This window comes from Pipistrellus kuhlii, unplaced genomic scaffold (assembly GCF_014108245.1).
Source record: "Pipistrellus kuhlii isolate mPipKuh1 unplaced genomic scaffold, mPipKuh1.p scaffold_m20_p_5, whole genome shotgun sequence".
NCBI classification, from domain to species: Eukaryota; Metazoa; Chordata; class Mammalia; order Chiroptera; family Vespertilionidae; genus Pipistrellus; species Pipistrellus kuhlii.
The window spans coordinates 30,083,123-30,220,376 of record NW_023425551.1 but is presented as its reverse complement, the minus strand read 5'-3'; the positions used below and the strand labels follow the sequence as shown (position 1 = coordinate 30,220,376).

The window sequence follows — 137,254 nt, the reverse complement described above, 5'->3', positions numbered from 1 at the left end:
AAAACAAGTACGCTGGCCCCCACATCGCAGATCCAAACAGCGTGGGGCCTGGCAGTACCAGCGGGCGCGCTGGAAAAGAAAAACAACCCGAGACAACGCACAGGCTTGTCTCCGTCACGGCTGACCCGGCTTGCAGCCCGGCGCGGACACAGAGCGGCTTTATGAGAAAATGCCTTTCTCTCCACGCAGTGATTGAATCTAATTGTGGGTTGAGGTTGTGCATTAGTGGGGCGTAGGAAAGGCTTGCCTCTGAGACACACGGACTCCCGTCGAACAACCTCTTAATCCTGTTAAGCAGGGTGTAAAGCACGGTGGACAGCATAATCCTCTGGAACCTGGCTCTCACACTCACCCTACAGATACGCTGGGAATTCTTTTTGTGAAAACAAACCCTCTTGGGCGGAGTCCAAGACAGCGCTCCTGGACACGGAATTCTGCTCCACAGCAGACAAGGTTTGGGGCAGTGTTGGGTAGCCCAGTAGTCAGGACCCTTTAGATCAGTGTTTCCCAAACTTCTCTAAGGACGAGAATCACCTGGTGGAGTTGTTAAAATACAGATTCCTCGATCCCAACTAAGAAGTGCTAAACTAGAATTTTGGGGAACATATAGGTAAAACTGTATACTTAACTAGTGCTCTGAGCTTAGGAATCTGCAGCAAATAATGCCTCTTCAGGGCGCTCCCCTGGTCTGATCCTGTCTTTCTCCTGGAGAACCTCTCAAGGAGGGAGAGTTTGTGGCTAGGACAGGATGTCTCCAAGTCAGATTTGGTGGTGTCTTGTCCCATGGTTATTGCTGCCTGCTGACAGCGTGCTTCCCTCCGTCAGAGAAACGAAACCGTCCCTGTTCCAGCCACTGCCCAGCACACAGGACAGCCAGTCTCACACCACCTGCCTGGAGTCCCACCCCGGAGCCCTCGGGGGCACAGCGTCGAAGAGCCTGGCCAGAAGCCCTTCGGTAAAGCATGCTTTTTTAAAACTGTAATTACTTTGGTAGCTTTACAATGATGGGAAGTACGTGGGCTAGGAGTTACGTTTAAAAGAGTCAAGCTTCTTTCCCAGATAATAAAAGCAAAAGAGGTGACTGGGCGTCCACTGCGTTCACAGGACTCAGGCGTGCCTAGGTGCTCGTGCACTGTGGGGCACAGTCTGTCCTGTCCTCAGGCACTTTATGAGCTTCCGTCTGTCTTCCAGCTTCTCCCTGGGAAGTGCTTTCCACTCACAGAGGTCAGCGTGCTGGGCAGGGGATACGTGACTAATGGGATCCTCATCACCCCTGGTCGCTGAGCTCCCAGCCCTCCGGGAGGCCCTCTCTGTCCCTGGAATTCAGAAGGATTGGGAGGGTCTGAATCAGTAACTCACTGCGTAGCACTTACGAGGGGAATGCCCCTTCAGCAGGCCTCCCCAGAGCTCTCCACTTCGCCACCTGCTGCCCAGCTCCATCCCCGTCTTGTCACTTGGCCTGTGTGGATGACCTTGAGGTGCGAGCTCCCAGGGACATTTCCCTGGAATCCCTGGGGACCATCAAGTGGCTCTACTCTCCGTGTACAAGAAGAAGGTGAACGAGAAAGACATCGATCCTGAAATCTCGGTTGACTTTCTAAAACTGAGTGGGGAAGAGAAAGGAAAAACGTAAAGACAACAGGAAAGTATTTCTGCGAGTGACATCCTGTTCTGTTCGTTTGATCCCCGAGTTACTAAGCTAACAATCTCGAACCCAGTTGTGCTGGCCCTGGGCTGGGCACTGAACCCTGAGACCTGGGAGACACGGCCCTGGGGCTGTTTCAGGACCTCGAACTAGAGCCAAGTTCCCTGCCCTCCACCCCTAAGCCCTGAGTCCTACACTGGTTTCCACGGCTGCTCTAACACATAAACATAAACAGTAGAAATGGTGCTGGAGGGCAGATGTCTGAACTCAAGGTGTGGGCAGGGCCATGCTCCCTAGGGGCTCAGGAAGTGCCTCAGGTCCTTGGCCTGTGGCTATATCACTCCCATTCCTATCTTGTCTTCCTCACAAGGCCTTCTGGTCTGCGTCTTCTCTTCTGTTCCTTATAAAGTTGCTGGTTGGATTTATCACCAGATGATCTCATCTCCCATCGAAGTACTAACCAGGCCCGACCCTGCTTAGCTTCCCGAGGTCAGAGGAGATCAGGCGCATAGACTGATCTCATCTCAAATCCCTCTTTTCAAATAAAGTCACAATCCCAGTTCCCAGGACTAGGGGATTAGGACAGAGACGAATCCTTTTGGGCACCACCATTCAACCTACTTCCCACCCCTTACCTTCCCTCTCTCCCTCCCCCTGGATCCTCACACTCAATCTAGAAACAGATTTAAGGTGCCTATGGCAAGGAAAATAAAGAGTCTCTATCCTGTTACTCTTTTTTTATTTTTTAAAATATATTTTATTGATTTTTTACAGAGAGGAAGGGAGAGAGATAGAGAGTTAGAAACATCAATGAGAGAGAGAGTCATCGATCAGCTGCCTCTTGCACACCCCCTACTGGGGATATGCCCGCAACCAAGGTACATGCCCTTGACCAGAATAGAACCTGGGACCCTTCAGTCCCCAAGCCGATGCTCTATCCATTGAGCCAAACCGGTTTCAGCTATCCTGTTACTCTTTCAAGCTGTGCCCTCTACCCCTTTATTCCTTCATCAGCTAGTGTTACGCCCAGATTTCATGATCCCCAAGGACCACCGGGAGCCAAGTCCAATGCAATTGCAGAAAGCCTGCACTCCATGCCAGCATGGGCTCTGTCCCACTTACACCAACAGAGGCGTGGCAGAAGAGAGGATGAATTTCAACAGTTCAATGGGTTTTAAGGGGTGGTGATGTCACTGCTTTGGCTGACCCCGATTGGCCGGGTGAGGGCTAGGGTCCAGTTACACAAAATGGAGGATAACTCCGCCCTGCCCCGCAGCACAAGATGGAGTCAGGAGTTAGCTTCTCCCCGCCCTTCGATCTCATTACCGTGTTTCCCCGAAAATAAGACCTACTTACAGGTTTCCTTCTGAGTGAAATATAAGGCATCCCCCCGAAATAAGCCCCCCCCCCCCCCAGGCTCTGTCTCAGAATGCTATTGCTAAACATGAGAGATTTGGTCCACTGATTCTGAAAGAAATGGAGTCACAAGAAATTCACCAGGAAATTCAGGAATTGGATTGTTATGATGATGTTCCAGATGATGATGACATGATTGTCATTGAATAAATGAGTAAATTGTTGATACTGTAGGATTCACAGTTTGTCTGGTTTGTGTTGACAACTATCGTACTGCCGTACCATATACAAGTAATAAATTTCCTTTATTTTCATTTAACAATAAATGTGTACCGTATTCTTCATGGAAAAATAAGACATCCCCTGAAAATAAGACCTAGCGCATCTTTGGGAGCAAAAATTAATATAAGACACTGTCTTATTTTCGGGGAAACAGGGTAGCACATGTCCCCAACGAGGAATCTGCATCCACTCCCCCCAGTTCTGATTCACCGATTAATTTTTTCCCCCACTTATTTTTTAAAGAGCTTTATTATATATTTTAAGCATAGAGAGAAGAGTGGAGCAGAGATGTTCAACTTTTTTTTTTTTTTTTAATCTCATGGCACATATCAACTAACTGCTAAAATTCAGCAACACACCCAAAAATGTTCTCTTTTTCTGCTAGTTTGACAAAAAATAAAGAATAGGCATAATGTTGATTCATTCACACTGGATGGCTACAGTTGTGTTGGCTGTTGTCATTGTATTTATTTAACAGTCTAGGCTACGGGAAAAGAGGTCAGTGCCCTGACTAAATAGTGAGATAGTGTGTGTTTTAATAATTCTTGTGGCATACCAGTTGAAAATTGCTGATGTAGAGAACAATATGGCCTTCTAAATGTTTACATTTTTCTCTGTTTTTTGTGATAAAATAATGACAAAATTTGCCAATTTGACACTTTTAAATGTACGGTTACATGGCATTAATTGCACCCACTTCCTCTTCAGCGCCCTGTTGTTTGGCTTTGACCTTCACCACCACCCTGTAATGGTTCTCCCAAAGGTCACCATTGTAAATGGGAGCTGGTGACAACAGCCAACACAACTGTAGCCATCCAGTGTGAATGAATCAAAATTATGCCTATTCATTGGCACCCTAGCTGGTTTGGATCAGTGGATAGAGGGTCAGCCTGCCGGCTGAAGGGTCCCAGGTTCAATACCCGTCAAGGGCACATGCCGAGGTTGTGGGCTTGTACCCCAGTAGGGGGCTTGCAGGAGGCAAGCTGATCCATGATTCTCTCTCATCACTGATGTTTCTATCTCTCTCTCTTCCTCTCTTAAGTCAAGAAAAGTGTGTGTGTGTGTGTGTGTGTGTGTGTGTGTGTACCTTTGCATTAAAAAAAAAAATGCTAGCTCTCACTACTTTGAGAAAAAAGCCCACCCTCCTTAGCTGAGCCTTCACCGCTCGCTCTGAGCTGACACTGATGCTCTCCTGACCGCCACGTACCCTCTGCTCCAGCCAAAAGGATGAACTGTCTGTCCTCTAGACACATCCCACGCTTCCTGCCTTACCTCTCCACATTCAAAATATGGGTTTCACGGCCTTCTAAAAGACCTCTTTTCTTCCTGGTAAAATATGAGTAACAAAGTAAGAGATACAGAGGAGATTGCCAAATTCCACAACGTGGAGTCACCCACCTCTTGTTTCCTGTACCAAACAGAAAACACACCCCAGATTGTTCCTATCTGACAGGGTCACAAACAGGGCTTTGTCAGCACGTGGAATTTGTCAGCTTGGAGGGAAACCATGGCCTCTGGAGAATTCAGACTTTTGCTGGTGACTCACCTGCCAGGGGCAGCATCAGCTTTCCTGCTCTGGATTCCTGTAGCAGATAAGACGGTGAGAAAGACTATCACCTTGAGCCTGAAGTCTTGTGAGGGAGAATGGCAGAAGTGGAACATGGCGAAGGGCCTGAGGCAGGCATTGGAAGGAAACTCCAGCCTGTGGCAACGGAGGCACCGGAGGACAGGATATGCGGGGCTCCACTGGGTGCTTGCTTCTTGTGCGTTCCACTTCCGAGCCCTTGACCTCACCAGGAGAGGGCATCAGAAGGCTTTTAAGAAGCCCACGCACACCCCTCACCCATCCAGCCACACCCAAAGGAAGCAGTGATTTCGTGAAACCTAGGTGTGGCATCCTTTGATCCAGCAATTTTCAATCAGTAAGAGGCACACTGGTGTGCTACGAAGTTTTAAAACATGCCATACCTGACCACTTAGTCACTGGCCTCTTTTCCCTTAGATTGCCAAATAAAAAAATGACAACAGCCAACACAATAGCCATCCGGTGTGAATGAATCAAAATCTTTTTTGTTGTTGTCAGGATTGGCAAAAAAAAAAAAAAATAGAGCATGTTTTTGCTGTGCCACAGAATTTTAGTTATTATTTTATGCATACTATGACCTGAAAAAAGTTGAAAAATCACTGCTTTAAAGCATTTGAAAAGACCCACGTAGCACACTGAGTGGCCAGATTATTATGATCTCTGAACGCATAATAATCTGGCCACTCAGAGTGTGTGTGTGTGTGTGTGTGTGTGTGTGTGTATAAATATATATTTATGTAAATATTAGAGGCCTGATGCATGAATCTGTGCATGGGTGGGTTCCAGCCAGCCTCGCCAGGGGCAAAAGTCATGGACGATTGGCCCGCCTGCCTGCTGGTCAAACTCCTGGTCGAGGGGACAATTTACATATTAGCCTTTTATTATATAGGATACACACTGAGTGGCCATATCATTAGGTATTCAGAGATCATAATAATCTGGCCACTCAGTGTATATCTTTCTGTCTATACAATATCTGAAATTGTGGATTCTTCTTTGGATCCATTCTCCATTTAGTGCTATTTCCATCCCGCTGTCATTGAGATGATCAAAAGCAGTCTGAAGCTGCAGCTTCTAAAAGTATAAAAGTACTTTAGCACTAAAAGCCCTCTCTGAAACTCAACTGAACACGTGTTTAGGGAATTTAATGTTTTCTTATAGCAGAGAAAGATACTCTGGCAGATACAAGCTGGGCTTGCATTACTTGGTGAGAGCTACTGGTTGCATTGCTCTGGGAAAGTGATTTAACCTCCCTTCGCCTCAGTTTCCTAATCCGTAAAATGGGATTATTAAATGCTTTTCAAAGTTGTCAAGAGGGCTTAAAAATAATAGTATGTAAAAGTCTGAAAAGGTTCTCGTTAATAATGAGATTATTTTTAACACTGAAATTTTAGGTGAAAGGAGAGATTGGGCTATCCTTCCTTTGGAATCTTGTTTGCGTTTACGAGACACGTGAGGGGTTTTTCTTCAAAGAAAAAAAAAAACACCTATAGTATCAGATAAGCTAATATATGCCCTTCAGATTTGTGTTCACCTAATATTTTCATCTATTTAATATTCTTTTCAGCCACTCCTTAGTGTGACTCTGACACTTTACATTTAAAAGCAAACTCTTCACAAAATACGTTTTGTCCTGTTTTCCCCTGCTCTCTGCAGGGAGCATGCCACTGCTTTCCTGGGACAGATGTTTCCAGGATATTCCCACTGTACCTAGAACAGGGCTGGATTCTCCTCCCAGGCTCCTCCTCTCCCCACCTTCAGTTCCCACGGGTAAAGAACGTGAGCCTTCAGGCCCAGCTCCAGGGCTCCAAGTGGCCTGGATGTGGTTAATCAAAACATTGTATTCTCCAGCCACACTCACTGACTCTGAAATCAGCATGTGACCTAAATCAATGCGATGCGTCACCAGGGAAATGTGAGAGCCACTAGAAAAGACACTCAGCCCGGCCAGTGTGGCTCCACGGATGAACCAGGAGGCCGTGCATGGCTCGATTCTGGGTCAGGGCACATGCCCGGTTTATGGGCTCAGTCCCCAGTGGGGGGGCCTGCAGGAGGCAGCTGATCAATGATTCTCATCATATCTCTCTCCCCGTCTCCCTTCCTCTCTGAAATCAACAGAAATATATATAGTTTTTTTTTAAAAAAACGGAGAAAGAAAAGACACTCCCACCTCCCCCGTGGTAGAGAAACCTCAGAGGCTGTGCGTGTGAGGCTGTGCAGCCACGTTCTTACCGCGTGGCACCTGGTCAGGAAGCAGCACAAAGGGAGGAAGGCCGGGCGATGAGAGAACGTTCCAAAGAGAATGGGATTTGAGCACAGGAGGGGAATGTTCATGGTTGAAATGGTAGAAAAGGCAAAAGATGAAGGAATTGAAGGGGCACTAAAGGAGAAAGAGCGAAGGGGAGCCTGGATCGGGCAGGGGTGGGTTAACAGGTAAGAGGAAGGAGAAAAGGACAGAACAGCTTCTCCAGCTTCTCAGAGGTCCAGCCCTTTCTATGCCTCCTCCGTCTTCCACGTCTTCCACGGAATTCAGTTGCTAGCCATTAAAAACATACACTCTCCCTGGCACAGCTACTCTTTGGAATTTATCCAAGGAAATCATATACACAATATACACAAAGACTCATGTGCAAGGATTTTCATTATTTAAGAGAAATATAAGTGCCGCACAATATTAACCCGTTTTGTGTTTGTGTGTGTATATGACATACATTCACCCAATCTGAGAGGAAAAGCGCAAAAGTGCTAACAACGGCTGTTTGGTGTGAGAGTGTGGGAGGTATTGATTTATCCATTTGTTTACCTGTCTGTTCCAATTTATTCTACTAAGAGCATGTATACTTTGTGGAGTCAAAGGAAATAATCGAGTATAGCAGTTTCACTCAGGTGAAGCTCAGCTGCCAGGGGCATTTCTCAGGAGAGCTGCGGGCGGGGAGAAGGGGGACGCGGGGGGTGCTCACCTCACCCCATCCTCAGAGACACCACCTGTGGCCCTCCTGTGGGACCAACCTGGGCAGCAGCTTCCAGGCTCCAAAGCAGAGTGTGGACCCAGGAACCACTTCCTTTGCCGAAAAGGGACACATGGCATGGAAGACCTTTACTCAAACCTGGACCAGGTCACTCTCGTCCTGTTCCTTCAAGGAAGACAGGCCGCTCACTACAGAACAGCCTGGGAGAAAAGGCACCAGCCCAAGGACCAGGTGTGCGGGGAGTTCACCGGGCGCGGGAGCAGCGGTGGAGTGATCTCCTGAGCCCTCCCTGGCCTCAGCGCCTCAGTCACTGCCGGGAACCACCGCACTAAGGCGAAAGGCATCTCCACAAAGGTAATTGTGCCTGTGGGGGGAAGACAATTTTGGTTTTTGGTTTTCAAGACATAAAAGCTTTTTGTTTTCTCAAACACTCTTCCCAAATGTGTTATACCAAATTGACATTATCCAATGGGTGATAGTAGATCTCTTAATGCTGTCTTAGGAAGACCCATATTTTCCCAGTTGTTTTGCAATTTTTAAGCCTCCGTAAATAACGTTTAAAACATTGTTTCTAAACGGTTCTATTCTCACTTCTACCCCTCTCCCACCCTATGCAATGCGAGCTTGGCCCTGGGCCCTGGCTTATTGCAGTCCTATTTCAGTACTATTTCTGGATGTATGCTCTATAGACTCTTTGAATTCTAACTCCCTGAGGAGTCTGGAGAGCTGTCTTAGGATGGGAATGGACAAATTCAACTACTTGCTGAGTAACATGCACTTAAACACGGGGAACTCATTGTTTGGCCTTAACAAATCGGGTGCATTCAGACTGCCCCCTGCAACTCGTCTTCTTTCTCTAGGACCCTTCTCTCTGCTTCTAATGATGTGCTGCTAAATCAGCAAATCTTTTTCATAATCAAATGTCCAACTAGAGAATTAACTTATTGATTTTTTTACAGAGAGGAAGGGAGAGAGATAGAGAGCTAGAAACGTCGATGAGAGAGAAACATCGACCAGTTGCCTCTTGCACTCCCCCTACCGGGGATGTGCCCGCAACCAATGTACATGCCCTTGACCGGAATCGAACCTGGGACCTTTCAGTCCGCAGACCGACGCTCTACCACTGAGCCAAACCGGCTTTGGCTAGAGAATTAACTTATATCCCAGTCTTTATGAAGGATTTTCTTATAATTTCCTCACTAGAAAGTATAGCTACCCGCCTTGCCCATCCCCTCAGGAAGGGAAGGATTCACTTCTCCTCTTACTATATGCTAGTGACCCTTAGATTGACTTTTCTCTCTCTCATTTCTAGTCTTGTTAGGTAGAAAATAGTGATTGGTGGTAACTGGGTCACATCTGTTTCTTCATGGAAATTCTTGGTTCTCTGACTCATGTGTGCTGGCTCAGGTATTGAGAACGTCTTTGTTCTACTAGTAGCCAAGTCTAGGCAAACAGAAAGAGTCATACTAAATAGCTTGTTACATGTTTAAAGTAAACAAAGTTCCATTTGCAGAACTTTTCATTCCTTTGTGGAAAGCCAGAGTTGTATCCAGTTCATTTCCCTCCTGCCTGAAGAACTTTCTTTAACATTACTTATAGTACAGATTTCTAAGGATCGATTCCTTCCATTTTTGTATGTCTGAAAGAGTTTTTACATGGGTTTTGAAAGATACTTTTTCTGGGTATAGAATTTTAAGTTGACAATACTTTTTTCTTTCAATACTGAAACAATTATTGTTCCTCTGTCTTATCACTTGCTTTGTTTCTGACAAGAATTCTGCTGTCGTGTTTATCTTTGTTTCATATCATAAATATTTTTCTCTGACTACTTTTAAGATTCTTTCTTTATGGCCAAGCTGGTGTGGCTCCAATGGTTGAGCATCAACCTATGAACCAGGAGGTCATGGTTTGATTCCCAGTCAAGGCACATGCGCAGGTTGTAGGCTCCATCCCCAATATGGAGTGTGTAGGAGGCAGCCAATTAATGATTCTCTCTCATCATTGATGTTTCTATCTCTCCCTCTCTGAAATCAATATATATATATATATATATATATATATATTTTTTTTTTTTTTTTTCATTTTTTTTTCTCTTTATTGCTAGTTTTAAGCAATTTAATTATGATGTGCCTTGGTATAATTTTTTCATGTTTCTATTGCTTGAATTTTACCCTGTTGAAATAGTTTTATCCTTTTAAGACTTGCTTTAAATAAAAAGGATCAGAGCAATATTTATTCTATGGATAATTAGACCCCATTACTGAGACAAAACACTTCTAAGTACTCAACTCAATGCCCCATGAATTATAAGGTTTTCATCTCTGGCTAGTGGAAACAGGGACTACGGCCTATCCTATTTGTGCACAAGGGAATGTTCCCTCCAGTTCTTTCCGGTGTTTCTTTCCATGGCCTCATGTAGTTTCTGTGATGAGCCAGCACAGCCATGGCATACTCAGCCCCAGGCACCTATGTGCCACACCAGCTCAGCCAGATTCAGTGAGCCTGAGTGGGGGTGGTGAAGGATTGAGAAAAGACAGACAAGAGAATGAAAGCTGGGTCTGGAGGGGACCCTGTCCTCTCTGATGGAGAGCTAGCGACAGTGCCACGGACTAAAAGCCCTGTCTTTATTTTACAGCCAGATTCCACGAGGCAAACTAAGGGTGTGGTTACAATGTTCTTGTGGGTTTTGAATCTACTCAGTTACATGCGCCTGAACTCTATCAAGCCCACATCACTCAGTGTTCTGACCATTAGGTTCAAGCTTACAACTATAACTGTTGGCTATAATTGTGCTGGGAGGGCTCTGCCCTCCAAGCTGTGGCCATGAGAGCACTGTGCCCTCTCATAGGTCCGAGGCTTGAACCTGTGCAAACACTGTAGCCACTCTCCACAAGTTTCCTCACTTGCATGTGCTAATCAGTACTCAGCTGAAGACTCAAAGGGAACACTGCAGAATTCTGGATTTTTATTTATTTATTTATTTATTTTTTCCTCTGTGAAGCTCTCTCCTCTACAGTTCTGTTCTCTGGGGAACCCAGCTCCATCTCCTCTACTCAGGGATACTGCTGGGCTCCACTCGTATTCCTCTTCCCAGTGTTGTGGCCTGAACATTCTGTCCAGTCAGTAAGCTGGGGGCAATCACAGGACTGGCCTCCTATGTTACTACTCTCCCAGGAATCACTGTCATGCACTGCCTGTGTGCAAGGTCTGAAAATCATTGATTCAGATATTTGGTCTGGTGTTTTGTTTTGTTTTTTCACTTGATTCAGATCTCTGGTTTTAGTGTGCCTTTTCTGAAATTCCTAGAATAATGAACATTAGCTCTTAGATGGGCTTTAGAAACCAACCAAGTCCAAACCCCCCACTTGCCAATGAAGACACTGAGGCAGGAGAAAGTACCTGGCTGAATTTGTGGCAAACCCTGAGCGAGGCCAGGTCTCCTGACTTTAGATGGACGCTGTTTGGAAAGAAGTGAGGTCCCAGGAAAAAAGAAGGAACTTGGGGGGCTTCATACCAAAGAGTAAGTAGAGTCCATTGTTCTCAGTGCTTCACTGTCTTCCTCAGTTGGGAAAATTTACCATGTTTTGTGCCTTTGATGAGGCACAACCTCAGTTTCTGAATTGATATGTAGAGGCTTCCATTCCCTCCATAGGTCCTCTACCAAGTCAATCTCCTAGAATAATTGAAGGATAATATAGATTAATCTCAGAACTAGGAAGAGGCAGGTAGCAGATCTGGGGTTGACTTCACACACCAAAGGCTTCACATTTCACAAAGCCTGAAAATTACCTGAGCCAACATATCATTTTATGGACAAGGAAATGGGGGCCAGGCGGGTCCCCTGGTACACCGAGGACTGAGACTGACTTTACACTCAGATGCCCATCTGTGAAAGACAATGTGCTCAAGTGTTAACCAGTCAGCTCTCAACGATGCTGTATTTTTCATGTATGTTCAGCTCACGACATCCTTTACCCGGAAGAACCACTCCAATTCCAGCTGGAATTCTGTATCAGAAACTTTTCCAAGTTCTTTCTGTCCATGTTTTCAGAGCACATATAATAGTAGGTTTTGCTTATTCATCTACACAGCGGGGCGAGAATTCCCAACAGAACCCCGGGGTCACCATGAGAGGAAGTGTTTGGGGAGGAGGACAAATGCCAGAGAGAAAGCGGAGGAAGAAGGAAGGAAACAATGAAAGTAATAAGCCCATTGCTCAAGGTCGTTTGTAAGACCTCTCATTTTGGATTGCTGAGCAGATAAGTACCTATTTTTCTTTGTTTGGGAACTGACCCCGCCCCAGCTGCGTTAACACAATACCGAGCACACACTTCTCGGCACGTAAAAGCCAGGTTCTGATGCCCGGGAACCTGCGCTGGGCCTTGTTGACGAGTCATCACAATGGGGCCTTTCATTGCAGGACCACACGGTTCTGGGCAACGTGACCGAGGAGCTGGCAGAGGCTGTGGAAAGCACAAAGGAGCGGAACTTGTCTTTGTGCTGGGAGTGCAGTGTTCGTGCTGGGAGTGACTTGCCATTGCTCCTGGGTTCAGAGCCCGGGCTTTCCCCCTTGGTGACACGTGGGCAGCTCCTCCGTGGCCAGGCCGAGCCAGGCTCCCTGGGCAGAGGAGGTGGCAGGGCCAGGACAGAGTCCACGCAGGGAAACATAGAAAGAAACGTGATGTCCAAGGAAGCAGTCCAAAAACACACCCCTCGGTATACCATGTACTGTGGTAATGAGTTTAACTTCCTGTATAAACCTGGACATTTTCCGACAGAGCTGACTTGGGCGAGTCTGAAAGTGGAGAATCTCCGGATGGCTGCAAGAGTGGGAGAATAAAACTGGGTCATCAGGAAGAGAGCCGCACGGCAAAACACACTTTGTATCCAGCGGGAGGAAAAACTATTTCCAACACTGTCGTTATGGCAAATTCGCTGGATGTTACTTAATACTGCCCACACTGCCCTCCACAGACCTTGATCTCAACCCATGGGACAAGGCCTTCCTGGGGGACGGTGGGAGGGAGAGGAGACAGCTGGGCCACAGTGGCCTGTTGTCCTCTGATGAGTCTTCACCTCTCCCCGAGGGCAGCAACATGTCAACCCGGCCTACAGCAGCCCCATCGCACAGGGAGGTCCCTGGGTGCTTTTGAAAGCATCAGGGAGTCACCACATTGAGCACAGTTTGGGGGTGAATTAAAGATCCCCGCCCTGAAGGCCCAGCCTGGGAGAGAGTCCCATCCCACACCTACCAATTCCCCAGCCTCCACACGCAGGGACACCCCCCTCGGTGTCGGAGAGGTCCAGAGGGTCCCAGCTTCCTGGCCTCAGGGGAGGGACCTCGGTGCTTGGCCAGCTGCCCCTTGTCCCACTGGGCATTTGAGAAAAGGGCTCCTCGGGCAGGTGGACATCCAAGGTCTCTAGAGTGCTCAGGCCTCTGCCTCCCACTCCTGACCTTTTAAGTTCAATAAACTGGTTTTGCCCTAGCTGGTGTGGCTCAGTGGATAGCGCACCAGCCTGCAGACGGGAGGGTCCCAGGTTTGATTCTGGTCAAGGGCACATACCTGAGTAGGGGCTTGACCCCCAGTAGGGGGCATGCAGGAGGCAGCTGATCGATGTTTCTCATCATTGATGTTTCAGATCTCTCTCTCCCTCTCCATTCCTCTCTGAAATCAATAAAAATATATATTTTTTTTAAATGGTGCTCATCACAGGGCACCTATGGAATACCCACCCCCCTCTGTGTGCTCTGGGCGCCCTGCCATCCTCTGTTACCGGTGTCACTGAGGCCCAGCCACCAGGAAAGCCGTGAGCATACCGGTGACAAGACAAACGTGGTTTATCCAACGCTTGCTCGGCACTAGGCTCTTCGCGTGCAAGATCTCCTTTCACGTCGAAAACAGTGCCATGAGGGAGGGGCAGCATACCCCCTGTTTTGCGGAGGAGGAAGTAGGGTCAGAGAGGGGAAGGACCTGACCCAGGATCACATACCTGGAGCCAGGATCTGAGCCCAGGCAAGGCGGACCCATGGGCCATGCACTTTCCACCAGCGATTGCGGGTGGCTAGGGACCAGGAGAAGAGACAGAAGAGGTAGACGGTGGCAAAAGAAAGGAGAAGAGGCGTCGTAGAGATGAGGTTGTTCTGAAGATGAGGCTGCGATGACACCCTCACGGGAACCCCCCAAAGCCAGGATGAATAATTCCCTTCCACCACAACAAACAGAGAGACTATAGTGGGGGTGGGGTGGGCAGGTGGGGGAAGGGGAATAAAAAAAAACCCAGCTCCAAATGAGGAGAGAGAAGCGTGTTGATGGCAAGATATCAGTGAAACGCTGTGGTTTGTGCTCTTTGTCTTTTCTCTCTGGCTCCCCTAGCAACGGTTAAGTAACATCCCTGTGAATGTGCGAAATGCGCTGACTGGACTTCCTCCAGGCAGCATCTCTGCTCCACAGAACGACCTGATTTCTGCTTCGATTCGCAAGCGGAACGCCCTCGGGGTCTGCCCAGTGAAGAAGGACGAAAAGCAGACCGAACGATGTTTCCGTTTCTAGGCTAGATGAGAAGAGAGAAGACAACACAGGTTGCACATTATTGTTTGAAATATTAAGCCGCTAACAAAATCCTAACACACACCACGATGGACAGCAAGAAGAAGTGAATACATCGCAAGGGGAAGAGATGTGAGGCTGTTTTACCACAACATATTGCTGCTGCCACGTTTCCCTTAGTGTCTGCAAACAGCAGTCTTTGAAATACATACGCATTATTTTTTTTGAGACGTGTGTGTCTATAGCCTGAGGGTTGAAAAACAAACAGCTCTATTGCCATGAGCTCATGCTGGAGTCGGTGCAAATTGTTTCCCTTCCTTATGGATAATGTTTCTAATTAGGATTATTATGGAGGATGAGCCTTGTGGGCTGGTGAATTGGCTCTTTGTGCTAATTGCAAACAGAGGGCTCTGTGCCGGCCTGTGCTGGCTGACCTGCTTCTTAGACACATCAGTAGACGGACGTTCCTAGATGTCCCGCATCTGAGGACTCGTCTAGGCCCGAGGGGATGTACTTTCACCCCCTCACCGCACCTGTCCTTAAAAAAATTTGGCTCAGTGGATAGAGCGTCGGCCTGCGGACTGACGGGTCCCGGGTTCGATTCCGGTCAAGGGCATGTACATTGGTTGCGGGCACATCCCCAGTGGGGGTGGTGTAGAAGGTGGTGTTTCTCTCTCATGGACGTTTCTAGCTCTCAATCCCTCTCTCTTCCTCTCTGAAAAAAAATCAATAAAATATATTTAAAACAAACAAACAAACAAACAAACAAAAAGCTGTCTTTCTAAGAATCGTAAACAGATAATGATTCTGGTTTCTAGTTTGCCCTTTTATTCTGATAATAACTTTAATTCACAGATGTCCATGTTGAGGTCATGTCTCGAAAAGCAAAACTATTTTTACCTAAAAGGTGTAGGGTGGACAGTGAATGCAAGATCTCCTTTAAAACGCTGAAAACAGTGCCATGAGGGAAGGGTGGCGTACCCCCTCCCTCCGAATGCCGGCTCTTCCCTCTGCATCAAGCATTTTATTTTTAAAACATATTTATTGATTTCAGACAGGAAGGGAGAGAGAGACAGAAACACCAGTGATGAGAGAGGATCACTGATCAGCTGCCTCCTGCACAGTCCCCCACTGGGGATCCAGCCCACAACCCAGGCAATGGGCTAGAATCCCACCATCACCTCCTGGTTCATAGGTCAACGCTCAACCACGGAGCCGCACTGGTCAGGCTGCATCAGCATTTTAGAAATGCCCCCCATGGGCTGTTGGTGAAGTAAAAATGGAATAGGATTCAACTTCCCTGGAGTAGGATTCAACTGAGGCCCTGGAAAAAGGAGATGATGGAGGGGGTGAGTCTCCCTGCCATGGAACCTCCCTGCTCCTACCTCCGAGTGCTTTTCTGTGTAGGTCAGAGACAATTAAGAAATCAATCCCCAACCACTTGAGCAGCTAATGGTGAGCAGGTAATCCTCTTCCGAGGGTCAACCTCAGTTATCCTTTTAAGAACTGCCTCATTGACTCATAGAGAGCAGACAGACAGCTCTTCTGGGGGTGGGAGACGGGTGGAGGGATTGAGCCAAAAAGTGAGAGAACTGCTCATGGACACGGACAACAACAGTGCGGTGGTTGTGGAGGTGGAGGTGGAGGCGGTTGGGTGGAGGTGGACGAGGGCATAGAGGGGGTACATGGTGATGGGAAGGAAGGAACTGTCTCGTTGATGCCAGTCCTTGTGCCCTTCCTGGGCCTGGCTGAGGTGGGCAAGGTATGGAAACTCTCATTGGCTTGACACAGAAGTCTCTTCATCCTGGTCTCATAAAGGTCTATTATTGATCTAGCAAAGCATTTCCATTTTGGGACCTGGAAGCTCCCTAGTACCTAAGAGACGTCAGAATTTCAAGGAGGATGGAGCCTGGCTCTGACAAACCTCCCCTGGAGATTCTGATAAGCTAAGATAGGTGATGGTCGATAAGCTAAGACTGTGTGATGGCCGGAGGTCTCTGGCAGGCTTCCCATGACCTCAGGGCAATTGTATCACTGCCTTGTCCAGGCCTGCAGAGTCAGAATAGCCCAGACCACAAAGCAAAAGCCATGTTGAAAGAAGACCAAGCTGGGGCCTGAGAGCCTGACACTGCCAAAAGAAATCCTGTCGTGGCTGCCCCAAGGCAAATCTCGACAGCATCAGACAGAGCCCATCTATGAGACCATCAGCAGTTTCCTGGGGTCAGGGAATTGAGTAGGGTATTAAGTCTCCAGAGCCAGAAGGCCATAGGGTTTTAGGGTTCGTGGATAGTCTGGCTGCAAGCCAGGATGAGGGGGTGGCATGAACTGCTGCTCAGAACCACAGAAGCACTCACGCCTTATGGCTGGTGGTTTCTCCAAGCCCTTCTGGATGACCTACCCATGACCTAGTTTTCTACCTGGGCTGAAATGAGAAAAACAGTGAGTTTTTCATTTAGGCTAAATATGTCCAGTTTTAAAAACTGTCATCTATTCTGGGACTATGTCCTTTCTACTTTTTTTGGTAGAAAAAAAAGTAGTTTTAAGAAACAGATTGGAGCACTAATGGGTTTGGCTCAGTGAATAGAGCATTGGCCTGGGGACTGAAGGGTCCCAGGTTCGATTCTGGTCAAGGGCATGTACCTTGGTTGGGGGCACATCCCCAGTAGGGAGTGTGCAGGAAGCAACTGATCGATGTTTTTAACTCTCTATTCCTCTCCCTTCCTCTCTGTAAAAAAAAAAAAAAAAAAAAAAAAAATCAATAAAATATATATTTTTAAAAAAGAAACAGATTGGATAATAGACAATATTTGGGGATTTGCTTTTTAATATTCCTATTTATCAAACCAAAATATGACAATATTAGTTGATGCTCCATTTCATCTGTTTGTGAGTTTGTTTTGTTTATATGGTGGGGGGGTGGGTGTGGGGGTGGGTGCTGAGAAGCCCCTGGTTTCACTGAGGACTCTGCTTGACCCCTGTTTCTAATAAGTTGACCATTGACCATATTTTCCCTTGTACATGATGAGTTTTTTCTTCTCAGCGATTTCAAGATTTTCTCTCGTTTTGGGCTTCTAATAGTTTGACTATATAATCTGTGTAGGTGTAGACCTACTCTTACTTATTTTACTCGGGGTTTATTGAGCTTCTGGGGTCTGTAGATTAATGTCTTCATCAACTTTTCAGATATTATATCCTCACATGTTTTTCTGCCACTAGCCTTCTGGGACTCTGATTACATGTATGTTGGCATGCTTGATATCCCACCTATCTCCACGGCTCTGTTTATTTTCCTCTAATCCTTCCCTCTCTGTTCTTCAGATTGAATAATTCCTAATGCCCTTCTGTTATTATATATTACAACTCAAAGTTTTCATTAGGTTTTTGCATGTTTATTTCTTTGTTGAGATTCTGTATTTGTTGAATCATTGTCATTATACTGTCCTTTCATTCTTAAGCATGGTTTCCTTTAGTTCTTTGAACATATTTATAATGCCTTCTTTAAAATCTCTGTCGGACCTAATGAAACAATATGAATAGCAGTCTAATTTATTACTAAAAAAATCTTTTGTTTGATAAATCTAATTTCTGGGCCTACTCAGAATCCGTTTCTATTGTTTGCTTTTATCCCCCTGAGTATGGGTCACACTTGTTTTAGATTTTTTTTGTTTCTTTATGTCTCATAAAGAAACTTGACATTTTAGATAATATACTATAGCAATCTGGACTCTGATTTCTTTACACGGTTTTATCAACTTTTCTGGACTTAATCTGTAGAACTATGTCTCCTGCCATTTGTGGACACTGATGTCTCTGCTCAGTTTCTTGTTTTTAATTCTTTTTTTAAAAAATATATTTTTATTGATTTTTTACAGAGAGGAAGGGAGAGAGATAGTTACAAATATCCATGAGAGTCTTCGATCAGCTGCCTCCCACACGCCCCCCACAGAGGATGTGTCCGCAACCAAGGCACATGCCCCTGACTGGAATCGAACCCGGGACCCTTCAGTCTGCAGGCCGATGCTCTATCCACTGAGCAAAACCGGCTTCGGCTGTTTTTATTCTCATGTTTAGTTTTTAGCCTGTCTCCCTAAGTCTTGTCCTATGTCTGCACAACTGAGCCAAGATCATGCTCAAACACCTAAAGTTTATATAAGTTCCATCCTCTATTCATCTGTGTAGGTTGAGGAATGCATTCCAAGTTCAGTCAGTTTTCAAGTCTGCCTGACTTTTACTTTCTTCCAGGTTCTCTCGGCTGTTCCCTGTATATATGCATAGTTTCCTGGTCCATCAGCAATGTGTGGAGAGGTTGCTCAGTTTTTCTGTGGCTCTCTCATTTCTAGGATTTCCCCCATTAAATTTCTGGCTAGTCAGCTGCTCACCCCAACCAGGACTGCAATCTCAGGCTAGCTGAGCTGTGAGGTTTTTTTTGTTGTTGTTGTTTTCAATTTCTATTGAGTTTGCTTTTACTGACAACACAGCTGGGTGTGGGTTTTCATCTTCAAATTCAAATCAAATCCATCCCTTTCTGACAGTGAGGCTGCTGGTTTTCAAAGCTAGTATTGCCCTCGTAAAATTACCAGCTGAGTGTGCTGGGGCACCGGGTAGGAAGCAGCTCCAGGCAGGAAGGCCGCGGACTATCATCATTTAAAAAATATATATATTTTGTTGATTTTTTTACAGAGAGGAAGGGAGAGGGATAGAGAGTTAAAAACATCGATGAGAGAGAAACATCAATCAGCTGGCTCCTGCACACCCCCTACTAGGGATGTACCTGCAACCAAGGTACATGCCCTTTACTGGAATCGAACCTGGGACCCTTCAGTCTGCAGGCCAATGCTCTATCTACTGAGTCAAACCAGTTAGGGCTATTATCATTTTTATATACAATTTTAGCAGTTTTTCATGAGTAAATGCTTCTCAACTTGTTGTTTACCTTTGATTAATTTCCAAAGCCCTGAGATTGTTGTTTTCTAGTTTTCCCCAGTTTTACATATTATTTTTTGGAGTAAGAATTTGGCACCCATTATGTAATAGTGAGAAGTCTCACCCAATATATGCTGTTACAATGCAGTCACACTTAACATCCTGTTTTGGACACTGAAAAGACTATCTATTCTAGATCTTCAGTCAGATTCATGAATTTGGTAACTTGGCTTCCTTTGGTTAATTTTCCAAATTCCCAAAATGAACCTTTAGGATCATTACCTCCTTTGACCTACAATTCCTTTAAAATCTTTTAAAAATCTTAAGTGATTATGTCATCAAGAGACTCCTAACTTGGGCTCCTTATGCCCTAAGCATGCTAGAAAGTAGTAACAGTGACAGGAAGGAGCAATTAATACATTATTTTCAATATTTTGAAAACACCACATGGAAGTTGTACAATTACCAGAGATAAGGCCAATCTCACCACAATATCCCGGTTCTAAGTTTGGGGCTGGAATGATTTCAACTCAAAATAAGAATCCTGGTAATCTTATACTGATCAGAGGTTTTTGTTGGTAACTATAAATAGCACTGGTTAACAAAAGTGGAAGAGTAAGCCAATTATTACCTAATAAAGCGGTTTATTTTAAACTTGGGTGTGGGCCCAAAGGAACAAAGTCACAATCAAAGGGACCCTTGGAGGTAAAATAGATGGAAAACTCTTATGTGGCCCAGACCTCCCTGGTTCAGAAAAGGGAAGCTAGTCCAGTAGGCCATATGGCAAGTTACAGCAGGACCCAAACCTATATCTATCAGCAACTCACCTTAACCTGTAAGCCTAGAAACATTGCAGCACAAAGTACACAGCCACTGTCAATTAAGTTCTATGATTTAAATAATATAAACTATTAGAGGCCCAGTGCGTGAAATTAGTGCACTGGTAGGGTCCCTAGTGTTTGCCAGCTGCTGGCCCAGTACTCCCTCCCTTCCCCCAGCTGGCCTCACCCTCTGGTTGAACTCCCAGATGAACTCCCAGTAGAGGGCACAATTTGTATACTACACTTTTATTATATAGGCTAGACCAGTGCTACCTAACAGAACTTCCTGCAATGATGGAAATGTCCGTGTCCGTACTGTCCAAAATGGTAGCCGCAGGTCACATGGAGCTGTGGAGGACTTGAAGTGTGGCCAGTGAAACTGAGGAATTCAATTGAACTTTAATTTAATTTAATTATAGTGGCTAATGTTTGGGAGAATGAAAATAGAGACATGTGTGCCATTCATAAGATTACATTCCTCCTCTAAGCTACTCAGAGTATAAGGTAGTCATTTTCAAACATTAAATTATAGAATTCCTCTTTAAAAAAAGAAAAAAAAAAGAAAATATTGTTTCCAAACTAATTTAAAATGTAAACTAGCTAACAAGGTGGTGGGGCTGGAGTTCAGCTACTCTCTCCTCTACTTTTCATCCTTATTAACTCTCACCTGTCCTGACTCACCTGGGCTCTTGGGCTCCTCCTCAGAGCCCCTAAGACTACACTGAGCCTGGTATGAAGATCACCACCACCACCAACAACAACAAAAAATGCAGGAGAATAGAGAAGCAGGGCGTAATTCCCCTAACAGCAGCTGGGAAGCAAGCACTGGTCTAGCCACTGTAGGAGTTACACAGGAAATTACCAGAGAGAAGGCCAATCTCACCACAATATCCCATTTCTAAGTTTGGGGCTGAAATTAGTCTTTGAAGAGATGGGAAAAGACAATAATGTTTATCATTAACATCTTTTTTGTTGTTGTTTAATCCTTACCCAAGGATATTTTTCTATTGATTTTTAGAGAGAGTGGAAGAGAGAGGGACAGAGAAAAATATCGATGTGAGAGAAACATCAATTGATTGCCTCCTGCATGAGCCCTGACCAGGGCCCAGGCCAGAGAGGAGCCTGCAAACAAAGTACGTGCCCTTGACAAGAGTCAAACCCAGGACCCTTCCATCTGTAGGCTGATATGGAGACAAAGAGCTATCATTAACATCTTAACCAAATGCTGTCCGTACCTTATCTCATTTTGTCATGGTATTAGCCCTATGAAGTATTATTATCCTCATTTCACAGTTGGTATTCTAGGCTCTGAGAGAGAAATAGCTCACCCAAAAGCACACACACACTTGGTGAGAAGGAGCAAAGCCCAGGTCCGCCTTACCAAAGCTGCTTGTGTCCCTTCTGGGCTCACCATCCAGATGAGGAAGTTTCATGCCTTCGAGGGCTTAAGTGAGCTCCTTTGGGAAGTGGAAATGTGAGAAATAATATTACTCTGTGAGGGCTAAACTGTCTGTGGATCAGAGAGGGGCTGTCTACAAGTAATTCCCAGGCTCAGAAGCTTCTACTGTCACCAGATGGAATATATTCAATGTCTAAATAGATTGTCAATGGGCTGGGGGTGGGTCAGCCAAGGAAGGCCAGGCAAGGAAAGGCCAAGGCAGATAAAGACAAGGCAGACAGGAGCAGAGTCAGGGGACAGGGTCTTGGCTGAGGAATTGAATATTTCTAACCCAGAGGCAGCCTCCCAGGGCTGCAAGATGAATGCATCCATGTGACATTGTGATGTAATATGAAATATCTATTTGATCTTCCTTCCCAGTTCCTGACATGAGCTCCTAAAATGCTTGTAATTTCCTGAGTGGTAGGGGCTATAGTGTTGTATACTCGGTCTCAAACTCCAGTTCCTGCCACAAGAGTTCCTAAGGCCCTTGAAATCTTTGAAGTGTAAGAGTGTCCCCTAAATGGCTTCATAATGGGGACAGAGTTCCAAAAGACCAAGGCGTGATCTCAGCCTCATTCCCCAACCTCCAGGGAGTGGAGAAAGGCTGGAGGTTGAGGTAATCACCAATGGCAAATGATTTGATCCCTCGTGTCTACATGATGGAACCTCCATAAAGCTCTGAATGACAGGGTTTGGAGAGCATCCACGATGATGAGGAGCAATCAAGGTGCTGGAAGGGTGATGAGCTCAGAAAAGGTATGGAAACTCTGAGGCCCCATTTCCCCATCATACCTTGCCCTAAGCCTCTTTTCCATTTGACTGCTTCTGAGTTGTAGCCTTTATAATAAACCAGTAAGAGTAAGTAAACTGTTTTTTCGTAGTTAAGTTCTATGAGCTTTCCTAACAAATTATATCAAACTTGAGGAGGGGATCATGGGAATCCCTGATGAATAGCCAGTCATTCAGAAATATAAGAGGCTTAGACATACGATTGGCTCTGAAGTGGAGGCCACCTTGTGGGGCTGAGCCCTGAAACTGGTGAGAATTGAATTAAATTGTAGGACTCCCAGTTGGTGTCTGCAGAGAACTGGGTAATTGTTTGGTGTGGAAAACTCACCCATTTGGTATCAGAAGTGTTTTGAGTAGTAATGGATCATAGTAATCAGCCTCTCGAGCTTGAAGACAGAGAATCTTCTGATCTTCCATCTCCCCAAGTTCTGTGTCCAGGCTCACCATGCCCTCTCTCATGAGCAGCCTGCAAGAGGACAGCGTACCAGTGGATGGGACTTTTCTTTCCTTGGCGATGCCTGTCATTGCAATTCTTCCAGGAGGCCCTGACTGCTGACCCAGGCCATCCAGCTATGGTTCATACTACTTTTTTTACCTGAGAGCCCTCTATTCTTAGCTGTTCCAACCTCAGAGAAGAATAGGAGCTGATGAGCAAGTCCACCACCTGAGAGATTTCTTGGACTGGGCTTTCTCATGGTGAATTTTAAAAGAAGCTACTTACAATGGCTTCCCATGAACATTTTAAAAAAATTATTGATGAGCACCATCGATTTGTTGTTCCACGTATTTATGCATTGAAGCAGATTACCCTCCACATTGATTGCTTTTTATATGTGCCCTGATCAGAGGTCGAACCTGCAACTTTGGCATATCAAGATGATCAACTGAGCAACCTGGCCAGGGCCTCCCATGAACTTTTTTTTTTTTATTATTGATTTTTTTACAGAGAGGAAGGGAGAGGGATAAAGAGTTAGAAACATAGATGAGAGAGAAAGATCCATCAGCTGCCTCCTGCACACCCCCCACCGGGGATGTGCCCGCAACCAAGGTACATGCCCTTGACTGGAATCGAAACTGGGTCTCTTCAGTCCGCAGGCCGACGCTCTATCCACTGAGCCAAACCGGTTTAGGCTCCCATGAACTTTTGACCACAGGAAGCGAATGTGTTCATTGAACATTGAGATGTGAGGTTCAGGTTTGAGTGACCAGCAGTGCTCAGTGACTCTGCATGGGCCCAGAAGTTAGATTTAGCAAGGACCTCACAGCAGCTATTATAACTATGTTGAAAGAATCACTGGAAACTACAATATGATAACAATGGCTCAGTAGAGCGGTAGAAACTATAAAAAAAAGAACCAACGGGGACATTCATTTCTGGCATAATGGGGGGAGGAAGTCCACACATCCTCTCCCAGAAACTATAAACCCGGAGAAAACAGTCAAAACATGTAACATTCGCTTCTTAAAACTGAGGAACCCTTTGTCCAGAAGTATAGTAAATGGGAGAAGTGGAAACACCTGAAGATGAAGCAGATTACCCTCCACACCCTGTTTGACTTGCTGACTCCTTTGACTGGTCTGCAGAACCCCCTTGAGCCTGGTCAGCAAACTGCGGCTCGCGAGCCACATGCGGCTCTTTGGCCCCTTGAGTGTGGCTCTTCCACAAAATATGATACCATGGCCTGGGCGAGTCTATTTTGAAGAAGTGATGTTAGAAGAATTAAAAAATTTGGCTCTCAAAAGAAATTTCAATCATTGTACTATTGATATTTGGCTCTGTGGACTAATGAGTTTGCCGACCACTGCCCTTGAGAACCACAGCCACGAACCAATACCTGGTATTTGGAGTTTACCTCAGGCTTCCAGGGCCTTTGAAGTTCTGGGATCAGGTTCCCGGTTGTCCAGTAATAACCCCATTCCCAGCTGGCCTAGCTTTAGCTCAGTGGATCTTACTCGAACAACACTCCCCATCCCCCAGACCTTTTTCATGATAATCAAAGAGCATTACAAAAACATTTATAAAAAGGGGATGTTGGGTCTGGCAGAGTTGACAACCACCAACTTAGACAATATTCTTATCACTTCCATCCTCTCTTTGTTACTTTCATTCAATGGGGGGTGGAGAGCTTGATAAAACATTCACCAATAAGAGGAAATATGGGAAAGTACAATTAATGCCAAAGTCAATGGTTTAGATAGGCACCAAGGAAGAATGTTTTTAAAAGGTTGCTTCGTGGAGGCTGGAATAATGAGGGAGGTTTCATGGAAATGGGGCTTGAAGTAGGACTTTCTTGGGGGAATAGGACTTGCAGGACAGAGGCGAGGAACCTCTCCCAGAGCTTTGAATTTTCTGAATTTTCTGAATGCAGAGAGGAGAGCAAGCTCAGCCCAGACTTCACGCAGCCACGCCAGGCAACCACGGAGAGACATGGGGCTGGTGTGCATGTTTTGCTGTCTAAGGGGTTTTGAGGGATTTCATTGCCACAGCACTTTGATGATTTATGTTTATTATCATAGCCTCTCGCTGCTGCTGTGGAATAAATGTTTAATTTTCTAATTTAGAGACACTAACATGATAATGATAATGTGAGAGTCATTCATTTAAATATAAAGATTGCAGATCCTGGTAATAATGGTAGGAGACACTCAGACTGTAATAAGCCACTGCTTTTGAACAATTAACATTTTCAAACACGATGATTTGAATGTTCTGTTTTCCAGCCAATCACATTAAAGTTTTGACTAGTTAGTCCCCCATATCTGGACAATTTTGACTGCAAATATTAAAAAAAGAAAAAAAAGAGAAAAAAAAAGAAAGAAACCCAAATGAAATTGCTTTTTAAAATAAGAATATTTCTAATGTTCCAGAAGAGAGCTGCAGAGATAGGGCAGTTCCAAGGCTTGTAAAATCAGTAATTCATGCAGTTTCCAAGGATGCCGGCTCTTTCTACCTTTCTTAGTGACCCTAGAGTTTCAGTGTGGCCTCAGAGGCTGGCTACATTCGTGGTCCTGAGCTGGCTGCCACTATACAGACTAGTGGCCTGGTGCACAAAATTCGTGCATGGGGGGGGGGGGGTCCCCTCAGCTCGGCCTGCACCCTCTCCAACCGGGGCCCCCTTGAAGGATGTCTTACTTTTGGTTTAAAGGGATCAGGTCTAAACTGGCAGTTGGACATCCCTCTCGCAATACGGGACTGCTGGCTCCTAACCACTCACCTGCCTGCCTGCCTGATTACCCCTAACCACTCTGCCTGCTGGTCTGCTCGTCCCCAAATGCCCCCCTGCCAGCCTGATCATCCCCAACTGCCCACCGTGCTAATGTGCTCGCCCCTGACTGCCCCCCTGCTGGCCTGCTCACTCCAAACTGCCACCCTCCTGCACCAGCCTGATCACCCCCAATGCCTACACACACACACACACACACACACACACACACACACACACACACCTCACCAGGCTGATCACCCCCAACTGCCATCCCATCCTGATCTGATCACCCACTACTGCCCTTCCCTCTTGGCCTCTAACTGCCTCTATCTTGGCCCCGCCACCATGGCTCTGTCCAGAAGAACGTCTGGAAGGTCTCCTGGAAGGTCTCCCAGTCTGATTAGCATATTACCCTTTTATTAGTATAGATAGAGGCCTGATGCACAAGTAGGGGCCAACTGGTTTGCCCTGAAGGTTGTCCCAGGTCAGCGTGGGAGTTCCCTTGGGGCATGGGGCAGCCTGGGTGAGGGGCCTGTGGTGGTTTTCAGGCTGGCCATGCCCCCATAGGGTGAGGGTCCCTGCTTGGGGAGGTGTGGACATGGCCAGCCTGGGTGAGGGGCTGAGGGCTGTTTTCAGGCTGGCCACACTCCCTGGTGACCCAGGCTCCCAGCTCCTCCTTTTTCTCTCTCTCTCCAGTCCCTCCTTCAGTGGCGGCCAGAGCGGGAGCAATCCAAGCTTCCTGCTAGCTCCAGCTCTGTGGCCACTGCCATTTTTTTGTTGGATTGATTTGCATAGTCGCTCCTGATTGGCTGGTGGGTGTAGCAGAGGGATGGTCAATTTACCTGTTTCTCTTTTATTAGTGTAGAAGTCCAGAGACAGAAAAGGCAGTGTTAGTGTCTTGGTTATTTTTTCGAGCTCGAAGCAAATCCTCCTAGAAACACTCCCAGAAGGGTTCCCTCAGATTTCATTGGCCAGAATTTTATGACCTGTCATACTTGAACCAATAGTTTGGCAAAGGGAATGAAACCGATGTGTTGAGTTTGATACTATCCATATTTATCCTGTGGAGCTGAGGAGGGGCCCATCCTACATGGAAGGAGATGCCTGCTCTGGACCGAGGGAACAAATCAGGCTTCTGACGACAACGAGGGAGCAGGGGAAGCCTGTGGAGGAGGCGACAGCAGTGTCTGCCACAGCCAGGGACTTCCACATCGTTTCTGCAGAACATGTTCTGAAGAAGTACAAGAAAAGGAAATTCTTTGATCAAATAAGCTTGGGAAACGGGCCATAATCACCTTCCTGAAAATTCACAATGTCATCAGCATATTAAATGCTCTTAGAAAGCCTGTATTTCGCCTCTAATCCAGATTTCTCCAGATGTATTTTACCATGTAAACTTTTGTCTGTGAAAATTTATGAACAGCCGAAACCAGTTTGGCTCAGTGGATAGAGCATCGGTCTGTGGACTGAATGGTCCCAGGTTCGATTCCGGTCAGGGGCATGTACATTGGTTGTGGGCACATCCCCAATAGGGGGTGTGCAGGAGGCAGCTGGTCGATGTTTCTCTCTCATTGGTGTTTCTAGCTCTCTGTCCCTCTCCATTCCTCTCTGTAAAAAAAAAAATCAATAAAATGTATTTTTTTAAAAAATCTATGAAGAGCCCAACAGAGGTAGCACTCTATGAGATACTTGTTTGTGGAACTTGGGCTGGATATTGGCTATTTGTTCAGCTTCTGTAGCAGTAGTTCAAGTTAGATTTAGATGTTAATAGGTTTTATGTGCTGGTGCATTTTCTTAAAAATATATTTTATTGATTTTTTACAAAGAGGAAGAGAGAGGGATAGAGAGTTAGAAACATCGATGAGAGAGAATCATTGATCAGCTGCTGCCTCCTGTACACCCCTTACTGGGGATGTGCCCGCAACCAAAGTCCATGCCTTTGACCGGAATTGAACCTGAGACCTTTCAGTCCTCAGCCCAATGCTCTATCCACTGAGCCAAACCAGTTTCGGCTATGCCGGTGCATTTATAAGAAGAATTTTAGGCAGTTTTATTTTGGCATGTTTTGCTACTTTTTAAAAAGAGCATAAAAATGTTGCAGAATTCATTTGTTCCCTTCTCTGAATTAGAAGGGGTGCGGTGGCTGCGGTGGGCTGGAGGCTGACTTGTTTGCGGAAACTTGATCTGGCCAAGCGATCTAGATCCCAGATCCATTGTTTTCATTACTTAGCCTCTGGAGCAACAGAACTTTATTCTGTGGGCCAGGGGGAGTTCCAGATAAGATGTCCAGCCTTTCCAGGATTTTGTTTTTCCACCAAACACGGAGATAAGAACAACCCAAGTCACATGGCACTTCAACCACCCCAAGGGCAACATGGTGGTTAATAGTTTCCTACAGGGAGAGTGCAGGGGCTCTGAGCTAGTCCCCCCCCAAGATGTGCCTCTGTGGTTAGCAGGTTGTTTTGAACTAAAGGCAATTTTAGCTTCAGGATCAAGGAAAATGTCCGCCCTTCCCTTTCATTACCTGGAAGAATCTCAATTAGAGTTCTTGAAGGTAATAAGAGATTGTCAACCCGAACCGGTTTGGCTCAGTGGATAGAGCGTCCGCCTGCGGACTTAAGGGTCCCAGGTTCAATTCCAAGGGCTTGTACTTTGGTTGCGAGCACATCCCCAATAGGTGATGAGCAGGAGGCAGCTGACCTATGTTTTTAACTCTCTATCCCTCTCCCTTCCTCTCTGTAAAAAATCAATAATATATATATATATATATATATATATATATATATATATTTTAATATATTTTATTGATTTTGTACAGAGATAGAAACATCGATGAGAGAGAGTCATTAATCAGCTGCCTCTTGCACACACACTACTGGGGATGTGCCCACAACCAAGGTACATGCCCTTGACCGGAATCGAACCCGGGACCCTTCAGTCCCAAGCCAACGCTCTATCCATTGAGCCAAACCGGTTTCGGCAAAATATATTTTTTTTAAAAGAGAGATTATCAGTGATAACCTCTTCAACCCATCTCTATGGCAGGGCAAACCATTGACTAAACACGTGCTGTTCTTACCATCCTGCATTGACCCCTTGAAGCCTCCACGGTGCATGACCTCCTCCCTGGCTCAGGACGTCTTGTATACCCAGATCCCTCTTTCTGTCTTTGAACCTCTCCTGCATGTGGGGCGTCTCTGGCTCTCTGGGGTTCCATGTACTAAATTCGGTTATTTTCTCTTGCTAATCTGTCTCATGCCTATTTGATTGTTAGTCAGCCGGAAGAACCGTGGGGGCGGAGGAAAATTTGTTCCTCCCTCACAGGTCATGTGGCCTCACTTACGCCACTAACCACTTAGGAGAGTTTCAACGTAGGAAGTTGTTTCCTATGCCCAACCTGAATCTTCTCACTTAGCAAACGTACTGAACGTTCATTCCATGAATAAGATGCTGGCTGGGCCTTTCACAGATGAACACATTCCTCGCTTTAACATGTGCTCTATCTTGGTGTCCATACAAGTCCAAATATTAAAAGGGCAATAGGATAGCTAAAGGATGTAGGGTAACTTCACAAGAAGAGTCACCTGACAGTGTTGAGACTACATGAGACACACCCTGAATTTCTGCTTAACGACTTCGTTTCCCGTGTCCAGTCCTCGCTAGAAATAAATAACATGCTTTCAACAATTATCCAAGAACTTTTCACGTAATTTTGTTGGCAGGAGCCCCACTCAAACTATAGTGTTCTTTTGGATCATCTTCATATGAAAATTCCCATGAATTGCAAATAAGTAATTATATATGGAAACTACATATGCGCATATATTACAATCAATGCTAAGCTCCTTCTTTGTGCCAAAAGAGTTTTACATATACATAGTGTGGGTTGAGAAGCAAATATAAATTTATTCCTTGTTTATGCAGAAAAAAATGCATAGAATTGTTTAAGTTATTGGAAAATCAAGTGGGTTGTTTTTTGAGCGGGGGGGGGGGGAGGAGGGGAGGATTTTTAGATATATAGGTAGAGAGGTAATGTTCATAATTTTAAAACCTCATGTTTCTACAGAGACGTGAGGTTTGGGTTTTGTGGTCCCACCTCTTCGTTCTCTCCCCTGTTTTCACTGGGACCTTCTCTTTCCTCTGGTCTTACTGCCTACGCCTTGCTCAATTTAAATAATGCTTCCAGCACTTTCTCCCAAGTGCAGGACTTTCTGGAAGGGAACTTCGTTTTATTGGCTTGAAATTTGGGCCCAGACTGTTCCAGCTCCATCAGGCCTTTCCCCAGCAGACTGGGGTTCTGGAACACCAGACTCACCCACAACGAGGCTGCCCTGATCAGCAGGACCCCTCGCCCTGTCCACAGAGAGGGTACCCTCTCCTTCTGTCTCTCTTCCCTCGTCTCCTGTTTATGGGCCAGGCCTTCCAAACCCAGCAGAAAGGGCTAAAAGGAAAAGTTCAGGAGTTATTTTTTGTTCCTGGCAATCTTTCGCATATGAATGGTACAAAAGTATTTTGTACCATTTGAGGAGTTTTGCAAATCTCTGGACCTCGACTTTATGAGACCTGGTCACTCTGAGTTGGAAGCACAGATGGTAATTTATGAGAGCCACAGTGGGGAAATGGAGGAATCATGTTCTCTTTGGACCCAAACTAGATAGGTGGCTTCTACTTCGTGTTGCAATCGCATGCCCGAAAGTGGTAGCTGCTCTTGCTGGTTTATAACTACAGCTACAAACGGCATGGAAACACAATTTAATGTTCTTGTTGAGGTGGAACAAAAAAGAGGGGATGGGTGGTGCCACCAAAGGAGTCCCTCATTTTTTTTTATATATATATTTTATTGATTTTTATACAGAGAGGAAGGGAGAGAGATAGAGAGTTAGAAACATCGATGAGAGAGACTCACCGATCAGCTGCCTCTTGCACACCCCCTACTGGGGATATGCCCGCAACCAAGGTATATGCCCTTGACCGGAATCGAACCCGGGGCCCTTCAGTCCCCAAGCCGATGCTCTATCCATTGAGCCAAACCGGTCCCAGCCCTCATTTTTTTTTATTTTTTTTTTTATAGCATTTCATTACAGAAGTTGAATCCTGGTGCCTGTTACACAGCCCTCTCTGCCTGTAAGAGTGCTCCCTGGCATGAAGGGCCATGGCCTTCAAATGGCTGACCCAGTAGTTTGCACAGAGTAGATGTTACCTTCTGTCAACAGAGAGGTCAGCCCTAGCCAGTTAAGCTCAGTGGAGAGAGCTTTGGCCTGTTGATTCCAGTCAAGGGCATGTACCTCGGATGCAGGCTCAATCTCCAGCCCTGAGCGGGGCATGTGCCGGAAGCAATCATTTGATGAGTCTCTCTCACATCCATGTTTTTTTTTTTCTCTCTCTCTGTCTCTCCCTCTCCTCCCTTCTACTCTCTCTAAAAATCAATGGGAAAATATCCTCGGGTGAGGATTGACAACAAAGAGAGAGAGAGAGAGACAGAGAGAGAGAGAGAGAGAGAGAGAGAGAGAGAGAGAGAGAGAGAGAGAGAGAGAGAGAGAGAGATAATCAAATGATGGAGGTAAACCTAAATACTAATACTAAAAGCACACATCCAACCACATTGACATTGCAGAGGGAAGAGAAAACCCAGTGGAATCCACATTTATTGAGATTATTTGAAGGGCCAGGCACTCTGCTAGACACACCACATATTATCTCATTTAATCCTTAAGCTCTAAAAGGTAGATGCTATTTTTAACACTTTATAGATATTAAAAGATCAGACTCCCACCCAGTGTGGATCAGTAGTTGAGCTTCAACATTTGAACCAGGACATCATGGTTCAATTGCTGGGGTCAGGGCACATGCCCGGGCTGCGGGCTCCATCCCCAGTAGAGGACTTGCAGGAAGCAGCAATCAATGATTCTCTCTCATCATTGATGTGTCTATATCTCTCTCCCTCTTCCTTCCTCTCTGAAATCAATAAAAAAAAATTAAATATTTTTTTTTTAAAGAAAGATCAGCCGAAACCGATTTGGCTCAGTCGATAGAGCGTCGGCCTGCGAACTGAAAGGTCCCAGGTTCGATTCTGGTCAAGGGCATGTACCTTGGTTGCGGGCACATCCCCAGTAGGGGGTGTGCAGGAGCAGCTGGTCGATGTTTCTCTCTCATCGATGTTTCTAACTCTCTGTCCCTCTCTCTTCCTCTCTGTAAAAAATCAATGAACTTGGGGGGGGGGAGGGGAAGAGGGGAAGAGACACAAGTATTCAGTCCATTATAGCATCTTTGTGTGAAAAAAATCAGCAGCAATTTCTGAAAAAGTCTAAAAAAGCAGAAGGAATATGCTAAATACATTTTAATGCTTTCAGTCACTATTTTCATTTCTTTCCCCTGTATTCTCATTTATATCAAATGAACACACATTCCTGTTAGGTATGTGTGCTGCTTGGCCACGCTGGCTCTGCTGCCTGCGAGATAGAAGGCCTCTGTAAGGCTTTAAAATGCCCACCTGTAGGCAGCCAGGAAAAGATGACTTCCTAAGATTAGTGAGCACAGCGAACTTGGCTTAATTTTTTATTTAAATACAATTTAGATAGTGCCTTTGGGGTGATATTTTATATTGACTTTGCAGCCAAAAATATAAGAAATGAACCTATTTTAAGAAGTGAAGCCTATTTTTAGCATTTTCATTATTCATGGAAATTAAATTCATCCTTCCATGTCCAAATATAAACACGACTTATTAAGTGGTCTGGGAATTCTATGCCAGTGTACAGAAGTGATGCTAGGGACTCGCCACATGAACTACCTGCTGTGTCGAGCGTCCTGCCAGCTGCTGGGAGGGCAGGAGGAATGAACCCTAGGCGCCGTCACAAAGAACTTACACTCCGCTGGGGAGACGGACCCACCTTTCAGGTCACTTTCCCTGGAGTTAAGGGGTTTGTGCAGTCATCCACTTTCTCTTACCCACGTGGCTGCTTAGAAAGGCATCCGTGGTCAAAAAACAGCTTTCGGAGAGAAGCTCTACCCTGTGGATAGCACAGTTTTGAAAAAAACCCATCTGTGCCAAGCAGTTAGATATGTGCAATATCTATTTCAAATAGAAATGGAAATTTTGTGTCACTTAAAACATTCTTCAACTCACTCCACGATGCCTTTGACCCTGGGACTAACCTCAGAGGACTCATCGTGTAAACCATAAGGGGAAGCCAGGTACAACAGAGGGTTTTTTTTTGTGTGTGTGTGTGTGTGTGTGTGTTTTTAATATATTTTTATTTTTTACAGAGAGGGAAAGGGATAGAGAGAAACATCAATGAGAGAGAAGCACTGATCAGCTGCTTCCTACACACCCCTCACTGGGGATGTGCCTACAACCAAGATACATGCCCTTGACTGGAATCGAACCTGGGACCTTTCAGTCTGCAGGCCGACGCTCTATCCACTGAGCCAAACCCGCTTCAGCACAGAGCGTTCTTATAAAAGGACAGACTCCCAGCTCATCTCTCCCCACAAAATGCTGCCCATTGTTTTCTTCTAAAACACCAATTTTCATTTTCAAAAATAGGACGTTACCCCTGGAGATGCTTTAAAAGCTGTAATTTTGCTTCTGCGGTTTTGTGGGATCATAAACACCCTGAATACACTACCATGTGGCAACTCCCAGGGAGGCTGCCTCGCTGCAGGACAAGTGTGATCAGAAAAGATTCTAGGTGCACCGTTCAAATCTTAGCACTCACCCTTTCAACAAGAGTGTTTTATACTTAAAGAAGCCACACCACACACACAAAGTCAATTAAATTTTTATTACAACCAAGAATATAAAATAAATGCAATGTAATTTATTTTAGTTTAACAGTCATTTCGAGGAGGAGGCTTGGACAACTCAAAAGCGGGGGGCACTCGGCTCCGAAGCAGCAGCTTGTCCTACACCCCCGGGGCGGGCCTCGCTGGGCACAGCGCCCTGAGCGGCACCTCGCAGCCGAGTATGGAGAGCACACAGTCGTCTCCGGAACCATAAAGAGGGGTGCATGCAGGAAGTGACTGAAGTGAGACAAGGAGGAGCACACTTCACAAGTGGGAATTATGGGAAATACAAACTATGCAGTTTAAGAAAGCATGTACTATATAACATATATAAAAAGTACTTTAAATTGTTGTTAAAAAGGACATCTTCAGTCCAGATTTTGTGTAATACCTTTAGTGTCCTCACAGACAAATCTTTAAAAAAAATTTAAATAGTATTAATTTACTAAATATTTAGGAGATAACAGTGCATTAAGGACTTTTCATACAATACATACTTATCACGCCTTTGCAGTGACAGCATAGAAGAGTTAAGTATGGTCTTAGGTACAACACATTTTTAAAAAAAAATCCTAAAACAATGAACTTTGTTTTATATTTATGATATTCTTTAAGATTATGGGGACCTAAACTACTATGCTTTATATAAAACGTTACTTATACTTGAATCCTTCAAGCCTCCTTTACTCTGCCATTTCACTGCCTTCCTCCATTTCCTGCAAAGATATCAGCATAGATAGGTTGGGGTTTGCAATTTTCATAGATTTCTTCCTTCATTATATAGTTTCCGCTACATAAATTTATTCAAAGCAGACTAAGTGGCAAGTCTTACTTTCAACTATTTTTTCTTTCTTTAGTAGAGAAAACAGCAAAGAGGCATATAACTAACTGCTGCCTCACCGGGAATGAGGCAGTGAACACATATGTAAATGCTGTCCCTTTCCATTCTTAAAGGTAAATTGTTTATAAGAGCAAAAGAGTAGTGCAGAAGGCCAAAATTCTAAGTACTAAAGTTTTAAAACCACACAGATATAAAAATATACATGTCCTTGGTTTCTGTATGTTAGTTACTGCATCATCTGCTTCCCCACAAGGATTGCTTTAGCCTCTTAGTGTCCGCCCTGCCACCAGGCAGCCTTACCCTTGAGCTCAGCTGTCCTGAAATTCTGAAATACCTTTTTCCACACACACACACCTCACCAGAAAGCTACCTCATTGACTTGTAATATGGGGAGCAGAGCACCTTCATTTCGATTCCTTCCTTCGGGTGACCTCCCCTGGTTTAGGTGTTCCCGTATGTTGAGGAATCTCCCCCTGCATTCTCAGGGACATGACAGTAATACATTTTCAAAGAGGAATGCAGTCACTTGGGGTCTACAAAGGTAAATTTAAACCTCAAAGAGCTTCATAGTTCTCCTTTGAGGTCCCACAGTTTTAGGGACCATAAATTTGTTAAAGGCTTTGCGCCCCTTTACAGGGTAATGAAGATTACAAATCAAAATGATCTTAAAAGATACGGGCATCACCAACGCCGAGGCAGGGCCATAGGAGGAAAGGGCCAGGGCAATGACCAGAACGCCGGTCCTATGTGGAATGGGGAGATCTGGCTCGATTTTGGGAAACATCGTAAGGGGAACAACTGATGAGATCCCCTTACAGCCTCTCCATCAGCTCTGCCAGGAGAATTCACTACGTACCAGGAATGCTAGGTAGTCCTATGATCCTGTAGGTATACATCACAAGAACTGCATTTCTTTCTTTCTTTTTCTTTTTTTTAAAATATATTTTATTGATTTTTTACAGAGAGGAAGGGAGAGAGATAGAGAGCTAGAAACGTCGATGAGAGAGAAACATCGACCAGCTGCCTCTTGCACACCCCCTACCGGGGATGTGCCTGCAACCAAGGTACATGCCCTTGACCAGAATCTAACCTGGGACCTTTCAATCCGCAGACCTACGCTCTACCACTAAGCCAAACCGGTTTCTGCAAGAACTGCATTTCTAAGTTGTGCATAAAGTATGAAGGGGCATGTCATTTTGGTTCATGCACATACTTGGGTATGTCTTTCATTAAATGTAAGGTCCCCTTGAGGGCAGGACAGAGCTTCTATTTTCATTCTAATTTCCTACAACTACTTAATAGTGTTCTGCCTACCAAGAGCCACCCACTTATTGAAAGGCTGCTGTAAACATTTCAAATGTACATGAATGCCTGCTGTGATGCTGAACTGCTGGCTTTCTCGAAGGTAACTAGACATAGAAACCTCCCCATAACACTGATTATTGTGGAGCAGAATCTGGAACGGTGACTCTGTCCAAGTGGGTCTAGGAGTGGACAAAAGGACCTTCGCCTTCTAAGATGGTGTCACTTACAAGCCACCTCTCCCAGGAGAGCTCCCTTCCATGGAGTGGAGAATATGCTCCTGAAGTGCCAGCAAGTCTGTCTTATCCTTTGTATCTCCATCCAGCTCAGCACTGGGTGCAGGTGAGGGTGAGTGAGCATCTGATGACCTGTCACTCTGGACAATGAGGCTTCAGGGCACAGGACAGAACCTTATATATGCAGCTACATTAGGCAGAGGGCTATTAATTTTTCATTTTGAAAACGAAAGGGGTAAATCACCATGGAGACAATCAGAAATTCCTTCCAATGGAACATGCATGCAACTGTGTCAGTGTTGGTAAGCATCACTATATAATCTTTATTACTAATAAGCATTATTATGCTGAAATCAGTATGGTCCTTGCTGGCTGCAGGATCACAGCAATAGTGCAAAATATATACTGGCTTCTGTCTATAGTCTTATGTTACTTGTATATGGACCCAGAGTATATAACCAGGTAGATAAGTTCATAAAGAATAATTTTAAAAAATGCTTATAACTTGAATATACAACAATCAGCTATTTCTCCTAGCTAAGAAAATGTTTAAAACAAGGCTGGTGCTACAAGTAGCCTTCAGAGAACACAAAAGTCCTGTCCATTACATTACAAGGAGAGCTCTGCGTCTGCATTTCTTTGTGACTCTGGGGAGTGAGGGGTTCTTTTCACTGACTGAGAAAGAACTCGGCCTCCGATTCATAGATCATGGAAATGCAAATATGCACTTTATCTAGTTTAGTTGTATACTATCTATCTGCCCATAGTTTTTTAGGCACAATTATTAGTTTTCCCCTAGGGGCAAAAGAAAGTATTCAGTGCAATGAAGATTCTTGATAGAATTACGTTTCAGTAACAACAGCAACATTATGCATACATAATACATACTTTAAACATGAATAAAACCTAAATTTTTAACATGCCTTAAAAATAGTCACTCTATATTCTAATGCAAATACAAATGGAGAACACTGCTCTTTATTTTAAAAGCAGAATCATCGGCAGGCTTCTGTCGAGTACCCTTGATTATGTAAGAAAGTTACTCAAGATGGGCCACATGTGAAGAAAACAACAGCTCTTTAGAGAAGCCAACTTTATGTACAATACACACTAGGAGCTTTTCCTTCAAAGGAAAGTAATACATCCTCTGATCAGCACTGCTCCTTAAAGAATCCTAGTGCAGTTCTGTTCTCCAGCTCTCTGGTGCAGGTCACCAGAAGACTGCATTTCATCAAAGCTCTCAAAACCCTTTTAACACAGACTTAGCTACAGGAAGTTAAATTTATAATTCTTCAATACTGACTACTGCTCAGGATGATCCTAGGAACTAAGTTCCATGTAAATGATTACATAAAAAATATCACACACTTCAGTTATTCATTGCATGAAGCATACTAACTTCGAAGATGTAGGCTGTTTTTGGTTGTAGGCTCCCTCTGTCCCACCACTTGTCTTTTTATAAGACCTTCCCTGAAACTAGATAAATAAGAACATACGTAATAGTAAAGTACTTTGGGACAGTAACAATTTCTGTTTAAGACTTCCATGAGCAAAACAGTTATATTTTATGAAAACAACGTAGTGCTTTAAAAGGTACGTTTTTACCTGTGTTGCTAGGTTAGTTGATGAAGTATAAAACTATGTACACCACTGGAGTCCTGATTCTAGAACATTAAAATCCTATTAAAAGAGCTTTGAAAAGATAAATCATGGTGATTGCTACAGCATGAGAAAGGTGCACCAGGAAATCCTTCAAAAAAAATGCTGAAGGTTACAGAAGGTAAGTGCTGGGATTAGATCAGATGCCCGATCAGAGAAGTCACAATGGAGCACATGCAGGGAAAGGGTGCTGGGGAAACTTCACAAAAATCTTCTTTAAGTCAATCAAGAAGAGACATCAGTCCTTGCAAGATGCTCAGAAGACAGTCTTCCTCCCACATGGGTAAGTTTTACATGGCATCATAGTTTTTGCATTTTTTGTTCTCTTCAATGCGGACATCATATTGCTGGAGTCTGCTCTGGGCTGCGGGAGTCAGTACCGATGGGCCTGGTGAGATGGGTGGTACTGGGTGCTCTGCTGAGATGAGGAGGAGTAGCCTAGTGTGCTCTGGGACTGAGAGGATCCCTGAACACTGCTTTGGTAATTCAGGCGCGAACTGGAGTGCTAGAAGGAAAAGGAGAAGGGAGTTACTGATGAATGAAGAGATGGTCATCACAATGGGACGGAGCAGTGAGCCACGTTCATCAGAGGCTCCTGGGTCCGATCCAGCTTAGCTTGTTAATACATTTTGTTGATTGAAAATCATAGCCTGCCACCACTATAACCACATGTTTGGCTGGAATGCACACACTGGTGCACACACATACAAGGCAGTGGGAAACTTCCATTATCCACTGCTCTCTGTGCTGACTAACTCTGGTTAGTCATTCTTTGCATGAGATTTACAAACAAGAATAATTAATTTGGCACATTTGGCCAAAGTTATCCATAATATCTACCGATGCTTGTTAATTTTCTCATTGTAAATAACAAAGCTGTGATTAAGAAATCATTTGTAGAGGAAAAGTTTTCAGAGGCAGAGCCAGAGTGGGGGCAGGAGCAGCACCTCCAGGACAAATCAAGGCAAAGCTGGGCAGGGCATGGCAGCAATGAGTGGGCTTTATGACCTCAGGTCTACTTAGAATAAAAACATGTTCATATATGAAAATGCCCTCAGGAGGAGGCAGGCACCAATGTATTTCAATTCAATGTTTTTATTACTGTAAATGAAACATTCACCTTCATAGGGCATATATGAAAAAATATGTGAAAGGAAAACTGGTCTATAGAATTAAAACATGGTGCCTGGTGAAACGGAAGAATAGCTGGGACCAATGTCTTTGGCTATGCTCAGAAGGCCAGTTCTTCCTCCAAGAAAAGTGGGAAAGAATATACATAATAAAGCTATGATTTGTGGTTAAAATGCAAATGACTTTGAGGTGGCACTAGGGTTAAGAAAGGACAAATCAACAAGGTCCCTGCCTCAGGTGCGTAGGCTGCCAAACTGGACTTGCAACATCTGGCCCAGGACAGCAGGGCAGTAAGATAGGCTTGGTTAAACACAACTGACCCGATCCTTCCTAAGTTACACAATTCCCATTAGTGTGTTAGTGTAAGAAGCCTTCCAAAATTCCACATTCTAACTATGTTTTAATTTTGAAAGTTTTTTATGAAAAAATGTTCTTTCCACTCACAAGCCCTGTAATTGTCAGGCTGGCGAAGACCACTTTCACTTGAGCAGACTGGACATACACACTGGATTTTCCAAACCAGATAAAGAACAAACACAGTGATGATGGTAGAGTTGCAAAGAGATGCAAAGGGACTCCCTCTCCTTGTGCTAATCTATCCAACTAACTAGCTGAGATATCTACACATGTTATAAATATGCTGTTTTATTTTTAAGTAAATAGCACAAGATGGACAAGAAAAAAGATTTTGAAGAGCTCTTCAGTTTGAAAGGAATAAAAACAGTAATTAGGATCCTGACCAGGTAGCTCAGTTGGTTGGAGCATCATCTCAATACACAAAGGTTGCGGAGTTTGATCCCCAGTTAGGGCACGCACAAGAATCAACCAATGAATATATAATAAATAAGTGGAATAACAAATTGATGTTTATCTGTCTCTCACTCTTTTTTCCCTCTAAAATTAATAAACAAATTAAAACAATTTTTAAAGTAATCTGTCCACAATGGACTATAATCACGTTATTATAACATATAGGCAAAAAGGGGCCACATGCTAACCTGACTAACTCAGGCCTGTGAGGTGGCCTTGCAAACTCAAGACCTAAAGTAGCCACAAAGGGTGGTCTGAAATTAAAACTTAAAATTAAAAGCAGTCTATGGTGGATAATTTTGTCTTAGCCCATTATCTTCCCTGACAAAGATCAACTTTTATCTTAACTGAGCCTATTGTCTTTTTGCATCTATGATAACATACCTTTGGAATGTCAACTTCCCCCTCCATCCACACCCCTCAGAGCACAACCAAAGTGCCAGGATGAAGACCACAAATTCCCTCATTGTTACTGGTAATTGTTGATTGATAACTATCCTGTACAAAGAAGCATGCGTCTGTCATTTTACTTTTTACTCAATCCCAGAAGTTTCCCCGTTTTGCTATCTCTAACCTTTAATCTATCACCATACCCTCCTTTGATGGTAATTTACAAAACTCGATGAAAAACCGTCATTCTCCCAGCAATTGTTGACACAGTTCGCCTCAAATAAACCTCTTTTTTTTTTCTTTTTTTTCTTTTTTTTTACAGATTTGAATGTTTCTTACCTTAACAAATACAATCAGGGACACAAAGATAAGCCAGTATATAGTAAAGACTTATTGCTCACATAAGAATAAACCAATACTGGGGGGGGGGGGGGGGGGAAGGAATCTGAATTTATAATAAAATTCAAAGAGGCTCATAACCTGCTGCTTTTAGAGGATCAAAAGGTAACCTTGACTAGTTTAACTGGAACCAAATGGCAGTGCTGTGCTGTCCCCTCTGGTTGCAGGGAATCTGCCAGCAGCTGTGCAAAAAAATACATTCATTTTTTAAGATGTTCAAAATGGAAAGCCTGTTTAGGCAGCTATTTATTATATTTTTCCTGTTAATGTTTTTCTTGATTCCAGTTCCTTACCAGTGAGTTTATGGCCCCCTTGCCTGTGGTTTTGTTTTCTATTGTCTCTAACATCACTGCTCCCCCTCCACCAGTTTCTCAAGGGACAACCATGGTTCTAACCTTTTTTCTTTCTACCTTTCACTTAAGGTTTTCTTCTCATTTTTAGACCTTTTCTTAGCTTGTTGCTACACTGAAAACAAGGTGGCTTTTTTTTTTTCCCTCAAGATCCCTGCAGTTTTCACAAGTATTTTTACCTATCTTCTCAAATACCAAACCTTAATTTTTCTTTAATTTCAAGAATTTGTATTACAACTTAGTTTTCTTTTTTAATCAAAGTACTTTTAGCAGAAAGTATTTTCTAGTCTCCAACTTATTTCTAGTGAGATTTAATGGTTATTTCTGAGAAATTTCAATTTTAATTCTCTTTTATGTTTATGTGGCTATTTACTATTTCCTTCCAATGACAGCAAATCTTTCTGGTATATAGCTATTTTGTCCAAAATATGCTACCACTCTTCTCTCTTTTCAATTGCTTATCTAGGTATCTTTTTTTTTTTTTTAATATATTTTATTGATTTTTGTACAGAGAAGAAGGGAGAGAGATAGTTAGAAACATCGATGAGAGAGAGAGTCATCGGTCAGCTGCCTCTTGCACACCCCCCACCGGGGATATGCCCGCAACCAAGATACATGCCCTTGACCGGAATCGAACCCGGGACCCTTCAGTCCCCAAGCCGACGCTCTATCCATCGAGCCAAACCTGTTTCGGCTATGTAGGTATCTTTTTCTGGTCCAAAGCTGAAAGGCAGCTGTTTAAGCAAAAGAAGAAATTTTCTTTGAAGAGGAAGGGGCCTGCCTCAGCTTTTCTCCTTGGGGTGTCAGGATAAATAAGTCAAGAGAGAAATATCTCACAATTACATGAAATATAAAAAAGATATTCATTTTCATATAATGCCCAAGAAACAGGATTTACAGTTTGTACAAACTTTAAGTTAAGTGCTACTTAGTTCTAACAGCATTGATTTAATAAAATGTATCAACATTAAAAGTACAAAATCCAGGGGAGTACCTGATACTCTGAGGGCATGACAGGCCCGCCTGAGTTTGCGCCTGAAGGCCCCAGCCGTGGCTTCTTGCTGGGAGGCACCTGGTTGAGGCCCGAGTCCTGACTGTGCTGCAGCCCTGCTGCGGTGCCCCCGGCCCCGGCCCCGGCCCCTCCTGCAGTCCCATTGGTCTGGCTGCTGCTCTGCTGCTGAGGGGGCGCCTGCGGAGGTGCTGCTGTCTGTGCTGGAGGGACCGTGGGCTGCTGATGTTGGTTCTGTTGCTGTTGCTGATTCTTGGGAAGGAAAAAAGCAGGCTTGGTATGGAACTAAATTAACAGGAAATGTCTTTCAATACCTGATGTATTGAAACCTGCAGGGAGACCCATGTGGGACACCAAAGTGGCTGGAATGGCTGGAAAATGGAGCAGCCAAGGACTCCAGCATCCCCAAAGGTCAAAGTGCTGCGCCCAGAATGGGAATCATTCTCTGGGGCCCATTCAATTGCATAATAATCCTCCAACCAGACACAGACATCCCACTGAAGACCACAGGCACACAGGAAATAGTTCTGTCCTCATTAAAACAGCTCAAATAGTCTTTCGAGAGTAATTTTCTATACAGGGTGTGGGAAGGACCTTATATCTCTAAGTGTATCAAGAATAGAAGATGCTTTGAAAAGTAGCCTGCACAAGGTGATGGTAATAATGCTGAACAAACAAAAAGCAAGAATGAAGAGTAGGGAATAAAATCCTATATAACAAAAGCCTAATATGCAAACTGTCTTCTTACCTAGACACCCTCCCCCTGGTCAGCCCGCCCCCGATCAGCCTCCACATCCCTTATTCGTGCACTGAGCCTCTAGTAGGCTAGAAAACAAATCAGAAGACCATCTATCTATAAACTTATTACATTTCAAATTTCAAAGCATAGCTACATACAGATTTAATTAAACAAAAGGTGGTTAAATACATAGGGATTATCCTATATAATAAAGATGTAATATGCAAATGGTCATTATGCTGTGAAGCGTAACAACCGACTGCACAACAACCAGATCACGGATCAGTAGGAGGATGGGGCAGCGAGCTACAAGTGGGTGGTGGAGAGCTACAGGAGAGGGCAGGACAGCAAGCTATGGGGGGGGGGGGGGGGGGCAGGGAGAAGAGGGAGTCACAGGAGGGCAGGGCAGCAGGCGGAGAGCTACTGGAAGGTGGCTGAGTTACTGGGAGCTACTGGTGCACGGATTCAAGTGCAGGGCTACTGCCCCGTTTCCCCGAAAATAAGACAGTGTCTTATATTAATTTTTGCTCCCAAAGATGTGCTAGGTCTTATTTTCAGGGGATGTCTTATTTTCGGGGAAACACGGTAATTACATTATACTTCCCTATGTTCTCTTTTTGCCTCCTTACTCTCTGGAAGTGAAAATGTACTGTGCAGTTCATACCTTATCACCTTTCTCTTCAGGTTCATCTTCATTTAGGAATTCTCGTTTGGGGTATGGAATCTGGCAGCCAGCAAACACACTGAGAATCATTACAAAGAAAGAAATGTCATGACCGAAAATCTACAATATCACTGACCTTGTTAATTTAAAATTCCATTTTTTTTCCTCAATGTATTTCCTATTCTTCATCTGTGATTGGTGCTTGCTAGATGTCTCCCATCACAACTTAATTTAATCATTAAAAAACAATTTGTTGTCTTAATTTTACATGTTGCCATGCTCATTAACAAATCTTAGCTGTTGTTAGGGAGTTGACATATATGACAGAATTTCTCCACACAAACTTCATCGGCACTAATAATAACTGAATTTGTATTTGCTTCAACAAAGAAAATAACTTTTCTTCCAAGAAAAGCCGCACCTCTAACAAACCTAAGCACACTGATATACATAGGTATAAGAGAGGAGAGAGACACACTGACTTTTAACTTCTCAGTTCCCCACTGGTTCCATTTAAACTGTTCTGACTGACCTTCTATACAAGTCCCATTTGCCCCATTTGTTTTTATCTGTAAAACTGATTAATCATCATTCCTAAAATACTTCTTTTCATTCACACCTCTCCACAGCTTTGCCTCCTTCAAAATACAAGATCTTTCTCGTAAGTACTTTTTCTCCAAAGTAGCATTAATGAAGAAAGTAAAATACTTCAAAACAAATGCTCTCTTGCTTTCCGCCACTACCTGATACAGTCACCTGGAGCTAAGGACACAGAAAAGGTAGGGTACATACTCCAGTGTTGGCAAGGGGTCCTCCTGAAAATAGGGGTCCTGCAGAGCTTGTTCTGAGGTGATTCTCTTAGTTGGATCCATAGTGAGGAGTTTCTGAAGCTAGGGTAACACAGAAGAAATTGATAACACATGAAAAAGTTGTTTACAAGTCAGTTTTGACTTTTATATTAATGTCTAACAGGATTAATTCAAACACTATTTTGTACAGCTCACTGCATGATTAGCACACTATACACATTTATGTGGAACTGGCAAAAAATCATTAAAGCAGTTTTAGAATTTAATTCATTTTCTGCTGATAAAATTATTGGGGGGAAAATAAGGCTGAAAGTTATGAATAACATCTCAAAATAAAAATATTTAATTTGACCCAGCACCCACTTATTTCTTTTCCTTCCAAAGAGAAGGAACAGCTGGAACAATTCCATGGGAAATGGAATGAGGTGAGAGCTGCAGTAGGTTCTGACTTCCCAGTCTGGGGGGAATGCACCTACCAAGAGGAACACTTTGCTGTCAGGCTTGACCTTGTGTTTTTCCATGTACTTTATGAGGCTACTGTTGGCGTATCTGTAAAGACATAACAATCAGACATCGTTGGGAACATTTACACCATCCATAGAATGGAAAGCTCAAAGACTGGATTCTCCTGTAAGGTATATGTTTGTTCTGATTAAAAAGGAACACACACCAAACATTGGTAAGTATGTGAAGAAATAGGAATTGTTATACACCACATGCAAGAGTTTATATTTTTACAATCACTTTGGAAAATAATTATGCATTAACCATTAGAGTTGAAAATGTGAATATCTTATGACCCAGCAATTCTTTCCCTAGGTACATAATCTAGTCTAAGAGAGATTTTTAAATATATATATATTTTTATTGATCTCAGAGAGGAAGGAAGAGGGAGAGATAGAAACAACCATGATGAGCCCAAACCGGTTTGGCTCAGTGGTAGAGTGTTGGTCTGCGGAATGAAAGGTCCCAGGTTCGATTCCGGTCAAGGGCATGTACGTTGGCTGCGAGCACATCCTCGGTAGGGGATGTGCAGGAGGCGGCTGGTCGATGTTTCTCTCTCATCGATGTTTCTGGCTCTCTATCTCTCTCCCTTCCTCTCTGCAAAAAATCAATAAAATATATCTTTAAAAAAAAAGAAAAAAAAGGAAAAAAAGAAACAACCATGATGAGAGAGAATAATGGGCCGGCTGCCTCCTGCAAGTCCCTAACTAGGATAGAGCCCACAACCCATGCGTGTGCCCTTGACCGGAATTGAACCTGGGACCCTTGAATCTGTAGGCAGACGCTCTATCCACTGAGCCAAACCAGCTAGGGCTAAGAGAGATTTTTGCACATGCATAACAGGATACGTAGACAAGAAAATTTCTTGGCAGCATTTTGGTAATAGAATAAGCTGTAAATAACCCAAATGTGTATCTGCTAAAGAATGGGTAATTGTTATATATTAACCTAATAGAATGCTAACAATAGTAAAAATGAATAGAGGTTGAATGAGAAAAAACATAGTGCAGAAAGTATGATACTATTTATATAAAAAGTTCAAAGATACATTAAATTGAACAATAATTTATTTGTAGTAAACCTATAATAAAAAATGAGGAATAAATACAAAATCAGAACAGGGTTTACCCTTTGGGAGGGACAGGAACAGGAAGAGGGGGTACATAGAGTACTTCTGTAATCTTATTAATGTTCTATTTCTTTGGCTGAGGTAGAAGGGTATTCATTTATTATTCTAAATAAGCTATACATATCACATACATTCGTTCCTATATATTAAATATTTCAAATTTAAATCAGTAAAAAATAGAAAATACATGTTCATGGCAGAAAATTTAGAGAATATAGTAGAGTATAAAGAAGAAAATTAAAATCACTCATAATCAAGCCATTCAGTGATAAAGAACCACTGTCAAGATTTTGATAATTTCCTGACATTATACACACACACACACACACACACACACACACACACACACAATTATACAAACAGTGAGAGATTTTTGTTTTGTTTTTATAAAACTGGGATCATACTGCATAAATTGCCCTAATTTTTTTCACTTAATATTGTTTTATAAGTATTTTTCCTTGTCAAATGTTCTTTAAACTTATTATGTGTAGTGGGTGCATATCTCCTACTGTTACTAATATGTTTCACACTAGTTATTATTCACCTGGTACACATTGTAGGGGATAGTACTGCAAGCAGGTGAAAATCAGAGACAACTACCGGACCCTGACTAACTGTTACAAGTGTATGATCTTGGGCAGTTAGCACTATGAAAGGCTTAAATTCCTCATTTCAAAGTAAGGATTATAATTATACCTACATTACAGAGTTGTTATAATGATCATATGAGAAAATGTAGGTAAAGGATATAGGACATGCCAGGCACATAGTAAGTACTGAGTTAGCTTCTCCAATTGCTTCCACAGAATGAATTCTTGGAATTACTTGGTCAACGCATATGTACATTTCAAAGCCCTTTTTATGTGCTCTAGGACCCTGCTACACAAACCTGGCTTCCAGATCTGCAGCTTGGGCACCTGAGAGCCTATATTAGAAATACAGATTCTGCCTGGCTGGCATGGCTCAGGGGTTGGGTGTTGACCTACGAACTAGGAGGTCATAGTTCAATTCCCATTCAGGGCATTTGCCCGTTTTGCCAATCAATGATTTTCTTTCATCATTGATGTTTCAATCTCTCTCTTCCTCTCCCTGCCTCTCTGAAATCAATAGAAATACGTGTGTGTGTTTTTAATTCACAATGTCTAGGCTATAGAACACAAAGTGAAGAGTGGTTTATGAGATGAATTTGGTGATGTAGAAGCCAACCTTTTGTTAGCTACATTAAGGAATTGAAAACAATGGTGACTGAAGAGCACTAGAAGACCGACATGATCAAATCTGCTTTTGGCAATGATTGCAGTGTAGACAGTGAGCTGGAATGAAGACTGGAGGTAGCAAAACCACTTAGTAGGCCATTTCAAGATTCTGGGTGAGACAGTGGTGGTCTGCAGTTTAATAGTGGCAGGGTGAATGGAGAGAAATACAATGATTCAAAGGAAATTTAGAATAAAGAACTGACTAGATTTACTGTTTGGACACTGGGAAGCAAAATGGAAGAGAGTGAGATCAGGGATATCTCCATGCTTTAGCTTCAATAATTAGGTGAGTTGTGTACATTGAGTAGTATCATAAGATACATAAATAGGAAGGAAATAAAGCAGAGGAGAGGTTTAGGAGGATAAATGATGAATTCAATTTGGGACATTTAACTGAAGTTTTTGTGGACACTGAAATTGAGATTCCATAAGACAATTAGATAAATGGGTCTGAAACTTAGAAATCTGAGTAGGATATATTAATTGGGAATTATCACCATAATTGACAGTAAAATGTGGCCATTGGGATCATGAAGACTTCCTGGAGAGGGTGAAGAGAGAAAACCTTGAGCGATATCAAGGCTATCTGTAAGAGATGCCATTTGAATGAAAAGAGAGGAGGCTAATGCTCCCCTCGACAAGAATGAAAGAGGCTCCTGAGTCTGTCAATGGCATCTAACCATAGAGTTTGTGTGTGTGTTTTTAGAGTTAACAATATCACCATGAAGTATAGCAATTAATTACATAACTATAGAGCAGAATGTCTGAGTCCAGAATGTAGAGGCAAAGGACCTACCAAGGACTGTGTAACAGAGGGGCCAAAAAGGATTAGTGCCATTCTCTACTTGTATTTATGATGTCTGCTTTTGTTCCTATAAGCCTGAAATTTTTCCATTAAGTTGCCCAAAAGGGGGCTTCCTTCCCCTTTTCCTCTGAGCATATACACTTAAAATAAAACCCTTTTATGTACCTTTCCTCTCCTCTTGTTTCTACTCAACATAAATGCCTTGCCAATTACTCAGATCCCTGCTGCCATGTGTTCTTCCTCTGTCATCTTGGCAGCTAGCCCAGCATTTCAGGCACCAGTCATTACTCAGAGAAAGATAAAAATCATAGTTGTGGCCCTGAACTGAGCCCTTTATCCTGCTAAGATGGAGGAGACATTTAAACTATCTACTGCCCCTTAAGTTCTTAGGAGTTTTTAAATACTGCAGCATAAGCCTGCCATATATGTGAACATCTGTAATATCTACTTAAAATCATAAGCATAATGAATATATTTAAAAATCTAGGTTTCTAGTTTAAATAATCTATGTCTGTTTTTTTAAAGATTAAATATTCCCAATGAAATGACTATTTATATTTAATATGGAGTTACTTACGTTGTTCTTCTAAAGTCTTTTTGAAGTGTGGGGTATTCTGGCATCTTTCTAATATCTTCCCAGTCTTTATCTTACAAAAAAAATATTGAATGTTGTTAAAGGAAATACGTTAATTTGATAAAATAATCTCATAGTTATTTTAGCTTAATCTCAAAGTTATTTTATAACTTTAAAAGTATGCTTTTAAAAAGAATTTTGAAATAGGACTCAAATATTCTGAAAAGAAAATAAATTACCTGCAGGAAACCCCATGACACTAAATATCCGATCGAGTTGATCATGATGAAAGGGATTACTTGTTTTTATATCTTCCTGACGACAGTGAAAAATTGGCTCTGAAGTCAACAATTCAGCAAATATGCAACCTATTGCCCATATATCTATAAAGAAAGAAAAGCAAGTTTTTGTACACATTTATTATATTTCTTTGGTTGTAATTCCTGGGTATAATCACAGCTTACACATAAAAATACTTTTCAGTACAGCAATATACAAAATACAATAAGTGTATTAAGAAAACATATACATGATACATGAACAGATGATTACCACACAATACATTGAAAGCCAAATAAAAAAACATTTACCTATACATTTCCTAATGAAGATAAGCTTAGGAAACTCAATTTAGTAAGCAATGAATTTACTTTATATATAGGCAAAAGTCTTCCTAACCACTATTCAATTAATAATCGACTACTCAAATATGATAGCCTAAAACAATATCACCATGAAGTATAGCAATTAATTACATAACTATAGAGCAGAATGTCTGAGTCCAACAGTAATACCACATGAAATTATTTGGAAAAACTCAACTTTTGGCTGAAAGACTACCAACTTCAGTTTTTCAAGAAATTGTAAGGTTCAGAAGCTGATAAACACAGAAGTAGACAGACACCAGTAAAGAAAGGTTTTATCTAAACACACTCAGTCAGGGGTGGGAATGTCCAGCCCAAGGGCTCTATAAAGCCCACAAATTCTATCTGGCATGTACAAGGCATTAAGGGTGAGTTAATTACATGTCTAACCAAATATAGCAGGCTAATTTATAAGCAGATAACCAAATGGCCCTTGGTAGAAAACAGGTTCCCCACCTCTGACTTAAGATGTTTCCTCATAAGATGGCAGCACAGATAAACACCTAAACTGCAGCCTCGCACAACAATTTCAAAATACAACTAAAAGACAAAACGGACATCATCCAGAACCACAGGAAAGCTGACTGACTGGAAATTCTGCAACTAGAAGGAAAGAGAAAACCACAAGGAAAATCAGAGGAGCTGTAAAACCCTGAGGTACGGAGACACGGGCACACGTGCGAGCATGCAGAGAAGACGGAGCCAGAGAAGGTGGGGCGGCTGAATGCTTGGCCTGTGTTCTCTAGCAGGAAAGCAATAAAAGCTCAGGACTGCACTGAACCCTTGTTGCTACTGCACTGAACCCCAGTTCCGGGCAAGACCCTGGGGACCCAGGCTCATACAGAAAGAATCTGGGCTGTAAGGCGGGAACTCAGGGGAGTGGCAAAAGGCAGAACTCCAGAGGCATGCAGGTGAATGTGTGCAGAAGACATACTGTTGACTGTGCTGCTGGATTGCCCTAGTGGCAATAAAAGCTCCAGACTGTGCCGAGACTGGTTTGGCTCAATGGATAGAGCGTCGGCTTGGGGACCGAAAGGTCCTGGGTTCGATTCCGGTCAGGGGCATGTACGTTGGTTGCGGGCATATCCCCAGTAGGGGGTGTGCAAGAGGCAGCTGATTGATGACTCTCTCTCATCGATGTTTCTAGCTCTCTATCTCTCTCCCTTCCTCTCTGTACAAAATCAATAAAATGTATTTAAAAAAAAAAAAAAAAAAAAAAAAAAAAAAAAAAAAAAAAGCTCCAGACTGTACTGAACCCCAGTTCTGGGCAAGAATCTGGGAATCCAGATTCATTTTGGGAGAGACTAGCCTGTCTGGCAGTGGGTGAAACTCGAGGTCGCCTTTCTCTCAGAGAGGTACACTGAGACCCAGGAACCTCATAGGGTGGGGCTGAAGGAAGGCAAGGCTGTAGGCTCCACCCTGAAACTCCGACCCATACAAGCTGAGCACAGAGGCTTTTGCAATTTTGCAAGTCTAGTCAAATAAGGCTGTCTCCCGGCATAAACACAATTGATCCTCACAGCCAGTTGGCCTGGAGGTCAACTCCTCCCACTAATACCAACAACAATCAAGACTTAACCTACAACATGGCTGTACACTAAGGTGACCAGACGTCCCACTTTTGGCAGGACAGTCCCGATTTTTAACAATTTGTCCTGCTTCCCGAGGCATTTTTAAAAAAGTCCCGATTTTTGGAAAGAATGCACGACAAGCTAGGGAATGGCGGGAGAACAGGAAGGGAATATACAGTTTTCGGCAACCATGTGGATATTTAGCCAGGATATGAGTTTTATATTATTTTTGTTAATTTTATAATGTTAAACTTTAATAATAACAAATAATAGTTGAGAACTGATTATCGAGAACTGCTTATCAAAGTTCGCATTGTTGATCAGTTGTTAGAATTCGATCACCATTGTTTGGACTTAATGAACAATGGCATTTTTTGGAATTGGCAACGACGAAAACATTTTGTAACTGTCTCTCAGACGATACACATTGTACTGCCTGCTAGTAAGCTAGTTAAACAAGTAATGTCATTACAAATCAGCTATTCAGATAATTTAGGTAAGTTATTTATTTATTTCATAAATACATCAATTTTCTTGAATTTAGCAGACAGTACTCGTATTATTTGTATTTTATAGTGGCGGCAAAAAGTCTAGCGCCGTCCTTAAAAGTGACAGTTACGACTGTACATAATTTTTATTTATTTATTATATTTGTAAATTGTACTTATGTTGAAATTTTTTTTAAAAAAAATATTACAATACTATTTTTGCGTTCTATGAAAATTTTTGTTGCTCCATATAGACCAAATTTTTAATCAAGAACCTCCCCCCGCCTCCCCAGTCAATGGTGTCCCACTTTACCAGTATTAAAACCTGGTCACCTTACTGTACACACAGTCCACGAAGAGGTGCACCGAGAGTGTCCACCTCAGGTAACTGGGGAGGCCGAGCCACTGGCCCATATAGGACACAAAGCTACCCTACCAACTCAGGGAAACAGTGAAAATGCGGAGACAAAAAAACAGATCACAAACAAAAGAAATGGAGGAAAACAAACAACTAGAGATAGAGTTCAAAACCATGGTTATAAGGTTTTTCAAGAATTACCTAGAAAAGGCCAATAAATTTAACAAGACCCTTGAAGATATGAGAGAGACCCTCGAGGATATGGAAAAGGACCAATTAGAAATTAAACATACACTGAATGAAATAAAAAATATTATACAGATACCCAACAGGGGGTGGGAGTGTCCCTCAGCCCAGCCTGCACCTTCTCCAATCTGGGACCCCTCAGACATCCTTCACAATCCAGGACTGCTGGTTCCTAACCACTCGTTTGCCTGCCTGTCTGCCTGATAGCCCCCTAACCGCTCCCCTGCAGGCTTGATTGATGCCTAACTGCTCCCTGCTGGCATAATCATCCTCAACTTCCCTCCCCTGCCTGCCCAATTGCCTCCAACTGCCTTCCCCTGTGGGGCTGAGGGGATGGGGGACTCCGGCTGGATGAAGCAGGGCTGAGGGGACTGGGCACTGCCATCTTGTGGCTGTTGGGGCCACCATCTTGTGAGGGCATTGCAGTCAATTAACATATTCCCTCTTTATTAGATAGGATTTTTGTTTCCCTTTTTATGAGGAGTAGGTTAATTATCAGTCTAACCTTCCAAATGTAAGAACTTGCTTTGTAGTTCTTTGGGTGTCACCAAGTTTTTCATAAGCTTAACAGAAAGGATTGTGCTTATTTGTCTGTAAAAGGAAAATCTAAAGAAATATACTCCCTCCCTACCCTCTCTTTTTACCTCTTTTAAAGAAATCTCTAGATTTGAGGAAGATTCCTCTTCTTAACTCCCTTAGTTTGCAGCTGGATCCTCTGAGAACAATATAGCGACCAGGTAGCAAAATCTCTGATGCTTCTGTTCTGAAGCCGACTTGAAATCCTACAGAGAGTTATGTTTGTAACAGATTTTTCTATTCAGTTGTTTCTTTTTTTACCTTGAGAGATGGCAAGATGCTGAGCATAGCTAACATACCAAGAGTCTGTCTATTTTCTACCTTAATGGAGAAACTGCCATTCTGATAACTGTAATGGCAAGAGAAAAAGATGAGTCCTAGTTTCTTGTTTCAGAAAGGCTAACTTTTCCCCAGATAGAAGGGGGCTCCTCCAACACTGCACTACTCCTGTGTTTCTGCTTGAGAAGAAACAATTTCTAAACCTCTTTCCAGTTCTTCTGATTGATAGTAGGTGAGTGCAAAATAAAATTTATGTTATTATTTCCATAGCAACTCAATGGACCAGATACCTCTATTTGCTGAAAGAAAATGCTTTCTTCTTTAAAGAATCATTTTCTCCTATACAGTTAAAAATCCAAATCCAATTGATTGCAAAATCTAGGAGTACAAAAGATAACAGGGCTTTCACAAAGAGATAGAAGTTGTTTTTACAAAGCAGTTTCATTATTATACCATTTGATATTTAGGATAATTCAATGCCAAGTAATTAAATCATTTTAGACTAACTTACCAATGGCTTTTGTATAATGCCTTGCACCAAGCAAAAGTTCTGGAGCCCGATACCAAAAAGTCACAACTACTGGATCCAAATCTGCTAGCGGCTTTAGAGGAGAATTGAATAATCTGGCAAAACCCATGTCAGCTAAAAAATAAAATAAATTAACATGAAACTCAGTCTGGCATGCTACTGAAAGCATACAAAGTTGATGACAATAATTAGTGCCCTTATAAAGCAAGCCCTTTCCTCCATTTTCAACCTTCTGAGGGAGATATTATTTATTGTTCCCATTTTACTGATGAAGAAACTGAGGCTTAAAGATATTCTGACTTGCCCAAGGTCATAGAACTACCAAGTACGGAGTCAGAATGAGAATTTAGGTCTGATTTCAGATTCCTGTCTTTCAGAGATAGCTACAATAATATTCTTAGATTTTTTTTTAATTGAAAGAACAAAAAACAAGTTGAAAGATAATCTAAGTTTCAATGATGTTTACTGTAAAGTAAACATCTAAAAATGAACTAAATCTTAGGTCAGTGTGTGCTAGAATCAGTTCTTTTAGTCTCATGAGAGCTGTCTGGTACATATCTAGTCTCAACTCTGAGTTCAGTGGCATCATGTTGGTGGCTTGAAATTGGCTGTGGTGAGAATACTTACATCTTAGAATACAGCAAATGCTACAAATTGGGGCTTTCCCCCCTAGGCCACATCGCATACATGTTTCCAAGGACATGTAGAGAATGTATGAGATAATTTGTTGTAATTCAGCATTAACAAAGACCTGTATCAAAGCTAACTGGTTTGATTATTAGAGGAGTACAAAAGCAGTGGAAAGAATACTTATTACTAAAGAAGGTCCTGGGGACCATCTAATTTTCTTAAGATTTCATACACAACAAATACCTTACATCTACAAAACACTTTAGAGTTTTACAAGCTGTTTTTAGATACATCATATATCCCTTCATTTAATCCTTATAAGAACACTGGTTTAATAAGTGTTTTGGTCCCTAATTTTAAGAAAGAGAGTCTAGGGGCTGAAGCAGTTAAATGACTTACCCATGGTTATAGGGATACTAAGTAAAGATGTCAGTACTCAAACAAAAACCATATTATAATCTAGCAGCTACATTCTTAACCACTGAGCTGATATCTAATTATAATATTATAATAATAACTGCATGTCACAAAGGCAAAAGTCACAAAAATTATAAACCCCTATACTTTGAAATAAATAATATACACAGTATAACTTTACTATAATGGGCCCCAATTAACTATAAAATGCACAATTAGTACATAAAATTTCTACAGTACAGAGAATCATTTAATTTAAAACTAATGCTATGATATAATATACATTAAAACTTTAATTTAAAGTAATATTATTTCTTGAGAGTTTGAATAATTTATAAGACTTCCTGGAAATGTTTTGAAGAATCCAGGTCTTAAAAAACAAAGCTGCCCAAGTAAGCCTGTGCTAAAGCCTACTCGTCCTTAACAAAATTTCCCTATTGCAAACAACAATATTCAAACCATTCTACCAATATTATACCTACTTCAGAGCACTGTTTGTAAATTTAACACATGCTGACTGTTGTTGATGGCAAAGTAGTATGACAGAATGCTGCTCTATCCACTGAAAAACATTTTGTTTTTAAGTAAAGCCTTAAGCCAGGTTTTTCCCCTTACTTTCTACTTCATTAATTTTTTGTAAGCCACATCTATTCACTGTCAAATGAAAGACCAGAGGACACAATGTACATTCTTGGAAACAATCTCTGCCTATTATATGAACTTCGGAGTTTTATTTGTTTTTTATTTTTTTAATTACCAGATTGTAGATACAAAATAATTAGTCATTTGCATGCAATAAACATTAATATTTCAAGAAAATTATTAAAAATATAATAATGTTACATGCAATAAACATTAATATTTAAATCAAAGGAGTTTTAAACCATTTTTCAAATATTTACTAATTCAGACAAAAGGTTACAAGCTTAAACATTACTAACAGTTATTTTCCTAAAATTAGATATGAATGAAATTTTCAATCAGTCGGCAGAAGTAGTAAAATTCTGTGTGTGTGCTAATTAGGCAGTATGAAATTATAGAAAAACATCAAAAGACACTGTCTACCATCAAGGAGCTTACAAGAAGGTGAGAAAACAAAATACAGAGCAGACAAAAATAAAAAAGGGTAAGTACTGTTAAGAAAAGGAAAGCTGCTACTGGACTGTAAGTCTCTTGAAAGAGCCTCGGTCTCCATGGTTTTCTCTGGAACAATGCTTGATAAACGTTTGTACAAGTGAACCAAACTGAAAGCAGACCTGGAGCTGGGTGCTGAAGGAAGAATGTTTGTGACAGTAAAGAAGGCAGTAAGCATTTTAGGTAAGGCCTGGGAGTCTTTAGGTTGCTGAGAAGGGAAGGGCTCAAATACAGAGAAGGGCACAATGTGTTTTCCATTCAACTATGCTTTTCTTTTTTGCCAAAAAGAACAGTATTATAGCATTAAACATAGGAATCAGAGTATTACTAATTTTTTTTAAATAATGTGTTATTAAAATTTAAAGCATTCTTTCAACTAAATTGTTTACTTGACCTTTTTTATTAATTTTTATCCCTGGTTTTATCCTTAATCTTGGATCGAATTTCAATCCTAAAATTTTTAATGATAAGGCTAGGATACAGAATTTTATGAGTAACAGTAGAGATATTTGGAGGAGATATTAAACTTGGGTGACTGTGCTCAATGTGATGTCAGGTACAAACAAGGGAAAGTATAAGATGATGCTGCTGATGAATTTGGTCTAAAATAATGGAGTGTAGGTTGTCAATAAAAAACAAATGGAGAGAAGAATTTCAGCTAAGGTGAGAGAATGGAACCTGAGATCCAGATCCTAGAATAATTCCCTAAAGAAGTAACTGTAGAAGAGATAAGCCATGTCCAAAGCCAGTGCCCAGGGTGTCTTGAAATTAACAGTTAATAGAAGTAAGAGGCAAAATGAATCAAATATAGAAGTAACAGCAAAAGTGGTATATAGAAAAACAGAATTATATGATGTCATATAGACCAAGAAAAAGTCTCAAGGCCAAACTGGTTAGGAGAACAAATAGCTAAGGCAGTAAGGAAAGCAGTGACTAGATTTGGTAAGACAGAGTTCAAAGGTATCTTTTTAGAGAGCAGTTTAATTGAGGAATGGAATTAAGAAGCCAGATTATAACAAATCAGCTTTAGTGGAACCAATGAGTGAATATACATTCTAGAAGTAAGAACAAAGTAGGGGACACAGAACAAATGGTACAGAAAACAAAATGGATATGAGATTTATTTTAAAGTTGGGAAGAGGACCGTGAATGTTTAAAGGTGAAGAGGAGAAACTTGAGAGTGAGACTGAAGATGCCATAATATAAGAAGCTGAAGGATAGCAGGAAGATTACTGAAGCTAAGAAGGGCTCTAAATGGGGCTTCGGAGGGAAGAGTCATTCCTTCTCTGACAGTTTCTAAGGCAGGGCTGTGCTACAAAAAGTGGTTGATGAGGTTATACCAGGTAGCTCTGCTATCACTAGGTAGCAATGTTGGTAGGGAAAGAGACTCTGGACTTGGAATTCGAAGTCCTTCCTTTGAAAGGTTGAACAAGCTACAACCTCTTAAATCCAGCTCTCCTTATATACATTATCTGCTATACAGAGTGGTTGTGTAAAATAACGAAATAACTAACATGTGAAAGTATCACACTGGATAGTAATCTGTTTATTTCACTGCCTCTCACAGGAAAAAGCCATCCTTTATCTCCATTTTCATCAGTTTCTAACAAGGGTAGGTACTCAATAAATGCCTATAAGAAAAAGAACGTTAGGAGGGAGAAACAAGTGAGGAGAGGTGTAAAGGTGATGGGGAGGGAAAGAGAAGGGGAAGGGGAAGGGGAAGGAAAGCAGTGACCTGGTTCTTAATTAACATCAACAAAACTGAATGACTGAATCTCAGAACTGAGGTTTAAAGAAAGGGAAGTTGGTTTAGAGCAGGTTCTTCAGGGCCTGGACTAATGTATTAATTTTAGAAGTCGAAGACCAAGCATCAGGCTGGCTCGGTGGAAGTAGGACAGAAAGACTTTGTAGTAGGTTAAGTTAGCATAACTTTGCGCCACCCCTACCATGATATAGTCTAACAGCAAAGACAACAGGTTGATGAAACAAAATTTATTCTGAAATCCTTCTAAAAAGCATTGAACATTCAATAAACGTTATTTCTAGTAGAAGAAATCAAAGCATTTCTTAGCTAATTTTCTACCCAAATATTGTCAGGTATAAATGAATCCTTTAGGATTGAAAGGGAAATTTTAATATACAGATAAGACTCTTTTCAGGGCCTTCTTCTAAGATTAGCAAGTAAAAGGGCCTATAAACTTACATATCCATTTGGAAAAGATATGTTTGTGCCTGGCACAGGACATAGGTGGGATAGGGGAAAGATATTTGTGAAGCTCTATATGTATTAGGTGAGAGTGGGAGGGATGTATTTAAGAAAAGAACATTTGGTAAAGCTGAGACAAAAGTAACATTTTTGGGGATTATGTTTAGGATGACTATACAGGACAGTAATAGTGACATACACACATACTTGGGATTTTGATTTGGAATGAATTTTTGCTTGCTTGCCTCCATTTAGAATTATGAAACCTTGTTTTGGAAATAAACCTGAGGGGTTTTATAAACTATCTATATTTCCTAATATCTCTTCTAAAAATGTGAGAAATAATTTTTAGGTTAACTACTTAAATAAGAATATTAAAAAGGGAAACAATCTTTGCAGTCACTTCAGTTTCTTAATAAATTATTTTAGAAATAATTACCTACCTATTTTGACTCTCCCCCTCTCAGGACCTTCTCCCATTACTAGGATATTTGCTGGTTTCTAGAAATAAAAATAGAGCATTCAAATTACTATGCTTATTCTTTTGACATGCTCTAAAATGGAAAAAAGTTCTTATAATGTGAAAAAGTTCTTATAATATTTGGTATTTTCAACATAACTATAATCAAATATTAAGTACCCTCTACATAGTTAAAGCATTTGACATTTTTAAAGTTAGCACTAACTCCATAAACATCCTTGCTATGGAAATATCTTATATTCAAAATTATATCATACAAATAATTATTATACAAATGAATTAAAGCTGTCATTTCTATTTGTCCCACAGAAGTAATGAGTAATAATAATGTAAAAACCTGTACAAATTATAACTGTCTGCTTGCTGCCCACAACAGTTTTTTGTGGTTGAAAATTTTATATAAAATTTCAAACCATAACATAATCAGATGGAATATTCTTTGCTAAATATTTCTAAACTACTGTAAGAAAATATGATCAACATTCAACAGATTCCATTAAAATTCATGCATGGCTTCAGCTATACTTTATGCAAAAGTGAGAAATTCAAAATATTATTTCAAGATGTAAGAAAATAAACACCGAGGCTAATACAAAGCTACGTAAGGAAAAGAGTAGGCTGCAAATGTGTCCACCATCTGTTAAGTTGTCCCCATTTGTAGACATCTGGAAATAGAAACTGCTAAAATAGGGCTTTAGACAATGAGCCTCCTCTGTAAACTCCATTTCCAAAGTCTTCTCAGTGAAATGGAGGAGTTACGGAGGGAGGTAAGATCTTAAAGGAGAAGTTAAAATTAGCAGGACTTTCTGACTAACTGAAGTCAGAAAATTAAGAAAAGTTTGATAGACTTTGAGTTTATCTGACTGGGAAAAACGATGATGTCTTTATTTTGGAAGAGTTATGGGAAGTACTTGTTTAGGAATAACAAAGAGAGGGAGAAGACATATTGAGTTTGAGGAAGGTGAGATGCCTAAGTCAGACTAGCCAGAGTAGTGAAAATAGGAAGATTTGGATTTGAAAGTTACTAGAGTATGTTAACTGAGGATAAAAGATAAGATTGGTTTACCATAGCAGAAAGAGAAAAATAGCATCAGACAAAAACAGAACATTCAAAATTCAAGCTTGACAACTATTTATCAAAGATCCATTATTTATAAAACATTGTATTAGAGACTTTCAAGAAACAAAGAAAATTTCTTGACTCAAGGAGTTTAAAACCTAGTAAAACAAGATAGATTCCATTAAAATTCCATTAAAATTTTAGAATACAACATATTATATTATGAAAGTACCAAAACAGCAAAATAAAATGTCAGGAAAGAATATTCTTCTCAATGAATATTAGTCTTTAGCAAATATATTTTTTAAATATATTCTTTATTGATTCTTTACAAAGAGAAAGGGAGAGGGATAGAGAATTAGAAACATCGATGAGAGAGAAACATCGATCAGCTGCCTCCTACACACTCCCCACTGGGGATGTGCCCACAACCAAGGTACATGCCCTTGACCGGAATTGAATCTGGGACCCTTCAGTCCTCAGGCTGATGCTCTATCCACTGAGCCAAACCAGTTAGGGCAGAATGACTAAAATTTTGATAAGCATAAACAAAAGAATGACTTTTCAGGCTCAGTACGCCCTACAAGCAAGGGTATGGTCACAAAATCACAGACATGGCATACTGAAAGAACCTAAAATGTTTTGATCTGACTAGAACATAGAATGCTCAGTGCAGAAATAAGACTGGAAACAATGTTGAAAATAAAACTGGGATTTAGCCCAGTCAGTGTGGCTCTGTGGTTAAGCACTGACCTATGAATCAGGAGGGTACGGTTAGATCCCCAGTGTGGGACATGCAGAAGGCAGCCGATCGATGATTCACTATCATCATTGATGTTTATATATCTCTCTCTCCCACTTCTCCTTCCTCTGTGAAATCAATAAAAATATATTAAAAAAAAAAAGAAAAAAGGAAAAAAGGAAAAAAGAAACAGAAATTTATTCTATAGGCTAAGCCAGTGATCAGCAAACTCATTAGTCAAGAGACCCAAATATCAACAGTATGATTGAAATTTCTTTTGAGAGCCGAAAACTGACTTCTGCACATGGGCCATGAAGTTTCAATCACAGTGTACGTAGGTGCCCACATGTGGTATTTTGTGAAAGAGCGACACTCACGGGGCCAAAGAGCCACATGTGGCTTGAGAGCCGCAGTTTGCCAACCACTCGGCTAAGTCAAGACAGATTAGTGAGGTAATCAGATCTATATTTAGAAAAAATGTTGGTAGCAATATGAAGAATGAATTGGAAGGGATGGATAAACCACAAAGTACACACAGAGAGACAAGTCGGAAGTGGGCTATAATAGTCTAGGGAAAAGTAAGGGCACACTTATATATGAGAGACTTGGTGCACAGATTCATGCAAGGGTGAGGTCCCTCAGCCTGGCCTGCACCCTCTTGCAATCAGGGATCCCTCGGGGATGTTGGACTGCTGGTTTGGGCCCGATCCCCACAAGCCAGGTCTGCAGGAATCAGGCTGACACTGGCAATCCGAAGCACTGGCAGCAAGGGAGGAGCCCCAGCTGGGCCAGGCCCCACCGCGCCTGCCGCCACCTGGTAGCACGGCCTGGTAGCACTGCCGTGGAGAGGTAGAAAAGGCTCCCACCACCTCAGCTGCGCTCGCCAGCCATGAGCCCAGCTTCTGGCTGAGCAGTGCTCCTGCTGTGGGGGTACACAGACCACCAGGGGGCATTGAGTGTCTGCCCTCTGGTGGTCAGTGCACATCATAGCAATCGGTCAATTGCTCGTTCTTGTCATTCAGTTGTAATGGTCACTTAGGCTTTTAATATATATATATAGATGTTTTTCCTATACATACATCTATGATGGTGTAATTTTTAAATTAAGCACAATAAGAAATTAACACTAACTAATAATAAAATGGAGCAATTATAACAACATCCTATATAATAAAAGTGTAAAATGCTAGGTGTCCGACTGATGAATCAACCATTATGTCAACCACTTGACCAGTTGCTATGATGCACACTGACCACCAAGGGGCAGATGCTCCAGAAGGTTAGCTTGCTGCTGGGGTCTGGCTGATAAGGACTGGGAGAGAGGGCTGGACATGCCCTGAAGCCCTCCCTCAGTGCCTCCCCAGCCGGCTGGCCCCCATCTACCTCGATTAGGACTAGGCAAGATGGCTCCAATCACCAGCCAGGCCAAGGGACTCCATCTGTGCACGAAATCATGCACTGGTCCTCTAGCACTGTAATAACAGTTACATGAATGTAGCCCGTCTCTCTTTCTCATAACCTAGATGGCTACTAGTTAATTCATGGTCAGATAGCTAGCTATATAACAAGAATACACTGGACAAACGGATGATTTACGTCCCAAGTAGAATGGAGCAGGACAGCCTGAGGCTTTATCACACTACTCAGAATGGTAAGATATTTAAAACATGAATTAATTCTGGAATTTCCATTTAGTATTTTAAGACTGCGACTGCAGGTAACTGAAACTATGGAAAGTGAAACTGAGAATAAGAGGGGAATATTGTAAATGTCAAGGTCATAAGATTCTTGATGTTTCAAAATAATGGTAACAAAATAAGTGATATAATGACTATTAAAATAAATTTAACTTTTCAAAGCATTTTCATATAAATTTCCTTTTTTTAAAATATATATTTTATTGATTTTTCACAGAGAGGAGGAGAGAGGGATAGAGAGTTAGAAAAATCGATGAGAGAGAATCATCGATTAGCTGCCTCCTGCACACCCCCCATTGGGGATGTGCCCGCAACCACGGTACATGCCCTTGACTGAAATCGAACCCGGGACCTTTCAGTCTGCAGGCCGACGCTCTACCACTGAGCCAAACCGGTCCCAGCAATTTCCTCTTTCTTAATGGAAATACTCAAGGGCTTTCAGGGCTAGGATTTTATTGTCTACCTGACAATAAAAACCTCAGAACAACTCTACATAATTCTCAAGATACCACACCAGGCTGTGTTTACAGAGATTATGCTTAATTTTCAAAAGGCTAACTCTGACAGTGATTAATTTTAGTGAAAGAAAGTATATGCCTTAAAAGAAAATAAGGCAACTGCAACTCATGAACACACATACAAACCCAAAAGAGTGAAAAAGGATACCAAAATTGTTCTGACCTAGTTACATCCCAATTAACACAGACTATGCTTTACAAAAACTCCTCTTCTTACTGTGAACACAAAATGCCAGCTGTGAAAGAAAGTGATACTGCAGGGTTTGCACACTTTAGTTACCATAGAAACAGTAGCAATGGCAGGAGTTGGATGCCTCACATTTAAGTTATCAGCAATAAAATCAGATAGACAAATCAAGGCTTCAGGGTTTATTTAAATTGTATTTTAAAGGTAAAAGTCAGGAAAATAACGTGATAAACAATATGATTCCTAAGAAACTATTCTTGAAATCTCTGCATTTTAGCAGAACCCGGTTAATTCTTGAATTTATATCTACATTATTCCGGATTTGCCTTTGCCTTTTATAGAATCAATTTTTTTTACAAGGTTAAATTTATTTCAATTAATTGGCACATCATAAATAGAACAGTCTTAAGATACAGAATTATCCATCTGCATTTGCTTTCCACTCCCCATCCCAGGAACCAAAATATGAAACCCACAAGATGACTCTTATCAGCATCAATAAAGAAGATAGAGAAACACAAACACAACTGTCTACAATCCTCAATAATAGGAACAAAACCAACCAGAATATCATTTGGAGTAGTTTCTGAACAATGCTGCCCTATTAATGGGTACACTCTTCTATTTAAATATAGAAGTGCCACAACTCTCCTCACATTTGATACATTCCCAGGAGAAAACCCTCAGTTTATGTTCCTTTCGTTACACTGTTCTCCATTGTTCACCTTGAACAAGTAAGATTCTGTGTTGTAACAGATAGGGCAAAGGACCATCTAGGAATAAGATACTATAAATGCTTTCTTTTTTTAACAAGCACAACAGTCATTTGCTAATAGCATCAGTCTATCATAACGTTTACCACTTAAAATAACTTCACTGATAGGAGAGGATTTAAAAATATAAGGAATTTGATATTGTGATTGCAACCTCCTAAAGGTTAGGGAAGATATTTCCATTATCACTTATGTATCTGCTGAAAATCACCCATAGTGTTTAATTAATATTTGTTGACTGAATAAACAAATGAACGAATGAACAAAAACTGCCAATGATTAGTACTCATGGCTCTTTGTTAGGCAAGTTCTCCATTTTAAAAGAAGTTGTAAGAAACAAGAATAAGCACTTACCCCCAAATATGCAAGTTTGCCTCTGAATATAGATTTTTAAAAAATCCTAATTCTAATTTATTCCAGGGTTCAGCCATCACCCATATGTTAATGATTCCCAAGTCTATCCTTCTAGACCAGTGATTGGCAAAGTCATTAGTCAACAGAGCCAAGTATCAACAGTACAACGATTGAAATTTCTTTTGAGAGCCAAGGTTTTTTTTTTTAACTTAAACTATATAGGTAGGTACATTGTTATTAACTTAATTAGGATACTCCTAACCTGGTCTTTGCTAAAAACTCAAGGGGGCCAAAGAACTGCATGTGGCTCGCAGTTTGCAGACCACTGTTCTAGACTATCTAAATATTATGTATCTTAGCGATATGTCAACTGTATGCTGTCCATCTCCACAATCATCTCAAATACAAGTTATTCAACCTGAACTTTTACAGCCTCTTTCTGGTATTCCCTTCTCAGTCACTCAGTCAACAAAAGAAGTCTGCATACTCTGTGCTTAATCAGTCCTCAAGTATGTATCTTACTCCGCTATCTTAATTACCTTAATTCAGGTCTTCATCATTCCTCAACCAGCTGATTACAAGACATAAAGCTGATGTCCCTGTACCCTCAAACCAATTCTCCATATCCCTGGCTCAGCATTTCTTAAGCAAAAATCTGTCCTGCTCAGTTCCAACAAGCCACAGGAAAAATCCACACTTCTAAACATGACAATTAAGATCCACCATAATCTGATGCCTACTTCTCACTTCTGCCTCTTCTTTCACTACTTCTTGCTGACCCCTGACTATATCTCATAATTTTTTTCAAACCTTATTATTTTGTGATGATTCATTCATGTGTATCTTCTATCATGCAGTGGCAAAATACAATCACTCATTGAGGGAAAGGACTGTATTTTACTTATCTCTGTATTTTCAGTTTCTAGCATAATGTCTGGTACATATTAAGAGGTCAAAATATGTTTGTAAAGCATATATTAAAGTCTATGAAACAGTACTTGTCCCCACAGAAATCCTATCTAATAAAAGAGTAATATGCAAATTGACTGTCACTCCAACACACAAGATGGCTGCCCCATGTGGTCAAAGATGGCTGCCCCCATTTAGACACAAGATGGCCACCACAAGATGGCCAGCAGGGGAGTGTAATTGGGAGGGACCAGGCCTGCAAGTGGAGGGCAGTTAGGGGCAAACAGGCTGGCAGGGGAGCAGTTAGGCATCAATCAGGCTGGCAGGGGAGTGGTTAAGAAGTGATCAGGCTGGCAGGCAGAAGCAGTTAGGGGCAATCAAGCAGGCAGGCTGGTGAGCAGTTGGGAGCCAGCAGTCCTGGTTTGTGAGAGGAGACCCAGATTGGAGAAGGTGCAGGTTGGGCTGAGGGACATCCCTCACCCCTACCCGCGTGCACGAATTTCATGCACTGGGCCTCTGTCTAATAATAAGTGAATAATATAATTTAAAAAATGACAGGTTCCATAGATCTATAATTGTCATACTTTATGTATATTGGGGGTTAAGTAGGCCTTTATATTCAGAAAGAACCTAATCACTATTTAATATACTATTTCTAAGTGAAAAATGTCTTCCCAGTTCAAAACTACATATCTACAAGTAGGTGCAGGCTACTTGTAAATCGGGAGCAGCCTATGATATTAAAAGCAGCACTTAATTTCACTTTGCCTTAAAATGGTCTAGAGGTATCTATAATAAGTAACTCTGTTCATCAAACCTTGGTATTCACAGTAAACAATGCCTGCCAACCCGGCACTGCACAACAGTTAACAATACACTTCTTTGTCCTTGCCTTTTAGGAGTGGTCACAGGCCTGACCAGCAGAGATAAGGTTTTCTTTTCTCTTACAAGAACCAGTAAAGAGCAGTCATTATGAAAAGCATAATGCAAGACAAACACATGTATCTACAAAGTTATTCACCCAATTAACTTCACGGTCAGTTAAGATAGCATAACCAAGATATATGCCAAATAGACAGCAAAGACATTCAGGTTCTATCCCATTCATTAAGGAGTACATCCACAGAGGAGCAATACTGGTAGAAAGCAGTTTTCTATTTACATTTGTGACATTCAATTCAAACAAAATAATTTCAGTCTCAATATCACGAGAAATTAAAAATGTCAGAGGTAGAAATTATCAAAATGAGCCCTCTGACTTTACTCATGAAGAAACAGAGGTGAAAGGTCTACAACCTTAAGCAAGTTCACCATCCACCAACAGTGGCAGACCCAGGATGAGAACCCAAATCTCTCAAGATGCACTCCAGGCTAGGGTTATTAGAAAAAAACACACTTGAAAAATGCACATCACTTAATTGATTTATGGCTTTCACCTCTAGAAGACTACTCATATGTGTGCTTAGTGAGAATAAAATCATACAAAATACCTATCCTCTGTAATCTCTCAGTGAAATGAATCATCAGACCTTGCATGCAAGATCCCCTCCTGATGAAGATACCACCAGCAAGGGATCGTGAACCAACCTATAGTGCCAGTCAAATAGGATGCCTGTGGTGGTGATTACCCAGGCATTACATTTGTACAAATATATCAATTTGTAATTAATATGGGTGTATCTTATTATATATAAGTTCTCCCTCAATACAATTAACTTACTAAAATAGTATAACTGACTTGATTCTTCAGTTTTTAAACACAGGCTTCAAAGTACTGGGACTCTTTCTGTAGACCTTGGTTCCCAACCAGTTCCTGACACTGCTGTCACTGTGAAATATATCTTAACTAGAGGCCCAAAGCACGAAATCCATGCAAGGAGCTCGGCCCTCGGAGCCGCTGTGGCTTGCCTCAGCCCTTGCAGCCCCGGCTTCATCCGGAAGGCTTCATCTGGAAGGCTGTCCGGAAGGTCGTTTAGCTGTCCAGTCTAATTAGCATATTATGCTTTTATTGTTATAGATTATTATAGATTATATTCTTAGTGACCTCAAAGTCAGTTGGGTACACAGCCGTCTGTTAAAAAAGAAACACACCCTGACATGTGACTTGGTTGGCTGGAGCATTGTCCCGCATACCAAAGGGCTGCAGGTTCGATTCCAATCAGGGCACATACCTAGGTGATGGGTTCCACCTCCAGTCAAGACATGTAAGGGAGGCAACCAATCTCTCTCCCTCCCTCTCTCCCCCTTACCTTTCTTCACTACCCTCGTCCTCTCTCTAAAATCAATAAACATATCCTCGATGAAGTTTAAGAAGAAAAAAAAAGAGAGAGAGAGAGAGAGAGAGAGAGAGAGAGAGACAGACACACACAAAAGGTCCAAAATGGAGTCACTTGTGCCAGGCCCCACATCAGCAAACCAAGATTTAACACTTAATCTAATTACAGTTCCAGCCACTCCCAGAAATGTAATCTTTAAGGTGTCAATGTAGAATTACCTGGTCAGTAATAGTGAGGTCATCTTCATGATAGGCCCCTTCCACGACCCTTACTTGAAACAATGCATTTGCTAATAATATCCTTTCTGCCTTTAAAACCTTTTCTTCTCTATACTCAGAAGAGCTCCTTTTTATTAGCTAGATGAGATGCTGCTTGATTCATGAATAGTTGAATAAAGCCAATTTAATCTTTCAATTTAGTCAGTTGAATTTTGTTTTTTAACACTTTGAATTTAGTTTGGCAAATAACCTTCTAGATACATGTATTTGTCAATACAAGCCACTAAAATTTTATGTCCAAGTCAGGGATCATCAAAGGAGCCCTGTCCCTAAACTGAACCTCAGGAAGCCTCATAGACCACTGTGAGTCTAACACATCTCCTCTGAAGTTGGTTCTCTTGGAAGTGTGATACTTAGCGCATCAAACAGCTGGTAGAGCATTGTGCTCTAACTCAGAGAGGCGTATAGGACTCTGTGGAAAGCTCTAGTTATCTGGCTATCAGTGTGAATGACGGAAAAGCTGTCATGCCAGAAAAATCACAACCCGTAACTTAACCTTTGCACTCCGAACCATTCTGGACACTGGCTACCAGCTACTCGACGCTAAAGGCAGAAACACGCGTTGAATTAACTCAATTCTCCGTAATCACTAATAAACTGCAATGTCCCCTGAAAGGGGACATCCGAGTGATATGCTAGAATTCCGATGTCCCCTGAGAGGGGACAGCGGAGTGCAAAGGGTTAAAAACACTTCAAATATACCTTCTTTAAAAAAATACCTCTTATGTTTTTAAGGTATGTATCAAAGTATCTAGACGTAGAGCATTGTAAGAAACGTTATCTTGTCTCATCTTCAAAAGACCTGTGTAGAGGCAGCAGGACAGGAGTCACTGCAATGGATGACATCACCACAATCAAGGCCTCCAGACTGCAGACATGAATGGCTAAGCCACAAATGACTGAGGACCTGACTCTAAGGAACTAGTTAGGGATCAGAGATCTTCAACAGGAATCCTAAATGTTATTCTTCAGCATGACAAGATCTGTAATTATCCAAAATCACCTAAAATTGCAGGTTAGAAGATAATCAAGCCATACTTTACTTTTTTCATAGTTAGTTCTGCATTCTGAAATAAATTAACCTGTTAACTGAGCGGGACCTATAAATACGTCAAACGTAAACAATATCGGGAATGGGCAGGACGTATGAATACGTCCTGGAACTATATGTTGCGCCCTGAGAGGGACGGTATATATTTTTTGTAATCTTTATAATTGTTTGTAAAATTTATAATTTTTTAATTCGATGTTTCCATTTTTTTGTTGGTATTCTTTTCCATTTTTTTGTAATTTTATATTTTCCTTTCTTCTTTATATATAAATAAATGAAAAAATATATATATCATTTATTTTAATTAAGTAGAAATAAAAAAAATAATAATAATAATAATAATAATAATATGAAATTACGTCCTCCGGGCGTGACGTACTGACAAGTCCTAGTGAAAGAGTATGCGCCCATTACAGGTTGCATAATTAAAAAGGGAACTCCCCAGTTAACAGGTTAAGATGATTAAGTCATATTAAAATATATATTGCATTCTATCATAATTTTGTAAGAAAATGTTAAGTTAAATGAAAAATAATGAATAGAAATTCATTTGATTAGCATGGAACAGTTAGGATGAAAACTAAGTTAAATGAATCACTAAGTTAGATCTCATTTTAGCAAGTTTTTTTTAAAACTTTCATGTTTTTAAATATGAAGACTTGGTAAAAATATTAGCAATATTTAGATATAAATAGGATGAAATGTGGATTACTCTTTTTTAAAAATAGAGGACCATCTTTCACATATTTCTATTAGGGCTCTACTTTGTAAAGTAGAAGAAGGTAGGAAGAGTATCAGGCTACAAGAATTCTGGGGAAGAAAGCAGTTTAAAGAAAGGGCATCTTAGGATTGCTGATGGAATCCAGAAAGTACAGGAGCTTCTACAGAGGGAAATTAGGAGAAATTCAGGAACTCTGGGCTAAGAATAGGAAGTCAACAGCCATATAAAGTACATATCATTAACCTCATATTACAAATGAGTAAACTGAGGCTTACTCATCAAGATTAGCTATCTTAAAAATAAAAATTTTTAAGTCTAGGATCGCAAAGCTCCTATATCATGAGAACTGCACAAGGCTAAAACTATGAAATATTATTAAAATGCTTGCAATGTGCATGATGGTACAGTAAGATTTTAAGGATTTCTTTTAAGTATAACAAAATTACATTCTCAGGCCTGTTTAGCACAAATACAATTAAAAACTTGTATCTCATTGTCAGACAAGGTATGAAGGAATCTGTGCTGCACATAAATTCCTAGATAATTCTCCAGCTACCAAGCACTTATTTTAATCAAAGTATCATAATTAACAGTACAGCACTTTTTTTCACAACTGTATAGAAACAGAGGGCCATCTTTGAACATTCATTCAAATTTTTCATTCAATAAACACCTAGCATTTATCATGTGCCAGGTACTAAGATAAGAAAATAAAAAAGAGTTTAACTTATAGTTCAGTTTATGTCATTGATTCAGTAGCAGTATTCTGTAACTAAGGAGCCATAAATCCACTCAACAACAATATTATCCTTTAGCCAGCATTTCTCTACCCTTGCTAAAGAAAAATGTGCAATTACCAGATGTTTTGCTAAAATGCAATTCAAGTAACTTATGAGCAGAAACAATATGCCAATGCTAGGAACACAAAAATTAGTGAGATATTATCCTTGCTCTCAAGAAACCCATAATTTTGAAAAAGATATACTATATCTTGACATTCTTCCAACCTAGCAGAGTAGTAGTCTCATAAAAATGAGTCACACTATATTTTATCTTCTTACTCTTAGCTACATCCTGCTATAAAATTACAATACATCTTTTCCCCCTTTGTGTTTACAAGTTCCAAATGTTTATAGACTTATAACTGTCTCTCAGCCAAGATGAATATATTTAGCTTCTTTTCTCCTTTCCTTTTAAAGCAATTCCTCAATATGAGTAATCTTTTTGGTGACTTTAAATAGTCTATTTCTGCATTAAACTCTAGGATCAAATGACATAATTAAAATACTGTTCCAGACAGGAAATCAATCACAATGAAAAACACCAACCTCGTTGATGATGTAATGCTTCAGATTTTGTAATGTGTGTCAAGTTTAAAACACTTGTTTTTATTTACCTTTTAAGTTTTAGGAATTATATTAAAAATTTATATTCACTCTAACCCTTTAATTTAGAGATGGAACATACTCTGAAACAGTGTAACTAACAAATAAGGTAAAGCCAGATTTCTTACAGTAATAGGAAATGAAGCATTAAAAAAATTACTTAACTAAAATTGCAAATCTACTCTTAAGCTCACACACAAAAAATAATTTTTCAAATGTCTCCAACATGCTCCTTTTAAGACCATATCTATACTTTATATTTCTTTATCTACTATATATCTACAAAGTAAACATACAACTTAAATCTTCTATCCTGGAAATACTTTGACAAAACCATGACAATATGGTTCAAGTAACAGAATTCACAATCAATGGAAAGAATTGAGTAGTGTGTCACAGTCTAGATTACTATTGGTTTAAAGTTTCAAATCTTATTAGAGTTACTTACACAAGGAGTAGAAACATTTGATAAATGTGTGGGTAAATATAAGCAAGTGTCAAATTAGGTCAGAACCATGTTCAGAACATATTTTCAAAATTGTGTTCATGCTATGGATGAGGTAACAATAATACATCCAGGGAAAATTCATTCTCTTGCTCACAAGCATTTAGCACTTAAACACAAATAAACAAACTCCCTAGCCTGATATTTAGGGCCTTATTTAATAAGACTCCAACCCATATCTTTCTAGTGTTACCTCCCACTACCCTAATTCAGCTTATCCATTTTTGAACCAGACAGAACTACACAACCTTTTGGGATAATTTAAGTGCTTTCCCATCTCAGAAATTTCACAGTCAATATTCCCATAGGTTACCTTCACCTCTCAAATTTCTATTTAAATTCTACTCACCCTTCAAAGTCCAGGTCACAAGGTACCTCTCTGAAGCTTTCCCTTATCCCCCAACTCACCACCTTTTCTAACCTTGAAAGCATTTAGGAATGCATAGCCATGACCACATTCTCTCTCATCTATCTTACAGTGTAACTGTTTATACCGGTATGCATGTCATATTTCTTCTCTCAAACTAAATGCCTATGGAGGTCTTTGATGCAGTCATAGTTGTACTGTCCCCGTCCAGGTTTGGCACATATAAAGAAATGATAAATATTTATCGGAGACTGTACTGAAATGCAAAATATATGTTACTTGATCCAAACATGCCATAATAATATTCTTACTGGTCTTCATTCACTAAGGAAATGTTTCCTCAGTACCCATTGTGTACTGGAACAGTGATATACCAAATTAATCTTAGACCTTACTCTCTCAAGAAGTTTATAGTCAAGAATATCTTCTAGAAATCTATCTAAATTATTATGATACAAATAAATTTAGTTTTTAATTATTAATGTTTTTACTAATGATAAGCAATAATAAAAAAACAAAATGGATCAAAAGGTACTTTTTTCACATGACTATCCCATTAACATTATACCAATCACTTGCTGAAAATCACAGATATTTTATAGCTGTGCATTCATATAATGAAAGAGCATACACCAAATGTTAATAATGGTAAATTTTTATCATAGGTTTATGAATGGTTTTTCTTTTCTTCCTTTTTGCTTATTTTCAAAATTTTCTATGTTTATCATAATTGTAGCAAGAAAAAAAATATCTTTTAAAAGAAAGATGGGAAACATATAAATTTTAAATAAACATACTTACCAGATCTCTGTGAAGCACCCAATTTGCATGGAGGTAATGGATACCATCAAGAATCTGATAAAGTAATGATTTAACCATAGATCTTGGCAACTGCATGGGCTTTTTATTTGCTTTTGATGCACGGTGAAACTTAATAATATGCTAAAAATTAAAAAAAATATTATTAACAAGAGTCTTTGTCATGTCAATAATACATAAATAAGACTATAGTAAATTCTCTATATTTTAAAAAATACTTATTAAAGGCCAATAATGACACAAAGAACAATAATTTGAATAACAAGGCCAACCAATAAAATGGAATTGATATTGGGGGTGAATGTGACAGTTTTAATGGGGTATAAGGATTAGATTTACAGAAATCATTAAAATTTTCATTAAATAGGATCAAATGGTCAAAAGGATTGATGTTTAAGAGCCTACTTAAAAATAGTACTAGTTATAAACTCTACTGACAAAATGAAAGATTAAAAAAGAAAAGAACTATAAATCTTTACTATTCTATAAAAAGTTAGCACATAGTGCATTTGAGTATCACACTGACTACATGTATATTTGAATTGTTGTAAAGTTCCACCTTCTTTTGGCACACAATGAAATTAGAAGATATTTCTAATAGTTATTGGAAAGGAAGGCGGAGAGAAAAATGGGAATTTACTTTTTAAATAAATTGGATCACCATAATCTAATTTTATGTCCACATGTCATATTGTGTGTTATAAAAGTACTAGAGCCCCGATGCACAAAATTCATGCAAGGGGCTCGGCCCTTGCAGCCTCAGCTTTGTCCAAAAGGTTGTCTGGAAGGATGGGAGGTGGTTCGGCCATCCGGTTTAATTAGCATATTACGCTTTTATTATTATCAATTGAGTAACAGGAATAAAATTCTACTTGCCTCCCACCTCCATCTCCACCCCACCCTTGTCCATAACATGCCAAAATGAGTACTGAATATCCATGAAAAGAATGGAGGTTCTTGTCAGTATCTGCAGTAATAGCATTAATTCTGAAAGTTACTCCAAGACCTGTAAGTCTACTGAAGTTATTCCTAAAGAGATTTTTAATTGACATATATGACAAACCACACTTATATTAAGTCAAAATTTTATTATCCAAAATTTAAACTTACTGCCAAGTTTGCTTTTTTTTTTTTTTTTTTACTTTTAGAAACGCCTCAGATAATATGTTTAAATGTCCTGAAAAAGTTTGGAATTGGAATTAGAATTTTTGTCTCCCATTATATGATGATAAAACACCCCTAATATTTGTAAAACTACATAAATACTTCTATCTGGAGGAGTCAGTTTTAAATGAGAAGATACTGAAAGAAATTAACCTTATCTTAGAAAGGGAAACAAACTATAAGTACATACTTCTTTAAATTTGAACTGTGTTACCACAAAAGAGTAAAATTCACTAGACATATTAGTAAACTACCATTAATTACTTGTATAAAAGTATAATCTCCCACTCAGCATTGTGGAAAGTGAAATTTCTGGTTATTACAAATACAGTAAAATAAGATGATAATGTGTATTGCTCAAATTCTTTTAAATCTCCATTAACATAATATTTATTATATTTGTTTTGAACTATGATCAACAAAACAAGTTGTCCTTTGTGTGAATTAGCAATATGTAGTGCATCCATTTATTTCTCTGTTCCTATAAAAAAGTTCTAAAAAGAAAGTGATTTTAGACTTACCCACAAATCATGTTCTGCATAGTCAAACAGCAGCCACACCTTCCTGTCACTGTGAGAAAGGAACACCTTCTGCAATGCGATCACATTGGGATGCTTCAATTCTCGTAAAAGCTGCAGGCAAGAGGAAGAGTCACTATTCTGTTATCAAGGAGAGGAGAATGATGAATTTCCTATAACTTCAAAATGCAATTTTTGCACATTTAGATAATCAAGATAAGCAAAATAAAAGAAAAAAATACCATTACTTAGAGATAAGCTGTCAACATCTTGGTGCATATCTTTCCCAATCCATCCATTTCGTGTGTGTGTGTGTGTGTGTGTGTGTGTGTGTGTTTAAAATGAGGTCATTTTAAAATGGTAAAATGTGAAATAGTAAACAAGAGTATTATCATATCACTAAATAATTAAATATATTTTGGTACGTGCAATTTTTTTTACTAGAAGAAAAGCTTCTTGAGAGGCAGGAATTGTGTATTAACACTGTTTATATCCACCCTAGACAGTATGTACTCAATAAATATTTGACAAAAGAAGGAAAGATAATTTAACAAGCCCTTCACTCATCCATGTGTAAAGTGTGTGGCTTCAGTTTTTAGAAAAGTAGTGAATATAAGGGAATGACTTTTATACCCACTGATAAAAATTGGTGTGAAATGGTCCTTTAAATAAGCAAAGGAAGAAGACTTCACAAAATAGAGCTTTAAGCTGGACTCCGATAATGACAAGGAAAGACAGACCAAACCAGCAAGTGAAAAATTAGCATTGGCACATAATAAGAGGCAGATGCTTCATTAAATATTTAACAACAATATTAGCTGCTCAAGGTAAGAGCCTGATAAATATGCCTGCCTCAGGCTATCCTTAACCAGGGTTCAGATTTAACAGGTACAGAGAAACATACTCAATTTGAATAATATATTGAATGCCTTTTAAATGTGAAACTCTATGGAAGATACAAAAAAAGAGAAAATAAAACTTCTATCAAATACTTTCTATGTGCAAGATGACTATACATGTTTTCTCTCATTTAATCTTTTATAACCTTATGATGCACACAGAACCTGATGTTCGTTGTAATAAAAATATCTTGACCAAAACCAAACACCCAGAAAGAGAAGAGATTTGCTTTTAAATAGATCTGCCTGGTTTCAAAGTCCATGCTTTTTCCACTATGGCTGAAGTTTGGGTCTTCAAAGCCTAGAACATAGCATTTAAGTACACTGACACTTCGTGAAACAATCACTAGCCTTTATATCCTTTCTCCAGAACTTTTCATTATATGAAACTGAAACTCTGTATCTTAAACATCTCCCTTTTTCCAGACCCTGGTAACCACTGTTCTACTGTCTCTCATAAATATCAAGATCAGAAACATAGCTCTCTCTAGCTCAGGGTGAGATATTTAACCTGGATAGAAACTGAAACCTGGGTATTATGAGGGCATTTCCTGAAAGGGCTATGAATCCAATAAATGCTATAAAATCCTACAGAAAATGATATACAGGAAAAGTGGACCAAGAGAACACGCCTGAGGAACTAAAACGGATATTAATCCAATCACTGGTTACTTTCAAGACTGGTGTACTCATAAAATGCTAGGTTCTAAACAACTACCACACAAAATTATAGTCCTTACCCCTATTTACTAAAACAAAAAAATTTAAAAAGTAAATTCCTTTACCACTATTTACTAAAGGAAAAAAACAGTAAACAATATAAATGTTCAATAATAAGAAAACGGATAAGTAAATCATGGTATATCCACATATTGTAGCCTCAAATATATATGCTGAGTAAGTTTTTAGATCCATTAGGAAAGACTTATGCTATAATACTGTGATGTAATATAAAAAGACAACAAAATATAAATGTTTTAAAACAGGAAATTTAATAAGACATTAATATATCGATAGTTATCTGAGTGGTGGGATTATGTGTGATCTTTCCGTTTGTTTTACAAGTTTTCTACAAATACCCTTACAATTTACACACACACCCAAAAGATAGCCCTTTCCAGAAATTTACCTGCTGAGATAAGGTATCACTGCACTATCACAGCTTCTCAGGCAGTTACACAAAGAAAGGAGATGAAAGGTACTTTCCTTAATTCTTTATTTCATCAAAGGACTTTAATCTCTTGCCAAACAAATATTTGTTCAACATGACATCATACAACTATAAATATGTTTTAATCACATTTAAACAGGAGGTAAGTATAGCATCATTTTCCTTGAACAATCCCACACTAAATGACATTTCCTGTGCCAGATATTCACTGAGTACTAACGTGATCCCAGAGGAACCTAAAAAAGAATATACAGTGAACATGCCAAAATTTTATCTGATTCCCCATTCAGAGTATTTAACTGACTATAAAAAGTCTCTAATTTTCACTGTCCTAAATTAAAACAATCTAAAGTTACAATCCTAAACTTTTTTTCTCTAAAGCACTAGTTAGGATCCTGACTGAATTTTGGGAGCCTTGTGATAGATTAACATTTACAGAATCCATTTGTATATTTATCTGCACACTTCCTCCCCTTTCATTCCCATTTTCTGTTCTCTGATGTCCCCATAAGTTCCAGATTCCTTTTCCAAGATATCTGAATGGAGAGTCCTCTTATACTTCAATAACTCACTTATTTCAACGTAAATCAAATTTTCTATTTTTATTAGATGTTACAAGTAAAGCACTGAGCATATCATTTAAAAAAAAAAATCTATGCCACCTACTACCACCACAAATGAAAATAAATGAAGCAGTGTATTTCATGGTAGATTTACTTAACTCAAAAATTCCCCAATATTCCTAAACTGAAACTTAAGAATTAGCATTTTGAAACCTGACACTTTTCCCCCCCCCACACTTGTGACAGACCTTTTGGAAGCTAGTCTTTATATAATAATACATCATAACCTTCCAGCAGATGGCACTCATACCCTGAAAAGGGGTCTATAAAACAGTAACCCAGTCATAGTTCAAAGTGGCTTTAAATTTTTTGCTTTATTTTACTTTAGTGATACTGTTTAGGTACGGAGTCATAATTTTCAAGCAGGTCTATGTTCCCCATTGTCACCTAATAGAAGTGACAATGAGGTAGCAGGTATGCAAAAAAGTACAGGTTTTAGAACTCAGAGACCTGAGTTTGAGTCCTGACTTAATAGTTGTATGACATATGTTTTCATTATATGTGGAATCTAAAGAACAAAATTAATGAACAAACAAGACAGAAACACTCATAGACACAGAGAACAGGCAGACAGTTGCCAGAGGGGAGAGAGGTAGGGGGACTGAGAGAAAAGGTGAAGGAATCAAGGAATACAAATTAGTAGTTACAAAACAGTCATGAAGATGTAAAGTACAGCATTATGAATATAGTTAATATTGTAAAAACTATGGTGTCAGGTGGATATGACTGTCTAAACACTAAGCTGTATGCCTAAAACTAATACAAATAATACTGAATGTAAAGTGTAATTAAAAAAAAAAAATGAAGTGGGACTGATTTATTACTATTTCTAAGAAACCTTCCCGGAAACTCCTAGTCAGAAATGGATGTCTCCTCTGTATTTCCATCCATACTGTATTTCCCTTAACATTGCCAATAACTGAATAAATTTATGACGAAGTTTAACTAAATATTTATCTTCCCTAATAGACTGTAAGGTCCTAGAGTGCAGGCATTGTGTCTACCATCTCTACATTTCCACTGTTTTGTACAAGCCAGACATCTGGTAGGGTATTTAACAAATGCTGCAGAATTAATGAGATCTATTTCCTATCTCTTCTAAAACATCCTATATTGACATCAGATTATCTTGCTAAAATAAAAAGTCTGATAATGTTAGCTCTCTCAATCCAAAATCTTAAATGACTTCAAAGTTAAAACTCTTAAACAGAACATTCAAAATCACCCTGGCCAGCGAGGCTCAGTTGGTTCAGTGTCATCCAACACACCAAAAGGTCACAGGTTCGCCAAAGCTGGTTTGGCTCAGTGGTAGAGCGTCGGTCTGCGGACTGAAAGGTCCCAGGTTCGATTCCGGTCAAGGGCATGTATGTACATTGGTTGCGGGCACATCCCCGGTTGGGGGTGTGCAAGAGGCAGCTGGTCGATGTTTCTCTCTCATCGACGTTTCTAGCTCTCTATATCTCTCCCTTCCTCTCTGTAAAAAATCAATAAAATATATTTAAAAAAAAAAAAAAAAAAGATCACAGGTTCAATTCCTGATCGGGGCACCAAACCAAAAAAAAACATTCAAAACCATCCACCTCAAAGGCTAAATCCATCTTTCCTACAAGTAATTTTTTAGGGGGGAAGTAGGCTGAAACTCAAGATAAAACTGCTTAGTAACCCTAACATTTTAACCAAAAATGAGGCAGGTGTATAAGATACAAGTTAAGGACGAATGAATGTTTCTCTGACAAAGGGAATGTCATAACTAACATATGTTGTGGCCTTCACCTTAAGGATACACCCTAGATAATCATCATGAATAAGTTCCCAAGGTCTCCACTACACAGAATTCTGCCCATTATTAAAGTAGTAAGCTATTTGGTTTTACACCTACTACAAACCATTATAACTTGTATTTATAAAATACATAATTGACATTTTCTGTAGTATTGTAAAAACAGGCAAACAAGTAGCCCTGGTGCCAGGGGTGAGTAGATCCCACTCAGAGAGCAGGAGGAAAGGAGATTTGGTTAAATAAGACCAACTCTTTTTTTCAATTAAAAACAAGACACACATAGGAATAGAGTAAGAGCATGAATCAGGACCAGCCCTAGGCATCCTGATGGGACAAATGACATTTTTCTTGAGTATGACTCTCACTTCCTACTACTATTCCCTCACCCATTTTCTGCACTGTTTAGTGACTTGAATTCAGATTCACAATGCTATCTGAAGTCCAGTCTCCCTGTAAGGCCATCTGTTTTAAAGCGTTAAATGCTTTAACAATTCTTTCGTGAAAAGTCACTCCCTTCTGTTTTCTTATAATGCATATAAAGGTTTCTTATCAGATTTGGAATTTTCTGCTTAATGGAAACAATACAGTAGACATTTCCTGGATTGTATTTTGGTCAGATCATTAAGTAGCTTTTCTTATTACTGTGGTTAAAATTCCTATGAGGTTTTCAGGAACTATAAATGATTAATTTATTTAAGCCCTGACTTCACTGTGTTTATCTTTTGTATCAGCATAGTGATGTGAAACACGTTCAGTTATTGGCACTGGTAATTTAGCAATTAATAATTAATCAAAATCCTTAGGTTTGAATTGTAAATGTTAGTACAGTTTCTTGTCGTTTCAGGGCTGATGTGTGAGACCATAATTCCAGTCATTCTGAAAAGTGGAGCATCCAACATATATTATACAAGTTCTTTCAGAGAGCAAAGCCCTTACCTCTCCCTGCAGATTCTCCAGCATGGATGGGTGTGTGTGTGTGTGTATGTGTGTGTGTGTGTGTGAGAGAGAGAGAGAGAGAGAGAGAGAGAGAGAGACAGAGACAAAGAAAGAGAGATGGTCTAAAGATGTGTGTGTATATGAATTCCACTGCTCTAGAATATTATGTTAAAAGCATTTGAACAGAATATTCAGAAAAAATCTTAAGACCTTATAAATTCCACTTCAAAAATAAGAATCATTTTATATTAAAATGAGTTTTTACATGTCGATTCTTAGTATGACCAACTTGAAAAGGTCATGAAGAAAAAAATATAATTTCTGAAAACTCAGAGAAAACTTAAAAAGATGTACTAAGATACTTACACAACATATAGTAAGATTTGAATGAATTCTAAAAAATGAATATATGTATTTGGAATAGTATAAGTTATACACATTAATCATCTCTAAAATTGACAATATTGAAATTAAAGAAGTTTAGTTAAGATTGTTTATCCATAAAGAGATCACCAAAATAAAAGATTTTTTTTTAATGAGGCTGAGCATTTCAGAATACTGAGAAAACCACATAGTTCAAATACATGTACAACAAAAAATCATGAGGGTACATACTTTTAGTTGTTTTTTTGGCTTGTTATTTGTTTGTGTTTTTTTGGTGTCAAAGATGTGTTTGTTCAGGTTACAAATACAACCTATTGCCCAATCACCAGTTTGATCAAGAAGATAACTACAAAATAACTAGCCAGAGTTAAGAACATAGTTCAGTCACCAAATTAAGTTAAATTGACTACAGCAGAATGAAATCAAGACTTTGTTTTCACCAACATTACAACCAGAGCATCTATATTACTGAGTCAAACCATCGGTAGAAAGCTCAATAGTTTTTTTTAACTTTCACTAAATTCAATTTCATGTATCTTTACTTATTACCTTACATTATCTCTCCTTCCCTATTAGCTACCCCTCATCCTCTACTACCCTTGCTTGCTCTTTACTTCCTTTGTTCGTTTCCATTCATTAATGAGCTCTCATTCTTCCAAATCCCCATAGTAATTACATATGCCACTCATTTGAAATTTAACAAATTTTCTTGTATTCTTTATTTTTTTTTACATATATACTAATGTTTCATATATAGATATATGCTTATATTAACTATTTGGTAAACTGAATGGTCATTCCATATTAAAAGTGTGCTCAATATCACTAACTCCTTTTAGTTATATTTTTAAGTTCTCAAATAATCCAGAAGTCAAACGTTGTTCAGAGCATGGGTTCCATGACAAAATAGATTCAGGTAATTAACATATGTCCAAAAGATTGGGACCATAGGCCCAAGCTAACTCTGAGTCCAATAAGTCTAAAAGAAAGAGGGGGAGGGAAGATAGTACCTGATATGGGTAATGGCATTAAGAACAGAAAGGAGGAGGTGAATAAAAAGAGGGTAGGGGAGATTCAATAGGACTCAGTAACTGATATACTAACGCCTAATGATCCAGGATGGTACAAGCAACTCAACAGATAGTGGTACAAGGAAAAGCATTATAGCTTTGAGATGAGGATCAATGTTGATTTTAGTATCAGAAATGATGAATTTGAAATGTTCGTGGGTGCATATCAATGGTGGGCTTGGATATGAGAGAACTCAACTAAAGGCAAAAAAAATGAGGAGTAATCAGGACAGATAGAAGATTGCTCAGGAAGTGTTTTTCATGAATGAGAAAGACACTTAGTAGAGAGCTCTTTTGGGAAATAAAACATTGGGGAAAAGAGACATTTAAGAAAAAAAAGGATCACATAAAGTCTCAGATGTGTGCTCAGAGAAAGAGAAGCCTCCTTCTCCCAAGAGACGATCCTATATAATAAAGGCTAATACGAAAATCAACCAAACAGCAAAACAACCGGTCACTATGACACGCACTGACCACCAAGGGGTAGATGCTCAATAGGGGAGCTTCCCCTGGTGGTCAGTGCGCTCCCACAGGGGGAGTGCTGCTTAGCCAGAAGCCGGGCTCATGGCTGGCGAGTGCAGCAGTGGTGGCAGGAGCCTCTCCTGTCTCCGAGGCATCACTTAGGACCCCTCAGGGAATGTCCGAAAGCTGGCTAAGTTGGCAGGCACACATGTCCTGAAGGGTCCTGAACTGGGAGAGGATGCAGGCTGGGCTGATCACATAAAATTCCATGCTTCAGGATCCCTCAATTCTAGAAATCTATGGTATCTATTAAATGTGATCACTTTTTAAAAGATCTGATCAGACAAAAATAGTGGTACTGTGTTAGCAGTTTCTGTTATCCTAAAAATATTTCTGAACGTAACACTGAAGCTCCTTGACCTGATTCTGTAGCTTTCTTATTGGCTGGCCTCTTGCTTACATACTACCTCAAGTCGCACCAAACTATATCTAGATGCCCAGTGCAAACACTCAGACACTCACTTTCAAGATTCAGCTCAAGCATCCTCTGTCCTTTGTGAAACCTTTTCCTGGCAGCCCCATTCCACCTTTCTCTGCCCACAACCAATCCTTTCTTGAAATACATGATTCTAAGCAAAGTGAAATACAAGAGGTTGTTAAAAAAAATTTTAGAAATACAAAATCAAGAATATCCACCAAAGCAATACCTAACTAGAAGTCTATAGCTTTGCCAACAACAATTCACATCTCCCTTAGAACTACCGGATTTAAATCCTTAGAAATAAGCAATCACAAAACAGAACCATTTTCAAATAGAATGTACTGTTTTTGCCCAGATTATGAAGGATATAAGTTAAAACATAACTAAGTGTATACTGTGCTGTCTCCCCGGATGTAAATGTGATTATAACTGTAATTTTATTAGAAGCCTGGTGCATGAAAATCCGTGTATTCGGGGGTTGGGGAAGTCCCTCAGCCAGGCCTGCACCCTCTCACAATCCAAGACTCCTCGGGTAGAGTCCCTAGGCCTGGCCTGAGATTAGGGCCTATCGGGGCTTTCCCAAAGCACTCCTTGTCCTTCTTGATAATGTTTGATGACCTTTGATACCACCAAGGCAGCTAGCTGCAGTTGGTTCATGGCTCAATCTCCAGACCCACCTCTGCCTTTCCCTGCTGTGCAGGGGGTGGAGCTAAAAGACTTGGTGGTCCAGCCAGTGCCTTCCCTGAGGGATGCCATCTTTCCAGTGTGACAGGAAGAAAGAGCTGTAGTGTTTTATTCTAAGGTTCTTTGTAACACTCAAAATTCCTTTGAATGGGGCCCAAAACAAAAGACCTGAAAGAATGTTTGACTTCATATTCATTTCAACAAATATAATTTGAAAAATTTTCTAAGCACAAAATACCAGTGTTGAATGTTTCCTTTGATTTAAAAAATTTTATTTTGGCAATATTTTACTAAGTGTTATAATCATATTAATTATTCTTCTTTTACTGAGCTAAAATTCATATAACATAAACTTGACCATTTTAAAGTATACAATTCATTAACTTCCCTTATCTTCAAAATGTTGTGCAATCATCATCACTAATTCCAAAACATGCTAAAAAGAAACCCCATACCAATTAAGCAGTTACTCCCCAATGCTCCCTCATCCCAGACCTTGACAACCATTAATCTGCTTTCTGTCTCTATGGATTTGCCAATATTGTACATTTCATATAAATGGAATCATACCATATGTTCTGAACACTCCTTTATATGAGACACTATGTGGGTTTTAAGCACGTAATTAATTAAAAGTCCAACGACTGTTTAATGCCTTTACAATGGTTCTATCATTCATTTCATATGTTCTTATATCTTGGCAAAACTTAATTTAAATGATCACCAAATTTCTAAACCTTGAAATGTCATGCAATTTGCTTTTCACTGCACTTTCTTATGATGAATAACCAAAAACAATGGAACATCTTTCTTTTACAAGAATAATTTTAAAGTATTCTTGGACTGTAAATATTTTTATTTTAGAATCCTAAAATAGTTGGCAGTACTAAATAACATTCTTCATGAACAAAAGCATATTACATTTATTAAGAAAGCATATATTGTCTCTATGGAAAGAAGTGCAACAATGCTAATTATGTTTTAAATCCATTGGGACCACTGAAAGGAGTTACGTATATAACACTGAACTTCTCTTCTGAGCTTGCAGAACATACCACAGGCAAAGAGAAGACCTTAAAATCAAACAGGGAGAACACCAATTTCCTTGAAAGGCAAGACATCACTGACCATAAACATCACATCATCAATAACCAAGGCCAGAAGACCATGCTGAAATCTTCAAAGTGCTGAAAAAATAAACTTCAAATTGTATATCCAGCTAAATTGTATTTCAAAAGTGGGGACCACCAAAACCGGTTTGGCTCAGTGGATAGAACATTGGCCTGCAGACTGAAAGGTCCCAGGTTCGATTCCGGTCAAGAGCATGTACCTTGGTTGCAGGCACATCCCCAGTAGGGGGTGTGCAGGAGGCAGCTGATCAATATTTCCCTCTCATCGGTGTTTCTACCTCTCTATCCCTCTCCTTTACTCTCTGTAAAAAATCAATAAAATATATTTTATTAAAAAAAAAAAGTGGAACAAAGTAGACACTTTTGGCCAAAAAACTTTTAAAAATTTGTCATTTAACAAGCCCTTGATTGAAGAAACACTAAAAATATACCCCAATAAGGAGTGTGTACAAAAAAGGAATCAGGTAGATCTAAATAAGTGCTGACTGTTAAGAAACTAAAAATATACAAAGTTTGGGGCTAGGGACTTGGGGAAGAAGTTAAGTGAAAACAAAGTAGAAGTAAAATAATGGAAATAAAAGAAAATAGCTGAATTCAAAACTTCTAAGGTCCTTGCATGGAGGGAGCTGGAAAAACTTGAGAATTTAGCCGAGACCGGTTTGGCTCAGTGGATAGAGCATCAGCCTGCGGACTGAAAGATCCCGGGTTCGATTCTGGTTCAAGGGCATCTACCTTGGTTATGGGCACATCCCCAGTAGGGGGTGTGCAAGAGGCAGCTGATCAATGATTCTCTCTCATCGATGTTTCTAACTCTCTATCCCTCTCTCTTCCTCTCTGTAAAAAATCAATAAAATATAAAAAATATTAAAAACTTGAGAATTTAAGTTAAATATGTATGTAAAAATGCAAGAGTAATTACTATCCTAGAAATAATATGTTATTTCCAAACCAGAAGTTTATGAAAAAAGGAAGTAAGGAAAAATTCAATCAATACTTCATAAATCAGAAAAGAAGGGGTGTAGGGGAAGAATCAAAGCATCAGACACAGATAATTTAAAAATAAGATAACAAAATTCTAAATATATGAATAGATACATTAATGTAAATAGATTAAACTTTCCCAACTTAAAAAGGATAATTAGATTAGAAAGGATATTAAATTTTTAAAAAAATCAATTTCACAAAAATCAACCACTATTCGAAGGGTGCTACTGTTTCTCAAGAATAAAGAACTAGAACAGTAAATAGAATGGTTTTTTTTTTTTTTTCAATATGCCAGTAGCTTTAACAATCCCATAGACAAGTGGTCTGAAAACCCTGATTCATACCAAGTTACGTAGCAGCAATGGAATTAGAATTCCCCAGTGCGTTAAGACTTGTTCTTTGGAGAATCAATGAACTTTCCTGCAATATTCTACTCCCATTTCTCAAGAAAAGCTCTTGACAAGGTAATGATTCAAGAAATAAAGAGTGACTTTTAAGACATTGGACAAGACTTCTTTTATGATCTTTGGCACAGTCTGTGATGCTAATATAAAAGCAATGATTCCCAGTGACCTATTGAGCTTTTTTCATCAAAGTAACAAAACCAGATATGTTACCAGGTACCATCAGATTTAATGGCAATCCACTTTTCACTGTTTTATGTCTCAACAATCTTTCCAATTTCCAAAATGGGTTCACAAAACAAGAATCTCTGATGGTATCAGCATGCTCTTAAAGGACAAAATGGAGAAACTAGCTTCATTAAGAAACATTAGAATTCATTCAGTTACTTGCAGAAAGAAAATGGCATCATAACCTCCAATTCCTTTAAAACCATGATTTGAGACTGCAAGGAAAAAGTGGGAATAATTCTGGAAGAATAATGTCATCTGAAAGAGGATTTCACTGTTCTGTTCACAGTAACAAAACACCCAAATTTCATAGAGCTTCATCTGGACCTCTCCAATCGAATTGTTACTTTTACTTATAAGATTTTGTAAGATTAGGCTTTTGTGTTGGAGCAAATTCAAATAGAGGGAAGTTTCCAGCCTTTTCTTCTTTCTTTTGTTATTATTGTTAGTCCTTACCCAAGGTTGTTTTTTCCATTAATTTTTAGAGACAGTAGAAGGGAGAGAGGGAAAGAGAAAGAGAGAGAGAAACACTGACGTAAAAGAGACACATGGATTGACTGCCTCCTACAAGTGCCCCAAAAAGGCAGAGATTGAACCTACAATTCAGATAAACACCCTTGACTGGAATCAAACTGGCGAAACTTCAGTGAGCAGGTCAACCCTCTAACCACCAAACAACACTGGCCAGGGCAGTTCCAGCCTTTTCAAATTAAACCACCTTCTTGTCAAAACAATTCACACTGTCCAGTATATTTTCTGGCTGGCAGACATACTAGTAGAGGCTTCTTCAGCTTTGTTGGCTTCCAGCTTCTATTAGCAAAAATATTGCCTTACAAGAAAAAGCAGGATTTTGTATCCCTGTACACTTAATCTTTACAATAAGATCAAAGGGCACAGTTTTTGTCCTGCTTCCATTTTCATTTTTTTATTGTATTTCAAAAACATGTTTCCATAGTTTCTGAGCCTTTTGGCTAAGATCAACTGTAAAAATATTTTTCCATTTAAACTAAACTCTACATGAATACAGATGGCATGGTAAATGTCCCTGTACATAACCTAACTAGATATACTAATGCTCCATGACACCCTACATTTGTAAAAATACCCAAACAATTTTGACTTTCTGGAGGGGGGGGAGAGGGGGGAGGGAGAAGAAGACACTTTTAAAAAGGAAATTTCAAAGTAGTAGAAAAATACATTTTTAAAACCTTTTAAATTAATTACGTTACATCACAATTTAAATTAAGTCAACATTTAGCTCAGTAATTCTAAAATTATAAATCCTAAATATCATTAAGACAATCAATGTTCAAAAGATGGTTTTCAAGTAATCAACAAGCTTATGCAGCTTTTCTCATCTAATATATCATTAACATCTTTGAAATAACCATGTATTGTTTACGTTAATGAAACTTATTTTATATTAATATCAATCATCCAATCAAATATCAATCAATCGAATATCAATCATCCAATATCAATAACAGAATAAATAACATATTTATATCCACTTACTGCAATCTCTCTACAAGCCGACATGGATATTCCTGTGCCTTCAATTTGCTTCAATGCATATTCCTTTTCATCTTTTCTGCATATGAACACAAAAAAATTACATTTTCAGATTTAAAATTATAATTACAAAAACAATGAAAATGTACTAGTCTCTCAGTGATATGTAAACACTCTCACATGCATGCACTGCTTGTTGTTTCTGATACTTTAACTACAGAAATACAAAATACCAAAATAAATTAATGTCACAAGGAAAATACCAGAAAGAGCCAAAACATAAAATTCAAAATTAAAACAGAATAGAATACTGAACAAGGCACTGGTTTCAAAAAGTAAACAAGCACAGCCCCACTGGTATGGCTTAGTGGTTGAGTGTCAACCTATTAGTCAGGAAATCGTGGTTCTATTCCCCATCAGGGCACGTTCTTGGTTGGGGGCTCAGTCCCCAGTAGGGTGCATGCAGGAGGCAGCCGATTAAATTCTCTCTCATCACTGATGATTGATTCTATTTCTCTCTCTTCTCTCTTCCTCTCCGAAATTAATAAAAATATTTTTTAAAGTAAATAAGCATAAATATCAACTCAAGTACACTACAAGATAATTCTACTCCTATCTTAATTATCTGAAGTCTATGAAAGCTACAAACATAAATGCCAGATGTAAACTCCTATATTTGTTTAAAGTAATTTCATAGTCTCAGAATTGCTTATTAGGAGGGAGAAACTATAGAAGAATATTGACCCGCTGGGAACCCTAGTTCTCACATAGTATAGGGAGCATTCAAAAGCTCCATTAACTCAACATAAAGCCTTGGAAAGACTTAAAAACTCTACCACCATCTTAAGAACTCTTAGAAAAACTAGTAGGAACAGTCAATATTCCAAATAATGGAGGTAGGATCAGGGATTGTGAGGAACCACAGTAGTTACCAGGATGCTTAACCAAGTGAAGACTGCAATTCAAAAATGGTGATAAAGTTCACAAAAATAGTAATAGTATATCAGATCAGTGGCTAGAACCACACAGTATCCTCAGGTACTGACACCAGAATCAGCCACACCAAGGCCCCAGCTGCATGCCACAAATGTGGTTCATATTGAGGGTTGTTCTGATAAGAGTATAACCCATACCCTCTAAATTTTCTTTTGATTATATTAGAGCCTCAGCAAAGTATCACCATGTTTTGCCAAATGATAGTACATAAGTGGTGCCACACCCTGTCCTACTTACCTATTTCGCATTTTCCCCATTCTGCGTTTACAAGCAGATAAATCAGATTAAGAAGTTATAATATGCATTTAAAGCAACTTAAATGCCTTTTGAAGATTTTCACAAACATCTGTTTTGGGCAAATAATTGAGTAATGGTTACTTTCCCCCACAATCGGTGTGAAAATTTATATCCATTACTTTTCCAGTACATGGCATTCAAGATAAATAGCAGTATTTTTTTTTTTACTTTCCTCTTTATTTTTGTTTTCTTTTTTTATAAGCAGCATTTTAATAAAAAGAAAACACACCAGATATTTCTACAGGATGGACTGCTATCAATTAATAAAATAATAATTATGAAGGACATTAGAAACATGAAAAATGTTTACCATTTTCTACTGAGAATTACACAAATTATACCATATAAAAATACTCATATCTCTAGTCATATGTTGAGGTAATATAACTAATGAAAAGTAGTTGTGTTAAGATGGAGAAAGTTACGTTATTAGCTTTAGTACTAACATTAGTAAATGTCTTTTAAGTAAGAATTGAAGGAACAAAGAAAAGAGCCAAAATAATTTGACATCAGAAAACAGTTACCTACTAAAACAATCTTTAGTATTTTCAAAGTGCTATCTTAGGTATGTTTTCAAGAGCAAAGTAAAAAACATGGAAAGCTTAAGTGATCATTTTTCCTTTTTCTCTGTCCTGTTTCCTCCAAACATAAAACTAGACTTCCAAACTACTCATAAGTCACTAAGAAATACAAGCAGCAGGTAACTGAATGTCATTAAAGCCAAATGTCCCACCCCACACCTACAATTAGGGTATCCAAAAAAATGTATACACATTTTGAATAATTAATTATAAACGCAGTGCTTATTAAAATACATTTCTTTTTAAAATTAAGCTATCAGCTGTCACAGTGTACATGCATTTTGGGGGGACACCTTGTGTATGTGTGGGTATGTGAGAGCACTTGTGCCTGAGAATTTAACACAGTGCTTACAATGTAAAGTTCATAATTAGTAATTAAATTAACTAGTAGGCATCTATTACAGAACATTTAAGTATAACAAATTATTAAAATAAAATTATATAAGCTTTCTGAAAAATTTTTAATTTGAAAGCATAATTTTTTAAAACAAGTATTTCAATACTTAGTTTCCCTAAATAAAGTCTTCCAGAAGCTCATGTAATTGCACAGTTTTATTTTTAATACTGTAAAGAATATTACACAATCTGGATGGGTTATCGTTGCTATGGAAACTATAAAATTTTTGCAGTGAATCAAAAAGTACAAAATTAACACATCACATTAATGACTTTAGAATTTTACATTGAGGCTGTCAAAGGCATGTGAAAGCTTGAGCAGAACAGACTGAAGTATAAGCTTCTTATTCTGAATTACGTGGATAGGAACTAGGAACAAACCCAGTAATTATTTCACTTAATAAATTTAAATATTACTTCCATCTGTTAAATTAATAAAATACTCCAAGGTCTGCAAACTTAAGAATTATTTGCAACTTTCAGATTGAGAATCCAAACACATATATCATTACCATTTCGCTTGTATGTTAACTGTCAGGTAGTAAGTGATGATATGGCCCCTCTGAGGTTCACCATATGAACAAGTGGCAGAATCCCAGAGGGCACAGGGGACCCACTTTTACCATGGTACTATGTCAATGCCAATCTTTGGTCACATGCTACAAGGCCCACAAATATTTTAATGGCTAGCACACGGGGTAGGCAAACTTTACTGCTCTCAATCCATGTGAGTGACTCTCTCCAGGAATTCCTTCAAATGGAAATGACAAGTCATCCCCACAGCTTGTATGTCTCAGGCACAGATAATTATTAAACGCCATAGGTATAATTTGTTCTTTTACATAACAAAGCTGAAAAGAGGTGAACTTCACCTATAATGTTATGATGGTATGGCTTTCACAGGCAGCTCAGTTCTTCCTCACAGCTATTTTATTTCTAAATAAAAGCAGTTTATTGTTTACCATAGTAAAGACAGACAAAGCAATTTCAAAGCCTTCGGGTAAACCGCTTTCTAAATTTTAGAGCATGTTAGATGCCATGCTAAGTTAGAGCACCGCATGTTTCAAACAATCAAAGCAGTTTACTAAAAAGTGCAGAACTAAAACTATATAAATCTGTACTATAAACATAGATATATCTAATATAGTAATATTTTTAATTTAATGAATTTAATGACATTTCTCCTAAATGTTAGTAATATATAGCAAAACCAAGAAGGTTTCACTCTCAACAGTCACAAAGAAAGTATTTAACAGGAACATTATGTAACAACAAAATAAAAAAATAAAAAATTTGGCAGACACTGTGATCCTACTACTTTTTCCCTCTGAGACACTATGTTCTGAAAAACTCTTGATGCAAGCAATTCTATAGATAGAAGAAAAAACAAAAAGCACATAGTTGTGCAAACTGTAGAAATCATTGCCTTAAAATTTCTACCAGACTCAGTAGTAATATTTCAATGTAATTCAGGGAAGAATTGCTCAAGCTAAAGAAACAAGTTCAGTAGGAACATGTCTTAAATGAAATCTTAGGAACTGGTTTAATGAAAAAGATAGTCTTATACCTTTCAATAACGTATAAACTTGGTGACCAGCCTCCAGTCACTTTTAAATTTAATGACATTTCTCATATATGTTAGTAATGTACAGCAAAACCATGAAGCACCATGCAGCAGCCTGTATGCACAAGTATGGTTAAGGTCCGGCCAAAACTCCATTTGTTATCATCAAAACTAAACAGATCCAGGGCTTGTTTTTTGTTCCTATCAATAGCACCATAAGGTATTCAGATCAGTTCTGAGCCATCTTTAATCCCAAGAACCTTTGAAGACAAAAATCTACAAGTGTCTTTAAAAAAAAAAAAAGAGGGAATTCAAGCTTAAGCAAGACTGAGAGAAAATTTTTAGTCTTCAAACTAATAGGGTTAAAATCCATTTTTGTTTCTAAGGAAAACAGAAGTACCTAACAAACTTATTTTACATCAACCAACAAACAAACCCTGAGTAAATAGTGCATGCTCAACACTATGCCAAATTCTTTTTCTTTTTTAATTGTGTAATTGTCACCACTATTGAATTCCAGAACATTTTTTTAAAATATAATGATTTTTTACAGAGAGGAAGGGAGAGGGATAGAGAGCTAGAAACATCGATGAGAGAGAAACATCGACCAGCTGCCTCTTGCACACCCCCTACTGGGGATGTGCCCACAACCAAGGTACATGCCCTTGACCGGAATTGAACCCCGGACCTTTCAGTCTGCAGACCGATGCTCTATCCACTGAGCCAAACCAGTTTCGGCAACACTATGCCAAATTCTAAGGGTGAACAAAAATTAGACTACTCTGGATAGCAGAGTTCAAAATCCAGCTGAAAGAGATTCTGGGTGAGTGGGAAATAATAGACAAATAACTGATATGACTCCTTCTGCACTCAAAAGGTATGCATAACAGGAACAGAAAGAATGAAACTAATATTTCTTCCAGAGCTTTAAGAAAGGAAATTAACTACTTGAGTAATGCCTTTAAGAGAACAGTTTCCAGAGGGAAGGGATCAGGAGATACAGAATTCTAGGCAGAAGTGTAGCATGAGAAAAATAAAAGGCATCTTCAGAAAACCACTGGTATTTAGTATGGCTGGCAGCTGGGGGCATGTTGACAAGAGGCAAGAGATGAGAATAGAAAAGTAAAGGGAATGGACCATGTGAGCTAGCAAAAAAGCTTATACTTCATATGTAAACAATGTGGAGCCAGAGGTTTTTAGAACAGAGAAGGTACATTAACAGATCTTTAGTCAGAAGGATAACTGTGATGGTAGACCAAATATTTGGTAGGTTGCATCAAATGTTCATATTAGAAAAGATGAAAAAGATTAGAATAGTGACAGAGGAGAACAAATATGGATTTCAAAAGGCATTTGAATCAGAACTGACAGATTTGATAACCAATTTGATTTTGTAGATCAAAAAAAGATTCCGAAGACAAAGTTTCTACTTTATCTAATTGTGTAAATGATAACACCATTAACCAGAGAAATTATGTGAATTTAAAAAAAAATGGAGACCAGATAATGAGTCTATTCTAAAGGCAACGAAAGTTAGGTATGAAGATTAATCTTAGTAAGAAGAACTGAAATTAGAAGTGTGAAAATCTAATTAATTAGGAGGTTACTGTAAATGTAAGATGGTGAGAACCTGGACTAGTGTAATAGAAAGTTAGCTCCAAAAGGTGAAGAAGCTAGGCCAGCAGCTAGAAGCAGAATTGAGACAAAAATCTTCTAATTCCAAGTCCAACATTCTCCATAACAAAATGGTAACAGTAAGACTAGAGAAAAGAAGGAACACTTGTGACAGTAATTTTTAAGGAGGAGTTGGCAGGAACAAATGAATAAATAATGACTAAGATGATTGGATCAGGTTAAGTCGGGGGTTCTGTGCTTGGCTGATGGGGAAGATGTGTCATTGAAAACAAGAGTTGGGTCAGATCTCAGACTATTCTTCAACTCATAAATGGTTCTTTTACACAGAAAAAATTTTCAACCCAAAATGAAAATATCTGAGAAGCTCCAAGAGGAGATATCCTAAAGATGTTTCTTGAGAGCTATCACAGTAGTTTCAGATTGAAAGGCCTTGAGCCTACATGAGATATTGGATTAGAGGAAGCAACACATAGATGATTATTTTGGTGCCCAAGAAAAAACTTGAGACAAGGAGGAAAGGAGACAGAGAGAGGAAAGAAGAGATAAAAGAACAATTTCTGAGCACTTCTCTCTCACAAACAATTCTATGAATTCATCCTTCAGGTTTTCTTTTCAAAACTGTAAGAGTAAAATTCCAATAATTAAATCATCAGAATAAAAATATCCAAGATGGTACGATATGACCAGTTTTTATAACCACGTGTTACCAGTAAGACATTCTTCAAACAATATGAAACCTGAGTCTTGCCAACAATTTTTTTTTCTTCAAGAACAATGTTGGTGCTCTGACTGGTTTGGCTCAGTGGATAGAGCATCAGCTTGCGGACTGAAGGGTCCCAGGTTTGATTCCAGTCAGGGGTATGTGCCTTGGTTGTGGGCACATCCCCAGTAGGGGGTGTGCAGAAGGCAGCTGATCGATGTTTCTCTCTCATCAAAGTTTCTAACTATGTATCCCTCTCCCTTCCTCTCTGTAAAAAATCAATAAAAATATATTACAAAAAAGAAGAATGTTGGCATAAATCCATGTTATATCCTTTTTCTTTATTTTTTAAAATATATTTTATTGATTTTTTACAGAGATAAAGGGAGAGGGATAGATTTATGATGATTTGGCTTAGCTGATTAAGAGACCTCCACATCACACACACAAAATTTCATAAACTCAATATTCACACAGCCTGGTAGTAATGATTCCTTACTTGGAAACTCTTTATTATGTAATACCATAATATTTTTTTTTAAAAATTTATCATGAAATTTTCCTAAAATGAGCAAATAAATGACAGCCTGGCCAGTGTTGCACAGTGGTTGGAGCATTGTGGACTGTGTCCCGCGTTCAATTCCAGTCAAGGGCACATACCTCAGTTGCAAGTTCCCTGACCTTAGCTGGGGGTGTGCAAGAGGCTACCAAACAATGTGTCTCTCTCACATGGATGTTTCTCTCTATATCTCCCTTTCCCTTCCACTCTCCTTAAAATTCAATGAAAAAGGAAAAATATCCTTGGTGAGTTTTAACCAAAAAAATAAAAACAGCTATAAAAGTTTCTGTATATTATTTAGAGCTAACAAAGTGCCTTGCAAATAGTAGAAACTCAACTATTGTTGAATTGAAATAAACTTATTAGTCTTTTTTAAATGATTTTAGAAAGAGATGAAGGGAGAGAGAGAAACATCGATTTGTTGTTCCACTTATTTATGCATTCATTGATTGATTCTTGTATGTGCCCTGTAGGAAGCAAACCTGAAACATTATATATCAAAAGAGAAATTAATAGTCAAGATGTCAACAGCAATACTTAATACTTAAATATATAGTTTTCACCATACTATTGAACGTTCTGCCAAACCTAGACTACTGAGGAATCTTCTTTTGATAAAATTTAGGTTTTGCATGTTTTTCAAAGCTGATCTTAACTATTGTGACAACACAGAATGTGATATTATAAGAAATATATATTTCAAACTTCCTCCACGGTTCCTGGCTCACAGCTCCTAAAAGCCCTGTAATTTCCTAAGTGATTAGAGCATAGAGTACCTTTTACCATAATATATCATTTTTGTTCCAGAATAGCTCCAGAAGGATAAATGAAAAAAAGTTATTCATAAAAAGCCCCTTTCAACCACACCTGAGTTTTGGAAAGTCCCTAGCTAACCAGTGGACAGGTGGCTGGTTGTCAGGGAAACATATCAGGTGATTACAACTTTCAGCCCTTCCCACCCCGAGAGGGACTAGGCAGGCGTCTTCAAACTACGGCCTGAGGGCCACATGCGGCCCGCAGAGGAGTCTGATCCGGCCCACCAGGTTTTTTGGGCAGTGAGCGCAGCCGAGGTGTTACAGTAGGAGTTAATAGTTCATATAGTCCGGCCCTCCAGCTCTCTGAGGGACCGTGATCTGGCCCCCACTTTAAAAAGTTTGAGGACCCCTGGTAGAGGTTGAATTACCAATGGTCACAATTTAATCAATCATGCCTACATATTGAATACGCCACAAAAATCCCTAAAGTACGGAGTTCAGAGAGCATCTAGGTTGGTGAATCAGAACATGTTCACTTGCCGGAAGGGGAGCACACCCCAAACTTCATAGGGATAAAAGTTCCTGTGCTTGGGACCCTTCCAGGTATAGGCCCAACCCTATGTATCCTTCATGTGGCTGTTCATTTTTATCCTTTATATGTTCTTTGTAATAAACCAGTAATCTAGTAGGATTACTAGATTTCCTGAGTTGTGAGGCATTTAATAAATGAATCTGAGGAGGGAGTCATGGGAACTTCTGATTTGAAGCCAAGTCGGAAAGAAAGTGGGGACATCTAACTTGGGGACCCAACACTTGTGCCTAGCATCTAAAGTGAACTGGGCTTACCTGTGCAGTCTGTACCAACTCCAAGTAATTAGTGTCAAAACTGATTTAAAACTGTAGAATACCCAGCTGGTGTCAGAGAGTTAGTCAGTATTGGGGGGGGGGCGGGGGGGGGAGACACATTATCTGGTATCAGAAGTATTCTGGGGAATGTTGGATGTAAGTGGAGTTGTGAATAGAGAAGCAGAATTTTCTTTTTCAGAAAAACTAGTTCCTAATACTATAGTAAGTACCCTTACCAGAACCCAAACCTTTTGAGCCATTATAATCCACAATTTCTTAAATAAACTTGAAAGAAAAAAGTGAACTCCTTCAAAGAACTTTACTTGAAACATAAAAAAGTCAGCTATTAGCTATTAAGAATTACTTTTCTCCTAAAAGTTTCCATATAGTTTGACCTGAATTAGTCTGTATAAAAACTCAGGTAAACCTAATGTTAAGTATCAATTCATAATTTACAAGGAAAAACAGTATTTTTTCTTTTAATATTGAATCATCCTTAAGACATAAAAATACTACCCAGTATCACAACGCATTTATAAGAGTTATTAATAACTGTTACATTTATATATTAGTACAAAGCAGTCATCATTCTAACAGCCTCAGTTACATGAACTCTTTTAATTCTCATAACATACTGTGAAGCACGTACTTTTACTGCCCCCTTTGTACAGATAAGGCCACTAAGCAGAGAGGTTAAGAAACTCACTACAGATCACCCAGTTAGTTAAGTGGAAGTCTGGCTCCAGAGTTTGTGTGCTTTTAATCACCACAGTTTCATTTCTCTCTATTCCTCTTCTGGGGAAAGGGAATGGCATGTGTCAGGCTCAGAGACAAAAGAGCACAGTGCATGTGAAGTTCAGTAAGGCTGGCTTAGAACAGAGGGAAGTAAGTTAAAGCTGAAGAAGGAGGCAGAAACAAATCAAGCAGAATAGGCAAGCCCACAGTAAAACAAGCTGGACTACATCTCAAGGAAAAAAGGATTTTAAATACTCTGTGCTTTTGTGAATAGATTGGAGGTGAATAGGACACAAGAAGACTTAAGAGGTAGTTAAGAGGTCTTTGCAGTAATTTAAGAGATAATTATAATCTAAATTAGGATGGTGGCAGAGGAATGGCTGAAATATGATATCATTAGGAAACAGCATCAACTGAACACGTGGTTAAGAAACAAAAGAAAAGCAAGCATGATTCTGTTTCTGGCTTAGATAACTGAGTGACCGTGGTGCCACTGAGTTAAGAAATAAAAGAAAAAGAAAAAGACTGGTAGTTTTAGAAAAATTAAAGCTGAGAGTACTGTGGTGTTGTCTGAATGGAGATGTCTGAAAGGCATTTTGATGAATTTGTACTTAGAAGGAAGATATGGACTGGAGATAGAAATACGAAAATATTTAGAAATTGAAAATGTAAGAATAGAGGAGAGAACAGAACTCAAGGACGTCATTGAAGAAAAAAGATACCACAGTATTAATAATGTACACCACACTATCCCATGCTTAACACTGCTAAGTGGCTTCCAATTATTTCACTCTGGTCTCCCCACTAAGTTCACTGAAAGCTGTTATACCTCCTATAGACTTTTGCAATTTCACAACTTTTAAAATATTAAAAGTTGTTTGAGGTACTTAATCAACTGAGATATGGAGAACAGATAAATACAATATCCTTGATTTTAGGAAAATCCTTTTATAAAATCCTTTGATCTTCCATTTTTTTCTCTGGGTTTTTGCTCTCTCTGTACTTGTTGCACTAATTGCTCTAACCCAGCAGACAACTGATAATATAGGAGTTATGTAATGGTGCGGTGATCTACTCTCTCATTTTCAACACCTAATAGCAAATTAATTTAAGAGGAAAACAAAGGAGCCGAAACCAGTTTGGCTCAGTGGATAGAGCATCAGCCTGCGGACTGAAAGGTCCCAGGTTAGATTCCGGTCAAGGGCATGTACCTTGGTTGCGGGCACATCCCCAGTATGGGGTGTGCAAGAGGCAGCTGATCGATGATTCTCTCTCATCGATGTTTCAAACTCTCTATCCCTCTCTCTTCCTCTCTGTAAAAAAATCAATAAAATATATTTTTTTTAAAAAAGAGGAAAACAGAGGAGAGTGGTACTCATTTAAAATAAAAGACAAAATTTGTTCTATAGCATTTTACTACTATGATATAAATTTTTTTAAACATATTTTATTGATTTTTTTTACAGAGAGGAAGAGAGAGGGATAGAGAGTTAGAAACATCGATGAGAGAGAATCATCGATCAGCTGCCTCTTGCACACCCCCTATTGAGGATGTGCCCGCAACCAAGGTACATGCCCTTGACCGGAATCGAACCTGGGACCTTTCAGTCCACAGGCCAATGCTCTATCCACTGAGCCAAACCGGTTTCAGCTATGATATAAATTTTATTATAGTTTTATACTACACTGTCAAATCACAAAATACTTGCTGTTTTGGCTCTGTCTTTTCCATTTTCCACACTCACTGATGTCTCTGATCTCTCTCCCTTTTCCTCTTCCTCCTTTCCTCCCTTCCATTCTTCCTTCAAGACAATGTCAAGCTTCCAGAAATTTATGAACACTCTAGCCCAGTGGTTGGCAAACTCATTAGTCAACAGCCAAATATCAAAAGTACAACAATTAAAATTTCTTTTGAGAGCCAAATTTTTAAAATATATTTTATTGATTTTTCACAGAGAGGAAGGGAGAGGGATAGAGAGTTAGAAACATCCAATGAGAGAGAAATGCCAATCAGCACATCTCTTACTGGGGATGTGCCTGCAACCAAGGAACATGCCCTTGACCGGAATCAAACCTGGGACCTTTCAGTCCGCAGGCCGATGCTCTATCCACTGAGCCAAACCGGTTTCAGCGAGAGCCAAATTTTTTAAACTTAAACTATATAGGTAGGTACACTGTTATTAATTAGAGTACTCCTAAGCTGGTCTTTGCTAAAAACTCAAGAGGACAAAGAGCCAGAGCCGCATGTGGCTTACGAGCCACAGTTTGCTAATCACTGAGCCACAGTTTGCTAATCACTGCTCTAGCCTAAGGCCAAACCTCTCTTCTCTGCGTTCTCTAAGCACATCTCTATTCTATAGGCATGACATTCATCCCATACCACTTTGTATGGTAACTTTTCTATAGTGTGTGATTTAAAGAGCTTAAGGCATGGAATCATACATCTATTATACTAAGTGGCAGAGCTAATAAGTTATACCCACGTTACTAGTTTTTGCATTTGCAAGTTGTAAATAATAATTCTAACACAAGAGAATTGTTTTAATGATAAATGAGATCACATAACTAACTTACCTAGCACAGTGTCAGCACCCACTTCCTGCTCATTGAAGTTCCTACATCAAAACTATAAACTTTTCTTAAAGGAGTATGAAAGAAATCTGTGACTAGATACTTCAATTAAAACATTCATGAAGGACACAAGAATATGACTTTTTAGCAAACAAATAATCAGCAAAAAATTTGAACATTGCTGGCACCGGTTTGGCTCAGTGGATAGAGCGTTGGCCTGCGGACTGAAAGGTTCTGGGTTCAATTCCGGTCAAGGGCATGTACCTTGGCTGCGGGCACATCCTCAGTAGGGGGTGTGCAAGAGGCAGCTTGTCGATAATTCTCTCTCATCGATGTTTCTAACTCTCTATCCCTCTCTCTTCCTCTCTGTGAAAAATCAATAAAATAAAAAAAATAAAAAAATTTGAACATGAAATTTGAAATTCAGCTTGTCTCATTTTCGGTTCTTATAAGTATATTTCTAGTAGGGCATGATCTCACTCATCTAGGGGAAATTTTGAACAACATAGTCTGATGAACAAGAACAGACCCAGTTTTAAGGTTGACTGAGTGCCTTAAGAGGCTAACACAGAAGGGTACATGAAGCAAGTCTCCATAAAACCCAGAGAAGAGGTGGCAAAACTCCTCTCTGGATCCTGTCTGGAGTCACAGCTGAAAAAAAAAAAAAAAAGAACAGACCCAGATACAAGGAGGCATGGATTAGACTGTCGGACCTTAGAGAGTGTGTAGGGGAAGGTAAGGATAAAGGGAAGAAATCAACCAAAGGACTTGTGTGCATACATATGAGCCTAACCAGTGGTCAAGTACAACAGGGGGGTGGAGCATGTGTAGAGAGGGGTGGGGGATGGGAATTAAGGGATGAGGACAAATATGTGATTCCCTAATCAATAAAGAAATTAAAAAAAAAGAAATTTGAAATTCACATTTCCTATATGGATAATAAATTTCTATCATTATCATGTATGTCTTTATAGACATCACAATACCTTACAACTAACAATAAAATAGTTGGTCAATTCATGAATTGGAGGGCTGATATTATTATCTGCCTTTTCTAATAAAATAGAGGTTGACAGAGTCTAAATTAGTTTGTTATTCAATACATACTTATGCACCTTGAACACTACGAGGGTTGCAATAAGGTATATACTAGTATAGTGTTTGCCCTACTGGGGTTCACAAGAGTGTAGAGGAACTTAATTAGCCATGTGCATAGTTACTAAATATAAGGCATTATATGAAAACTTCCTGAATTCCATAATTTAAAATATTTTTATCGCCATCAATTTAATCCCATCTGACTCACAGAAGTTTAGGTGAGGGGAAGGGGGTGGGAAAAGGAATTCTCCTCTGACATGCTATGAGTACTACTTTACATCTTTTATACTATTGATTAGAGTAATCTATCAAGATTATCATACTTCATGAGAAACTAGATGGTTTCTCCACTAAGATCAGGCAAATGTCTGTTGTCACCACTCCTATTCAATCTCATACTGGAAATCCTAGCTAATACAATAAAATAAGAAAAGGAAGGAAGTATGCTAATTGAGAAGGGGGAAAAACTGTTTTTGTTCATAAATGATGTGATTGTCTTTAGAGAAAATCCCAAATAATCAACAAGGAACTCCTAGAACAAGAAAACAATTATAGTAATGTTGTAGAATACAACTTTAACATACAAAAGTCAATCTTAATCTGTGTTAAACTAATTAAGTCAGCTAGCCTCACCTTGCCAACTCCCTAAGACTCCACCTCATCACAAAGGTGGGTCCCACAGACCCCAGGCGGGTACTGGCTGGCCTTGGTATACAATGAAACTTTTATGAGTGATCTAGATGCACCACTGGTATATAGTTAAAATCTGTATCAAACTGTTGAACACCACTGGCCCCTACCTGATGACTCACTGAAAATCTACCTTATGCAATTTCCATACTTACTGCCAGTGTCTCTTCCAGTGACTAAGCTTAGTAGACAGCCAATAGATTGTGGCAGATCTCGAGGTGCCTTGGGCCTTTTGCTGACCTGTCCCTGGACTCAAGTGGGTTGGAAACCAGCCTTGGTATGCAGCTCCCCCACCCTCCCCACCAGGTGCACCCAGGACCAGCAGAGGCAACCAGGAATTGTGGATCACTTTGTAGCTCCAAACAGGTGGCCAGAGCTAGTCACAAGCGGCATCTGACAATAATCTACACCAAAGGCCCTCCCAAGAGGCCCCAGAACCAAAACACCACAGGGCAGACTTCAGATCACATCAGAACATGACCTAACTGGCACCACAAATGGCACACCCAAAGGGAGATCTCAACAGGCACCAGACACTGCTGGGGCAAATTCCACTTTCTGGGGTCAAACCCCTGCACAGCAGCTCATACACTGTTATAGGGTCCATCCTCATAGCCAGCCAGCCTGAAGGTCAACATCACCCACAGATGGGCCAACAGTAATCAAGGCTCAAATACAACAGGAGAGCTCCCATACCCACACAGAGACATTCCTGGAACACCTGGGAGACTATACCACTGACCCTATAGAACACCCACTACAGAAGACCACCCTACCAAGACTGGGAGACATAGCAGATATATCTAACACAGAGAAACAAATATGGAGAGGCAGCCAAAATGGGGAGACAAAGAAAGATGCCCCAAAAGAAAGAGTAAGAAAATTCTCCAGAAAAAGAAATTAAATGAAATGGAGGCAAGCAATCTATGGTTATAAGGATGCTCAAGGAACTTAGGGGAAGAATAGATGAACTCAGTAAGAACCTCTACAAAGAGATAGTAAGCAAAAAAAAGAGGACAGAAACCATAAAAAAGAACTAGTCAGAAATGAAGAACCCAGTATATATATATAAAGAAGAACACATTAGAAGGAATCAACAACAGGTTAGATGAAGCAGAGGATCAAATCAGCAATTTTGAAGACAGAGTAACAGAAAATGCTATCAGAGAAAAAAAAAATGTTAAAAGAAGAAATAAGAATAATTTCAAGGATCTCTGGGACAACATCAAGCATAACATCTGCATCACTAGGGTATCTAAAGGGGAAGGAAGGGAGTAAGGAACTGAGAACCTATTTGAAGAAATAATGACTAAAAACTTCCTTACACTTGTCAAGGAAAAAGACACACAAGAACAGGAAACATAGAGAGCAAGACACATCATAATTAAGATGGCAAAGGTTAAAGACAAAAAGAGAATCTTAAAAGCAGCAACCGAAAAACAGTTACCTACAAGGAAGCTCCGGTAAGACTGCCAGCTGATTTCTCAACAAAAACATTTCAGGAAAGAAGGGATTGGCATAAAATATTCAAAGGGATAAAAAGCAAGGAGCTACAACTAAGATGAGACCCAGAAAGGCTATCATTTAAAACTGAAAGAGGAAAAACAAAAATTGAAGGGGAAGCAGACAACTTCCCAGGCAAGAAATACCACCAAACCAGTATTACAAAAAATGTTAAAAGAGACTTCTTTAAGAAGAAAAAAAAGTAAAAAGAAGGCATCATTATAAGAAATATAATAACAGTAAATGTAATATACACCTATCAATAATCACTTTAAAGGTAAATGAATTAGCTTGGCCGGTGTAGCTCGATGGTTGAGCAGTGATATATGAACCGGAGATTATGGTCTGATTCCTGGTCAGGATACAAGCTCAATTCCCAGTGGGGGGAGGCTTGTGGAAAGCGGCCAACTGATGATTCTCTCTCATCATTGATGTTACTGTCTCTCCCTCCCTCTTCCTCTCTCAAATCAATAAATATGTGTGTGTGTGTGTGTAAATGAATTAATATATATGAATAATATATAAAAATAAGTATATATATTTATATATATATATACACATAAATAATATACTATATAAATAAAGGTAAGTGAATTAAATGTTCCAATCAAAAGACATGGTGGCTCAGTTGGTTGGAATGTTATTCAGTGCACCAAAAGGTTAAAGGTTCGTCCAAACCTGTTTGGCTCAGTGGATAGAGCGTCGGCCTGCGGAATGAAGGGTCCCGGGTTCGATTCTGGTCAAGGGCATGTACCTTGGTTGCGGGTACGTCCCCAGTAAGGGGCGTGCAAGAGGCAGCTAATCGATGACTCTCTCTCATCGATGTTTCTAACTCTCTATCCCTCTCCCTTCCTCTCTGTAAAAAATCAATAAAATATATTTAAAAAAAAAAAAAAAAAGGTTGAAGGTTCAATTCCTGGTCAGGGCACATCCTGGGTTGTGGGTTCAATCCCTGGTCAGGGCATGTGCTAGAGTCAACCAATGGATGTTTCTCTCTCTCTCTCTCTCTCTCTCTCTCTCTCTCTCTCTCTCTCTCTCTCTCTCTTTCTCTCTCTTTCCTCCCCCCTCTCTCCCCCCCTCCCCAATTTCCTCTCTCTCTAAAACATCAGTAGAAACATCCTCGGATGCAGATTAAAGAGGGGGGAAGGGGGAACATAGGATTGCTAAATGGAAAACAATACCCATATATATGCTATCTACAAGAGACCCACTGAAGAATGAAAGACACACACACAGTAATGGGATAGACAGACAAAACAGACTTTACAACAAAGGATATAATAGACAAAAAAAACAAACAAACAAAAAAAAAACATTACATAATGATAAAGGGATCAATCCAACAAGAGGATATAACTTTTATAAATATTTATGCATCCAACATAGGAGCACCTAAGTATATAGCGCAACCTTGATAAACATAAAAGCAGAGAGGGACAGTAATAAAGTCATAGTAGGAGATTTTAACACTCCATTGACATCAATGGATAGATCTTCCAGACAGATCAAAAAGGAAATAGCAATCTTAAATGACACACTGGACTGATGGATTTAATTGAAATTTTCAGAGCAATTCACCCCAAACAAAATTGAAACATACTCATAGACACAGAGAACAGACTGATAGTCGCTAGAGGGGAGAGGGGTTGGAAAGCTGGGTGAAAAAAAGTGAAGGAATTAAGAAATACAAATTGGTAATTACAAAATAGTCACAGGAACATAAGGTACAACACAGGGAATATAGTCAATGGTATTGAAGTGACTATGAGTGGTGCCAGGTGGGTGCTGAAGTGTTGGGGGAACACGTTGTGGAGTGTATGACTGCCTAGCCACTGTGCTGTGTGCCTGAAACTAATGCAAAATAATACTGAATGTAAGCTGTAATTGAAAAATAAAATTTATAAAAGAATGAATCTCTGCAAAAGACACTTCTAAGAGACTAAAAAGATAAGCTACAAATTGAGAGAAAATATTTGCAAAACATTTATCTGTTAAAAGACCTGCATCCAAAATACTTGATTTAATATTGTTAAAACTCAACAATAAGACAAAAGACCCAATTTAAAAATGGACAAAATGGGGGGGAGGGGGGGGGAAATGGTGACGGAAAAATAAAACAAAATAAGTGGGCAAAAGATCTGAACAGACATCTCACTAAAGACATGCAGATGGCATGCATATGAAAAGATACTTAGCATCATGTCATTAGAGGGTCACAAGTTAAACAACAATGAGACACCATACACATCTACTTGAATGGCCACAATCCAGGACACTGCCAACATCAAATGCTAAGAAGAATATGGAGCAATAAGAAAACTCATTCATTGCTGGTGCGAATGCAAAAAGGTAAGTCACTTTGGAAGGAAGTTTGACAGTTTCTTATAAAACTAAACATACTCTTACCATATAATCCAGCAATTACACTCCTTGGTATTTACCCAAATAAACTAAAAACTTACACCCACACAAAATCTGCACACAAATGTTTATAGCAGCTTTACTCATTAATTGCCAAAACTTGGAACAACCAAGATATCCTTGAGTAGATGAATGGATAATAACCATGGAATGCTATTCAGTGCTAAAAAGGAATGGGAAATCAAGCTATGAAAAGGCTTGGAGGAACCTTAAATGCTAATTACAAAATGAAAGAAGCTAATCTGAAAAGGCTATATGATTACAATGATGACATTGTGGAAAAGTTGTAAAAACACTATAGAGACAGAGAGAGATTAGTGGTTGTCAGAAGGAGGGAGCCTGGGATGAATGGGTGGAGCACAGAGTATGTTTAGGGCAGTAAAGCTATTCTGTATGATGTTGTAATGGTGGGTACATGTCATTGTACATTTGTCAAGTGCAACATTAAGAGTGAACCTTAAGGTAAACTATAGATCATAGTTAATTAATAATGTAGCAATATTAGCGCGTCAATTGTAGCAAATGTGCCACACTAAAGCAAAATATTAATCATAGGGATGTGGGGAGAGGGGAAGGACTCTGTATTTTCCACTCAAACCTAAAACTGCTTTAAAAAATAAAGTCCATTATGTTTTTTAAAATATTTTTAAACCATTCATTTCATCAATCTTTCTCATAGAAGTAGGGAGATGAGGACCCAGAGAGCAGTCTTCCTATGCCTTAATATGGGCAGTACTTTATACATCTTAATACTATCATTATACTATTGATTAGAATTATCAATTGATATTCTCAATTGGCAACAAAATACACCATATTCATATTAGCTAAACAAATATAACACTGAATAATTCAACTGTGGTGAAAACAACCAACTATCCTGAAAGTGAAATATAAAAAGGCCTTTTAAGAAATTACTTTCAACCTATTATTGGTAAATATCCTCAAAATGGCTACTTAAAAAAGTCAAAGAAAGGAGAAACAGCGTAAGTAAGAGGTAAAATTGTAGCTAACTTCAATAAATACCTAAAAATCATCTATTCTCTCTAGTTTATAAAGTAGCTTCTCTTAATAGGAGGAAAAGAAAAGAAATAGTGAAACAGGGTTGATAATAAAATGGAGTGGTCCTGTACATAGTAGAAATTTAATAAAAATGTACTATCCTAATTTCACATAAGGTGCACATTTAAATGTACAGCCATTTACTTGATATCAAAATACATATAATTTCCAGAAAAAATAAGAAAACATTCCTCTAATTCCCATTCAGAATCTAACTAGCCACATTATTAACTTTATGTCTAAGATTACAACTTTGTTAGCTGCTATAGATCTTTTAAAAAAAAACAAAACACTATTCAGTTATCACCTGAAAGAAGTTCATAAATGGTTTCATAAATTCACAGAAAGCACTATCTATATTATTTGGCACATAAATGGGAAAATATTTCTATTTTTTGTAAAAATCAAAGAAACATTACCCAAAGAAGTATTATATCACATTATTTTCTTAAAAAGTAACTCATTAAGAAGGTTTCTATAAAAACATATTTTACAAGTATGTGGGATGTGTTTGTTTCTCTACTGAAACAAGAACTAACTTGAGAGAAGAGCATATTAACAAGTTCTGAAGAGAGAGATAATTAGCATATTGGAAACTAACAGTTTTGGCACATGGGACCTATAGCAAGAATGTCTATCCTCCAGTAATGAGTCATATGCTAAGCTGTCTTTCTATATATTGTGAAGCAATATTTCAGCAAAAGGAGCAGCAGGGAAGAATACACATATGAATAATAACTTGGACAACTTCCCAGGAAGAAATCATAGTGAAGTTAGGTCTGAGAAAGTTAGATAGCATTTACTACAAGTTACACTAACATTATCGTTTCTTAATCACTCTTACTCTTTAGTTAACAGCAGAGATAAAGTGTTCCTTTCTTTAATAGAATTTAGTAATACAGAATAAGATTATACAATTATTAGCTTGGTTTTAATTTTTGTGACAGTGAATTCCTAATGAATCATTCTAAATTATTTTATGATGACATTTGTGAAAAGTTCTCACCTGTCACATACCCACCCCAGCACACACACACAATGACACCAGAAGGCAAACACTCTGCTTTACCTTCTGCTGAAAAGTCTGCAACCTCCAACGCTTGAGGTCCATACACGAAGCCCTCCTGGAATCTATGAACACAGCAGAGGCAAAAGGCAGAGAAGTTTATGTAGATTTAAAGTTACACTGCCCAAACATAAAATGCCAAATGACTATCACAAGTCTACATATCTGCCAAGGAAATCAGATTTTAGCTTTGACGATGAGCAAAGCAACAATATGTTGATAATTTTCAGAGTTCATTATATATTATGCAGCTAATTATATGGGAAAAAGTTGAGCCCTAACTAATTTATATTCTCACCAACAGAAGTGATTTACACTATGAGAAATGCTAACAGACCAACTATGTATAAATTCATATATGCTGAAAGCAACAATTTAATCTTTAAAAGTATCTGAAGGAGGTGATACATATATGAGAAATATAAAAGAAATTAAATGGAAAAATATACTTCACAAAATGAAAGTTACCTACAACTCAAGGTACATTCTTTCTTAGGACCAGAAAGTGTTGGGAATATAAGAGAAAAACAATTAGAAATGGACTTGGAAATGGACAAAAGCAGAGGGAAGAAGGGAAAAATAGAACTGTAAAGACAGTCTAATGCCAAGATTTAATTTAAGTCTGACAATACTATTGAAATAAGCAAGGTATACTACATATGGGGGAAATCTACTCTGTCCCAATATTATAAAATAAATATAAGTATGAAACTTGGAAAGCTTTTCAGAACACATTCATGTAAAAGTTAACCAGGTAAAATATTTAGATCTCAAATTTCACCTCTTCCTTTTCTGATGACAAAAATAAAAGATTACAAAATACAGCTGGTATGTAAGAAAATAAATCAAATAATTTTTAGTAGTTTTTAAATTTGAGAGGGGCCAAGACCGGTTTGGCTCAATGGATAGAGCGTTGGCTTGGGGACTGAAGGGTCCCGGGTTCGATTCCGGTCAAGGGCATGTACCTTGGTTGCGGGCATATCCCCAGTAGGGGGTGTGCAAGAGGCAGCTGATCGATCACTCTCTCTCATCAATGTTTCTAACTCTCTATCTCTCTCCCTTCCTTTCTGTACAAAATCAATAAAATATATTTTTTTAAAAATTTGAGAGGGGCAGATAATATTTATGTACTATTTAGAAATCCTTGAAAATATAATCAAATTAGGAAAGAAGGAACAAAGCATTATCTTAAAACATGATGATATGTCAATAAAGAAATATACTATTATACACTGGCCCTGAAGTCAGGTGGCTTGAGTTCAAGTTCCAGCTAAATCACCTAATAGCTTTGTGACATCAGGCATTTCTCTTAACCTTCCATTACAACCAGAAGTTGTTTAATGAGAACGTCATCATCTCTCAGATTTATACTGAGTAGCAAATAAAATAAGGTATTAAAAATCACAGAATGTTATATTTTGCAAACACTTAAATCAGTGCATTTGACTTAAATTAACAATTTGAAAGTTAACTAAAAATAGAGGGAATAGATTGTCAAGCTAAGGAATCTGGGTTACTGTGTAGGGAAGGAAGCTCAAAGAAGCAAAGCAAAAAGACAGAGTTTACCAAAAGAGCCTAGATTAGTCATCAGGACTAAACGACAACCAGAAGGTCACAGTCCTCAAGAGATAGTTTTGTCATATTACTAATTTAGCAATTTGCCCAGCACTATCTATCTCAAATGTAACTTCTCTTAATTCCCAAAACAACCTTATAGGTACTCTCCTGTAAGGCAATGCTTGTGACATTCTACGCTAAGATCTGAGACAAAATAACTTTGTATATTTCATGTATTTCTAAAAACCAAAGACATAAGAGCCCACCCAATAAATTAATAATGGCAGCAAAGGCTTATAGGATGTGTGATGGGCCAGACAGTTTTAACAGCTCTACAGGTATTAATTCATTTATAACTCTGAGATAGATACTATTATTATCCTCACTTTACAAATGAAGAAACTAAGATACAAGAAGCTTAAACTTTTGATCCCAATCTGGCTGGCATGGCTCAGTGGTTGATTATCAACCTATGAACTAAGAGGTCATGGTTCAATTTCCAGTCAGAGCACATGACTGGGTTGCAGGCTCAATCCCCAGTAGGGGACATGCAGAAGGCAGCCGGTCAATGATTCTCTCTCATCATTGATGTTTCTATCTCACTCTCACTCTCCTTTCCTCTCTGAAATCAATAAAAATATATATAAACAATTTTTTAAATAAAAAAGAAATAGCCCAGCCAATGTGGCCCAGTGGTTGAGCATCGGTCCATGAACCAAAGGTTGCAGGCTCAATCCCCAGTAGGGGCGGGCAGGAGGCAGCCAATCGATGTTTTTCTCTCATCAATGTGTCTATCTCTTTACCCCTCTGCCTTGCTCTCTCTAAAATCAATAAAAACATATTTAAAAAGAAGAAACTTGGCTAAATGCACATAGTCAGAGGTAGCAGACCTGCAATACAAACACAGACTGTCTACTTCTAGAGCACTTTTAGTCACTATATCATCTAGTCTATAAAATTAATATCGCACACACCAGGCACTTATCTATATGTAAGAAACCAAACAATTATAAATGGTTTTAAGTATTCAAAGACAGTATATATTTTTTTCTTTAGCATGTGCAATATCACTTGAGAAAGTCAAATTCAAATGATTGTTTTACAAAATATGTTTTTCTCAACACATATTTAGGATATCTCAGATGAATAACTACATCCATAAGAGGTTAATAAAAATAGTAATAATAACAGAGTCTAAACAAGAAAGTCATTCTAGGGGGAAAATTAATTGAATGCTAGTACTGTCCTTATCCAGAACTTCTCAAACCTCAAAAGAAGTATATTACTACTAGGCACCCTGCACACAAATTCGTGAGCCAGTCAGTCACTGCTGCCCTCCTGTACCTCATCCCCTCCCCCACCCCCCCACTCCCCCCAACCTCCAAACACCCCCCACACCCCTATAGCTTGCTGCCCTGCCCCCTCCTGTAGCTCTCCACAACCCGCTTTGTAGTTCGCTGCCCCACACTCCCGCATATCAGGTCATCATGTGGCTGGTTGTTAGGCCTCAAGGTGTAGGGGATAATTAGCATATTCCTCTCTTATTCTATAGGATGATAGCATAGATATGTTCAGGCAACTCTCTAAGACACGTGTCAAACACAAGGCCCGCGGGCCAAATCCGTCCCGCCAGGCCTTGCAATGTGGCCCGCACTGCGCTGTCATCACTGCACTCCGCTGCGTTTCCATCACAATGACAGTTTATGACTGTTCAGTAAACCATTCGGCCCGTGATTTAGGCTGGATTTTAGATTTTGGCCCCTTCTCTGATTGAGTTCGACACCCCTACTCTAAGAGGTCCATGAATGGATATAACATAAAACCAAACAAGTGCCATAAATAGAGGCACAAAGCATTTTAATTAGAATAAAAAATGTCCCAACAGGGAAGATTTGTTTGGTATATTTAATGCAAAGAACAAACAACAACAAAAAAAGTATAAAATTCCCTTTTATAGGAATAAAAATACAGAATTTTTTACCTATATGGAAACTCATGTTTAATCCTATTTGAAAACAAAAGAGGTTAGTGTTAGTGACCTATGTCTTCCTCACCCAGGAATGAGTATCTTAGTCCTACAACCCCCAGCCATTAACCAATCATCCTTTAGTTACCTGGAAACTGAAGGTCCTTCACTGTGTCCCAGAACTCAGTCTATGCCAATACCAACAGCATTATTGAAAAGATAACACAGAACAGGGTTTTCACAATGTGCATTCTATAGCCCTATTCCCAATGGTGAGAAACAGCAAAACTCTGGGAAAGCAAGATCATTCTGAGAGGCCCAATCAGCCTTTAGTCAAGGAACCTCTGCCAATAACTTGCCCAAATGCCTCCTTCACCCCACCTCAATCCCAATTCTTCAGAATAAAAATTTCCAACAAGAATTTTGTGAAATACAAGAACAAATGCTTATATACACACCAAAACAGAAGCAACTTCTCAAAGGAAGATGCTATCCTTAACTAATTAAAGGAAAAAACAATTAGTAAGAGAAAAGTCATGATAAAATAGCTCTTATCTATCAAAACAGAATTAAATTACTTTCATCCTCCCCTTCTACAGTAAATAAGCCTGCAAAAATAAAAGATGATGCCGAAACCGGTTTGGCTCAGTGGATAGAGCGTCGGCCTGCGCACTGAAAGGTCCCAGGTTCGATTCCGGTCAAGGGCATGTACCTTGGTTGCAGGCACATCCCCAGTGGGGGGTGTGCAAGAGGCAGCTGATCGATGATTCTCTCTCATTGATGTTTCTAACTCTCTCTTCCTCTCTGTAAAAAAAAAAATCAATAAAATATATTTTAAAAATACAAAATAAAATAAAAAATAAAAGACAAAAACAATAAAAGATACACTTTCCACTCTGGCATTATGCAGTTGGTAAACTATTTTTCTATTCATGTCATCTCAACTGAGCCTACAATTTGGTCCCAGCTCCTGGGAAATCAACTCAACTACCATCCTGGTCTCTTCTCTTGAGTGTCCTTCACCCCACTCATCCAAGTAGTCACTGAATCCTATCTTTCTCCTAAATATTTCTTGAACTTTTCATCCCAGCCTTCCTACTTTTCTACTCCCATAGCTGCCACTAACAAACAGGTCCTCCACTTCTCACCTAAACCTCTCCAATAGCCTTCCTGCTTCCATTCTCATCCCCTTCTTGTCCTCTCCACTACCCACAATGCTGCAAAACTGATCATGACAGTCCCCTCTATGAGGCTACATACCAAACTGTTAGCAGTTTATTAGTTAGTGGTTATTTGTAGTGAATACCTACATTTTTGTATTACTTGTTTGCATTTTACAAGCATGTGTCCCTTTTACATTGAAGGAAAAAAAAAAGTGTCCAGGCTTGGCTCAGTGGATAGAACATCAGCCTGCGGACTCAAGGGTCCCAGATTCTATTCCGGTCAAGAATAAGAAATCCCAAGATCCTATTCTTGGTTGCGGGCACATCCCCAGTAGGGAGTGTGCAGGAGGCAGCTGATCCATGTTTCTCTCTCATCATTGTTGCTAACTCTCTATCCCTCTCCCTTCCTCTCTGTAAAAAAATAAAATTAAAATAAAAAATCAATATATATGTTTTAAAAGTTTATTTCCATTTTGTGAACTATTGGGACTCCATTCCATTTAGAATCTATTACTATACTCCACTTCTCCATCAGATTAAAGTCCAATTCTTTAGCCAGACATGTAATGATCATACATGGCCTTTCTCAAATGTATTTCCAACCTCTACCTTAAGTACTTACCCTAGCCATCCTGAATTACTTGCTGTGCATTTCTTTATATCATAATTTTATACATTTTGTTTCCCTTGGGTAGAATAGAGAAACAACAATAATCTTGAGTCTGTCCCTAATGATCAACCTGCCTTCCTCTAATAGTTATAGTAAATCATTAATCTAAGAAGAATAAAGAATAAATATACCCCATCTCTCCTTTTTTCCCATATTATAAGAGAAAGTTTACTTAAAAAGTTACAGAGGTAGAAGTGAACCTATTGAGCTGCACGGGCCCAGAAAACAAGTTATAGAAGTAAAAGAAGGGACATTGGAGTTTAGGAAAGAGAAAGGCAAAGGCAATGTATAGAGGTGGGGGAAGAGGAGGAAAGGTGCACCAATATGCCTCATCTTGTAGTATGCCATTGCAACCTACAGTCCCACAGTTATACCAACAAATTAAATTTTTCCTCCTAATCAAGGAAACTGATTCTTTTAAAAGGATAAAATAAGACGATGCTTTGCATCCTTAGCCTCAGAGATGATATGGCAGGAGGCATAATGCAAAGTGCTAAATTTGGGTAAGAGATGGGAGAGTAGAGAAAAATAGGGCAAGGACACTGGATAAATTTACAGCACAAGTTGTCACAGAGTAGAATAGTTTAATCTGAAGTGTTATAAATTTCTGTATCAAGTAAAGCATAATTAACTTTGAAAATAGTTGGCCACTTTAAAAGCACATAATTGTCCCTAACCCGTTTGGCTCAGTGGATAAGAGCATCGGCCTTTGGACTGAAGGGTCCCAGGTTGATTCCAGTCAAGGGCGTGTACCTTGGTTGCGGGCACATCCCCAGTAGGGGGTGTTGCAGGAGGCAGCTGATCGATGTTTCCCTAAAAGCACATAATTGGCTTTACCTTCTTTATTTTTTCCTACTATGTAACAAGAACAATCCAATGTAAATTATAGACTATAAGCAACTTAATGAAATCTCTTCTTTTATTATAAATAACACATAACTCTCTTTTATATCATATAAAACACAGAAATATAACTCAGCCTGGCTGGTGTAGTTCAGTGGTTGAGTGTCAATTCAATCTATAAACCAGAAAGTCATGGTTCAATTCCCAGTCAGGCAGCTGATCAATGATTCCCTCTCATCTTCTCTCTCTCTCTCTCTCTCTCTCTCTCTCTCTCTCTCTCTCTCTCTCTCTTCTCTCCCTCCTCCTCTCCCTCTCTTTCTCTCTCCCTCCTTCCCTTCCTCTCTTAAATCAATAAAAATGTTTTTTTTAAATGAAAGAAATATAACCCAGATTTTTAAAAATATAAACCAAACACATGGAGGGAAAATTAAAACTTCTCCTGGGGTCAAATGAAATCAGCAAACAGCATTACCAATCCAGATTTTTTAACTACAGAAATAAATCAAGAAAAATATAGGAAAAGAGGACGGGAATAAAGACAATTCAATACGTTACAATGATTGAGAAGCAAATCTAAGGATTTTCATACTTTTTTCATGCTACATTATATAATCTTGGTTCCATTAAGAAGAAGAAATTTATAATGTTCTTTGCTGTAATAATGGTATTATGGTTTGAAAGAGAACCTGTTTATTTTTAGGAGATGCATGCTGAAATATTAAAGGATATAGTGCCATTATAATTGCATCTTACTTTCAAGTGGTTCACAAATATATATACATATGTGTGTGTGTGTGTTGTGTGTGTGTGTTATGTATATACAAATACATTTACAGAAAAATCAAATGTACCAATCTGCTAACTGCTTAATCAGACTCTGGGATGGAAAACTACAGCCCAGACGAAATCCAGCCATGTCTGTTTTTGTAAATAAACTTCTATTAGAACACTGCTAATGCCCATTCACTTGCATGTTGTCTGTGGCTGCTTTCTCACTACAACGACAGAATTATGAGTAGTTGTGACAGGGACCATATGGCCTTCAAAACCTAAAATATTTACTGGTCCCTTACAGAAAATATCTGGCCCTTTTTCTAAAATATATTTTTATTGATTTTTTACAGAGAGGAAGGGAAAGGGATAGAGAGCTAGAAACATCCATGAGAGAGAAACATCAACCAGCTGCCTCCTGCACACCCCTTACTGGGGATGTGCCCACAACAAATGTACATGCCCTTGACCAGAATCGAACCTGGGACCTTTCAGTCTGCAGAACGATGCTCTATCCACTAAGCCTAACCGGTTTTGGCTATCTGGCCCTTTACAGAAAAAAAATTTTTTTTTTCGCTAACTCAGGTGATCATAGAACTAAGTCTATAAACTTCTGTATGTTAGAAAGTTTTTATAATCAAAAGTTGAAAATTTTACCATTTTATATATGAATCTTTTCACTTCTCAAGAATATATAATAGATAAACACAGAAACAGAACATTGAAAGAGAGCTAATATACAATGATATACTAAAAAGTTATTATGCCAATTTTAGTACAAAAGGAACAACTTTTTAAGACAGAAACTTGGTGTCTTAAACTCTCTTATCCTAATAGGAACTTATCCTATAGAAATACAAAGTGTAAAAAGACTAATAGCAGTGTTTATCTGCCAGACACTGGTTCAAGCACTTTACATATTACATAATCCTCACAACAATCCTATCAGGTAAGTACTATTATCCCCATTTCACAGATGACAAAACTAAGACACAGAATTAATTTGCCCATCACACAGCTAATAAGTGGTTTAGCTGGGATTATGAATCCAGATAATACGATTGCAAAGCCCAATCTTTTTCTTTTTCTTTTTTTATGCAGAAAGGCAATTTATTCCATTACAATGTAATGGAGAATAATAGCAGGCCTGCTGTTGAAACAGGTCACCCAAAACAGAGATGTATCAAATTAGTGGTCAAGTATTAACTCCTAAAAATAAAAAAACAACTCTTATCCAAGATTAATTTACTTATAAAAACAAATACAAGCTATCAATTCACCCTTCTCAACTTAACTGAGTAGTTTACCTCTTTACAACTTGGTGGTCCCAAGTTTTTAAACAAAAACACATTTCACATAAAGGAAAAAAATAATATGAAAACAGCTGAAGAAATACACTAACAGCCCTAGCGTTAGTGGATAGAGCGTTAGCCTGTGGACTGAAAGGTTCCAGGTTCAATTCCAGGTTCGATGCCTGGGTTGTGGGCTCAATCTCCAGTAGAGAGTGTTCAGGAGGCAGCTGATCAATTATCATCATTGATGTATCTCTCCCTCCCTCTCCCTTCCTATCTGAAATCAATGAAAAATATTTATTTTTTAAAAATACACTAAGAAGCAGAAATATATGGAAAAGAGGAACACGTAATTTTGACTTAACTCACAAAATTGAGAGGAACTGGTGTATACAGGAAAATGTGCATCCTGGAAAGCCAGCTGTGAAGACTTTATTTTATTTTGTTGTTATTGTTAATCCTCACCTGAGAATATCTTTCCATTGATTTTTAGAGGGAATGGAAAGGTGGATAGACAGAGACAGAGAAACATCAATGTGAGAGAGATCCATATAATATCCTGATAAATTAAGAAAAAGAAATTGAAGTTTATAATTTAAAGTCATAAAAGTATTTACCATAAGTTAAAAAAAAAAGGCAAGAAATTTCAAGGTTGAGATGGGAAAAGGGAAATTAGGAAGCAGTGAGATTTCATAAAATTGCTCAGCTTTTCTAACGGAAAGTCAACAGAAACTGCCTAAAGTGGATAAATCAAAGAGAATTATATGTATACTAGAGGCCTGGTGCACAAAATTTTGTGCTCTGGGGGGGAAGGGGGCAGTCCCTCAGCCTGGCCTGTACCCTCTCAGTTTCAGACCCCTTGCTCCTTACAGCCCATCTACAGCAGAGGCAGAAGAGGATCCCACCACCACCACTGCACTCGCCAGCAGTGAGTCCGGCTTCTGGCTGAATGGTGGTCCCCATGGGAGCGCACTGACCACCAGGGAGCAGCTCCTGCACTGAGCATTTGCCTCCTGGTGGTCAGTGCATGTCATAGCAACTGGTTGTTCCGCCATTCAGTAGATTTGCATATTAAAATTTTATTATATAGGATACTTTAAAATAATTTATTATATAAGATATTAGGTCTAATAATGTTTTTTTCTAATACTTTTTTAAATCAAATTTATTTAAACAATACAACAAAATTTAATCAACAATATAGTTGCCGTTGTTTTCTACTACTTGTGCCCAACGCTCAAGAAGCATTTTAATCCCTCTGTTGTAAAATTCTTGTGATTTTGATGCAAAAAATTCGGTCAATGCATTTTTGAGGCATCCAAGAAGAAAGTTTTGCAAAGAACGAAACAAATGGTAATCAGAAGGGGCAATATCAGGAGAATATGAAGGTTGAGGGAGAACTTCCCATTCCAACTGGCGCAGTTTTTCAGCAGTGATTCTTGCAGTATGAGGTCGTGTGTTATCGTGGTGAAGAATTACGCCCTTCCGATTAATCAGCGCGGGTTCTTTTTCTCTTAAAGCTTGGGCTAACCTTTCCAATTGGGCACTATACACTGCACTTGGAATGGTTTGGGTAGATGGTAAAAGTTCATAATGAAGAATTCCTTTAAAATTCCACCAAACACACAACATCACTTTTTTCGCATGCAAGTCAGGTTTTGGCGTGGGCTGCGGAGCCTCATTTTTGTCCAACCATTGAGGCCGCCTTTTCAAATTAACATACAGCACCCATTTTTCATCTCCGGTAACAATTTGCTCTAAAAACGGCAAACGGTTTTGATGAGAGAGGAGCGAACTGCAAATTGTGACTCTTTGATTACGGTTGTCGGTCAACTCATGAGGAACCCATTTTCCAAACTTTTGGACTTTGCCAAGTGCACGCAATTGATTGGAAATTGTTTTTTGTGAACAATTTAAAGTTGTCGCAAGCTCTTGTTGGGTAATTTGAGGATTTTGCACCAAAAGAGCTTGAAGAGCTTCTTGATCAAAATTGGACACACGGCCTCGACCACTCTTGTCATCTAACGAAAAATTTCCCTCGCAAAATTTCTCAAACCAACGCTGGCATTTTCTGGCGCTAACTGCATCTTGACCAAGAGCACTACAGATGTTTTTTGCAGCCTCACTTACTTTTCTTCCTAATTGGAACTCGTAAAGCATGCAGTGCCGAATATGCTCTTCATCCGCCATCTTCTTAGCCCTAGTTTTGCAACAAAAACCAAACCAAACACAAACTTTTTCAAGCAAAACTCGTTAATTGCACTTCACACGTTCTGTAGATACCACGTGTTTGAAGGTTATGTCAATACAAGTCAACGCCAAGCAAGATTTTAAACGAATGTTTAAAGACGACATTAATTATTACTAGACCTGATACTTTAAACACCAGCAAAACTTTAAACACAAATAGTTAACACTAGTTTCCTTTGAGAAGTAAAGGAGGATTAGGAGTGAACAGTAAGAAGGCTTTTACTTTTACTTTTTTTTTTTAATATATTTTATTGATTTTTTACAGAGAGAAAGAGAGAGGATAGAGAGTTAGAAACATCGATGAGAGAGAATCTATCCACTGAGCCAAACTGGCTTTGGCTACTTTTACTTTTAAGTACAATTATACTGTTGGAGTTTTTTTTAAAATCATTTGCTACTATTATCTGACAAAATTTAATAGCATAAAAACATTTCTATTTTGATACAAATATGCTATAAAAATCAAAAATTGCTGAGAAGTTAACAGAACTAAGCTATACAAGCTCACATTACACACAGAATGGAGCAAAAGTAGGTTTATAGTTGTGAATAAACAAAATGCAAAATTTATTTTTGTATTATTTTTTAGTTATTGTATTATTTTCCATATGGACAACTGTAAACCTACAATGTATAACTTTTCTGCCCTACAATATATAACTTTTCAGGTCAATTTTTTTTTATTTTGCACCTAAATCCAAAACAATAGGATTCACTCAGTGTTTAAATAACTCTTAAAATGAAACTATAATAATTACATTGCAAAAGGAAAAGGGGAAGAGGAAACTAACTTTTATAAAAAGTAACATACTTTGTGCCTCAAACTGCTTTTACGGGTGAACTTATTTAACAATCACAACAAAAATTGTAACTTTTCCTACAGAAAGAGGCAATTAACCCACATATAATATATGGCCAAAATTTTCCTTATTTTTTTAACAGCATGGACTTACCTTTCTGTCCTAATGTAAATATCTACAAATATCTGCAAAAGTTTGCTATGACAGAACAAAATTAGGGTAGCTAGCCTACTTGGTAATTAAAGCTATCTGATAATCACATTCATCTTAGTAACTGAGATCATCAACCACAAAGCCTCACTGAAATAATATTTTTAAATAGATAATGCACATGCCGAAACAGGTTTGGCTCAATGGACAGAGCGTCGGCTTGGGGACTGAAAGGTCCCGGGTTCGATTTCGGTCAAGGGTATATACCGTAGTTGTGGGCATATCCCCAGTAGGGGGTGTGCAAGAGGCAGCTGATCGATGACTCTTTTTTTTTTCTTCTTTTTTAAAATATATTTTATTGATTTTTCTCAGAGAAGTGGAGAGAGGGATAGAGAGCTAGAAATGTCGATGAGAGAGAAACATCGACCAGCTGCCTCTTGCACACCCCCTACCAGGGATGTGCCCACAACCAATGTACATGCCCTTGACCGGAATCAAACCTGGGACCTTTCAGTCCGCAAACCGACGCTCTACCACTGAGCCAAATCAGTTCTGGCTCGATGACTCTCTTTCATTGATGTTTCTAACTCTCTATCTCTCTCCCTTTCTATACAAAATAAAAATATGTTTTTTAAAAATTAATAAATAAGTAGATAATGCACATGATAAAGCCTTTATAGGGATGATGTGTTCTTCCTTTAGAAAGACTTCATATATTAGAAATTCATAACATTTTTTAAAGAATAGCAATTATTTGAGGATTTCACAGGTTTTTATTTCTCTTTGATCAATCACCGACTTCTGGATGAGAACTCAAACCCTCAATAAAAACTACTGCTGCACACTTGTATCCTGAATTACATCCTGTCTTCTCTCTTGAGAGTCTCTTTTATCCTACACAATGCATGCTCAAAACAGCTACTACAGGAACTGTTGAACTATCAGCTATTTATAAATGGTCAAAAATCTTTAAATAGCTTTGTCAGCTACCTCTTTATGGTTCTAGACCAAAAAAACTACCTGATTTTAAAGACACAGTCACACTAGTATTTAAAAACATTTAAATGCTCTCTGAAAAACAAGTGTCTTATTCTTTTTGTTTTGGAATCCAAAAGCAGCACTAACATTACACAGTCACAACATGACAAGATAAGGAACAAGTTCATCTTTAAAAACCCATTAGCCAAATACTCAACTCTATTCATTTACCACCAAGAAAACTTCAAATTCTAATGCACTGCCTAAGTCTTCTACATTGATGCTTAACTTTCACTGCACTACTTAAACATTTTATAAAACTAATACACAATTTAACATATTAATTTCTTTATCAAGCATATCCATTTCAAAAATATAGTACACAAAAATAAAAATTCTTAATTCATCAAAAATCTTCCCTGCCCATTGGCCTGCCCAAAGTGGATTCCCAGTCAAGGGTTGCAGGTTCAATGCAGTGGTCCGCAAACTGCGGCTCGAAAGCCACATGGGGTTCTTTGGCCCCTTGAGTTTTTAGCAAAGGCCAGCTTAAGAGTACCTTAATTAAGTTAATAACAATGTACCTACCTATATAGTTTAAGTTTAAAAAATGTGGCTCTCAAAAGAAATTTCAATCATTGTACTGTTGATATTTGGCTCTGTTGACTAATGAGTGCCGACCACTGCCTGGCCTGCTTTGGGGGGAGAGGGGCAGGGCAGTGGGGCAGGAGGCAATCAATCAATGTGTCTCTCTCATCTCTCTCTCTCTCTCTCTCTCTCTCTCTCTCTCTCCCTCCCTCCCTCCCCTCCCTCCCTCTATCTCTAAAAAGCAATGGAAAAAATATCCTCTGGTAAGGATTAAAAAAACAACAACCTCCTCATAGGTCTGTCTACTTTTTGTCTATCAAAAACTCAAGAGACATGCCTTTCCCATATAACTTGCACTTTCTATAGCAAACTAATGATTTAGAACTCTCAGCTCCCTGTCTCTAGTCTTTGAAATTTTTTATTTCATACAGCACCATATTAGCAAATCATTTCAAGCCATTACTTCCCAGGGTAAGCAACTTCTAGGAATTTAATTTACGGCTATACTAATACACACAAAATATGTACCTACTAGGATATTCACTGCAGTGTTAGTGCTAGCAAAAGACTGGAGATGGCCTAAATGTCCATCAAGAAAAACAAATTCAACAGAATACAATGCACTAAGAGGAACTTAACCAGTACATAAGATACATAATAATCTCCCCATTATATTTAAGGTTAAAAACTAGAGAGAAAAACGTGTACTATCATTTATCATTAAACACACAGCCCCCACCTCTCTAAAATTAAAAATCAAGTTGCTTCTAGAAAGGGGAAAAGGTGGCTGGCAAAGGAAAGGCTACATTATATGTTTTTATACACATGCATTTACTACGCATTCTTTTTGTTTTTTTAAAAAGTAATCTGATACCCTTGATTCCACTCACAAATTGAGTTTTTCAGTTTCAATTTTGGTTTGCTTTATCAAACAACTTCAGCCTCAAATTTTCACCTATAACTTGAAAGACATCTTTCCTATTTCATTTGTTCACACCATCATTTACACATTTTTATTAAAAGGTCACTCCATGGATTTGAGAATTTTGTGTTGCCAAACCACTCATTCCAAAAACTCTGAAACCTGTGCATTCCAATATTATAGCTACTAGCCACTTTCTCAGCACATTAATCATGCCTATTGAGCCACATGTGACTAGTGGCTACCATAATGGACAGCACAAATGTGTTTTCATCACTGCAGAAATCATAACATCACTGCTCTAATCTAAGGGTTGGCAAATCGAGCCCATCACCTGTTTTTTTAAATAAAGTTCTACTTACAAAACACAGCCATTCTAATTTGTATTTGTTTACACAATATTTATTGATACTTGGCACTACAATAGCAAATTCAAGCAATTGCAACATAGAAGGTATGGCCCACAAATCCAAAAATAAGTGGCATCTGCCTGTTTACAGAAATTCGTCAACCACTGCTCAATTTCATTGAAAAGAACATTTATTTCCTCTGGGTCTCAAAAATAAAGTTTTAAAGGCTTGCAATGCATAAATGAAGAACCCATTAAACATATACCAATGCACGCTTGATTTACTAAGTGCTAAAGATACTTCAATTTTTAACATATATCCATATCAAAAAGGTCCTAAAATGTTTGAACACTGACATTTTCTAAGCATCTCTATAAAATAGGTACTAAAAGCACAGAAGATAAACACACACACACACACACACACACACACACACACACACACACAGAAGATAACTATAGTCTAGCATAAAAGACATAAAAATGCCTAATAATTCAAAAAATTCACCTATGCTCCTTATCAATCTATTGTTTCAACTGTCTTGACAAGCAGCATATATTGTAATTTCTTAGAACAAAAATTGTACTAGACCTAGTTAGTGCTACAGAAATATTTATATTTAACCAAGTATCTCATGCAACATCATTATATTTCAGGCTTTCAAAATTATTACTAAAAATATCAGTGAACCATGTTTACCAATTTAGGCCATTTTTTAAATTAAATAAAATTCTGAGTGTGCATTATCTGTCCAACCCTGTGATGACACATTTGTAGCTATTAGTTAAAGGAGCAGATAAATATCACTTATATTGCTTTTATACACATAAGAACAGAGGGACAGAAGCACAGCTAATGAGTATACTGGGTGAATAAGGGAAAGCTTCTAAAGAAAAACTATTTAAATTGGAGTATAAGCAGGAGTTTTCCAGGTCTATGGGGTAAGAGGAAGAGAGAGGGCGGAATGGTAGAGCAACACCACTCTAACTTGAATATAGAAAAAAGAAAATGAAACATGAAAAAGACTTAGCAAGTCCTAAAAAATGAGTAGTTCAATGCTACAGAAGCATAGGGCTTGAACACACTGGAAAAAAGCAGGGAGCTGGTGACAATGTAAAGACCATAAGACTAAAGACTCTAGGATCTGAATGCAAATACTTTTACATGACAAACTAAAGAGTTAAGATTGGATGTGACTGTATGAGCCATAGAGAATGTACAGTTTTTCCAGTAAGAGATATGACATGATTTATTTTATTTTGTAGGAAAATGACACTGGCAGCAACTTTGATCTTGGGTAGCAATGAGGAAAGACTAATGGCAAAGACCAATCAGCTACTGTGCAAATCAGAAGATAACCAAAAGTAATGACAGTGAGGATGAAGAGAAACCAGATGAAGAGAATCAGGGATAAAAGCCAGAGGCCGACATGCCTACTTTTTAAAAATGTCCCTCATATGTGATTATTTTCCCTTTTCCATATTCTTTGGTATAGTTGTATCCTTTGCATGGAAAAAAATTAAGCAGTAAGACTGTCAAAACTGAAGGCCTTTATTGTTTCTCTTCCCATGGTATTAGGATGGAAAACACATTAGAAATGCAGTAATTCAGAGTCGAGAGACCTGGATTTCAGGTTGTCTCTGCTTTGAGACTGTGGGCATAACAATTAGCTTCTAAAAGCTTTGATTTTCTCATTTGTAAAAAGAGGAAATTAGACAAGATGATCTGAAACTCTTGAAAGTTCTAAAGTGCTACGATTGTACTGATACATCTTTAATTTTCAGGTCTCAAAAAAAATGCAAATACAATCATCTATTTAACTACCAACCAAATGTGAAAAATCCATCAAAACCAGGCAAACACTATTCTATTATTTACCTACTACATTTATTTGTAAAAGGTTTCATGGCATACATTAAGTCATATACCGTAGTCATCAACTACTCATCTGAAACCCTAACTCTGTAAGACTTCTCTGTCAGCCATTTCACTTTCAATTACTAAGTATCTTTCCAAAACATCTCAAAAAGGAGCATTCTTTTATTGGAGTGGTTCAAAAGACTAAATGAATGTCTGCAAAGTTGAATAGTAGTATTGTTGGGTACAAGTTTTCAGACATAACACTATCCTATGGAATCATGTTTGTCTGAACCTCTTACTGACAAAGAACTTTTTAACAATATTCCTTTATCAATCAAAACAAAATGTGTTTTAAACTTGAGAAATATGGACTCAAGATTTGTAACCATAAACTGTGTGACTTTTTACTAATGTTAAAAGAAAAACTGTATTACAAATTCTTCTAATACTAAAACATATAGAAATATTCTGAAATTGTTTCTCTTCAAGAATAACATTTAAGCCTGGTTTTAAAAAAAAACATATAGTTTGGTGAAAGGATTCTCTTTCTTCAAAACAAAAAGATGGAACAAATAACATTTAAAGGTGAAAACTCCAGATGTAAATCTTGCATTTTGCAGCCTGTTCTAAATTTATGGAGCATAATTAATATAGTCTAAGTTAAAATTATATATTTCAAAGGAAATAACATTCTAAGGTTTTGTAAACTGTAATATTAAACTATAAATAGAGGCTTTTCTAATGATGTTTTATGTTACACTAGTTCTCAGTGTTTCTTCTAAAGACCTGAACAATTTATTGGTTATACAGTATACTACGCTATAAATATATACACTAGAGTACTTTCTCTTTAAGGTATCCATGTAATTTTTCTTGCTTCCTAAAATAGAACTATACATTTTTCTGAGTTAACCAAAATAAATTCTGGAAAGAGCTGAACTGTTATTTACCATGATCAGAGTGTAAAATCCTTTACTATGCAAATCTGTATTATAGCTTAAAATATCACGCATTTTTTCTTTCAAACTGCTGGTTACGTATCAATGAACATCAAAATGAACCTGCCATAACCCACAAGAGATGTGGATGTTTAGCTTAAATTTCAACTAGACCTTTGGTCCAAGAAAAAAATCCTTTACTTTGACTTTTCTTACATGTAATAAATAGTGGTTAAAAACTAATGCTTTCAAAAAATAAAAATAAAATGAAAACTAACGCTTTCAGATCCTGAAAGTTTTCTTAAAAGCATATTTTGAAGATACACAAACTGATCTTTAGTAAAGAATCTCCATTAATCCTAGTCAAACAAATTTCACGCAAGAAGAAAGTGTATTCGACTCAATAATTTTATTAGAAGGGGAAAATATTTTAAAAGAACTAATAGAAGCAGGAATTAAGTTATCTGTTTTTTGTTGTAGCTCATGCTATTCAAATACAATTCAGAAGCAGAATTTTTAACTTTTCTTAAAAGTTGCCTGCTATTTTAACCAAAAAAAAAAAACACCTTTAAAAATTCCAGATCAAGTATATTACAAAGTTAGCATGAGGAGTATGAAAAACAGCACATCTGATTTGTTTTGCAATGTCTATGTCCAATTAGGAAAATTAGATGCATTTTCCCAAAATGTATCTAATTAAGATTCCCACAGAACAACGGTATATCAAGTAAAGTGGATCATCCAAAAGCAAAATACATGTCAATTACAGTACCTCAAGGACACCTGGCCATTAAACTAAAAGAATCCTGCGGGGTGGGGGAGTGGAGTTTACGAACAACTGAATACTATGGGGCCCGTTCAGTTATAACAAGAGAAAAATTATTTACTATCTAAAGTACCTTATAATTTTCACGTTTTATGATAAAGCAGTTTATAAGGTGTGCTTTTTCGTTCCCTGTAGGTAACCAAGCACACACCTGCACACTACCTAGAGTCCACCTACCAACCATTCCAGTTACAAGGTGCACAGAGCGACAAGCAGCACTTCAACCTTACTGATGTCATTGTGACTGACAGCTTATTCAGAGCCTAAAAAAAACAAAACTCTTCCATAGAGTCTGACCAAGTTTAAGGTTACGAGGGGCAGGCTCGGATGTTCCCAGGAGCTCTGGTTCGGGGGGAGGGGGATTCTTGCTAGGATGGGGCAATGAGGGGACTGAAACCCACCCTTTGCAGGTAGGGAGCTGGGTCCTGTCCTGCAGTGAGTGCAAGCCCGCAAGCCCTGCGGGACCAAGGAGAGGCGATCTCAAAGGTACATTGTCCAGCTCGCCTTCTCCTAAGAGAACAATAAGCATGGGCTTCCTAAGGGGGGTTCCTTCAGTTCCCCCCTCAACTCCCAGGAAGACAAAGGTTCGGGCCCAGATCTCTGTCACTCCGCATTCCGTTCTGGATCGTGGGGACTCGAAAAGCCCAGCACGCAGCCATTTGGCCGAGGACGGAGCGTAGGACTTCAGGGTCCCCGCGGTGGGAGGGGATAAGTTACCAGACAACTAATTAGACGAACTCTTCCTACATTCTGCGGGCAGAATGCGGTGCACGTCTCAGGAGATCCTACCATCGGAGGAAGGTGCAGAACCCGGGATGTGAGAAAGCAAAATCAGGGTAGAGGGGCATCGAGAAATCGCCTGTAAACCACAAGGAGGAACTACGCGGTAGGGCCCACGGGTTGGCCGACCCCACGGGCGGAGGTGCCCGGCGGGTCGGACCCGACGGGCTGGCTCTCCGCGAGCTTTCAAACCGCCGCCGCCCCCGGAAGGCGCCCAGGCGATTGGAAGTTCCAGCACCGCCGTCACCAGCCCGAGGGCCCGAGCGGCAACTCGTCGGCGGGGCTCTCAGCCCTCCGGGTCTCCCCCCAGGAGACCCGACCCCACAAACTCCACCTCCGATCGGGAGCCCAGCTCGCGTCCCGCCGCCCGCTCCCCGCACCCAGAAACCTCCCTCCGGGACGGGACCGACGCCCCAGACCGAGCGGCGCCGCGAGAGTTCGAGGGGCGCGACGGGGCCGCACGGGGGGCGGATGGGGAGGGGGACGAGCAGAACCCGCGTCCCTCCGAGTCCGTCCCAGGACGCGGTGTCGCGACCACCCCCGCCTCGCCCCCCTCGGGCACGGCCCGGCCGGGCTCCGACCCACACCCATCCCCGCGCGCGCGGGCGGGCGGGCGGGCGAGCAGGGCGAGGACCCGAGCCAGCCCACTCCCCCGCCCCAGCTCTTACCCATCTTTCCGCCTCGCCTTGTAGACGTGCCCGTAGGTGCCGCGTCCCACTTTGCACCCTTCGTACTCAAACAAATCCTCCACCCGCTCCCGCTCCGCCGCCAGCTTCGCCTTGAAGTCATAATCCATTGTCTGCTTCCCCCATAGAGGCACCGGGACGCGGGGGCCGCCGCTCAGTCCCTCCTCCTCCTCCTCCTCCTCCTCCCCCCCGCGGCCGCCGCTCCACTTCGCCAACAGCCGCCAGCCGGGCGCGCGCACACACACACGCGCGCGACACCCGCCGCCCCGCGGGCCGCCTTCAGCAGGGGATTCCTCGGCGGTCCCCGCAGCCACCTCCTCCTCCTTCTCCTCCTCCTCCTCCGCGGCGGTGGCGGCGGCTCCAGCAAACACCCCCAGTCCCGCCTCCCCCCTTCATTTCCTTGTTTTGGAACCTGGTGGGCTGCGCCGCGGCTTCCTCGGGCTCATTAACAAACCAGCCCTCCCGCCCCCCGATGTCGCGAAGGCTCTTGGGAAATGTAGTTCGGGCAGCCCCGGGAGCACCTGAGTTTCAGTAGCACAAGAAAATACAACTCCCAGGTTGCATTGCGTCACTACAGCCTCGCCCCCCACAAGGCATGCACGCCTGCGCACTGGAATTGTCCCACCCCTCCTCAGGTAACGCAGGACTGCCAGTTCCTGTGAAGGCAAAAAAGTGCAAAGTTGCAATTCTTCTTTCTGCAAGTCTATATGGGAGCTGGTGGGAAGGAGGCCTCAGCTCTGGTACGAGGAAGGGACTTCAGTATAATAACTGTCCCGGGGCGAGGAGAGTAGGAAGCATTTAACAAACGCCTTGTGCAGGAGTTTGTTCCAGGGGTTTGAGAGGCGAGGGCTGCGGTTAGAACAATTGTAGCGCAGATGGTATTCTGTGGCCATTGGTCCGCCTGTTGCCCCGCCCCCCCGGCCGGCTGCTTATTGGCGGAGACTGCAGCATGACGTCCTCGTCGGTGCTTGGGTATCCCCAGGCTTTGGCTTCTTTCCTGCTCTTGATTGGTAAGTGAATGTGCTGAGTTCTTCCTGATAGGTTAATTTTTTTTTCTCGACGATGCAAAAAACCGTATTTCAAAAACTGAACATTACGCTGTTTCCTAAGTTCTAGCACCGGTCTGAGAAGAGCGAGTGACTTCTGAGCCCTAGCAGCCAATCCTCCTTTTCTTGACCTTCTGGTTATGATCTCCACCTAACATTTGAGTTTCCAGTAGCTGAGCTTGCTTGGGTCATCTGTCTGAGGACAGTTAAAGTTTTTGGAGGATGCAGCGTTTTAAAAAACAATCATTTGAGTTGGGTTGCAAAGGTGTTTTTTACGGTGTATGCATAATGCTGACGTTCTAGAATGTTTAAGGAAGTCTCTTTAATCCAGGTGAACCCTAATTCATTTCATTTTTGCGTGCATAATATGTCAGGTGATTGGAATACAATCTTAAACATGATTGATGCTAGGATGGGACTTACATGCTAAATTCGGTGGAAACACAAAGGAGGGAATGGCCGAGTTTATCTGAAATAGTAAGGAAAGTGAACAGTGTCCTGTCCGCTAGGTTCTGTAAGAAACCTAGACACCTAGAGAGAGGAGGGAGGAGAATGGTTTATTTACTACAACAGTAGTAAGTTCCCGGAGAAACTTCCTCAGATCTTGAAGTAAATCAGGAAGTATTTGAGTTTCTCTTATTTCCAGGCACTAAGATAAACGCTGGAGATACTAGATGAAAACTGATCTTTTCCCAACTGGGAACCCAAACGTATTGGAGGAGGAAAAAGGAGGAAAGAGAAGGGGAAGGGGTGGGGGAGAGGAGAAGAAGGGAGAGAGGGGGGAGGGAGGAAACTAAGAAGAGACTGGACAGATAAGCAGAAGTCAAATTACGAAAGAGCTATAAACGAGTATATCAAGCAGAAGTTTTAGATTTCAGCATTCTGTAGGCAATAGGAAGCTACTAAGCTAAGACTTTTGAGCTAAGGCGTGGTGTAACCAATGTTGTGTATTAAAAAAAAAATCCTTCTGACAACAGTATTTGAGATAGATTGGGGGGAGGTAAAAACAGTAAAAAGCTATTGCATAATACTGGTAAAAATACAAGGATCTGAACCATGGATTGACAGTGCTGATTATGAGGAGGGGGGGAAGCAGATATCGGAATTCTTTGTGAACAAGATTCAAGAAGACCTAGTGATTAATTAAATATGAGGATTAAGAAGACAATAATCCAAGATGAGAAAATAAAAGAATAGGAGCAATTTATAAGAGAAATATGATGAGTTTGCCTGGGACATGTTGAATATGAAATGCCTGTGAGGTATCAAGATAGAAATAACAAGTAAACAGATGAGTATTTTTACCTGCTAATAAGAAGTCTGACCTAAATGTACGGATATGAAAATCATCAGTGTATGATGGTGGAGTGTGGAGAATATTTTTTGGTTGGATGCCTTTTTTTTTTTAATTGATTTCAGAGAGAAAGGGAGAGGAAGAGAGAGAGAAGGAGAAACATCAATGATGAGAGAGAATCATTGATTGGCTGCGTCCTGTGTGCACCCCTCCTCACCCCCGCCCACTGGGGATTGAGACCACAACCCAGGCATGTGCCCTTGACCAGAATTCAACCCAGGACTCTTCAGTCCATTGGCCAATGCTCTATCCACCGAGACAAACAAGCTAGGGATGGTTGGTTGCTATTTTAAAATAGGAATTTTGCATTCACTTATCTTCAAAACATTCCTGTTAGGTCTGCTGTATTATTCCTGTTTTACATTTGAACAAACTAAAACAGCTAGTAAATTGCAGAGCCAGATCTTAATGAATATACTTGAAAGTAAATGGAAAGTGGTGGCCCTAACCAGTTTGGCTCAGCGGCTCCCCAGGTTCAGTTCTGGTCAAGGGCAACCTTGGTTGCAGGCTTCATCCCCAATCTTGGTTGGGACAAAGAAAGGCAACCAATTAATGTGTCTCTCTCACATCGATGTTTCTCTATCTCCAGCTCCTTTTGTGGCACACCAGTATGCTGTGGCACACTGGTTGAAAAATCGCTGTATTAGAGCAACTTATATCCAATGGCTGATCATCAATTCAGAGATATAAAGGCCCAGACCTCTCACCCCACGTCAGGACAACTCTGAGTCATCCTATCATCAGAACTCTTTGTGGGGTTCACTGAGGCCATCACTGAGAATGTATTGCAGACCAACTTTTCAATCTCCCCCATTCTGCTTTCTTCCTTTCCCCTCCAGAGGTACCGATCACAGTTTATTAACACTCTGTAACAAACTGATTAGATGTTAATCTCTATCCTGGGGTCTGTTTCCCTAGGAGCCCAACTTATAATATTCCCCACATGTGCAAGATGATGTAATTCAAGGTATTCACTGAGCATTGTTTCAAATACCCTGTTTCCCCCAAAATAAGACAGTGTCTTATATTAATTTTTTCTCCCAAAGTTGCGCTAGGTTTTATTTTCAGGGGATGTCTTATCTTTCCATGCACTAGGTCTTATTTTCGGAGGATGTCTTCTTTTCGGGGAAACACGGTAGGAAAGGACTGGAAACAACAGAAGTATTCATTAGAGGGGGACCGGACAAATAAATTATGGCCAATCCATGAATGAATGATTATGCAGCCCTGAAAATAGTGTGAAATCTGTAAAATATGCCTCTTGGATCTTCTTCCTGAAGGGAGGCCCAGCTGCTAAGCTCTGAATCTACCACAGCATTTGCAGTGAGGCTGTATTCCCCAGGAGTTACTCCAAGCCTATGACTGAGCATAGACTTCGCTTAGTTATTCTGGTGATTGTTCTGTGATTTAGTTATAATTCCTGTTTGGTCCTGTGATGGGGTGAGTGTAGTTTCCACCTACTCTGCTGCCATCTTGGGTCTCCAGATGCTTTTTTATTAAAAATAAAAAACAGTCTGTCTCAGATAGCACCAAACACCCTGAAATCCCAGATTAGGCTTTCTTATTTGTATTTTTCTTCTAATAAAGGAGAGTCTAACTGTAAGAATATTATTAGACATTCTGTCTTTATCTCTTAGCTACTCTACCCTGCCAAAAATAGATCATGGTAGATTAATCTGATTCTTAAAAATTAACCTAGTAGCCGAAACTCGTTTGGCTCAGTGGATAGAGCGTCGTCTACAGACTGAAAGGTCCCAGGTTCGATTCCGGTCAAGGGCATGTACATTGGTTGTGGGCACACACCTAGTAGGGGGTGTGCAGGAGACAGCTGGTCAATGTTTCTCTCTCATTGATGTTTCTAACTCTCTATCCCTCTCCCTTCCTCTCTGTAAAAAATCAATAATATATATATATATATATATTTTTTTTTTTAAATTAACCTAGTATTCTCTGTAGATATATTGCAAGACATTTTTTCTTTCTATTGGTAGTTTTTAGTTGATCATGTTTGGAAAAAAATATAAGATATCCTCAAATATACAATAAATACAACGTGCTACAAAACAACAATAAATTAGATTGATCAGTCCCACTATTGAGTAAATACTATTTCACAGTGGAGGGACGCATTATTTTCTTTTTATTCAGGGGGGGGGAAGTCAAATTTCTTTAAAAAAAAAAAAAAAAAAGAAACAATACTATGCCGAAACCAGTTTGCCTCAATGGATAGAGCGTCGGCTTGGGGACTGAAGGGACCCGAGTTCGATTCCGGTCAAGGGCATGTACCTTGGTTGCAGGCATATCCCCAGTAGGGGGTGTGCAAGAGGCAGCTGATTGATGACTCTCTCTCATCCGTGTTTCTAACTATCTCTCTCCCTTCCTCTCTGTACAAAAATCAATAAAATATATTATAAAAAAAAAAAGGAACAATACTACATAATAACCTTATTTGTCTCTTTGGCTTACTATGTTTTCAGGATACAGAGAAATTGAGAGTCTATAAATAAGACTTTGGCAGTAATTCTTTCATTCTTTAAACTTTGTAGCCCTAATACAGCACTAATTGTTTCTTGACACCAAAATACAGCCTGCCCTAAGTTTTAAGCAAAAATCAAACTAATAATATCACGCAGAAATTAATAAGGCCTAATTACATTGCTGGTAAGGTATTTGAAAAGTTTGATCTGAACATTAAAATATTGAATTCAAAAAAACTGAGTTCATTTGGCAAAGGTGGAGAATAGCAATGAAAGAAGAAATTGATGATTTCAGTAGTTTGTTCATCAAAGGAAAGTTGGGTGTGCCCTGCTTCCGATGGATTAGTCATGAAGAGAACTGAGCTACAAATCTTGCAAATCAGGTTTGATGCACATGTGATCGAAGTAGTTAGCAAAATCGTGACTATTTTTTAATGCCTTTGCCATTAATCAGAACCAGTTTATAAGCTATGTGGAAGTCAAATTTTAATATGGAGATAATATATCTATTCCCACAGTCTTATCTAGGTCAGGAAATGTACTAAAGAGATTTATCAAGTTATTTCTTCATTGTTTAAGCTCAGTCTTCCTTTGGAAGATTCCCTGAGGAAGTCTTCTGTTGCCTCCACAGTCTACTCTGAGTAGAGTAGTGTGTGTGTGTGTGTGTGTGTGTGTGTGTGTGTGTGTATGAGTGCCCTTCATCCATGCTGGTAAGACTCTGTAAGATTTCTTTACAGGTTCATCTTATGCATATCATGTTTATAAGTCTTAGTTCCCAGATTGGAAATAGCAAGTAATAGTTTTAAGTAATCTTTTTATTAATTTTTAAATAATAATAATAATAATATGTTAACATATTTATATTAAAAATAACTTTTCCAGCCCTAGCTGGTTTGGCTCAGTGGATAGAGTGTCGGCCTACAGAATGAAGGGTCCCAGGTTTGATTCCAGTCAAGGGCACATATCTGGGCTGTGAGCTCGATCCCCAGTAGGAGTCGTGCAGGAGGCAGTCAATAGTGATTCTCTCATTGATGTTTCTATCTCTCCCTCTCCCTTCCTCTCTGAAATCAATAAAAAGATATACTATTAAAAAATAATAACTTTCCAAAACAAAATTAATGAAAAGAATGTCATTGTTTTACTTGTGTGTAAATCTTTATACCCGGAATATTAGAACACAGGTAGATTTCCATATCTGCTTCTGCATTCATTCTGATACATTATGTTGTTTTGGTTTGGTTTTTTTTTATATATTTTTATTGATTTTTTATAGAGAGGAAGAGAGAGGATAGAGAGTTAGAAACATCAATGAGAGGGAAACATCGATCAGCTGCCTCTTGCACACCCCCTACTGGGAATGTGCCTGCAACCAAGGTACCTGCCCTTGACCGGAATCAAACCCAGGACCTTTCAGTGCGCAGGCCAACACTCTATCCACTGAGCCAAACTGGTATTGGCTGGTTATGTTTTGTTTGGTTAATTATGTCTTCTTATGAAGAAAATCTAGCATTATATATATATATATATAAATATATATATATATTTTTTTAAAAGGGAGCAATAAAATTTTTAAAAATGTTTTCTATAAAAAAAAGGGGGAGCAATATTTTAATAGGTAATAGGTTTTTATAGCCAATATTTTAATAGGTTACCATATATGTATATTATTCTCTGATAATACTCAACAAGTGGTAGTTTGGTTTTTTTAATATATTTTTATTTTTTTACAGAGAGGAAGGGAGAGGGATAGAGAGTTGGAAACACTGATGGGAGAGAAACATCAATCAACTGCCTCTTGCACACCTCCTACTGGGGATGTGCCCCCAACTAAGGTACATACCCTTGACCGGAATCAAACTTGGGACCTTTCAGTCCGAAGACCAACACTCTATCCACTGAGCCAAACCAGTTAGGGCAACAAGTAGTAGTTTATTAAAGGATAGTAAAAATGTAGAATCTGAAGTCAATAGCAATGAAGTTTTCATACTTTATTACCTAAAAATCTATTGCCCTAGAATAGATTTGAATTCATCTTTTCCTCAAACATTTGTAGGTTGATTGGTCCCACTGTCAAGTTACACATCATACCCGTTCAGAAAATATTTCACTAAATTATGCAGATCTTCCAAATGTTAACACATTGCATTATCAAAAAAATATATTTGTTGCCGAAACCGGTTTGGCTCAGTGGATAGAGTGTTGGCCTGCGGACTGAAAGGTCCCAGGTTCATTTCCGGTCAAGGGCATGTACCTTGGTTGTGGGCACATCCCCAGTGGTGGGGTGCAAGAGGCAGCTGACCGATGATTCTCTCTCATCGATGTTTCTGACTTTCTGTCCCTCTCTCTTCCTCTCTGTAAAAAATCAATAAAATATGATTTTTAAAAATATATATTTGTTAATATCACCACAGGTCTCATCAGAAAGTTGTTTTTTTTTAATCAATCTTTATTGTTCAAATTATTACAAAGGTTACTCATTTCTTCCCCCCTCCACCAGGTTCCCACCCCACCCTCCGCCCCCTCCCCATCCCCCATTGTCCTCATCCATAGGTGCAGTTTATGTTCAGTCTCTTCCTCCCTCCCTTTCCCCGATAGTAAACCCCTTTTCAGATAGTAAATCAGTTACTTAGCATTTTCTCATATCAATAATACCTCCACATGCCCAATGATACACTTCACACAAAAGACATTTCCAAATAGGTCAACCAGCCTCATCCAGGCCCCACCCAAGGCACTCACAGATCAACACCCCAGCCCTATACTAACTCAACACATCCAGATCTAAGCCTTCATCACTTGATTCAGCAGACCCTCAAGTTCCCACAAAAGTTTCCAGCCATGTCTGAGAGGTAGCCGTGGGACAGGGACAGGCGAGGAGCGAGCTGTTCCGGACCTGGCTGCTCCGGGCCTGGCCTCTGTTGGTCTGGTTCGTTCCACAACCAGCTGCTCCGGGTCTGGTCACTGCTGCTCCCGACCTAGTTGCTCTGGACTTGGCTGCTGCTGCTCTGGGCCTGGCCGCACCCGACCCGGCTGCTTCGGGCCCGGCCGCTCCGGGCCTGGCCGCTCCCAGCCCGGCAGCTGCTGCTCCGGGCCTGGCCACACCAGACCCGGCTGCTCCGGGCCTGGCCGCTCCCAGCCTGGCAGCTGCTGCTACGGGCCTTCATCAGAAAGTTTTAAGCAGTGGGAAAATATCAAGCTTATGGTATCAGGTAAATTTTTCAAACGACTAATTTTGGCTTGAAAGCTCAATTGTTATCATGGACAATAAATACCATTAACTATTTTCCTTGAATTAACAGTGTCACTTTATTCATTTCTAAGAAAATACCAAATACCCAGTCTGAATAATCCATTTTTCAAGCAGTCATTCTTTCAAGTAAAAATGGTGTTCTATGGAAAAAAAAAAAGTGGCTAGTCCACTTGTGTAATCAATTCCAGTGATTACAAAAGTGCCTTTCCTTGAGACAATCATTGTACTTCAATATGCAAAAGCGCTTTTGCTTGCTTTTCATCTTGTCCCACAGACTCTCTAGGGTCATTATTTGATAAAGCCAACAATTTTTCTGCTTCCTTGAGGACATTCCTATGTGTAACTGCCATTTTCTTTATTGTGAATGTGTGCTAGTGCAGAATACAAGGACTACCAGTACAATTGGTGCCACTGTCTCATATGCAGAAATGCCAACTATTTTTACTCCACCATTGATTTCTTTTGCACCATTAGTGCAAATGTCAATGCAGTAAACACAGGGGGCATCAAATAATGTCTTTTTTAATTTATTGATTTGAGAGAGAGAGATTTGTTGTTCCACTAATTTATGTATTCATTAGTTGCTTCTTGTATAGCCCTGACGGGATATCAGACAGTGCTCTAACCAACTGAGCTACCCAGCCAGGGCAATAATGTCTTATTATTACAGAAATAGTTTTAACCTTGTAGACTCCCAAAAAAGGGTGTTAGCAATACCCAGGAGTCCATGGACTTAACTTTAAGAACTACTGTGGTAAATAGCTAGTTCCCCGCTTTATAAATACCCAAGAGTTGCTGTAACAAAATACCACATTCTGAGTATTTTAAAACAACAGAAGTTTGTTCTCTCACTGAGTGTCTTAAAATAACAAAAATTTATTCTCTCGCAATCTGGAAGCTAGAAGTCTGAAATCAAGGTTATCAGTAGAGCTCTGTTCCCACAGATGGCTCCTCCAGTTTCTGTTGGACTCAGACTTTTTTTTTTCTCAGACTTTCTTGGCTTGTGGCAGCATATCTCCAATCTCTGCCTCCACTTTCACATGGCCTTCGCTGAGTGTATCTCTGTGTGTTCTTCTCTTCTTATATGAAGACTAATTAATGAGTGTAGGGCCTATCCTAATCTAGTATAACCTTGTAGGGGAAGAAAACGTTTTTCTTGACCCTCGTATGGTCACTTCCTAGATCTGAAAATCACTTTTATATGGCACGGAAGAACTTCATAAGGAAATGATGGCCTGTAGTAATAGACTTGAGTATTTTTATTTCAGTTTCAGTGAAGAATGGATAATTGTGGAGGAATATGGTAAGTTAAAGAGTAAGAGATATATGTAGTAAACTGAGAAAAACTTGGCAAGGCCTCTTTGTTTATATTTTTCTCAGCATACTTTTTTTTAAAATATATTTTATTGATTTTTTACAGAGAGGAAGGGAGAGGGATAGAGAGCTAGAAACATTGATGAGAGAGAGACATCGACCAACTACCTCCTGCACACCCTCCACCAAGGATGTGCCCACAGCCAATGTACATGCCCTTGACCGGAGAGGGAGAAACAGAGAAAGAGAAACATCAGTGTGAAAGAAACACATCAATTGGTGGCCTCCTACACACGCCCTGACCAGGCCTCCTTGACTGGAAACAAACCCAGGACCCTTTGGTCCACAGGCCGACACTCTATCCACTGAGCCAAACTGACTAGGGCAGCATTCTTTAAATAAAATAAAATAAAATAAAAAAATAACAGGCCAAAACTGGTTTGGCTCAGTGGATAGAGCATTGGCCTGTGGACTGAAAGTTCCCAGTTCGATTCCGGTGAAGGGCATGTTCCTTGGTTGCAGGCACATCCCCAGTAGGGGTTGTGCAAGAGGCAGCTGATCGATGTCTCTCTCTATCGATGTTTCTAACTCTCTATCCCTCTCTCTTCCTTTCTATAAAAAATCAATAAAATATATTTTAAAAATAAAATAAACACAAAAAAACAACATGTTTTTCTGATTTTAGGAAGAGTGAGGAAGAGCGAGAGTGAGAGTGAGAGTGAGAGAGAGAAACATGGATGAGAGAGAGACATCAATCAGTTGCCTCCTGCATACTCCCTACTGGTAATCAAATCCAGACATGTGCCCTGACCAGGAATTGAACCAGCAACCTCTTGGTACACAGGAAGATGCCTAACCGAGCCGCAGCAGCCAGAGTGAATTCAGCATTCTTAGAAGTGACTCATGATACCCTAAGTTCCAATTATAAAAACCTCCCCTGCATTTCAGGCATTCTGGCAGTATGGGAGATTAGAGTCTCAAAATAACCTTCACACACAAAACAAATTTAATTCTGTCTAGAACATGAAAAACATCTGTTCATATAAAATTTTGAGCTAGCAGCCAGGACCGGTTTGGCTCAATGGATAGAGCGTCGGCTTGGGAACGGAAGGGTCCCGGGTTCGATTCCGGTCAAGGGCATGTGCCTTGGTTGCGGGCATATCCCCAGTAGGGGGTGTGCAAGAGGCAGCTGATCGATGACTCTCTCTCATCGATGTTTCTAACTCTCTACTGTATCTCTCTCCCTTCCTCTCTGTATAAAATCAATAAAATATATTTAAAAAAAAAAAATTTTTGAGCTAGCAAATAGCTATGAACCATTCAGAGGCCATAGAACAAGTGAAATCAAGAATCTAGAGTGGTAAACAGCACAAAAGGAAACATTTTATGGAGGGTGAAGGTTATCTAAATTCTGGTGACTTTGAACTAGAGTTCTAATGGCTATGAAGGTGAGGGAATAGGAACAAAGCCAAGACGCCAGCCAAGATAAGGAATCTGATAGGAGAGCCTCACACACACACACACACACACACACAAAGGTCTACACCTTCATCAAATAACAACAACAAAAAAAATCTGCTCTACACCAGAGAATGGCAATAAAACTTAACCCGTCTTGACCTTGGCTCTAGATAGAAGAGGGGGAAAGCTACTGTAATAACTTGGAGCACAAGTATGGGTCATGACCTAATTGAAACTGCCTATTCTCCATAAGTCTCTCAAGTTTCTACATATTGTGAGCAGAGGCGCAATTGTCTTTGTTCCAGACTCTTCCAACGGTTTATATCCTGAGCAGTGTTGGAAGAGAACGAGGGCAGATTTGCTTATAGTCTTGGAAGATAGCTGTAAGATCTACCTCTGGAGAAAAAGGCAGGCATGCTATTGCCCATTATAAAGAGCCATGTCCTGTACGTTCGGGCTTCCATTCCTGGAATCCAACCCACTGCGTGTGTAGATGTCACCTGGATGACTTTGTATTGCCCTGTGGGAATTGGGACTTGGGAAACCAACAACAAATGCTGATACTCTGGCTATTGCTTTGCGTTGAGTAATAACCTGTCCTTGATCTCTAGCCCTAGAGTAGCATGTCTTCTGCCAAAATTCATTCATCGTAAGCTGAAAATTTATTAAATTGGTCCTAGGTTAGTAGTACCCCTAGTCAGGTAATATAAGCAAAAGAAAATCCTCTCTAGAAGAACACCCTTCCATTCAGACCGCAGACAATTCTCGTAGCTAATATACAAAGGTACAATGAGCTTTTTTGCCAAGCCACATAACACCCAAGAAAATAAAGTACCATGAAGTAGAAGCAGTCTCACAAAAGTTTCAGATACTGGGATGATAAGATATAGACTACAAAACAAATATGTTTAATATATTTAAAGAAATAAAAGATAAGATTTAAAATTTGAGTAAAAAACAAGTGGCTGTTAAAAAATGAGCAGTCATGTTTGCAAATGATCCAAATAAGACCTCTAGAAAAGAAATACAAACAAGCATATCTTGGTGATATTGCAGGTTTGGTTCCAGACCATAAAAATAAGGCAAATATCGCAATAAAGCGGGTCACACAAATTTTTTGGTTTCTGATACATAAAAAAGTTATACAGGGTGGGGAAAAGGTAGGTTTATAGTTGTGTGTATGAAAAACAGAGTTTATTCTTATAACATTACTTATTAATTATTGTATTGTTTTCCATACACACAACTATAAACCTACTTTTGCCCCACCAGTGTTTATACTATATTGTAGTCTGTTAAGTGTGCAATAGCATTATGTCTTTTTAAAAAGTAAAAACAGCTCTGGCTGGTATGGCTCAGTTGTTTTGAGTGTCATCCCATGCATTTGAGGGGTCACGGATTTGATTCCTGATCAGGGCACATGACCTTGTTGTGGGCTCTATCCTCAAAAGGGAGTGAGCAGGAGGGAGCCGATTGGTGTTTCTCTCCTCCCTTTCTTTCTCTAAAATCAATATAAACATTGTTTTAAGTAAATACCAGGTGCAGTTCACTTTATTTTTAAAAATATTTTCTTGATTTTTTACAGAGAGAAAGGGAGAGTTAGAGAGATAGTTAGAAACATCGATGAGAGAGAAACATCTACCAGCTGCCTCCTGCACACCCCCAACTGGGGATGTGCCCGCAACCAAGGTACATGCCCTTGACCGGAATCAAACTCGGGACTTTTCAGTCCGCAGGCTGATGCTCTATCCACTGAGCCAAACCAGTTTCAGCAGGTGCAGTTCACTTTAGACAATTTTTAAAATGTGTATAAATTGGACTAAAGACAAACCCAGAGCTTCTTGTTTAAAAGGGAACTCTGGGGAGGAGGTCAAGGGCAAGGGCAGGCAGGAAGGGGACAAT

The 137,254-nt window shown here is 39.5% G+C and overlaps 1 protein-coding gene, 1 non-coding gene and 1 pseudogene across 6 annotated transcripts; 2 read left to right on the top strand and 1 right to left on the bottom strand.

Moving 5' to 3' along the window:
- Positions 1 to 36,214: 36,214 nt before the first annotated feature.
- On the bottom strand, positions 36,215 to 124,859 carry CDK19 (cyclin dependent kinase 19). Of its 5 annotated transcripts, XM_045573362.1 has the most exons (15): positions 124,433 to 124,859; positions 105,067 to 105,128; positions 89,179 to 89,226; positions 85,592 to 85,668; positions 72,844 to 72,954; positions 71,141 to 71,281; positions 57,479 to 57,536; positions 52,631 to 52,762; positions 48,197 to 48,340; positions 47,961 to 48,030; positions 44,166 to 44,238; positions 43,673 to 43,770; positions 42,881 to 42,959; positions 41,463 to 41,729; positions 36,215 to 37,893 (listed from the first exon to the last, which is right to left on the bottom strand). In XM_045573362.1, exons 1-15 carry the CDS (start codon positions 124,558 to 124,560, stop codon positions 37,762 to 37,764), a joined length of 1,620 nt encoding a protein of 539 aa, XP_045429318.1. In that variant the 5' UTR covers positions 124,561 to 124,859; the 3' UTR covers positions 36,215 to 37,761. The 5 variants fall into 5 exon arrangements, with proteins under 5 accessions (XP_045429318.1, XP_036270475.1, XP_045429320.1 ...); XM_036414582.2 differs by lacking the exon at positions 89,179 to 89,226 and having other exon boundaries at positions 85,592 to 85,667; positions 124,433 to 124,508; XM_045573364.1 differs by lacking the exons at positions 89,179 to 89,226; positions 124,433 to 124,859 and adding an exon at positions 108,010 to 108,014 and having other exon boundaries at positions 85,592 to 85,667.
- On the top strand, positions 47,178 to 47,282 carry LOC118706258 (annotated as a pseudogene).
- LOC118706254 lies at positions 97,750 to 97,876 on the top strand. Its single transcript, XR_004983969.1, has one exon. It is a non-coding gene; the product is annotated as a small nucleolar RNA SNORA26 (small nucleolar RNA).
- Positions 124,860 to 137,254: the final 12,395 nt, after the last annotated feature.

Excerpts from the sequence above, each read along its gene's own strand:
- CDK19 (XM_045573362.1), bottom strand. The coding sequence starts at position 124,560 with ATGGATTATGACTTCAAGGCGAAGCTGGCGGCGGAGCGGGAGCGGGTG. Across the intron at positions 89,227-105,066 it reads TGCAGACTTTTCAGCAGAAG|AATTGCTTGCATCAAGAGTT; the intron begins GTAAAGCAGAGT and ends TTCTATCTATAG. Across the intron at positions 48,341-52,630 it reads GCATTATACAAAAGCCATTG|ATATATGGGCAATAGGTTGC; the intron begins GTAAGTTAGTCT and ends CTTTCTTTATAG.